The 116,171-nt window shown below is 37.9% G+C and overlaps 3 protein-coding genes and 1 long non-coding RNA gene across 7 annotated transcripts in view; 2 read left to right on the top strand and 2 right to left on the bottom strand.

The window, feature by feature from the left end:
• Positions 1 to 22,722, top strand: part of LOC124169178 — a 23,728-nt gene extending 1,006 nt beyond the window's left edge. Inside the window, exons 2-5 of one of the 2 annotated variants that reach the window (XR_006867049.1) lie at positions 2,002 to 2,126; positions 5,772 to 5,976; positions 10,572 to 13,766; positions 21,946 to 22,722. This is a non-coding gene — a long non-coding RNA (uncharacterized LOC124169178). Of the gene's footprint in view, positions 1 to 2,001; positions 2,127 to 5,771; positions 5,977 to 10,571; positions 14,595 to 21,945 lie in introns of those variants that run through there. The other variant, XR_006867048.1, reaches the window with a different exon arrangement.
• A 17,760-nt stretch (positions 22,723 to 40,482) lies between these two features.
• LOC124169376 lies at positions 40,483 to 50,402 on the bottom strand. The gene has a single exon (XM_046547965.1). The coding sequence runs from the start codon at positions 50,332 to 50,334 to the stop codon at positions 40,555 to 40,557; it is 9,780 nt and encodes a 3,259-aa protein (XP_046403921.1). The 5' UTR covers positions 50,335 to 50,402; the 3' UTR covers positions 40,483 to 40,554.
• Positions 50,337 to 73,724, bottom strand: LOC124168679. The gene is made up of 4 exons (XM_046546945.1): positions 73,467 to 73,724; positions 57,257 to 57,460; positions 50,485 to 54,366; positions 50,337 to 50,342 (listed from the first exon to the last, which is right to left on the bottom strand). Exons 2-4 carry the CDS (start codon positions 57,374 to 57,376, stop codon positions 50,337 to 50,339), a joined length of 4,008 nt encoding a protein of 1,335 aa, XP_046402901.1. The 5' UTR covers positions 57,377 to 57,460; positions 73,467 to 73,724.
• A 21,073-nt stretch (positions 73,725 to 94,797) lies between these two features.
• On the top strand, positions 94,798 to 108,261 carry LOC124169036. 3 transcript variants are annotated; one of them, XM_046547499.1, is made up of 5 exons: positions 94,798 to 94,977; positions 95,176 to 95,291; positions 95,403 to 95,521; positions 98,352 to 98,555; positions 105,704 to 108,261. In XM_046547499.1, the coding sequence occupies exons 3-5, from the start codon at positions 95,519 to 95,521 to the stop codon at positions 108,113 to 108,115; spliced, it is 2,619 nt and encodes an 872-aa protein (XP_046403455.1). In that variant the 5' UTR covers positions 94,798 to 94,977; positions 95,176 to 95,291; positions 95,403 to 95,518; the 3' UTR covers positions 108,116 to 108,261. The 3 variants fall into 3 exon arrangements, with proteins under 3 accessions (XP_046403455.1, XP_046403457.1, XP_046403456.1); XM_046547500.1 differs by lacking the exons at positions 94,798 to 94,977; positions 95,176 to 95,291; positions 95,403 to 95,521 and adding an exon at positions 96,241 to 97,957; XM_046547501.1 differs by lacking the exons at positions 94,798 to 94,977; positions 95,176 to 95,291; positions 98,352 to 98,555 and having other exon boundaries at positions 95,367 to 95,521.
• Positions 108,262 to 116,171: the final 7,910 nt, after the last annotated feature.

Here is a 116,171-nt window from a genome sequence, read left to right as displayed (position 1 = left end):
TGTAAATTATAAAATTCTAGCTCAGAAAACAGCTAAGAAAATTCTTTTTTTATTCCGTTGACGACCAACACGAACCGAAGTACTGTTTTTTAATGGGTAGCTTTTGTTTGTCAATTGCTACATTTTAGTTTCAGTGTCAAATAGTGGGAACACAATGCATTTTTCGAGGAAAACTGTTGCTATCATTTTTAAATAGTTTTAAAAAACTTGTCCATTGAATTATAAAAACTCTTGATAATTAAATTTGAGCAAGTTATGATAAAAATAAGTCTACTTTTTCTACCAAAAAAATCAGTTAAAACAACAACCTAATTACCACCCTAATTAAAAATGTACCTAACAGTATTATACGATTTTCTACAATTTCATAAAAAAATTATCTTTTTTCAAAATAACTCCAAAAATACTAGAGGTACGAAAATATGCTAGGGTAAAAAATGTCGCTTCTATAATTTCATACATTTTTAGCTGCGTAAATTATTCTACTAATCCAAGTTAAATTTTGGCCATACAAAGCTTTACAATATAGTCTTTTAACTGTTGGTATTTAGGGGTAGTATTTAGCCCTAAAAAATAATAAGTGCCCATCGGCATAATATAGATTTTGAAGTAGAGGGTATGCGTAGTCAAATCACAAATTTTTATGCAAATCAATTCTGTTTGAAAAAATTGTGAGGTTTTGCACTTTTTGGAGATTATTTCCTGGACTATCAAGGGTGCTCCCCCAGTGACTGTTTGGGGCGTGCGTCCCGGGTTTGGGCCCAGTGGAGACAACTTTTTTCCCTCAAATAATTTTATAAATCACTGTTGCAATGTATCGTCATTTGTTTAATTTAGTTACCTTGCGATTTTTTTTTCTCATATTACATAGTTGATGGATTTTTAATGGAACTGTGAATTATGCCTTACCATTATAATTAAAAATATAAATACTCGGACGTATATAATTACATGTGACATTCTGGGTAATGTTCTCATCCTCGCTCCAGCTATTGCTCCCACAGCCTCTTCATACATTTATAATCTCAACTCATTCTTCTCACCAAATAAACACAATTGGCTATCCTCACATTCAGTTACTGACCCTAGCCAGGCTCCCCTCCTACCCTTTATGGTCCGATAAGTGCAATGACCATGCCTTCCAGCAGCCAGCTCAAGCTGTTCTTGGAGTCTTCTTTGTCCATCTTTCGCACCCGTTTTCATACAGTTGGGCCTCGGTGCCTTATCCTTGGAGTTAGGAACAAGAAGATCTTCGAGAAAGGTGGCAGTGCCACCAAAAATTTAGTGGTGTGAGTGTTTTTTGTATTTTTCATTGTCTTCTATACGTATGAGCACTAGGTTGTGGTCTGAATCCGCATCCGCTGCAGGGAAGCTGCATGAGTTTTTCACACTTTTTTTTCCTAAACCTCTGTCCTACCATAATGTAGTGTATCTGGTATCTCCCCACATTCCGTTGGCTTTTCCATATGTTGGCCCTCTATGATGATGGAACCACATGTTTGTGATGACTAATTTGCTTCTCCTGCTAAATTCTGTTGCTCTCTCTACTCTGTCATTCCGCATTCCTAGTCCAAATCTTCTATTTCGTGTCCATCCCTCTCTTCCACTATTGAGGCATTCCAGTCCCCCATCACTACCAGATTTTTAGTGCTAGTGGGCATGTAAACTTGAACCACCACAAGGTTGGTGGGTGGCGACTCAATTTCTATCACCAGAATCCTATCACTTACCTGGTCTATACCTACCACACGCTTACCCATCTTGCCGTTTAATACTAAAGCTACCTCTCACTTGCTTTACTCCCCACTGCTGTAAATAACCCTATAACCACCACTCCAATAGTCCCCCTCATCCTTCCACCTCACTGCGCATAATCCTAAGATATCTATCCTCCCTTTATCCATTTTCCTTTGTAGCCAACTTCTTCTTCTCCATCTTATTGGTCTTCTTTTCTTCTTTCTTCATTGCTGCTACTGCTGCTGATGATGATGTCTCTGCAAGGATTTCACATGTTGATGACCCCGAGGACCTTGCCGACCTCGCTGCCGTGACTGACACCAGCCCTTTGCGATGAGATTCCGAGGCTCATTTGGTTGTGCTCCATGTTCTCAGGGAAGAGATAGCCGGTAGGGTTTTCCATTTCCATTCCAACTGTGTTTTTTTCGTGATACCATCACATGGACTACTTTCGACTGGCTCCTACCCTTCGACCCATTTGGCATGGTGCCCATACTGGGAATAATTTAGAATTAATCCAGCAGTGCAGCTCTAGGGGTCATAGGAACACGCAAGCCTTTCCACCACAACAAGATGGTAGCCCAAGGGAAAGGGGATTGTAGATAATGGTCAACAAAAGCAGAAATTCGTTCTGTGGAAATTGCATTGAAGTGATTATCAGGAGGCTGGGATTGTTAACTTAATTGATTTTCGGTCGGATATGGAAATGAGGGTTATGGGAGTTGAGAGGTGACAGTAATTAGATGTCTTGGGCTGTTAATCTTTCCTTCTTTGTGAGAAGTGAGAATCTTTTCTCAGTATTGTGAGCTGCGATAGGGCCATTTTTTTGCTAATCTAGCTAAATAGGAAACCTGTGATAATTAGGAACGAATCAAATTTTAAACATCAACACTGAAACCTAATTCGCTGCCTCCTTTTGAGGTTTCTTTTCTATTGTGGAGTGTGTGTAAAATTAATTTTCTAGCTGTACCATAAGGTTGTACATATCATGATTATTCACAAGTCATTACACTTCATATGAATTGTGGGTTATATTTCTACAGATTTAAGGCTGATTACTTATTTGTGAAGGTACATTTGTGAAACTACGTAACTGCTACTTCTTGAATAGGAAAATCCAAAACAGCGAGGGACTGTTTATTCTTTGGTGACCTAACAGACCTAATGTATCAAGACATACTACACTTAAATGACAATGGCTTGTGTGGCTATTAACCCTTATCTTATGTCTATCTTATGGTTATCTTATGCCTAGAATTTCCATTTTCAAATTTACATAGGTGTATATTTTAAGTCCTGTGGTGTTTTTCATTGTGCACTTTGTTGGTGGTTTAACACTAGAAGGACGGCAGGGGTCATTTGACCCATTTTCAGAATTCAAATTTATTTTTCTCTCATTAAAATATTTTTTTAAATTTTCAAACTTTTTGACTTTGTTCATTTTGGTCTATATTTTGATAAATTAGTGAAAATTCAACAATAATTATTTGTTTTACATTTTTGTGACGTATTATACCTAGAAGGACGGCTAGGGGTCATTTGACCCACTACTGGTTTTCGCGCTATTTTCTTGCCCGTGGGCAATTTAGTGCTATGTATATCATATTTATAGCAAGAGGCTAGTGTGGTAGATGATTTTCTTCATTTTGAATCTGGAAGTACCCGGTTCAATGCCAGTTTTGTCCCAAGGGCTCCTATCTGTATTCGAAAACCTAGGCATAGCGACTTGTTGTGCACAATCTTTCGATATATTTTGGGCAGCAAAGGGAAATAAAACCTTTTCAATCCTTGATTTGCGTAAATTCATGTAATTATGATATTTTTATTTTGTTTTATTTATTGTTCAATGATTATTGTATTCCCCACACCGGAAAATCGTCACGTATCCCAAGAATTGTTTTCCGTCGTCCAAGATTCAGAGCTCTTAGAGACATTATTTTCAATATCGACTCATCAGGTTTACAAATAACTTTCATTTTTCTGGCCTGACGGCATTGTCTCTTGACCTAGCCCCTTTGCCGTGTGTCCAGCATTAGTGCTGCCTGACCCCGTCGGGGTTTGGGGCAGGTTGACTGCACGCTGCGTCCTGGGGAAAAACCTGTCTCTTTTTTAGAGAGCGGAGGAATTGGGTGGACTGTAAAATTTTACTGTAAATCCTACCCTTGGAATCCGCACGTAGGTAGAAGAAGTATTACTGCAAGTTCCTGGAAGATATGAATCAGGATACGGTTTGCGGTTGAGTCCCTGCCTTTCTAACGGCAATTAGCGTTACTTCTGAAAATTTTGTCCTTTTGTACGAATTTCTAATGCTATTCAGCTCTCTATACCTCCAATGCAACTAGAGAAGATTCTACCATAATGCGCTTTCGTTTTTAGATTTTTTTGCATGCATATCAGTAGTGAGTTGAGGAAGAAAGTAAGAAGTCGAGAAATATATCAAGAGAAGAGAATCGTCGCGATTCAAATAGGTGTAGGGAATATTGAAGATCAGTCTGGAAGTGAATCGGAAACATCAGTTCAAGGACATTCTGACCAATCCATCAACATCTGCGTGTGATGGAAGCGACGAAGTCCAAGATAGTGAATCCGATGGCGACTTTGGCGTGATAGCAAATGCACAGCTCTATCCAACAAAATGCAACTGTCCTTTTATGAGGTAAATTCCAAATAAACCAGACAAATTTGGAATCGAGTACCGGGTTTTGACAGATGTGAAATGAAAATACAGCCTAAATGAATTTCCATATTGTGGCAAAGATGATGATTGGCCATCAAATCAAAATCGTTGGGGAAATAAATAGTTACTAAAGCGACCGTAAAATACAAGAATTCAGGAATAAATGTAACTTGTAACAATTATTTTCCATCCATCCAGCTGGCAGGAAGTCATAAAAAAATGGAAAACTTCTCTTTCATGGACGATCTGAAAAAAACAGGCGTTATGCACTAATATCCATGACCCCTAAAATAGCCATGTAATCCATTCAACGCGAGTGTTCAAAAATACCTTAGGCCATACTCTTTCGTAGAATCAGGCAAACTAGAACAATAATGTACTTTCACTCAGCAGCATGATCGCAGACGACACTATTTCCGAAACGAATAAAAGAATGCCAGAGACCATCCTATTTCATAATAAAAACAAAGCGGAAGTAGATATGATGGAAAGCATGTATCAATTTATTTACACGTCTCCAAATCCAACAGCCGTATCTACACGGGCACAAAAAAGAAAAAGGTGCTAAATACCATCACATTGAATCATTGAACCAATTTCCTTTCCATTTTCCAAATTCCTTTTCATGTGCAAATGGCTGGTGTCCTAACACCCCCTGCCACACACTTTTAAGCGGCTCTCGGGTTAGTGCGTAGATTTAGATGTAGATGAATAAATCGTCCAATGAACGCATTCAGCGCAAAAAAATATTTTGTGGAAACAGCGCTGAAAAAATACTGAGATTTACAACAAAGTAATAAGTTTTAAAAATTTTAATGCAAATTTTGTAAACCCAGTACCCCTACTGTTTAAACATGTAACACAGCTTTTGTATTGAGTGTATGTATTTTCATTATTAGATTTGCAATCGACTGCTACATACGGTTTAATTCATGATTCATTAAAATAATTGTTATTAACTTTTGACGATGGAAATAATATTTAATAATGTTAAATAGTGTTTTTAATGAACTGATTCAACAATTAATACGATTAAACTGAATATTGGTTGAAAATTGGGCGTTTTATTCCAAAATACATTTTAGGGGTCAAATGACCCCTAGCCGTCCTTCTAGGTAGCGCGAAACTCCCGTCCTCCTAGTGTTAAAGAAACTACATATGTATATATTTATAGATAATGCTTGCACTGCATGTGAGTTGCTCATACTGTTGTGCAATATGCTTTTTTAAATTAAAATTACACAAAATATAAAAATTAAACAAAAATTACATCCATATCTTAAGTCAGTGAAATTGACTGATCAAATAGTAAGATTGAAAAGATATATTGATAAATATATTTTGTTAAATTCTTCAGGTAAATTGGTGGCTGGCTGAATATTTGACTGAACTGAAATTGCAAACCACAAAAAATTGAGTTTCATAACAGGCGTACTCAAAAGATGCATCTCCTGCAGTTAGTCAATTACTATGCATCCATAATTTATGCTGGATTTTTGAAAGGAATGTCCGTGGCACCTCCTGGCGGTTATGATCACCTTTTCGGATTCCATCATGAAGAGGTTAGTGGGATAATATTTTTCAAATTTTAAGGTATATTGTAAGTTATCATTTTCAACTCATTGAAGTGAAATTAAATATCTATGCTTTTTCCGTTAACTATCTTAAACTTTTCTCAATCTACCTTTTATTGCTCATTGCTCTCTGATAGGGGTAGATACATATTATCATTCGCCACTCTACACACGACGGAGTATACGACCGTCAAGTGGCAAACTGAGCTAATTTTGCGCCATATTTTGTGTGATGCTAGTAAGTTGGTCAGAAGGGAAAGGATTGTAATAAGTCTCAATATGATTCTCTAAGAATATGTTTCAATGATGTGTCCTTTCCTATTCCCACTCCCCTCTGACAACATCGGTGAGATTAGGGTGTAAAGTCATCACTGAAACTGGTACTTTGGGTTTTCTTTCACCTCTTACGAACTGAGCTCAGTAATATGGGCAAATATTGATTGTGTGCAGATTTGTTACTCGGTAGACATGGAGGTCTATTTTTATGCCATTATTAATGTACTAGGTATTTTGTTGAGTTATCCCTTTTTATCCCTCATATTTTTTCCTGTTAAAATTTGGCACTGGTATTATTTCCTCAGTTCCTGGTACTAATCATCAATATCATCATCATCATTACTGGTTAACAATCCTAAGATTGGTTTGACGCAACTCTGCCCTGAATTCTCCTATCAGATAATCTTTACTCATCCACATGTTTCTTCTCTTTCACATCCTTCTTTATCTGTTCCATATTTTTTATTGGAGGCCATCCTTTTCCATGCTTGCCATCTTCTTGTCTGTCGTCAATTGTCTTCGGTAATCCATCATGTCTCAAGATATGGCCTATGAGGTTTTTCCATCTACTTGTCAAGGTTTTCATGAGGCTTCTCTACTCTCCCGCTCCTCCTATGACTTCCTCATTACTTGCTCAGTTGATCCATTTGATCCACACCATTCTTCTGTTGCACCACATTTCAGAGGCCTCTATCATTGATTTCTCGACTGCTCCGTGGCAGGGTTTTCCTACCTTTAGATTCATATTTAAGCTCACCGTTTATCTATTACCAATACGTTGCTCCGTGGCCAAGTAGGTCTATACTGTGAGCGGTAGTTGCGGTAAAGTTCTGGGAGGGTTCGAATCCGAAATTATAATACTTTTTTCACTTTCTAAGGGAGACATCTTGGACATCAACATAGTCTAAGCAGATGACTCAAGAAAAAGTTACTACTGAATTTTTGAAACGACTGAAGTTATATTTAACTAAAAGTAGCCTCTGAGGTAATCCGCATTATGAAACATTTAACAACAAATTAACTTAGGAGCGGTAGTGCCGAAAAAAACACAAATTCCAAAACGCATACTCCATGGAAAGCAATTAAATCAACGTAATAGGCAATTCCAGTGTAATTCGCCCACCTAGAGCGTAAGCGTGTGGAAAAGAAACAACCGAAAGTCAGTCTACAAAATATGACATCAAGTTTGTCGTAGTTAATTGCCGTAGCATGAAAAACAAGAGTGCAAAAATCGAGCATAAATTTCAGGACCCAGAAATGCTCATAAGAACAGAGAGTTGGATTACAGAGGATATATAAGTGATAGCGAAGCTTTTCCTCCAGCATATAAAACTTACAGATGCGATCGATGCGATAGGACTGGTGGCGGAGTTTTTCTATCAGGTAATTCACATTTACAAAGCACTGCCCACGAAATTACCGGTAATGAAATAGAAAGAGTATGGTCTACTATTAAACAAAAAACAAATGGAGTATACATGTTTGCACTTTTTATGGACCTCCAAACTTCGAAGTTGATATTATTCACCAATTAGAAAAAAAAAATTCTTATTTACTTTGAGAGACAGCGAAGGTGTAATAATTATTAGGGGAAATTTTAATCTCCCATTTCCAAATTGCTATTCTTACACTAAAAACTGAATTCAAAGAGTAGGGAAATTAGCGTGATATTACTTAACGCGCTAGCAATTCACTCTCGTACACAAGTAGTTGACAAGTCTATGGGAGGAAATAAAACATAAGGCCTTTTAGCTGTAAGCCATCATAAGTTGATAAAGCAAATCAATATTATTTACGGTCTAAATGATCACAGAGTAATTTTTACAACCTTAAAAATTAGAGTAGACTCATTTGTAAAACCAAAACGGAATAATTATTTATTTGATACATGCTATTTCATTAAATTTTGCAAGAAGCTTGGTAAATCGTACACGGACTTCGTAGCTAAAGCAGATAATAATAACACTGATGTATCATAGAAATACTTCTTAGAAATATTACGCCAACGAATCAACTAATATATTCCGTATAAACTGAAGTTTGATAGTAAAAAAACCTCACTGGTACAACAACGATGTTGGGAGGGTCCTTAAGAAACAGAGAAAACTGTACAACTTACTCAAAGGTCCTTTTTATTTATTATTACTAGACTAGACAAGACTTGTTCATTATGTGCATAAATTATCCATGGCGCTACATTTCTTGCGAAGATCGCCCAACAATCTCCATGTATTTGCGGTGGATAGTTTCAACATAAAAGCGACAGGTAAAGTGAAGGCTGAGTTCTGAAGAAGTTAGAATTAGTCAAGCGTACTGTGACAATATTCTCGGATGAGAAAGTAAAAGATAGGTGCTATTTAGCACTCAAAAACTGCTACAGGCGTACAGAAAGCCTTACACAGGTGTTAAACGAATTAGGTTGGGAGCCACAAGAGACTCGGAGGCTGCACGCTAGGCTTACTTAGATTGCTTGAGCAATGGAGAATGTATGTCTTTATAAGCAACGCGGGGAACATCATATTAGGGCCTCACTACGTTTCCAGGTCCCACACGATAAATAAGAGAGATATTTTGCCCAAATATGGATAGATATGGGAATTCATTTTTCACCCGCACAATAACGGACCTTAATAAATGCTAGGCGTAATTTCTTTTTGTGTGTAAATGGCTGGTGTCCTAACACCCCCGCCAAACACCTATCGAGGTGGCTTGCATGGTAGTATGTAGATGTTCATGTATTAAAATGATGAAGAAATACTGTTAATAATTTTGCACTTACAAACGCAATTGATATCACCCATATCTTCAAAATTATTAATGGCACTCACCCCGGCGTTTGCTGTGATATATTTAGTGAGTTTGCTGCGATATATTTAGTTTGGGTGAATGAGCTGACTATGGTGTTTTTTTAAAGTTGCCAGGGGTAAAATGAGAAGAAACCAATTTATTTCCACCTGGTACTTTTACTAATAGTGGTTCCCACACTCACTGAAAGGAAAGTGTCGGTACTTTTAATCACGTTATTTCCCACATTATTTTGTGATGAAGAACTAGAAATTTAAAAAATATGATTATCAATAGAATAACTATTATTGTTATTACAATAGGGTCATTAAATTGATTTCAAATACGGATGTTACACTCAAAGGAGATATGATAGTAACTAGCCGAAAAGACACGAAGATACAATTATTCTCAGCTCCCCTGATTATTTCTTCACCGTGAATGAATCTGTTTAGAAATATGTTAGCGTAGATGAAGTCATCATTAGATGAGTCTTCTGTGTAGATTATGTTGATGTTCAGGATGTCTAATTTAAAAAGTGAAAAAAAGTATCATAATTTCAGATTCGAACCGTCTCAGAACTTTACCGCTACTACCGCGCACAGTATAGACCTACTCGGCCACGGAGCGACATATTGGTAAGAGATAAACAGTGAGTCTAAATATGAATCTAAAGGTAGGAAAACCCTGCCACGGAGCCCGCAAGAAAACACTCAGACGGCCCAACGTGAGTGCGGACGTGAGTTACCCCAGTACATTCTTAATCTTAATTGTGATTGGGCTCATGCTCCTGCAGTTTGACTCCAGCTTCGGAAGCTAGGTCGCGTCCACCTCCATCCTCATCGGCTCTTGGTGGCATACGAGTGAGGAATGCAGGTTGCTTTATGTGCCAATATCACAAGTTTTCACGACCCAGCCCCATCAGTTAAGTGGGACTCCTGGGTGTCTAACATACTTTTGAAAACGATAGTACAAACATTACAAATTTATTTGTGAGGACTTTTAACCATCATGAGTCGAAGGATTTGGTACAAGATTTGACTCTGTCTCAAATAGATCGTCACAGATAAATGTCCAAAGATTAAGTGCTACAAAAAATAACTTAGTGCAAAAATTTTAACATTAATATTTATATTTATCTTTTGATAAAAAATTCAGTATTTGAATGATGACAATTTTAACTTGTAGTAACTGTTTATAACCCTTGTATAATGTAAATCATTCTGTGTGGGGAGTATATAATGTAAAATTTCCCTTTAAATTTCTTTAAAGGTATGGAAATTTATTACAATGTATGACACAAATAGAGGGTATCACCGTTGCTTAAAAAGTTGACGTAATAGATAAAAACTGAGGTTATTTTCTTATCTAGAGGGAGTTTGTCATAGATAACGCTCAGATCGAAGACAACAAATTGGTTGTTCCCAGGTGTTATCTACTTTTAATGAAGCAGTTTTTGGATTGCCCAAGGAGAAGTCATCCATCAAGTCTTCTTACAATCTCCCCTACTTCTTTCTCCACAGGACTATGAGGCCGGGTCGGATGCATTGAATGAAGCCATGAAATATGCCAGTCATGTTGAACTAGTAAGAACTTCATTGCCATCAAAGCTAAAAGTAGAACAAAGGCTCGTAGTGTTTTACAAGTAGTAGTTTACAAGGTGACCTACTGTACATACATAAACAATCAACAGAACAAGAAAAAAATCATTAACATCAGCTCCACTAAACAACCTATTGAGCTACAAGAAACCCTTGGTGAAGCATGAAGCATATGCTACACCTAAGACTTGGGTGGAACAATCTTATCATAAACAATATCTATTACCATCTACTCATGTGAGAAAGCATATAGATGAATCAACTACAGTAAAAGGATTGTCGAGTTGGGAACGTAATGAAAAACTCTCAAGCTATAGTATGCTTAATTTTGCAAAATTTGTGTGGGAAAATTCAGGTAATCGAATGATGCTTGTATTAACTACTCAAGTGGCTGCTATTCAAGTATTTCATAACAGCACACAAGTGGATCTTGATTCAGAAGGAAATGTGACTGATAGCTTCTCCATGATTCCTACACTGGCCATAAATAGTGGATCGTTCAATATAATGCCAAAGAACACTTCTGAACTTGCTGAAATTCATCAGTATGTGCACATTAGTAATGAAGTACTCCAAAAAATAGTACAACAATCAGATACCATTATCAATGACCTAAAAGAACTTGCAAACTTTTAAAATTCAAACAAGTATACCAATAGGCATCCAGAAGAAACATCTAATCCAACTACTTTATCATGTGTAGTTAGGCCTTTACCTGTAAATGAATCCATTATGTGTGAAATAGAGCAAGATATACTAATTAATTTGAGAGATGACCTACAAGCTACTTTAGAGCAGCCTATTGAAGGGAGTAGCAATAATTTTCAGCTTGATTTTGACTCAGATAGGTGTGAAGAATGAATAACACTGGTGCTATGTGGTTATTCTCTTCTCATAGATGCAATTATAGCTGCTAGAGAAAATGTGAGTGAAGCCATTATAATGGTAAATAAGTTAGCAGAATTTAAGGAACAATATATGAGGTTACTTGATAGTGTAAAGCAGTCTCATTCACAGGAATATAATATGATGAAAACCAAATTTGAAACAGAGCTGCAAGAACAGCAAAATGTGTTGAACACCTGGATTTCTTTACTGAAAGAACAAAAAATTAAATCTTGTATTTCAGAAATAAGTAGTGGAAAAATTGAAAGTGCCGTACAAGATTTTAAATCATTAAACGATATCTCTGTACTATCTAAAATTATTAGGTCTGTGTATAGTGAATATGAAAATGTGAGTCAAATAGATAACATAGTAAAATTTATTGGAAAACTCCCTAGTTGTGCTCTTGAAAATAAAGCCTATACAGTTTTATTTGATGAGATGTATAAAAAGAATCACTTAAGTAGCCCCAATGTGTTGATTGTTGCTCACGCAGCTGAGAGTTAGTTGTATGGGAGGGACTTTCATCAAACCTTATGTCAGAGGTGTCATTGATGCATGGGCCCCTGAAGTACGCACTAACAAGGATAATGCACATATCATAGACTTTGCTAGGAAACATTGGAATGCATTCAGGGCTAACTTGCCTGACCTTATTGACAAAGCTTGTGTGAATTAGCTAAGCAATGTAGAAAATGTAATAAAGTTTGTACGTGAGCTTGCTTACATTGAGGATGATGCTGTAGGTTACTCCTCATCATTTGATAAGATGGGATCCAATGGACATGTAGACAGCCGACAGACACTGATGCTTGCTTCTAGAGTTAAGGAGTAAATAAAGATGTCTAATCATCGCATGGTTCCGCAGTATTATAAAAATATGTTCAATACTTTGAAAAGTAATTTGCCTAATTCAGTAAAAGGGTTTATTTGGAGCAGTAGAAATAGCTGTACAATATTTGATGTTTACTATGAGGAGTATCTGTACGCTGCGAATGATTATTTCAATTATGTAGCAATATACTTGGGTTAAGGGTATTAAAGTTACAAGTGCTCTTTGGAAATTATATATGATAGAGGGAGGTAGACTTTTCAAAATTATAAATACACTCTATTAAAGACCTTTATTTTCCTCTCAGGAAAAATATAATTCAGAAAGGCGTTGTCTAAACATTGAAACTTGTGAAAATTGTCTTGACACTAATTGGAAGCTTAAACCACAAGGTGACAATTTTTTCATGTGGAATCCCCGGCGTGAAAATTACATATATTGTGACTCTAGTCGAAAGGAGTCTAATAAACGCTTTGTATTTGGATGGTCACCACATTCCTTTTCAATTTTAGAAAAGAGAAATGGAGGATTGTTTGTTGAGTTTTTGAATCATAATATATATTGTGAATCCACCTATTTTCTTCACTCTAACATTGAGTGTTCCCAATAGACCACACATAGGAGACATTTCTTCTTGCTGACTAATTAATCATTAGGTCATTGAATGTATGCATCAAGGGCATCAATTAATAAGCTACCGTGCTACACTTAAGTGATAGATGCTTGTTTGGCTTAATACAATGTTAGTCAAGAAAATTATTATGATTAAACCACCACAGTGGATTCATGCAATCATATGGTTAATTATGTAGGGGACAATGGTCCACAATGAGACAAAAATCACTTTATCATTATTAATATTTTTTCCAATTGATGTAATCTATTGCTATCTTGTCAGCTGTTAACTTCAATATTTTCTACACTTTCTTCTCTGCGTACGATGATTGTTAGGATTTTATCTGATACATCCATAATGTCAACAATGCAGAAGCTGGCAGACATTGACAAGGCAATCGATGACGACTTGATTGCTGCTCATGTCATTTCATTGTCATACTCATGTCGTTGTCATGCTCCACGGATTGCCGGAGACGTACAGGCCATTGCAAATGGCGCTGGAGAACTCTGGGCCATAATTACATCGGAGTTGGTGTGTATGAGACTGCTACAGGAGGACCTGAAGAGCTTCAGCGACGAGAGTGAGGGTACATCTGCCTTGCTTGCCAAAGGTGGTCGAAGCAGTAAGGCTGGTACATTTTCAGCTGAAGGGCAGGAGTCGAAGAAGAGGTTCAAATGCTTTCAATGAGGAGAGAGAGGCCATTTTAAGTCAGAATGTCCTTTGTCTGCAGACAGCATGCAGCCGTCCAGGAGACTAGGATCCAAGGATGGGAATAAATCTGGTAAGTGTGGGTTTCTGACAGCACTGAGTGTCTCAGGGTTAAATTCTTCATGTAAATGTATGCACATAGCAACATGTGAAAAGAATTACACAAAATAATTCACCATCTTAATCTATTTGATTCCTTTTATGACATTTCCCTTTTTTTATGCTATTCATTCCTGAAATAAGAAACTCCGAACAAAAGGAAAGGTTCCTTCTATCATAAATTTGTCTCCACTTTTTCATCAACTTATAAGTTCAATATGAAGCTAAAGAACACTTCTACATGTAGAGGTTCACCTCGTCTATGTGAATGCCTATACAAAAAACAATGATTTTATTTTCTAATTTGGTTCAAAATCACCAGTACACCATCGAGGTTGTGCGTGTATTTAAATAGTATAGCTGGTTTGGTGTTGCTGGTGCTAATGATTTTTTAATTGTTTACATAAGTCTTGTAGATCCTGCGAGCATTCTGTTACAAGACCATACTTTTTTTTTTTAGCTTTGATGGGAATGAGGTTCATACTGGTTCAATATGTACGACATATTTCATTGTTTCAGTTGATGTATCCAACCCTGCTTCATAGTCTTGTGGGGAGACAATGAGAAGATTTGGTGGAGGACTTATTGATTGATTAGCCAATAATTGGTTTATTATACATATGTCACATAAATAGACTTACATACGTATATTTTGTATTATGTAGGAAATACTGCTACCTTTACAATGACTATTTTTCAATAGCATTAGGGCTCGAGTCCAATAAATGTTCTCCACTTATATCTTTAGGAATTTGTACTGATTTAGTCAATTAAACCAAATAAAGAAATGCTCTTAACCCTTTTAGTGCTATCCTTCTTCCCGGGGTACAGTTGAAAAATGCGGAGGGTATGTTAATAAAAGTAGAAGTATAGTATAGTATATTTTATTATCCGAAGACCAGATTACACTGATATAGGAGTCGTCAGGTACATAAAAAATATAACACAGGTACATAAAAAAATATAATAGACAAATAATTATACACTATTACCCTGAAGAAATTCATCTACGGAATAATATAATTTTTCTAGTAAAAAGCGTTTAGCTTGTATTTTAAATGAACCAGAAGTTTTACAATTTTTTAAACTGGATGGTAATTTATTGTACAGGCGTAACTCTATAGTTTTTGAGCCTAGAAAGGCTGATTTAGTCCTGACATAATTATAATGAATGTTATCATGACCTCTTGTGTAATAATCATGGACATCACAGTTTTTAGGAAACTCATAGAAATTAGTTTTGATAAACATGAGGACAGAAAGAATATACATACACACATGGGAGTGGGAGATTATTGAGTCTTTTATGTAGCTACTAGTCTAAAATGTAGCAACTAGGAAAAATAAACATTATATATCGTTAATTTTTTAGATATCTTTAAGCAGTTTTTTTAAATTAATGAGATTAAATTGGGCAATAATCGCAACATTTTTATACGCTTACTGATATATAAGTTTTTTTATTTCAATGTCCTCAAATTTAACAACAATAACGTAAAAGCCGATATATCGGCACGCTGCACTAAAAGGGTCAAGAAAGACAGTGGCTGCTTAGAGATGGCTGGGACAAATAGACAATACGCACCTTTAAAAATCGTTCACCAAGTGCAATGCCATAACGGTAGCTCTGATGATTATAACTTCTTTGATCACCTTTTCACTCAGGTTATTAGATGAATCTTTAAAACCTATATTTGAACTTGATTTATTTTCTTTCTTTCACTTAAATTCTGGTCTAGTTCTAGGTTCTCTTTAGCTTCATTTCAAAACATTGTGTTGATGTCATTACGTGTTAACCAATCATTTTGATCAAATGGGGAGAGAAACCCCCATTTTCCCATTTGACCTTGAGGCCATAGAGCTCATCTTTTTATCTATCAATCATTTTGATACCTGCTGTCTCAGCATATACAGAATATACATTTATAAGGCTGTTTCTTGATTTTAATCATACCTGAGTGGAATGATAATAAATGAGCCTAACATTAAAAGCAATGATATTTATGATTTTTGTTTTACTTCTCAACATAGTCCCCCTCTGGGGCAATCTACTCCTCTTAATGAGTCTCCAACTTCTCCAATCCCCCAGAATAACAAGATTTGAGAACTCTGCACAATACTCATCCAAGGCAGCCATGATGTCCTAATCTGACATGAAGCTCTTCCCTCAGAGCAAAATCTTAATGTTTGGAAACATAAATCAGTCACATGGGGCCAGGTCTGTAGCGTATGGAGCGTGCAGCAGTATCTCATAGCCCTAGTATGCCAACATGGCAGCAATGATTCGGTATGTTCGGCCAGAGTGTTGCCATAGCGAAAGTGGACCTTTTTGCAGGATGATGGGGCCATATTAAAAAAATTCTTTATGGAATCGGTTTAATATATTGCTGTAATAACGTCCCGCGATTGTTCCTCCCTTCACCAAATACATATTCAACGTGATCACACGTTTAATATCTCAACATATGTTAACCATGATCCTTTTTTTTGAAGGGTCCGTTTTTGGTAACTTCGGAACACTTTTGCTGAGATGCATCTACCGTTTCGCCCGTTGTTTGGTTTCTGGTGTGAATAAGTGTAACAGTTACTTAACGCATGAAGATGTCCCTTGCATTGCACTTCAATTGAGCCGAATGCTCCTTATAAGTGGTCACCTGATTCCTATTGTTGACCACAGATAGCTAATATAGCACCCATTACACCGACAGCTTTCCCACACCCCTTTGTTCGTGTATGACATTATGCATACGTTCAAGGATAAACAATTTATCCCAGCTACCTCCCTAAATTTCAATGTGTGGTTCTGTGGTGCTCTGGTTTGGGTGTCCTGAAGAGACCTCATCAAAGAAAAATGTTCAGCCATCGTTATGCCATTGCTAATGGCGGTAATTTAAGGAGAGGCATCACTGCACATGGTATTCAACTTGCTTTTTATTTCCTTTGGACAATTGGGTCTAATCCATTCTGTGAAAGATTTTAACGTGGCCAAAGAGTTTTTACAGGATTTCATTGAATTTAGTAGTAGTAGTAATTAGTAGTAGCATTAAAACTTAATCCTTCAATTCCTTCTGGTCCAGTAAAAGGTAAAATCATGATAACTGTCACAATTATGGTCAATCAATTGAATTGAGTCTGCGCAGTCAGGTACACAGTTAACCATATAATCCAGTGTGGTGGTTAAGTCATAATAATTTTCTTGACTATAATTGTATTAATAGCCAAACAAGCCACTGTCATTTGAGTGTAGTTTGTCTCATTGGTGTAAATATGGGGGGGATTTGCGGATAGATCCTCGCAAAGCCCCACAGAAATAAAAATTTTATTTAAAACCTTGCTGGTTGCACCCCAAAACTTACGTAATTAGTCGCGTTGGGTCATTGTGACCCGAGTTGAGTTTATTGCGATTTACATAAATTTTTGTCAATTGATTGGTGTCATTTCACTGCTACTCACTAAGTAAGTTGTTCGAATAAGGTTTTTTATGTATATTTTGTTAAATTTGTAGTTCGATATACAATAAACATTACATTAACTATGGCTGATGCATAGAAAATGGTATTAATATTTATGCAGAGACTGTGCATAGCAACATGAATTTATAAAAAGAGGGAAATTTATTGAGCTTTACAAAATTTGGAGAAGTCAGCCTGTTATATTAAACAGACTAATAAGAATAAAACAGAATTAAGCGTCGGGTCAAAGGCAGAAAAATCTGATACGCTCACAGTCGGGTCGGGTCAAAACATCGGTTGCAGCGAAACAAAGCAATACTTTGAAAATCCAACTTGACTTAGTGGTAGTATTGCAAGAAATAATAGACTATAAAAAATTCCCATCTCGAACGACTTCATTTCATTTAAAAATTCAGCTAAGAATATCCAGTCGGGTCAATACGATCCAACGTGACCAATTAAGGGTTAAAATTATTGTCTAGTTTTGACATGTAATAACTGCATCTACTTGATGTTAAATATTTAGAGCCAATATGATATATAAATGTATTTCCAGGCATGTCTTTTTTCAAAAATTTGCCGTTGACCCCTTCCAGCCCTCCCCCCAACCTCACCCCAGGCCATCCCATCTCCCCTCAAAGCATATATCTAGTTACGCCACTGGTAGGTCTTGATACATTCGGTCAGTTTTGTCCCCAAAAAATAAACTTGCTGGTTGGATTTTGCCATTCAGGAAGTGGCAATTATGAAATTTCACAAATGTACTTTCACAAATAAGTATGTAATCAGTCTTAAATCCGTAGAAATATAACCCACACTTAGTCCAATGTCTTGTGAATCATTATGGTATTAACTTGTGATGTAACTAAGCAATCAGTTAACCTGCCCTCCACCATAGAAATGAAAACTGTGAAGGAGGCAGTGTATGTTTATTAGGTTTCCATATTGATGCATAAAGCAAAAATGTACATACACCAAAAATTGTCACCTTCTGGTTCAAGCCTCCAATCGAAGGCAAAACCATCTCCACCAGTTTCAGTCCTTAGGTGACGCCTCTCTGAATCAAATTTCTTCCCGGGGGAAAATAAAAATCTTTTATAGTGTGTATTCATAATTTTGAAAAGTTTATTTCCCTCCAGCATATCTAATTTCCAAAAAGAACTTTGAACTACATCACCTGAGACCTAAGTATATGCTGGATAATTAAAATAATAATTCGCAGCACACAGATACTCCCCATAGTAAACGTTAAATATTGTACAGCTATTTCTACTGCTCCAAATTAACCCTTTTACTGAATTAGGCAAATTACTTTTCAAAGTATTGAACATATTTTTATAATACTGGAGAACCTTACGACAATTAGACATCTTTATTTACTCCTTAACTCTAGAAGCAAGCATCAGTGTCTGTCGGCTGTCTACATGTCCATTGGATCCCATCTTATCAAATGATGAGGAGTAACCTACAGCATCATCCTCAATGTAAGCAAGCTCACGTACAAACTTTATTACATTTTCTACATTGCTTAGCTAATTCACACAAGCTTTGTCAATAAGGTCAGGCAAGTTAGCCCTGAATGCATTCCAATGTTTCCTAGCAAAGTCTATGATATGTGCATTATCCTTGTTAGTGCGTACTTCAGGGGCCCATGCATCAATGACACCTCTGACATAAGGTTTGATGAAAGTCCCTCCCATACAACTAACTCTCAGCTGCGTGAGCAACAATCAACACATTGGGGCTACTTAAGTGATTCTTTTTATACATCTCATCAAATAAAACTGTATAGGCTTTATTTTCAAGAGCACAACTAGGGAGTTTTCCAATAAATTTTACTATGTTATCTATTTGACTCACATTTTCATATTCACTATACACAGACCTAATAATTTTAGATAGTACAGAGATATCGTTTAATGATTTAAAATCTTGTACGGCACTTTCAATTTTTCCACTACTTATTTCTGAAATACAAGATTTAATTTTTTGTTCTTTCAGTAAAGAAATCCAGGCGTTCAACACATTTTGCTGTTCTTGCAGCTCTGTTTCAAATTTGGTTTTCATCATATTATATTCCTGTGAATGAGACTGCTTTACACTATCAAGTAACCTCATATATTGTTCCTTAAATTCTGCTAACTTATTTACCATTATAATGGCTTCACTCACATTTTCTCTAACTGCTATAATTGCATCTATGAGAATAGAATAACATAGCACCAATGTTATTAATTCTTCACACCTGTCTGAGTCAAAATCAAGCTGACAATTATTGCTACCCCCTTCAATAGGCTGCTCTAAAGTAGCTTGTAGGTCATCTCTCAAATTAATTAGTATATCTTGCTCTATTTCACACATAATGGATTTATTTACAGGTAAAGACCTAAGTACACATGATAAAGTAGTCTGATTAGATGTTTCTTCTGGATGCCTATTGGTATCCTTGTTTGAATTTTAAAAGTTTGCAAGTTCTTGTAGGTCATTGATAATGGTACCTGATTGTTGTACTATTTTTTGGAGTACTTCATTACTAATGCCCACATACTGATGGATTTCAGTGAGTTCAGAAGTGTTCTTTGGCATTAATAATAATAATAATAATAACCTTTATTGTCCAGAGACCATAAACATGGTATAGGATTCGTCAAATTTACAATATAATATGTACAAAAATATTTTTACAATTAAGATTATCTTTATTAAATGCTTGCACAAAATGATTTTATAATAAAAAAGTCATTTCAAGTCCAATGAAAGTCATTTCGCCATGCTTTGAAAATACTCCTCGGTTGAATAGTACAATTTATTATGTAACATTTTTTGAACTCTATTTTTGAAACTGTTAATGTTATTTATGACTTTTATCTCCTTGGGCAATTTATTATACATTCGCAGACCTATAGCTTTAGGCCCTTGAATGGTTGCTTTGATGCAGGTGTAGTTAAGGTGTAGTGCATCCTGGTTTCTGGTGTAATGGTGGTGAAAGTCAGAGTTCCTCAGGAACTGTCTTAGATTTGCTTTAATAAATAACAGAGTTACCAGTATGTATATGCATGGGAGTGGGAGGATGTTAAGACTCTTAAATAAGGGGCGACAAGTTGTACTTGGAGGTGCAAATGCCATGAGCCGGATCACTTTTTTCTGCAGTTTGAAGATTTTAACTGCTGCAGCAGTTGATCCCCAGTAAATGATGGTACATATTAATAATTTGTGAATAGAATTGACCATAGTATAAGGTACTCAATATCTCACTGTTGACGGTATATCTAATGGACCGCACAAGGAAGCAAGTAGAGCTAAGTTTCGTGGTGAGGTATTGAATATGTTCAGTCCATGATAAATTAGCTGTTAATTGGATGCCGAGGAATTTAGTACTTCGCACCTGGGATAGTTGATGTCCATTTATGTTAAGCACGAGGTCATTCTGGTATCTGTGCATGTTGGAGAAGTAAATTACCAAGGTTTTATCAAGGTTTAACTCCAGACTGTTATTTTTGCACCAAGAGCTTAATTTCTTTAGTATTTCCTGGCTGTTAGCAACCATGTTAGGATAGGATGGTGCCGAGATTATGATGTTAGCATCATCTGCATAGAGGATAACCTTTTCGGTTTCTGTGCAATTTAAGTAGCAAGGAAGGTCATTATATACATCAGAAAAAGTATAGGACCTAGGACCGACCCTTGAGGCACACCACAGTCAGATATGCTGGAATCAGATTTGTATTTTATGCCATCTACATTTATTACAACTCTGTGAGACCTCTCTTTCAAATAGGAACGGATCCAATCATTGGGGGTACCCCGGATGCCTAGTCTGTAGGCTTTTTCAAGTAGTAGGTCATGGTTGACATTGTGGAAGGCAGAAGAGAAGTCCGCGTAAATACCTAGTGGGTATCTTCTACTATCCATCGAAGATAGAATTACATCCATGGCATCATGTATAGCAGTGGTAGTGGATCTATTTTTTCTAAATCCATGCTGGCAATTCGAGATCAGTCCATGTACATTCAGAAACTGTACTAGCCTAGTATAGTAGAGTGTTTCAAATATTTTAGCGATCTGTGATTGTATGGAAATTGGCCCATAGTTATTTATATCATTCACTTCACCTTTTCTGTTATAAACAGGAATTATTTTCGATTCTCTCAGTGCTTGGGGAAATTTACCAAGGCGAAATGATTCGTTTATAAGGTAAAGGAGTGGGTCGATTATTTGAAGACATGCAGAGGATAATACAAAACATGGGATTATATTATTATTATTAACATTATATTGAACGATCCGCTATTTATGGCCAGAATAGGAATCATGGAGAAGCTATCAGTCATATTTCCTTCTGAAACAAGATCCACTTATGTGCTGCTATGAAATGCTTGAATAGCAGGTACATACTTGAGTAGTTAATGCAAGCATCATTAGTTTACCTGAATTTTCCCACACAAATTTTGCAAAATTAAGCATACTATAGCTTGAGAGTTTTTCATAACGTTCCCAACTCGACAATCCTTTTACTGTAGTTGATTCATCTATATGCTTTCTCACATGTGTAGATGGTAATAGAAATTGTTTATGATAAGATTGTCCCTCCTAAGTCTTATGTGTGGCATATGCTTCATGCTTCACCAAGGGTTTCTTGTAGCTCAATAGGTTGTGTAGTGGAGCTGATGTTAATGATTTATCTCTTGTTCTGTTGTGTAGGTCACCCTGTAGACATTCTACTACAAGCCCTCGTTCTGCTTTTAGCTTTGATGGCAATGAAGTTCATACTTTTTCAACACGTTGGGCACATTTCATGGCTTCATTCAATACATCTGACCTGCCTTCATAGTCCTGTGGAGAAAGAAGAAGAGGAGATTGGAAAAAGAATTTGTGGATGGCTTCACCATGGGCATTCAAAAAACTGCTTCATTAAAATTACATAACACTAGGGAACAACCTATTTGTTGTCTTAGATCTGAGACTTGTTTTTAACAAACTTTTGGCCTCTGGATAAGAAAATAACCTCAGTTTTTATTTATCACGTCAACTTTTTTAGCTACATGTGATACCCTCTTTTTGTATCATGTGTCATGATTAATTTCCATGTGATGAAATTTAAAGGCAAGGGTTATAAACAGGTACTGAAAGTTAAAGTTGCGATCAAATAAATGCTGAAATTTTTATCAAAGGATAAATATAAATATTCAGGATTAAATTTTTGCTTTTAGTTTTCTTTGGTAGAGCTTAATCTTGGACATCTATCCGGAAAATCTATTAGCAAAAGAGTCAAATCTCATTCCAAGTTGTTTGAATTATGCAAGTCTAATCCCTTACAAACAAAATCATCTTCAATTTAAATCATTTTTTTGGGAAATTGCAATATTCAATAGTTTCGTATTCTTGAATATGTACAGAGAAGAAGTGAGATACCTTGAAAACTGGCTTTGGTATTTAAGCTAGATGAAGTACTGAGCGAAAAGATGATGAACTAGAATATTGTAGAGAAAAAAAGAACTCGTAATCCACAGTTCCAGTCATGTTATCTAGCCCTTTCACAGTCCAGTTTGAGCCACAGTAGAGCTCCAGTCATGTTACCCAGCCCAGTCACAGTGCAGTCTGAGCTCTAGCACAGTTCCAACTCAGTGATTAAGCACTGTTACAGTACAGTTCTTGCCATAGTACAGTCTAGCACAGAAAAGTGCACTGTGACCGTGCTAAACACAGAATTTAGTCCAGTTACAGTGCAAATTTAGTGCAGTCACAGCACAGTTTTTTTTGTATGGGCAATCATGCTGATTGGTCGTGTGGATGCAAAGTTAAACATTCTTTTTTTTCTATCCTTGTTTGGTGATGGGAGTTGCAGACCGTGCATGGACGGTGGATGGTGTCTTGGATTTAAAACATTTAAATGATAAAGTCAAAAAACATAAATCGATTGAAAAACATATTAATGCTTGCATTTCAGTATGCCGTGTTAGGCAAAGTTGAGTCTAATTATATAGTGCGTACAGATTAATAATTCAAATACTAAATGAAGAAGTGTCAAAAAACCATTACATATTCAGTAAATTGATGCCAATAGTATATTTAGGCTTTAGTACTTCTAATAGTATTTTTAATCAAGCTTTATTAGAAAAACTAGGAATTTTTGTTGAAAAAAATGGAACATATGGCATCATAAATTTAATGCCTAGATTGCCTTAAAATCTCACTAAAATACACAAAATATTCAAATATTTCGACCCCCAGTGGAGTGTTACTCCTCCCCCCCCCCCCCCTGCATTTGACTCACGAGCCGCCACTGCAAAAATGTCTTATTTTTACTACATTGAGTCAGAACTTTTTTTAATTCGCCATGTGTCAATTTCTAAACTGTCATAAATAGAAGAAAATGGAAAATATGAGACGCATAATTATATGTGTACTAACGCATAAGATACAACGTAATGTGCACATTTTCTAATTATTGCATGTAATCCTTATTACTTTCATCATTGGATACATCACTATTATATATTAGTATTATTTTGCTAATTCAAGCAAAATTATGCTGTCATTATGTATGAAAACTTCTTATCGCTTTTTTGGTTGGGGTCTAATATAGGAACTCGTGATTCATTGATAAATTGATAAATAGAAGTGACAGAACCATTATTAACAAAGTTAATCTATGTCGGAAATGGGTCATATTTGGATCCTTTTTTATATTTGGTGCGCATTCCTATTCTTGTAATCATACGGAGGTAAAATACTAACAGCGGAAAGTTGTTGGTTGTCACCAAAGGGCACAGTGCATCTCATGTGTGACTCGTGCTGTTAGCGAGTTTCAAAAATTGGGGACAAGGGAGCATGTCAGGTGAAAAGAGGGGGGTTTGCGAGAAGGAGAGTGGGAGAAAAAACAACTATTCCAAAGAGACCACTTTCCATTGTTCACAGGTAACTTGAAACTTTTACTCGACTTCAGTAAAATTTTCTCCGGCTATATAAACCCGGGCTCTATCCACTCGTGCCCCCATTCCACTTCCATTTTCAATTTTTCACGGGAAATTATACTTCCACGCTTATAACGATTAAATGATGTCAAAAATAAACCGTGATTGGTGTGATTTTCTTTTTAATTTCGCGCATAAAACAAATATTACAATCCAATCTGGATACCTCATCATTTGCCGGAAGTCATGGTTAGACACTTTTGAGCCCAATAGGTGACTCATTTTTTTGGCCTCCATAAACTAACAGCTTTGAGGAAGACTACCTAAAAAAGGTCAGATAGCTAGAAGGGGGGAGTAGTGAAGAGAGTTTCTATTGTCCTCGTGTAACTTGATATTTTATGTCTCGAGATGTATGGTCTTCCTAACATGAAACCTGAGAGAGCAATTAAATGGGGTGCCAGAGGGTTTTTCAGGGGTTATGTCGGGGAAGGAAACTTTAGAGGTGTGGACTGAGAACTGATGGGTGGGGGATAGTGGATTTTGAGAAATGTGGGACGTAGTTACTATTTGGCGCTGAGGTTCTCCCGATGGAGGTTCCATCTCTTGGCAAAGATTCACTCTATGTAACCATCGTGTTAAGCCTCATTGAAGCAATTATTGGATTTCCCATGGAGAAGTCATTCACCAATTCTTCTTCCAATCTCTTCTTCTTCTTTCTTCACAGGACTATGAAGGTGGGTCGATTGTTTTGAATGAAGCCATGAAATGTGCCCAACGTGTTGAACCAGTAAAAACTTCATTGACATCACTGATAAAAGCAGAAGAAGGGCTTGTAGGAGAATGTTTACAGGGTGACCTACTATACATATGAAAACAATCAACAGAGAAATTATCAACACCAGCTCCACGTAACAAGCTATTGAGGTACAAAAAACCCTTGGTGAAGCGTAAAGCATATGCTACTCATGAGACTTGGATGGAACAATCTTATGCTAAATAATTTCTATTACCGTCTACACATGTGAGAAAGCATATAGATGAATCGACTACAATAACAGTATTGTCGAGTAGTGAAGGAAAACAAAATCGTACAAGCTATAAATGGCTTAATTTTGGAAAATTTTTGAGGGAAAATTCAGGTAAACTAACGATGCTTGTATTTACTACTCAAGTGGCTGCTGTTCAAGCATTTCATTGTTGAAGGGTGTGCTCAATAGTTTCTTAATGTCTGTCTGCTATGATCCTGTATCGATTGTTCGATACTATCGATTGTATTGGATGTTTGTCGATTGTGTGCGCGCGCACTTCCGGTGCACGCTTGTGGTCTCTCTGTGTGTGTTCGCGCCTAATGTACAATTGAGTTGTATCCGTTTATATCCGAATATATCTTGTTGAACTAACGCTGTGTGAATCTTATTACCACTGCCATAACTCCCTATAACAGGTTATGGGCCCAGGGATCGTGCTGTGTGGTGATAGACGTTAGTGATTCGGTAAATTGGACATAATAGAAAAGGCGAGACCATGGCGGATCAAGATGAGTTGCTGGATTCGGATAGGCAAATGAATCCAATCCTGAGCAAGGATAATTACGAATATTGGAGGACCATGTCGGAGGCGTCGATGATTTTTCTGAACTGCTGGGACGCAATCAACCCGGGGCTGAGTGCAGACGAGTTGAAGAGACCAGAAAATATGCGCACGGACAACAAGGCTCGCGCATACATTTTCCGGCATGTGCGCCCGGAGTATCTCACAGACATCAGCCATTTGAGGTCAGCCAAGGAGTGTTGGGACACCTTAGAAGAGATTCATGGGAGGGCTACATCCATGGATATAGCTATGTGTCTCCGAGAGCTGGGTAGCATTGAGAAGACAGAGGCGATGGACATCTCAGCGTACACTGGGAGGATACAGGAGCTCTGCGGTAAATTAACCAAAAACGGCATCGTATTCCAAGACCACGTTGTGGCCTCCTTTATATTGGCGGGACTCGTGAAGGATCCACAGTATTCTACGTATGTGAGAATAACAAAGATCAATGAGAAACTGACGTCTAGGGCGGTGAAGGCAGACCTTCTGCTTGAGGAGAGAAGGATTAATGCTGCGGAGTCCTCTGAGCATGGCAGTGCGTTGGCAGCGCGGAAGTTCAGCAGGACGAGAGCAGCCAACAACGGAAAGCAGAGGAGCACTGCTGATCAGAAATGCTATAAGTGTGGTAAGTGGGGCCACATTTCTTACCAGTGTGGTGCGCCGAGGGGAGACAAGTCGGAGGAAAGAAAAGGAAAAGGCGAGGAGTCACGGGAGAGACACGAGAAAGGAGGGGACAAGCCGAAGTTTAAAGGACTCATATCGGCGTTTGCTTTGGCTTGCTCCCAAAGAAAGTGTGTTAGTTACCTAGATTCATGTGCTTCGAACCACATGACGCCAGACCGTCACCGATTTTTCGATTTCCAACCTGCCACCGGAGAAGTAAAGATTGGAAAGGGACGTCTGGCCGTGAAGGGGAAGGGAACTATTGTCATCAAGTTAGCAAACTCTTGTGGGGGCTGGACCTTGTCACTATCAAATGCTCTGTGGGTACCTGAGTTGGACGTGAATCTTGTGTCTGTCAGACAGCTGGCGAAGAAAGGTGTACAGACCGTGTTCAGATTAAATGAAGCTATTGGAGAGCATGATGACGGTGATGTGTTGTTCAATGCCTTAGTGGAAAATGGTGTATATTATTTAGAGACTGAGCCAGATGAGAGCTACGTCGCAAATGTTTCTGTCAACGATGAGTGCAATGGTGGTACAGAAATCGAAGTATTTCAGGCCAAAGCCTTCAAGAGTACGTTGTGGCACGAGAGATTAGGACATCTCCATGAAGGTGCTATGAACAGAATCCCAGGTCTTGATCTCAAGAAAGAGGATTCCAAAAGGGACGATGAATTATGTGAAGTCTGTGTAAAGGGTAAAATGACTAAGTTGCCATTTCCGAAAGTTGCTCATCACAATTGTGAACGCCCTTTAGAAATTGTCCACAGTGACGTAAGTGGCAGGGCACAGTGTCAATCGTTGGGGGGAGGTCATTATTTTGTGACTTTCATTGATGATTTCTCTCGATTCACAAATGTCAGGATAATCAAGAAAAAAAGTGAAGTATTTAAATGCTTAAGAGAATACCAGAGAGAGGTTGAGGCTCAGCATCAGGTGAAAATAAGTGTTTTTCAATCAGACAATGGTGGCGAATACACAAGTGTTGAGTTTGAGAATTATTTGAAGGCTGCGGGTATTCTGCATCGGAAAAGTGTGCCTAGAAACCCCGAGCAAAATGGTGTGTCTGAACGTGCCAATAGAACACTAGTGGAAATGGCAAGGTGTTTGCTTATTCAAGCAGGGCTTCCTGTTTTCTTGTGGGCTGAAGCAATAAGTTCAGCATGTCATATCAGAAATTTGTGTCCATCGTCTGCAATTGAGAACAAAATTCCCTTGGAATTATGGAAAGGAGAGAAGGCTAACATCCAAGGGGAGCTTTCTAGATTGCGGGTGTTTGGTTGTAAGGCCTGGTATCTGGTGAGTCCAACTGGAAATAAGTTTGACTGTAGGGCAGATGAAGGTATTTTTGTGGGATATGATAGAGAAGTGAAGGGGTACAGAATCTATTTGCCAAAAAGTAGGAGTGTCATTATATCATGTCATGTACGTTTTGAGGAGAGGGTGTTCCCGTGTAAAGAGATGTGTGAAATCACTCACATTCCAAGGAGATGTAATGATTGGATATGGCATGTGGATGATGAAGGGACCTTTGACCCGGATGAGCCTGAAGTCCAGAGTGATGGTGAGTATGAGGAAGGAGATGATGATTTTTTCTTGGAGAACTTGATGAATGGAGATGAAAATCATGAGGGGGTACTTGACGATGGGGTTAACTTGGGAGTTGAAAATGTACTTGCTCCTAGGAGGACTTCCAGACTTCGAAAAGAAAAGACTCATTCTTGTTGTGGGAACATTGCAATGATTTGTAGGGCTCAAGATCTGTGTGTGTCCATTTCTGTAAATGATGCCTTAAGGGGAAATGAATCTGGAAAATGGAGATTAGCTATGGAGGCTGAATTAGAGAACCTTTACAAAAAGGATGTCTGGGACATTGTCAAGAGACCGTTAAATACAAATGTGATCGATTGTAAGTGGGTTCTAAGTATTAAAAGGGACTCAAACAGACCTAAGGCTAGACTTGTAGCAAGGGGATTCTGGCAGAGACCTGGGGTGGACTTCACTGAAACCTTCAGTCCAATTGTAAAACGCAGAACATTGAGGATTTTACTTGCTCTCTGTGCTGAGAATGAATGGTGTTATGAACACATTGATGTTGAGTGCGCTTACCTGAACAGTGTCTTAGATGAGGACATATATATGGAGCAACCTGAATTTTTCGAAATTGAGGGAAAGAATAGGAACCAATATGTGTGCAAACTAAAGAAAAGTCTCTATGGGTTGAAGCAAGCAGGGAGAATGTGGTTCAAACACATAAACAATATTTTGAAGGGTATGGACTTGAAACCTTGTTTGAGTGATTCATGTGTATATGTAAATGAAACTAAGGATCTCATTGTGGCTGTGTATGTTGACGATTTTTTGGTTGTTGGGAAAAAGTCTATGATTGAAGGTTTTAAGGGCAAGATTAAAGAAAAGTTGGATGTCAAAATGTTGGGCTCTGACACCCAATTTCTTTCTGTTCATCTACATATGCCTGACAGTGAGACAGTTGTGTTCGACCAATCTGCCCAAGTGAGTCAAATGTTAGAGTTATTTGATATTATGAATGAGACTGGGGTGTCAACACCTTTAGCTAAGGAGTGTGAAGCTGGTTTTGATATTGATTGTGATGAACCCTTTGATAAAAAATTGTATGAACAAGCTATTGGTCATATAATGTATGTTGCCACGGTAAGCCGTCCAGATGTTGCATGTGCCATAGGTAAACTAAGTCAAAAGTGTGTAAATCCTACTTTGTCTGATTGGAGAGCTGTGAAGCGTGTGTTTAAGTATTTGCTCAAAACGAAAGAGTTGAAACTTGTTTATCGAAAGACTGGGAAAACTTTAAGGGTGTTTTGTGATTCAGACTTCGCAGGCTGCACAGTGGACAGAAAATCCAGGAGTGGGTATGTCTTTATACTGGCTGGCAGTGCTGTGTCTTGGTTGTCAAGGAAGCAAAAGATTGTGTCTCAATCAACATGTGAGGCAGAATTTGCTGCAATGCAGGAAGCAGCTAGAGAGGTTGTATGGGTATCATCCCTATTGAAGGAATTAGGGCAATCCTTTTACTGTCCTCAACCATGTAAAATTTTTTGTGATAACCTGGGAGCCATTTCATGGTCCAAAGATGAGGTTGTTGCCGAAAGTTCAAAGCATGTCCAAGTGCGTTACTTTTATGTCAAAGACTGTGTATCCAAGGGTTTAATATTTTATGAGCACATCCCAAGCTCTGAAAATGTAGCTGACATTTTAACCAAGGGATTAAACCGTATAAAGACTCAGAAGTTCACTAAAGAATTGGGGCTGCAACTATGAGCAAAGGGGAGTGTTGAAGGGTGTGCTCAATAGTTTCTTAATGTCTGTCTGCTATGATCCTGTATCGATTGTTCGATACTATCGATTGTATTGGATGTTTGTCGATTGTGTGCGCGCGCACTTCCGGTGCACGCTAGTGGTCTCTCTGTGTGTGTTCGCGCCTAATGTACAATTGAGTTGTATCCGTTTATATCCGAATATATCTTGTTGAACTAACGCTGTGTGAATCTTATTACCACTGCCATAACTCCCTATAACATTCATAACACCACATATGTGGATCTTGTTTCAGCAGGAAATACGACTGATAGCTTTTCCATGATTCCTATACCGGCCGAAAATCAAGCATCGTTCTATGTAAAGCCAAAGAACACTTCTGATCTTGCTGAAATCCATCAGTATGTGGACATTAGAAATGAAGTGCTTCAAAAAATACTACATTAATCAGATACCATTATCAACGACCTACAAGAAATTGCAAATTTTTTATATACAAACAAGGATACCGATAGGCATCCGGAATAAAGTTCTAATCCGACTCCTTTACAACATGTTGTTAGGTCTTTACCTATAGAGGAATCCTTGATGTACGAAATAGAACAAGATACTCTTATTAATCTCAGAAATGAGCTACAAGCTACTTTAGAGCAGCCTATTGAAGGGGGTAGCAATAATAGTCAGCTTAATTTTGACTCCGATAGGTGTGAAGAATTAATAAAATTGGTGCAATGTGGTTATTCGCATCTCAGAGATGGGTTTTTAGCTGCTAGAGAAAACATGAGTGAAGTCGTTCTAACGGGCTATAAGTTTGCAGAATTTGAGGAAAAATATATGAGATTACTTGTTGATAAAAACAAGTTTCATTCACAGGAATATAATCAGAAGATAAACATGTTGGAAACAGATGTCCAAGAACTGCAAAACTTGTTGAATACCTCAATTTCTCTGCTGAAAGAAGAAAGAATAAAATATTGTATTTCAGAAATAAGTAGTGGAAAAATTGAAAGTGCCATACAAGAATTCAAATCGCTAAATGATGACTCTTTACTATCTAAAATTATAAGATCTGTTTATATTGAATATGGAAATTTAAGTCAAGTAGATAACATAGTAAATTTTATAAAAAACTCCCTCATTGTGCTTAGCTTAATATGACCTATACACTTTTATTTGATGAGATGCATAAAAAGGATCACTTAAGTAGCCCCAATATTTTGATTGTTGCTCACGAAGCTAGGAGATGTATGGGGGAGACTTTCATGAAATCTTATGTCGAACGTGTCCTTGATACATGGGCCCATAAAGTCCGTATAAACAAGGATAATGTACTTATCATAGACTTTGGAAAGAAAAATTGGATTGCATTCAGGGCTTACTTGCCTGACCTTATTGATAAAGCTTATGAGAATGAGCTAAGCCATGTAGAAAATGTAATATTGTTTGTACATAGGCTGTATTACCTCCAGGATATGGCTATAGGTTACTTAGCATTATTTAATAAGATGCAATCCAATGGGCATGTAAACAGCTATCAGACACTGATCCTTGCTTATAAGGTTATGGAGTGTACGCGCATGTACCATTATCCTAGGATTGAGCAGCATTATAGAGATTTGTTCACAACTTTGAGAAGTTATCTGCCTAATTCAGTAAAAAGTTTAATTTGGAGCAGTAGAAATAGCTGTACAATAATTAATGTTCATTATGGGGAGTATCTGTCTATATATAAGAAGTTAAAGGTGGAGGTAAATTGTATGGGTTTTGGCCCGTGTTACCCCATATTTTACCACGTTTAAAACGTACATACCTTTAACCTGGTGCCAACTGATGAAAATAAATATTTTTATTGGGAATTAGATATGCTGGAGGAAGGTAAATATTTCAAAATTAAAAATAAACATATTAAAATATTTTTACACTCCTCTGAGAAGAAATACAATTCAGAAGGGCATTATATAGGGGGTGGAAATTGTGGAGATGTGTTGAATCTAAATGTAGGCTTAAACCAGAAGGTGACAATTTTTTGATTTGGAGTCCCATTCATGAAGGTTACTTATATGCCGACTATGCTAAAGAGAATTATGATGGATGCTTTGTATTTGGATGGTCACAACGTTCCATTCCAGATTCAACAAAGATGGAAATGAGGTGGAGGATAGTATGTTGAGTTTTTAAATCTTGATACATATATCAGTGGCACAACTATAGGGGGGGCATGAGGGAATTTATTCCCCCCCTGAAGCCTCAGAGAAATAAAAAAATATTTGAAAATCTAGTCTGAATTTGATAAATAATAACTGCATCTGCTTTAAGTTAAAATTTTAGAGCTAAAATGTTGTAAAATACATTTTCAGGCATGCTATTTTAATATTTCCTGAACTTCCTCTTTCTTGGAGGGGTAGCCCACACTAACACCCTCAACCTCCCCTAAAGCATATTCCTAGTTACGGCACTGATATATATTATGTATCCACTTATTTTGTCCACTCAAACATTGAGTGTTCCCAACAGAGCACAACTAGGAGACATTTCTTCTCCCTGACTAAATAATGATTAGGTAATTGAATGCATGCATCAAGGGCATACACACACTCAGTATCAGGGTTTCCAGCCAATCAATTCAGAAAAAAATCCAGCGAATAAGAATTTTACAACGCTACATTTAGTTAATAGTTTTAATCCATATTACTATTGTTTTGTGTTATGTTTCTAATTAAAATTCTTACACTGTAAAAAAATTGATTCAATTATTTTATGAATGTTAAACTTGGAACATTAACATTAAAATAGTTATCTAGATATAAGTGTTTGTACTTATAAATTACATTTTAAAATGTAATCAATGCATTGTGAAACATACATGCATGGAAGAAGATGACAAATGTATGTAAAATAGGCCAGAAAGTTGGCGTTATATTGACAAATTTTATGTGAAATGAGTTTGAAATAAAAGATTTGAAATTTCAGGCAGTAGCAAAAATTCATTAATAATTCATGTATTATATGGACTAAAATTTCATGCATAATTCCAGATTCCCAATCACTGGACACCCGAAGTACACTCTTCTTGATTGGGCAAAACCCTGAATACAGTCGTTGACATGCACTACTGTATTAAAACTGAAATTATTAAATTAGCTTTACGTGCGACATGAGAGTATTAAAGTGGACTGTATTTTTTATGTACGCCGGGAGTTCTACACCATCCAATATCACCACTCACCTTAGTGTCGGGCTCCCGCCTGTGGCTTCCTCAAGATGTAAATACCTTCCGGCTCGAGATCTTTCCTACACGATGACACATTCACAACTCCCACATTTTACGGCCAACAGCCATGAAAAAAATAAGTTTAAATAATTACACTCTCGCCCACACGGGCACACAACAATTAACAAACCAAGCGATTGGCGATTATAGTATAGGACTTCCTATGGTGCAAATAACCCGCCCACCTTGGAATGCCATTTCAACTTAACTAGCCTATTCGATTTTAATTGTTGACCAAGGCTTCTATTGGACTCCCATTGTCTTATCAACTGAACTATAACTTAAATAACTATCTATCAACTAATGAAATGTGTATGCACCTTTGAAAAAAAAACTCTTTCCTAATAGGATAGGAGAGGGTGTAAGCATGTAAGAAAGAAAATGATTAATCTTCACTCCCCAGGGTCCATTGGGGAGGCCAAACCAAAGGAGAGGAGGCCCACGGAAAGGAAATCATATAAATCTAAACCTAAAAAAGTGCACACCAAACGACACCTAAATTTACGCTACTCCTCTAGCGGTAATAGACAAAGGTTTCTCACCCCTTCAGTCATAACCCCCTGCAACCTTATCACATCAGCAACTTTTGCTATTTGATCCTTTCTAGGATGTACTTTAATGCTACGTAAAGATGTCTCCAACGCAATGGTGGGAGATGTTCATGTTTCACGAGGACTAATTGACCCTCCATCACATTTGGTGGCATTTTAACCACTTAGTCCTTTGCTGCATTGTCCCTATGTATTCATTTCTCCATCTTTTCACAAATGATATCAAAATTTGATTCAACAGTTTCCATCGGGCTACTAGATTTCCAGGATATGGATGTGTGCGATCGTCTGTCGTTGATTGTAATAACTTCCGATGGAAAGGCTTCAATGTGCTGTTTTCGGGGGCAATTGAGATAAATATTTTTTTAAATCCATTTATTCACAGAAATTATCAAAAGAGCTCTCATCCAAAGTTTGCACACTTATCCAGCCTCTTGAGCGGCCATTTCATAGACCGTAGGTTCTTTGTGTGCGTTCTCGAATCCAAAAATACAGCGAAAAATACAAATTATTTCATCATTTTTCTAAAAGTTGATAACGTTGATTTACTGAACGCTGACGAGACGAAGTTGCCTCACGGTGCATTCTTTTTTACCTTCAATCATCCACCGCTGTATTTAAACAAAGATGAGCGCCCTCCTAGCAACACACGTAGGATGAATTTTGCTGTATTATGGGCACAGGAGGTGGAGAGACGAACAGGGAGGAGACGCGACCAGCCAACCGCTCTCATATCCTCCATGCTGTTTGGGTGTTGGAATATTTTCTTCAAGTGTAAAAATTTTTTCAACTCGAAAGGCCATTTTACGCGGTGAATGATCATTCAAATTAAATTTATTCGCGGTGACTGCTTTACACGGTGAATTTTCTGCGCAGAGACGGTGTGCACTGGTGCGACTATCGATAATGCATGTCGATTCTAATGATATTACAGGCGCAGGATTTGTTTTGAAAGTCGCTGGCGACGGAATGCTTCCTTCACATGTGCGCTTGAATAAAATTTTGTATTGCTTAGAATTTCAGTGGATCATGTCGTACTAAATAATGAGAGGGATAACAACGGTACATAATGCATAGAGGAAAGAAATCACTGATGTTGTGCATTTTGTGATCCCATAATAAGTTGTTTTCGCCGTAGTGCAACCATGATTATGCTTCAAGATAGCAAGACGTTTGTCATTTTCATCAAGACATCTAATACCTAGCTAATGACAATATTTAGAAAAAAATTCGTGGACTGCAGCACAACACGTGTTAGTATCGCTACTAGCAAAATACATTCTAAAATTTAAATTCATGTTTTTAGGGGCAGATGGTACCAGATAGGATTCTACTGAAAAAAGATGGAATTCTGGAAGTCTATTGGGAAAATATTTTAAAAAATTGTTCTCAGCAGAGTGCATCCCAATTTTCAAATAAATGTTGATGTATAAAAAAATAAGTAATATTTTATTGCATCTCAAAACATGGAGTGGGATTGTGGAAATATGAGTTGCAATTATCTATTATGCAACGCCAGAATCCATTTAAAATGTTTTAGTGTTTGCTACATTTGCCTGGAATAATTGTTTACATTAGCTCAATACAGGGGCGCAGCTAGGAATTAAGGCTGGGTTGAGGGGGTTTAAGTGTAATCAATACCGGGGTGTGTGGTGGTATGGAATACCCACCAGGATAAGCAGTAGGTGCGAGATTAATAAATTGCGGAATTTTAAGATGAATGATTCATAATGGTGAGTTTTAGGGCTTTCTGAGGGATATTTTATTAATCCCTACGCTATTCTATTAGTAATATCAGTCCAATTAACCTGGATCCGCCCAATGTAACATAAATGTCACACCCTGTATCGCTCCGCTGTAATGGCTCTTGCATCGCTCTGGCACAGTATATTGTTGTGTTTTATACCTTATTAGAAAGAGGAAGCTAAGTGCTTCAACTCAAGGTAAGAATTATCAAGTGAGAGTGAAGACCTATCCTTTTAGCAATCCTAGTACTTAGGTGCCTTCCCAAGACACTAAAAATGGACGTTCGCTTTGAGTAAATATTTAATTTTTTCATTAACTATTTAAGCCACAGCAACAAATTTTGGTGTATATCAACATAATGATACAAAATTATTAATAATACATTAATATGTTTGGTATTGCTTTCCATTTCTGTAATATACTCTGATAAATGGTACTGTGACATAAATGTCACATTGGGCGGATCCCTATGCAAATCTTCAAAGTTTCGAATTTTTGCTCTAGTTAGAATATATTGCATTTTCAACGTTTTTTCCTTCGTATTCCTGCCAAAAGATTTATTATTTATCAATTAGTCGATAAATTTGCATTTATTAACTTTTATTCTGGTAATTAATTCTGAATTAAAATTTTTATATATTAGGAATATCGATAGCTCAGAGATATTACACTGCGTGAAGCCAAAGAGCTTCCAAAAAGCGAAGACTTTGACGAAGTATAATCAATATACATTGAGCCACAAGAAGCAGCAATTGTTACTGTTGAGGACATTGCAGATGACCAGGCTGGTGGACTTGTGGAAAATTTAACGGGAAGACAACTTCGGGCAAGAGTGGAGCTTGTTTTGCAGCTTGATAATGATAATACTAATGAATTTCAAGAGAAGTCCGGAAAACTTTCGGTACCAGTTACATGTAAGGAAAAGGAATCGAAGTCAACGAAGCGTACATCACTTCTTCAACAGAAAAAAGTAAAAATAGAAGCAGCCAATTGGCGACGGGTAGATCTTTTTGTTAGATATAGGTTATTCCCCGAAACAGATCTTCCTGAATTGAGGGAAAAATCATGTGTAGAAATTTTTTAAATGGTTTTTTTCGGATTAAATTTTTAAAAATTTTTTTTCTCACAGCAGAATCAGATAATTATGTTACGTTTATTGTTTTTTTCATCTCCTAGTATCAGTATAGAGGAGATGAAAATTTTCATTGGAATTTTACTGTTACGGGGTTGTAACAAGGTTCCATCCAAGCGATGCTCCTGGGAAGATTCTGGGGATGTTTACAACTCAATGCTTGCCGTAGCCAAGCGAAGGAATAGGTTCCTTGTGATAAGTAAATACCTTCACTGTGCAGACAATACGATGCCCGACATAATAGACAAATTGTGGGGGCTTCGCCGTAGATCACTAAATTGAAACAACGTTTCAGGGGGATTTTTCCCACTGAGAAAACTCTCTTTTGGCAGGAGTATGATTACGTATTTTGGAATCCATCCTTGCATGCAATTCATTCGGCGGAAGTCAATCAGTTTTGGTGGTGGTGGTGGAATATATTTCCTTGGCTTTTGGATGTAGCTGTTCACAATCTGAAGCTGTTCACAAGCAAAATCTGGCCCTTGCATGTCACAATTAGAGGTCAGGCGTGTTACGGTGCAAACATAACTGACCATACATCGATGCGAAGCCAAGTATAGCCGCCGTACTACTTCATTTTCAACAAAGGCAAATAGTGAAATATATTACGATGCTAATGATCAATTAGTCCCTGTTTTACTATAACAAAAGATTGCGTCGCCGTGCTGGAGAATATTGCGCTTCCGTCAAATGCACTGCATGCGATGCATGTAATATGGACAAATATTGCTGTACTACTTACCACTCAAAATGATACGTATACGCCGGCAATGAACTCTAAATCAATCTTTAGTTCATTTGAAACAAATTGATTCAAATTTCATTTAATTTTATACTGTATTACACTCTTTGCGTTGTGAGAATATATTTCAAATATGTATACTTATTCTATGTTCATATTTTGCAAAATTGAGGAGTGCATTTTCAACTGTTTTACTTAATAGCCATGTAATAATATTATTTAAATGTACCTTCAACAAATCTATTGACTGTGTCAATTCAAGGTTCCGTAATTTCATAACACTCCTGACGAAAACTTTACATAAATTTAATATAATTTTTCTTGATGTGTATTTGACAAGTTTATAATATAAACATTATAAATCTAAATATACCCCACATTTGTGAAATAACATTTAAAAAATCCAGAAAATTTGAACAACTTAAAATATCACAATTTACATCGAAAATTGTATGAATCGTGGGCAATTGAACTCTGAAAATTATTGCTAAATTTTTAAACAATTTACTTCAAATATAAACAAAAGCTTGAAAATAGTTTACGTAATTAATAATATGTTTTTCTAGTGTTTTTTATCATTTAAATGAACTGTGTAGCTCAAATGCGAAAAATATTTGCTTTTTCTGGGGAAATATTACCTTGCACCAAAAGACAACAGATCCGCCCAATGTGACATTTTTGTCACAGCCTGTATTTCGGAAACTACACAACCGATCAATGTAATATTTTCAGAATGTAATAAAAATGAGACCCTTAGCATTCCCCTAGAATATGAATTATTAATCTCAAAAAAAATATTTTGGGCGGATCCAGGTTAAGTAAAATCGATTAAACCTAAAAATTTCTCTGAGCTCTGGGGGGGTTTCCTCTGGTTTATCCTCCAAATGGTTGAATGCAATATGATATAATTATTTAATTTATTGTTCTCAGATTTTTACATCCGGTGGAACATTTTTATGTAAACAGTTTATAGCTCAGCAATCAGTTTAACAAATATAATAATAATTTGAACCAATTAACAATAATGAGCATATACAAAATTTTCAAGGTAATCAAATATAACAGAAGAAAATAATTTGAACCAATTTACAAAAATTAACATATGCAAAAATTTCAAGTTAATCAACTGCAACAGAAGAAAATAATTTGAAACAATTAACAGAAATGAACATTTACAAAAATTTCAAGTTAATCAAATACAACAGAAGAAAATAATTTGAACCAATTAACAAAAATTAACATATACAAAAATTTCAGGTTAATCTGATACAATAGAAGAAAATAATTTGAAGCAATTAACAGAAATGAACATTTACAAAATTTTCAAGTTAATCAAATACAACGGAAGAAAAATATACAAACAACAATATGGCTGTGGATAACCCACATGTTTCCTTATTTGACCCTTTCGCTACGGCACACTCAATGGAAACCTACCCATCACATGCAGCGAGAGCGCTAAGCGCATGGCAGACAGGAAGAAAAGATACGTTCACAGCAGTGAAAGGATTATCCCCCGAGTGGGCACGCTGGCATATAAAGTATGCCAATCCTCGAAAACCAAGGATTTCAACATTGTACGTACATTCTGGTCTAGAATGGCCTCGTGTACTCTTACAATGTACTTTGGCTGTCAATTGTGCAAGTTTTCAAAGCTCGAAGTTTGTAGCTAATTTATTTTTATATCGGAAAGAGGAACCGACACCTGTGGAGAACTATAAGTATGCCGCATGACCAGCCATGTACCTGGTGCTTTGCTTTTCTTGAATGGCCTCGTGTATTCTTACAATGTCATTTAGACTGTCTATGATGCGAGTTATTAAAGCACAAATTATTGCAGCAAATTTTTTTTAGATCAGAACAGGAACCCGTCACCCCTGGCGTATAAATTACGCCGCGCGATCGGCCGTGTACCACCTGTGTACCTTTATACCTGTATCACCTATAAATGTACAAGCTTGAACTAATTTCTACAAATAAAGATAAATTTTAACAAAAATCGAGTATTATCATGTGAATGCATATGTCGTGGACAAAGTACGCCACGCACCACGTCGTGTAGATAATCAGGCGTGCACGCTCGAGGGTTAATGCATCATGCCAGGTGCTATACTTTTGGGTTAGATATCCGATTTTATTTTTATCAATTGTAAAGCTTTTGCCTGAAGTATAACCAACTACAAGTATTGTTGTTCTGTGCTGTGCTGTTGTTCAAGTAGTTGTACAAGTGCTGTTGTTCAGCTTTCACTATTGTGTGCTTGAAATTTGTAATGTAACTTTTTTATTTTAGGAAGATGTCTTTGTTTTTTGAGTGAACATTATCTAAAATACCAATTATGTATTATACTTGACGAAGCCTATACCATTTACTTACTTGTATTGGTTCTTTTGGCTAATAAAACTATTATTATTATTATTATTTTTTAAATTAGGTTTGACTAATTTAATACCTAATAAAATGTCTATGCCATTAGTCCAATGGTTTCAATATTGATTATTTTTAACTTGATTCTCTTGATGTTGTAGACATATCATTTCTTAAGAATTAATGGGTAGTTGCCCGTGTAATAAATAAATGCAGTTCTAACCTGCACATATCCATGCCCCGTGTAAATCGGCCTATAGGTAAGTGTTGAGTAGTTATGTTTTCCCTTTGAGAGTGTCAATGGGGTGTGCCCTCCCGTCCGGATGTCCAATCACAGAAGTTATATAATGTAACATAAAAATGGTAATGAAAAAATGACGCATCAGATACAATCAACAGGAGCACTACAGGGTTTGGAAGCATGAGATGCACAGATGTATGTACAAACTTTAGTCGTAATCCATGCAGCTGAATGGATGGAAACACATAGTGGACAGACAAACAGAAAGAATTTATATTGTATATTGATGGCCTGAAAAAAAGTAGAGAGCCAATTGCTGTTGAACAAAGGAAAAAAATAATATCCCCGTCAGCATATTGCATTTCATCCCAAAAGCGGGTTCAAACCAAGAACAATCAAGTGTTAACAATAGATCAACCAGCCGATCCCTATGCTGCAATTTACTATTTGGTTGGAGGTGATGCTGTATCAGGCAATGTGTGTTATTAATTTTTGTTAGTATGTTCTATCCATTGAAAGAGGGACTTGGGGAATTTTTCTTTTTAGGAGATCAGGGTACGTATTTTTAATATTACGCCATAATATTAATTCAACCCCTGCATCCTATCATCAATAGACTGATTGGATGGTAACACGATATCCTAAGCAAGTTTAATGCAAGCTAGATTTAGAATAACCTGCTACATGTTACTGCACTTGCTATATTGACCTCCATTTTTCATGTAATTTTGGAAAAATACATGTTTGAATGGTAACAGTGAGCTGCTCTATTTAAGTCAAGGTGCATATTTCTTGTTTTTAAAGGTTGATGTCTGGTTTTGATGGAGAATAAGCCATTTCTCCCTCTTCTTGAAATATATCTCCTAAATGGTCCTGGAGCTGTTGTTCAAGGTGAAGTATCCCTTCCATGATGCTGGAAAATAACTCATCAGCCTGAGCGGGTGTTTTTGCTATGTTGCTAATACTTTTTTTTATTATTTGTTCAAAAAATAAGGTGGTAATACCAACTATTTGTCCCGAAGCTAACTTTTTGCGCACTGTCTTTATGGCTTGTGCATATAATGTAGGACTGTCAAAAATATTAGCCATTTCTATTCCACAAGCTTGGCCTTGTGCTTCTACTTTATCCATGAGTGCATTTACTAATTCTTGGGATAGTAGGTCTAATTGCATATCTATGTATGGATCATAGTATGTCATTTCAAAAAATTTAGGAAGATAGCCTGTCCATTTTCTTGCTAGTAAAATGCCCCAGGTAAGTAACCCATTGATATCAGTACTTTTCATCCATTGATCACCCATTGCCAGTACAGTTGGATCTGCTTGTGGGGCGACTAACCGTGGATTAATCAACTTTGTTGAAGACAAATATAAATAATTGGAGCTGTTAATAGGTCTTTTTAATGTTGCTTTACTAATACATAGATCTAAAAATTTATGGATTAAATTTTTGCCTATGTGAAGTAGATCATTTGTCCATGGAGTTAATCTAGTGGCACTACTAGTAACTGCTGCATTTTCCAATTCTATGGGTATTGTGGTATAAATAGATTCATCAGGCTGTTGTTTCTTTCGATCAGTTTTGTCGAGTGTGTAGAGTGTATCTGTAAAATTTTTCGCTTCATATGTTTCTATTTCTTCAATGGAACGTTTTGATCTTGCTGAACATAGGTAATTAATCTCAGCACTTCCATCATAAATATATTGAAGAGCATAGTGTAATGTGTTATCTAATGGTATGTTTCTTGGTTTGATTATGTCACTCAAGACATCAAGATCCATCCTAGTAAAAACAAAAGCATCCATTGATGAAAGAATATTTTTCAGGTTTTTTATTGCTTTTAAACCTTCTGTTTCTAAACTAATCTTTAGAGTCTTAAAGTCTTTTGCAGCATGTATCATATTTTGTTGACTTACAAAGTAATCCCTTAAACCTTTAAAACCAGCTTCAGAGAGATGATCTAATTTAAATAGTCTTTTGGCATGTCCTAAATCAGTGTCAGAAAGGTTAATAAAGTCCATGACATTCTGTAAAAACTCTTTGGCAGTGTTCAAATCTTTTACAGAGTGGACTAGATTTGGTTGCGCGAGAAAATGATCCTTTAATTTTCTTAAACTAGCTACAGAAAGAATATCTAGGTTCAGGAGTTTTTTAGCATGATCAAAGTCATTATCGGAAAGATGCTTAAATTCAATGATGCCCTTAATGGATTGAAAATCTTCAATAGCATTAAATACATTATTTTCATTAGCATAAAAGTAACCTATTACAGATTTAAAATCATCTTCGTTAAAATGAATACCTTTGGGATCATTTGTATTTGGGTAAAAAATGGTTCTCATGGCTTCTATGTTATCATGAGTGGTAAAACTTGCTTTTCCGTAAAACTCTGTTATTGCATATAATCTACTTGCTCTTTCATTCTCTTGAAAAATATTTTTTAATTTTAAAATATTATCAGTAGCTTTATCAAAAGTATCAATGCTTTCTGATGCAAGAAGTGTTTTCATATCGTGTACCACAATTTCATTTCTGAATTTTTCTGATGAAAGAACCTCTCGTATAGCTTTATAACCATCTAAATAATCCTCCATAGAATTGGGTAGATATTTTTGCTGAAGCATATAATCCCTCAAACCTTTGAATCCAGCAATAGAAAGATTATCTAAGTTGAGCAGTTCTTTGGCACGATATAACTCATCATCCAAAAGATGCTTAAATTCAAGGAAAGCTGTTAAAGTTTTGAAGTCTTCTACCGCAATAAGTGGATTATTTTGTTTCATAAAGTAATCTTTAACATGAATGAAATCATTATTAGATAGATGCTTTAAATTGAGAATTTCTTTGATATAATGATAATTACCCTTAATCTTAATACCATCATTATCATAAATCTCAATATTATCTTGGATTTTCAAGATATTTTCTAGAATTCTTCTATTCTCTTGAGATAGACTTGAATTGCTGTCTAGTAGCATAAGCATTACTTTAATTTTAGCAATGTCTCCGTCCTTAATAATATTTTCTAAAGTCTTGGGAAGGTTTAGATCTAGTAGAAAGCTAAGACTATTTTTATTCTTGGCAATGTCTTTTATTTTGGAAATAGCATCTGCTATAATTTTTTTATTCTTTGCGGAAAGACCCCATAGTGACTTAATTTCTTCTAAAGTAGGTACATCTTCCACGTTTTTAATAATCGTTTGAGCATGATCTTGTAGATCAAAGAACCTAATCGAATTCTTAAAATCATCCTCAGTTATAATAGGAAGCACCGTAGCTTTCATACTTATTCCTTCTTTGATCACCACTTCACTCAGGTAAGAAGGTGAACCTTCTAAACCACAGATAATTGTACATGAATCTTTATATTTGTTCGACTTAAATCCTGGTCCTGTGCCCTGTTCTCCGTCACCTTCATTTCCAAAAATGTTATTGATATCATAAGGAGTAAGTCCAATCCTCTTGATATCTGCTGCCTTAGCATACACAGCTAATACCCTCGCATGCTTGTATTCATATGGATTTTCTATATCACGAGCATAATTATTTAAAGCTAATTGTAGGCTGTTCCCTGCATAAACACCATCCCAATAAGGTTTATCACTAAAAATGGTGGGCTTAAACTCATTGTTTAACACAATAGATAATGCTGCTATTTCATTGGTTCCATGATACCCAACTAGAACATATCCACTGTTGATGAGCTTTTTATTCTCAGTGATGAATTTTTGTTTATCAGGCATCATAATATCACTATATTTTTCTTTAATGTAGTCATACACTTGAGCAGATGTTGTTTCAATTGCCTCCCCTCCATCTGTGCTAACTTTGAGTTTAAATTTCTTAGGATTATCTGTAAAATCTTGGTCAATTATTTCAAAAGAAAAAGGTGTATTTCTTGTTCCAATTGTACGTTTCCTACGCTTAGAGCGTTTACAATTAAGAAATGTGCCATCTTCCTCATCAGGAAACACTTCCAGATGCTTTCTCATAGATTCTTCACTCTCTGCTTTCCATGTACTTAATGCTGAATCTTCTTGAATTCTTAGTTTTGCCTCCTCAGCTATCATCCGTTTTAACTCTTGTGGCAGACGAGTTTCTCCACTTCTCCATTTTCTTACACCTCCTTTAAAAAAGCTGTCAACCTGACTTCTTATAGCCGGATGCTGACTACTTAGCTTAGACAGCCATATGGCACTCTCAGCAAATACTTTTACTGTTAGATGCTGGAACTTTTCTACTAGGCGAGATGTTTGGATTGAGTCAAGCATGCTACTAATCCTTGATGACAAATAATGTGCCTTGTTTTTAGGAATGTGCACAATTGCATTGGGTGACCCTCGAACACCATTATTGCGAACATATTTTAATGTTTTAGTTATATCTTTGCCAAAAAACAGTCCATTTAGCACGCCCTCGTAAGTGGACGAGACAGCAAAATTCCATTTGGTAATATCAAAATCTCCATTGGCTGAACTACCCATAAAGTATGCCATTACCATACTAGTTGTTGTTTTGTACAATGGATTTTTGGGGTTCTTTAAAACAGAAAGTAACTTGAAGTTATTCTGACCTGAAAACAAATACTTTTTAGGATTTTTAGTTAATCTACCAAGACCACGTCCCATTTCCATGATATTCTGTGGCCATCCCATTCCGGTATCAAAACCATCTACTAAACCAGACCAGGTTGCTGGATTGGTCCAATCCCACTCCCAGAAGGCAAAGTTGTTATTAGCAGCCCCAGCACGAGCATAAGCTATACCACCGCCAGCCGTGTAACTTACGGTTAAGAATATGCCCTTTACAGCCCGTTGACCTATACCTATAGCATTTAATGCTTTAAGCTTACCAAGGAACATAATAGCCTTACCTGTATTGGCAAAGTTGTGTGCTATGGCTACCCCACCAGCTATACCAGAACCACCACTAAATCCTTGAAACAGGGCACTATATGTATCTGGTCTGTCCCATTTCCATTTAGCAGGATCCCAGCTTGCGTTAGTAGCAGCAGTTGTTAAATAGGCTGCGCCTATACCTAATCCAACGGTACCGGCTGTTCCAACAAGGATGCTACCACCTGCTAATCCACCAATAGCAGCAACTGAAGCTCCAAATCCCAGTGGTAGGAGCCCACCAGCTATTCCTCCACCTACTATACCAAACCAAGTGCCAGGATCTTTAAAATCCCAATCTACTGGATTCCAACGATTATTAGCTGCTGCCCCACCTAGGTATGACCCCAAAATGCCTAGTCCTATTCCCAACATTAAGAAAAGGAAAGCAAATTCACCATCAGGATCTACAAGGGAAATGGGCGAGTTTCCTGCATATTTATAAGGGCTAACATACTGGGCTTTTGGATCAATTTGGTAAAAACGACCAATAGAAGGATCATAGAGTCTGGCATGATAATTATAGAGCCCCGTTTCCTCATCCCATTCCTGACCTGTATAACGATAGATAATATGGGATTGTGGGTCACTGCCATAGGAACGCATGAGCCCACCATAGGGTAGGTAGTCATAAGCTGCCACTACCCTGCTATCTTTTATCACAAGTCGAACAGAACCAGCGTGATCCGTAGTAATGCTATAAAAACTATTGTTTCGAATAAATCCTAAGATACCTCGTGGACCATATAGGTAAGCTGTCACAATCTCCTGAGGGGAGCCATCTACGTATGTAGTTTGCCGATCTACAAGCACTTTACCTTGCTCATCACGTAAATAGTGAGTTTCATGGCTTATTTTACCTGTAGCATCAAACACCCGTTTCAATACTCTTTCCCCTTGTGCATCATAGTAAAAACGTAATGCACGACCATCTGTGATCTTAATGCTAGTTACACGTTGGGAAACTGGATGGTACTCAATATGCTGAATATTTTTATGCAAAGCTTGAATCACATTGCCCTGCTCATCATGCTTCATTGCAAAAACTTTTTCTTCTTTTTGTGCATTGAGCTCAACAGGCCAATCTAATGTGATACTTTCAATCTGATTGGTAGCATTACGGTATGCTAACTCATAACGATTGAAGCCATTATAAAAAAGGTGATGGTTGCCATTGGCGTCAATCTTATACGATTCCACATCGAAAGGTGTTTGCCCCAATTCATGGGCAAAATGGTATGACAATGTTTCCACAATCTTTGGTATGAAGGCAGTATATGGATTTAATGTTGTAGTAAAACTGTTGTTTAAGGGACGGGTAAAATCTACTGTTTGTGTGGGTAGATAACCCTTGTCCAGCAACATTTGACCAATTTTTCTTGCTTTGTCTTGTTCCCAATTGTAAGTAATTCTAGGGGAGTTTTGACCAAGACCTTGCCAATGTAAAAAAGCTGCCTCAAAGTCTGTCTGTGATAATATTCTTTGCTTACTAATGGCCGATATAATCAATCGTTCAATTGCTTCAACATAAACTGTGTAGTCATCACTCAAAGCAGCTAGATCACGCTGTAAATCTGTATGTCGAAAAAATGTTATGCCACGTTTACCCACTGCAGTAGCGGGGTCATTGCGTTGTTGATCAGTAATGATATACCCAGCATAGGTTAATAGCTTCCAAATATGCTGAGATTGTTGAGGGGTTACCCCTGGAATTTGCTTAGAAAATGAATCTGGTTGTAAGGGTTGATGATCACTTTTATCAGTAATGAATTTAGCTTTAACTAATTCTTGATGGTTGCCGTATGCATAACGATGGCCATAATAAGTTGGCTTCTGCTTTTCAGCTATTAGTGTAGCCATTTGACGTCCAGTGTCTCCACCACATACCAGTGGTAGGGTGGTTTCTTCCTCCCGGAAGTATAACTTAATAGGTTGGCCCCTATCAGTGAGATAACCTCTGCGCTTTAGAGCTTTAATGCACAGTGTTGAATAATTGCCACCTAAATCAATTCCTTGTATTTGAAACCATCTTCCATCTGCTGTTACTGGCCAAGTGGCATTAAAAGTTGCTTGCATAACCATACCAATACCATAGCCAGATTGGCCATAGCCTTTCTTTGTGTAGTCAATGTCTTCCGTTATAAAAGGGTCTGATATCTGTTCAAGGAATCCAGGTGAGTTATAGCGATAATTGCGGGTAAAGCTGTGTGATCTCCCAGGCTGATAATGCTCATTGGCAACCTGACCCGTAGCATGATAATCGAAGGAAGCATAATAAGTGGGATCATTAGCAGTACCCAATCCAATGAGTTGACCAAGCTTATTATAGCTATGGACCAAATCCAATGGTTGATCATCAACTGTAATGGGATACATTAACTTCTGTAGCTTACCATGTACATATTTTTTTTCAATGTCAGCGAGTGGATTTGTGTCTGCTTGTGCTAAAATTGATTTCTTAGAGATTACCTGTTGGTGAGCATCAAAACGTAACTTTTCAATGATTACTTGGTCATCGTATTGAGTAATAAACTGTTTATCACACCCACGTAAAAAGGGATCAAACTGCCCATCAGAATACTCAAATTTTTGGTATTCTTGCGCATGTGGAAGGTGATAGCTCTCTATATGTTGATATAAAGTTTTAATAGATAAGGGATGATTTATATGTCCTGTACTGACCAACTGGTTATTTTCATCATAGTTAAAGTAAACTATTTTTTTAGGCTGCTTTGTCTCATCTAAAGTAACCATAAAACGCTTTTGACCTGCTGCATTATATAGATATACAGTAGTACCACTATCAGGTGTAATTTTGTGTGTTAAATGACCATACTGATCATAGAGAAAACGTGTTGCTAACGCTTTTTGCCATTCTTTTTCTTCAGAAGAAAGATGGTCTTCACAGAATTTCCAAGTGGTTAACTTAGTAGCAGTGTCTACTTTTTCATGGTAGAGTGGAGGTAAGATTTTTATCAAATGGTTTGCATCATCATACTCATAGGTACTTAATAGATGATTATAGCTTGGTACATGCACATATTTGGCTACTTGATTATTACTTGGGTCAAAAACTGCAATGTGTAAACGACCACTCGGTGTATGTTCTACTTTTTGATGGTAACCTAGATTCATTGGAAATAGATTATCAATTAAAGCTACATTAGAATGTTGACTTCTTTTTGTAGCAAATTGTCCAGTGATTGAAAATTCTGGACCCGGTAGACCTAAAACTTGCTCTTGATTCAATGGATTAGGTGCATATTCAGTGCGTGTGTAAGCAACCCCTAGATCTGCAGGATTTAACTCATTCACTTCTCCTTGAAGGATACCAGTTTGCCAAATGGATTTTGAATGTGTAGGATTTTTATTACTGACAAAATCTGGCCAGTAAGTCAGCAGTGATTCACCTGGCTTGCGTTTTATCCGTGTTGTTTTAGTGGTAATGGCCTCACGCCCCAACTCATCATACAACATTTCACTCACTTGAGCAGTTTTTGCATCTTCTAAGTGAATGACCTGTGTCTTCTCACTCAACCCATTGTAATATTTTATGGTAACCTGAGGACGATTCATGACCAAGCAATCTTCAATTAAGACTGCTCCTTGTGCATCTAAAGCGAATGATGACCATGGAGTGAATAAGGTGACGTTAGATGAAGGTTTGGCTATTGGCAATGGTTGATCCACCAACAATACACCATCTAACCATAGCCATAAGTAATTTTGTTCAAGCATAATTATTAACTCTCCAACTGAAGGCAGTCTAGTAATGGATTGACCATGGGGTAAAACTAAATGCATAGAATGATCGGATTGTCGAGTGAACTTTATACTGCCTATTTCTTGCCAATTTAGCAATAAAGAAGATCGTGATTCCTGAAGTGCAAAGTAGCATCGAATGGCAGCACTCATACCGTCAAATAGATCTTCCCTTGCCTCCATTCGATGTTTCTCCGAATGTTTATGCCATAATTGACCAGTTGCAACATGCCAAGCAGGAGAATGATTGAGTTTCCATCGGTAATGCCAAGCATTTGTATCAAAAGTTTCATAGGATCCATAGAATGGTTCAAAGGTAATAACATTAGGTTTAGCATCAACCATGCTTCCTTGTGGGGTGGGAACTAATTTTCCTGTTCTACTAGAGGATGAAAATTCTTGCAATTGCCCTGCTTCATCTGTACTGGCTATTTCATGTTGTAAGTGGTTATAAATTGTTCTTGTAACTAAACCATTGGCGTGAATAACTGCTGTTGGCTTACCAATTAATGGATGGTATACAGCTGCTTGAAAATCATGCGTTAGAGGTGAGAAACGAATGTGATCAAGGTCAACTATCTGATTAGAAGGAGCTTCTACGCGTAAGGTAATACAAAATATAGCATCTTTAGGTAAGGGTAGCCCATTGATACTGATTGCATTGTAACCAACATAGTCTCGATAAATCTGTCTTATTACTTGAAAATTAAGCAGAAGTTCCAGATAATACCAATCGCCTAGTTGATGCTTAACTTGTGATTTTAATCCAATAATTTTTTGTCCCTTACTGGTATTTACAACAGCTTGGAGATAATTGGCACCTACACTTGTGCTACAACGAATCCAACAAGCAGCTAGATAAGTAGTTTCTTGATCTCGTGGTTGAAACACTCCTTCTAAATAAGAGCGATGATCTGTACTTTTGAGCTGTAAATGGTGTTCTCCCGTAAAGGCAAAATGCCCTTTAATAATTTGGGCTCGATACATGCGCCAAGTCTTGGCTGTGCTGTTAGCAACACCAATCTGGTTGCTTTCATAGGGTTCAAAGCCATAGTATGCTACCATTTCATCGGCTAAGCTGTATGGTGAAAAGTCACTAACCAGCCATTTACCACTGCGATCTAATAATAGCATTGGATTAGGCGTTGAATCCGTTGCCTGAGTGGGTTCTTCAGGAGATTCAGGAGGCACTAAAACCTCTTTACCATCTGCATTAAACCATTTTTCGGTTGTTGTAACATTACCATTCTGGTAAGATCGGGTTGCTTCATGCCAGCCATATTGGTTCTTTTTATTGCCTGGGATGATGGTTACGGTTTCACGGTAGGTTGCCCCTTCAGCATACAAAGAACGTTCATAAGCGGTTACGCGCTGTGTGTCACCAGCCGTTACTGTCACTCGGTTGACAAAGGATTGTACCTTAGGTGGTAGTAAGGTAGCCACAGGTCGCACCCGGCATTCCTGCGGTTCAGCATGCACCATCGTGGTGGATGAAGAATTGGCTGCTGTTATTAAGTTCTGAAAATCACTTCCTGGTAGCAATTGTTCATCATTAAATGTATAAAGCTCACCCAATGTCTGCTCATCTCTAAAGGTTAATACCTGCACGAGGTTTGGTTTTGGATGATAGGCTATATAGGCTGGATATAGGTTAATGATTTGGCCTGGCTCTTGTAGTTCTAGGGTCTGTAGTGACTGACCTTGTTTCTTTTGATTGCTGTCCTGATTGTATAATTTAAACGATTTATCATCACCAACTGCTTCCAAAACAAAGTATTTGCCTAAGAGGTAGGTTTTTTGGACAGCAGTGGGTAATGACACCCTTTCCCAACCAGTGCCTGTCATACGCAGCAATGTGTCATTACCAATATATACACCTTGTTGACTAATTTGAGCAGATAACTGAGTGGCAATATGCATATTCAAATCTGAAAGAGCATATCCCCTGGCATCATTCTGAAACACTGAATTTTGATTCGTTGTTTTTATTATTTTTTGTTTTTCATCTGCTTTAACGTTTCTATTTTTAATATCCTCAATAGCTTTCCCAGAAACATTTTTAACCCTTACTTTAAAAAGGCCTTGTTCTTTAACATATCCTAGGTGAAAAACAATATTTCCATTGTTAGATTCATAGGTGATTTGGTAGATATTTTTCCGTTCTATTTTAAAGGATTGTTTTCGAGCAATGTTATATCCTGCATCTAACAAAAAAAGATTTGTGTGAGAAGAAAGCAGCCCATTATTTTCCTGTACTGTATTGTACAATATGCAATTTTTCAGCATTTGCAGATTTTTTTTATTTAAATCCATTACAACTTGTTGGCGAGCTTCAGGATCTAAATCAAACGAGGCCAGTGTAGGGCCTATACTATTTGATTGATTGTCTAGCCATTTCTTTTTCCAGCCTGATTGAGCATCATGGTGAAACAACCATAATTGATGATCATCGTAACCGACTATCAATCTATTATGTAAAGTGAGAGTGGTAATAGTCCGAGGTAGGATAAGGGTTTGCTCATGCCAGTAAGACTGATTATCGGCACGTGTAAACAACATAATCGAAGGTTCATCAGGCTCCGCTGCTGCGATTATTGTTTCACTAAAACGTACTAAAGCTTTTTTACCAAATATATAGGTAGCAGGTGCTGTAGACCAAGTTTTTTCATGGCGATGGAATAGGTGTAGGGCTCGTTTTTCACTACTTTCGGTAAACACTACAAATGAATCTGGATAAGCTTGTATTGCATAATTTTTAATATCGGATTCAGCTGATGGACATGATAATGCTGCATCTACTGAACAATCGATCATCGTTTGGGTCATGGATCGATTCATGATGCGCAGGATCACTTTGCCAGTTGTTGGGTGAAGATCTCGATAAGCCATTATAGCATAGTCAGATCCATACACTATTTTAGCTTTTTCTCGAATAGGGTAAGAATTCACTATTGTAGATTTTGGTGGGGTGAAGGATCGATAGTTAAAATGAACGGTTGTCTCTTTAGGAAGTAATGTACAGCTTTTTAATGCTGGTTCATCCAATACAGTTTGATAACTAAATTGTAATATTTGTTCAGTATGTGATATGGACGGTTGTTCTATAGCTGTTAACAACCGTTCGCCATCATTCACTTGATAGGAAAATTTTAATTTTTGACTATAAGTGGCAGAAGTAAGGCTGTATCCTTGTATATAATGAGACTGAGCCAGTGTTATGGGAAACACAATGTTTCCCTCATTATCTACAGGATTAGGTGTAGTATATTCACTGGATTCTTTAGGGGCATAGTCCACATTAAGCTTCATATATTGACCATCATGTATGGTTTTTAACCGCAGTGCAACATCGTATGTTTTACCATTTTCTATGGTGGCACTATCTTTTTCGTACTGATAATATAGCGTTCTTTGGTTATCTTTATCAACACGTCTGCTTAAGTACCATGCTGTTATTAATGGCTGTTGTTCTGCTCTATCACGGCCAATGCCACGCCAGTTTGGCCAAACCAAGCTCCATTTTAGTGCATCTTGTGCCGAGCCATGACTTATAGCTTTACCGTAAATAGTTTGCTCTACTCTACCTTCGATAATCCAATGTTGTGCTGACGAGTTATAGGATATTTGCACTCCTTCATCTGCTAATTGAAAGTGCTGTACGTTTCCTTCAGTTCCTATAAATTTTAGAAGCTGTGGGCGGCCTTCTGCCATCAAATAGTAGTGTGCATCTTCTGGATAAATACTTCCTTGATGGTCAACAAAGATATAATCTTGTGCCAAAGGTAACCACCACCCTATACCCAGTAATTCAGATGTTCTAACTTGGCTATTGTATGAAAGGACTATTTGTAATCTCCATCCCGTTAAAGGAAACATATCTATTAACGGTATACTTAAGCGGACTTGACCACTAGCTGGGTCTACGGTTTCCTTAAGGAAACCATCATCCCATTGCTCAGCCCAGCGCAGTATAGGCTTTTCAGGAAGGTCTGTCCGGATAATCTGCTCTGGAACTACGGCATCTCCATTACTAGATGGAGCAATAGTAGTATGTGTTGATTTAGTAATAGGGGGTGGAACAGTAGCATTAGAAATAGGGGCTGGCATTACCTTAGCCCATAGCAATTTACCTTCTGTATCTTGCATAAATAAACATGTGTATGGTAGAGAAGGTGGCATCGGTGGCAAGGCACCCACTACAGTAGCATAACGTTCTGCTCCAGACAATTCATGCAACAAAGGTTTCCAGCTCTTAGTAATAGCATCAAAACTTAATCCTGATATTCCTTGTGGTCCAGTAAAAATTAAATCATCAAAACTATCACAATTAAGGTCAATCAATCGAATTGAGTCTGCATAATCAGGTAACCAGCCATACCGTTTCGTGAATCCAGTGTGGCGGTGTAACAATACATAATCTTCTTGACTATTATTGTATTGATAGACAAACAAGCCACTGTCATTTAAGTATAGTATATCTTGATAGATTTGATGGGTTAGGTCCCCAAAAAATAAGCGGTCCTTTGCTGCTTTGGATTTTGTTATTTGTGAAGTGGTAATTACTTTCACTAATAAGTAGTCAGTGTTAAATTGGTAGAACTCTAATCCCCAAGGCGTACGAAGTCCAATGACCTCTGAATCATTATGGTATAACCTTGTAACAAAAAAATCAGGTTCACCTGCCGTCCACGATGGAAAAGAAATGGTAATCCTTAAGGGAGACAGAGGAGGTTTATTAGGTTTCAGTGTTGATGCATAAAATTTGATTCGTTTTTGGATTTCACGTGTCATTACTCCTACATAGCTAGTATTTGGGTAAAAATGACCCCATAATAAGCTCCCGCTATAACCTTCATGGAATTTTACATCTTCTGTCAGTAATGTAAGCCCTGGTTTAGCTGGGTCAACTTTGTAAAACTGAATACCACTTGGATGACGCAAGAGGATTATATTTTCATTTGGAATCAACTTATCAGTCACTAGCCATGGGTAACGACCTAATGGATAGTCACCATCTTGACTAAAAACCAGCTCATTCCAATGATGATCCCAAGTATTTTTTGATGCTATATACCGGTAGCCTATTATTTGACGCCCTTGACGCATGCATACAATGACCTCATCGTTACTCAGTCGGATAGAAGAAATATCTCCTATTTGTGCACCATTGGAACCACTCAATGTTTGAGTGGACAAAATAAGTGGATGAATTATCTGAAGATTTAAAAATTTACAATTTATCCCACATCTGCATTCCTGTACTAAATGTGGAATCAAACCAGGTTGGTCTTTGTTGAATGTATCGAATTGAAGGAGTATTTCTTTGCGTGGTGCATCATTAACTTCCATATACTGATTTACATCACCATGATCAGAATTGTTGTACGGTATTCTGTTGAAAGATGCTTGATTTATGGATAGGATAGGAATCATGGAAAAGCCATCAGTCGCATTTCCTTCTTGCACAAAATCCACTTGTGTGCTGTTTTGAAGTGCTTGAACAGCAGCCACTTGAGTAATTAATGCAAGCATCAGCAGTTTACCTGAATTTTCCCAAAAAATTTTTCGGGAATTACATATACCATAGCTTGAACATTTTCGTTTACCTTCCCTGCTTGACAATGCTTCTACAGTAGTTGATCCATTGGTTTGCTTGCTCACATGTGTAGAGGGTAATAGAAATTGTTTATGATCAGATTTTCCCATCCAAGTCTTATACGTAGCATGTGCTTTATGCTTCATCAATGGCTTCTGGTAGCTCAATAGCTTGTTTACTGGAGCTGGTATTAATGATATTTCTGTTGATTGTTTACATAGTAGGTCACCCTGTAAACATTCTCCTACAAACCCTTGTTCTGCTTTTAGCTTTGATGGCAATAAAGTTCTTACTAGTTCAACTTGACCGGCATATTGTGTGGCATCATTAAATGCATCTGACCCATCTTCATAGTCCTGTGGAGAGAGGAGTGGGGGAGACAGTAAGAAGACTTGGTGGATGACTCCTTGATGGGTAATCCAATAACTGCCTCATTAAATACATATAATCAGCCCTAAACTTTATTTTGCATGATGTGATGCTGAAGCACCTGCCCTTACTTATTTTCAGCATTAAATTCAACATATTTATAGCATTAAGGATCAGTATCACATACAGGGTGGTATCCAGAAGTAGTAGGACTGATTTTTTTCCGCGCGGGCGGAAAGATTGAGGGGGGTCTGCAAGATTGGATATTGTGGTGGGGAGTCTTGGGAACAATTTTCGACATGCGGCAGTCGCCTGCGTGCATTAGTTGAGTGTGGACAACTGTTTTAGTGACCTCCTGTTTAGACGCCTCGTCGTCATTTGCGATGGAGCAAAATTTAGAGCAGTGGTACGCCATCAAGTTTTGCTGCAAAATTGGAAAATCCGCAACCAAAACCAAGAAAATGCTTACGCAGGCCTGCAAGGAAGATACCACGAGCCATTCCTCGATATTTGAGTGGCACAAGTTGTTTCGGGATGGCAGGGAGCTCGTCGAGGACGACCAACGCGCCGGGCATCCGTCAACCTCGAAATCGAAAGTGAAATCGATGTCGATTGCATTTTTCGACCATCATGGAATTGTCCATAAGGAGTTTGTACCTCCTGGACATTCTGTAAACGCAAGATTTTGCGTGGAAGTGATGCGATATCGGATCACACGTGTGCGACCAGACCTGTGGGGCATTGGAAGCTCCACCACGACAATGCACCGTGCCACGGCACGTGGATTGTGAGGGATCTCCTGGCCGAATTCGGCGTTTCCACGTTGCCTCACCCCCCTTCACAGCCCTGATGTGGCACCACCGAGCTTCTTCCAGTACCCCAGGATCAAGAGGCAGCTCAAGGGGTATCGTTTCGACACGGTGGAAGCGGTCCAAGCGGCGACGACGAGGGCGTTGAACAGCATTCCGGTGGACGACTTCCAGAAGGCCTTCACGACGTAGAAGACTCGCTACCAGAAGTGTGTGGATGCCCAAAGGGCCGGTTTTGAAGAGTATTGAGTCGGTATATCAAAATTTTCAATAAATTAATTAAAAAAAAATCAGTCCTACTACTTCTGGATACCACCCTGTATTTTATCCATTTATAATTTTTGGATCTCTTCAAATTCGGACGATTAAAATCTATATACATATATGAAACAAAGTCTAAAATTGTGTTAGTTACACCATTTATAACTTGAGAAGGACAATACCAATTTTAATGATATTTGCTTTTTTGGATTCGTCTCAGCCCTGCATAACAGAATAAACATTAAAAAACATTAGAAGATTAGAACTTAAATTAAAACTTAGACTCTTAATCATAGGGGTATGTTTTCAGGAGTTGGGTACATAAATGTAACCATAAGATAAAGTGGAACAGTTAGTGTTTAATGCATCTTTATAAGGCAGTGCATTTGAAGTCCTGAAGATTACTTGGATGCTGTCCAGCATCAATTTATTCATATTTTCGAGTTTGTTTTGTACTTGTCACATGTCATTTAGATGTAAGTTGCCATGATCCCATCCAACTAATTTCGTTTTGCGAGTGCTATTCCCCATGATCACTATCAATTTACTTGCTTCATCTTATTTTTTATCCAGACTTAATAACATTGGTCATTTAGATTTGTCTGGCCCATGTGTGTGTGATGTTCCCTCCAAATTCAGCCCCACGCCCTCCTTTCTTTCATCCTTTCAGATCTAAATCTATGAGTTCCCACGTCACCCTGGACTAGAAATACTCTTGCTCTACTTTTTTTATGTGTTATGCAAATCCGTTTGTCACAGTATAAATGTTAAACTATTTTAAATAAATTTTTTAATTAATGTTTTGAAAAGTTAAAGAAATGCAACGCTAGGATAATGACGATAACATCGCTACTTACCAAGAAAAAGATTCCACATCATCCCAGTTTTGAAATGCTAGGTTTTTATTAAATTAACAATAACACTTTTTGTCTTAAAGATACAGCCCTGAAACTCATGAAATGTAAAGTTAAGATATCTATCTAACAAATTCTAAGATTTTGCGTTATGTTTGAGCTATTTGTATGTAAATTATACGAAGTACCAAAGTCGGAGCTTAGCGGGAAAACCAGTGGCTGCTCTTTAAAACCCTAGTTTTAAAGTACAGAAATTCATTAATGAAATTTAAAATTAGAATCAAGTAATGCAGAATTAAATAAGAAGAATATTGGTGTGATTGGATAAAGTGTCTGCGCACCATTTCGTTGCTTCGTTATTAGTCGCCAAATTTGAGTTTACATACAATATATACTCTGACAGCAGAACTGTTCATAAAAAAATTTTCAAGGGCTGTTAGAAATCTGACAAAGTATCATAGTTATATACTTCTTTACCGTGTGGGACTGATAAGACTATTGGGTGTCATTTAATAGAAGTGGCCCTATTTACATATATGTATGTACTTTCATTTACTTCATTAAAGCACCACCACGACCACCGTTATCCAACCCCTTCATTGGAAGTCAAACTCAAGACTCCTGCACCTGCAATCCAACTCCCTACCCACTATGCCTCCCTCCTTACGAAAATGATGCTTAATCTTTATGGCTTAAATAAAATGGCATATTATTTTACAATATTACCAGCATACACAAAATTCGGGCTTAATTTGCCATTTAATGGTCATATGCACAGAGTGGGGAATGATAATGTGAGTCTACTGCTATGAGAGAATTATGATTAATGAAAGGTAGATTGAGAAGTGTTTAAGATAGTAAAGGGAAAAACATTGATTTATAATTTTACATCCATGGGTTGAAAACAAAAAATTACTATAAATCTTATAATTTAAAAATAATATCCAACTAACCTCTTCTTGACGGAATCCAAAATGATGATCGTAACCTGCAGGAGATCCCGCAGACATTCCTTTCAAAAATGCAGCATAAATTATGGAAGCATAATAATTGACAAACTGTAGGAGATGCATCTTCTGAGTAAGACTGTCATGTAATTCAATTTGTGTAGTTTGCAACTTCAGTTTGGTGAAATATTCAGCCAGCCACCCATATACCTACAGAATTAAACAAGATATTAATCAATATATCTTTTCATTCTTAGCATTAAATTAGTTAATTTCACTGATTATTAAGGTAGATGCCCAATTTTTTTCACAACTTTTCAGTGGCATAAGGAGAAATGGCGTCGATTTGAAAATTTCAAATGCTAGTTTTCATAAAATATTTTTGAGAAACACATTTTTCTTTGTGGGCCCCTCAAAAATATTTTATGAAAACTAGCATTTGAATTTTCAATTCGACGCCATTTCTCCTTATGCAACTGAAAATTTGTGTAATAAAATTGGGCATCTGCTCCATTAAGAAATCCCTCAAATGCAATAAACTGCATTGAAAAATATGCTTTCTACCCCGAGATATTAAAAAAACAGTGGAAATCGAATTTTCGAGCTATCCTCAGCTATGCCCTTTTTTGACTTCTTCTAGATATTTTTTTTACTAATTTCAATGTTGTGTCACCAAATTTTCTCAACAAACCTCAGATTCAGGGGCCCAAAATATACATGTAATATTTTTTAAATACAACACATCACTAGTAAGGCCTTTTTGAGCACATGCCCTTTGTGAGCGGAGCTTCAGATATACTCACACTTGCGCTACAGATCCTGTTTGGGTTGCATCTGTAACTTGTGGACGCTTGATCTGAGATGGTACAATGCATCAGTGTATGTGTGTGTTAGCGATGACACCAAGAAACACTTATTTTCACACTTTTATTATCCAGACTTCCTTCAACAACCGTCCATCCGCACCCTCTATCCCACACTGCCCTTCCCCTCTTCCCCCCTCCGTAACCATACGAAACATATAGCGTGTTACACGGCGGCCAACATTTTTGCACAACATGTGTTGTGTGATTTTGTTTTATTGTGTTTTTTATTTATTTCCAAAATGGAGGAAAACATTGAAAAGTTTATTAATACAGTGTGATCGTTTACCCCTTTGTGAGATTTGAAGGATAAGCAGTTTCATTCAAGGGATGTACAAAAAAGTAAGTAATGAGGTAAATACTTTTGAAACAGGTATAATTCCTCAAAATCCATATTTTCTGAAAACATTGTAATTCAAACATAACCAAACTCATGTCTGTCTGCAACAAATACACATATTCACTGGCATTACAAGTTCGCTTGGAATGGACAAGCCCTATCCTTGTAGCTGCTCATCTAGTTGCCACTAAATGCCTCTCAAGTACCACAGCAACCACCCATTCACAGCTGTTCAGAGGAATTTTACCAACTACAGCTGGAATTGAGTTCCATATTGATAGCACCAGACTGGGATACCTTGGACTGAATTACAACTGAATCTTTCCGCGAGACGTTTTCTTTAACCCAGGAGAAAAAATCAAAAAGTACGACAAACTCGAGAGCCAGCAGCATCCCATGGATGATGACCAAGGCCCTGCAAAGGACCCTTGGACAATTGTTAACCTAACAGACCAACAGCTGAGCGATGCTGCAAAGTTAATTCTATCCAAGCAGAAGGAACAGATGGTAACCGGAGTTGAGGCCTCCTTAAGAGTTTTGCTGATGATATTCCAGAGGACGTCTTGCAGATCCCGAAGAAAACACAGCCACTTAGACCAAACTCAACCACAGCAGAGAGGATTACAGGAGCTGAAGAACAACGAGGACCTTGTCCTGCAGAAGTACAAAGGAAACTCCTCCCATCAGTGCCCATGGCTCCAAGACTACGGACTTCCTAAAGTCCATAAGGAATGCATTCTACTCAGACCGATCATCAGCAATATCGGTGCACCCACCTACCACTTGGCTCAATACCTGATTGAGGCACTTCAACGTTTCACTGGGAACACGTCATCTTTGTTATTCTCAAGAACTCAACACACTTCATTGAGTTCTTGACTTTGAATTTCTTCAAGAAACTACCATGAAGGATGGAGATCATCTAGTTAGCTTCGATATCGTTTCTCTTTTCACCAATGTACACATTAATGACTCCATCAATATCATGGAGAGGCTCATCGATAACGGACTACCCAAGGATTTCCCCAGTCTTGTGGAAAATTGCCTTCGAAATTAATTCTTTTTGTAGAATAGCCGTTTTTACGAACAGATTGATGGTGCTGTTATGGGCTCAACCATGGGCCCTGTGATCGCCAATCTGTTTATGGAGGGATTTGAGAATTCAGTGCTGACCTTGTACCAAAAGGAACATGCCCTCTGGACCCGATACGTGGACGACACTTTTGTCATCTGGCCACATGGAAAGTAGGAACTGGAGAATACTCTACGACACCTCAGCCACCAACATGATTCAATCAAGTTCACCATAGAAATGGAAAAGGATGGCTGTCTAATAGGGGCTGTCATCAAACAACTTTTTTCGAAAGTCAAAGTTCGACACATTACAAAATGTAGCCCGAGGTACCAAATGAGCAGAGAAAAAATTTTGTTCATGTAGGTTGACATCCTACGGTGGCACCAGGGCCATTTATGTTGAGCCAGGGCCGGCCCTAGCAGGTGCGGGGCTAGGGGCGAACCGTCAGTGCGGGGCCCTTCACTTAAAATATTAAACTCTATACCCCATCTACAAACTCGAGCATTTTGAATCCCTGCCACTCTCTGACTAAGTATGTGTTCCCCTTCCAAATTCAGACTTGGTAATTACGCCGTTATGATACCATCACGCAGTTGAGTTCAAAATAGTATAATACAAATAAAATTTATAATTATATTCATTCATAAAATTATAACGTAAAATAAACATAAAAAGCGCGCTTTTTCAATAAGTATGTATTTTTATAAGTTAGATTATGAAAGTTAATTAGTTGTAAACCTAAAGCAATTACTGTAAAATGAAAAAAGATAGTTTTAATTTCTCATGCAGGTCAAAATGGTAATAAATTAATAAAAATACTGCATTATTATTCCTTTTTCATAATATTATTTTTTGTCTAGCACGGACTTAACAATACAGTAATGGTTGAAATTGCGTTTTCAAAACTATCGTATATTTTAATTTTTTTTTTCACGAACGCGGGGCCCGGGGCGGTCGCCCCGCCCTAAGGCAGGCCCTGTGTTGAGCTTAGGCAACCCGCAACACATACCCTCTTTTACGCTATTTCGGCGATAAACGTCGTGATTTAAATGTTTTTTCAGCCGATTCTGCACCAGTCACGTCTGAAATAGTCGTGGTAAGCAACAAAGATAGAATAATCACGTTTTTATACAATCACCGGCATTAAAATGCAAAGAAACGTAAAAAACTTTGAAATTTTCGTAATTAATGGCATATATTTTAATTTGATGTACTCGTATGGGCATGATCTCACTAATATGACTCTACCGTTAATGTAAAACAACACTTTTCCCCTCTCCCATCTTAGAGTAAGGATCTCCTTATCTCCCTATGGCCCGCCTATGAACTAATGTCAACGCACTGATCAGGCTACATCGTCTACGAAAATGACTCCGTGTTCCAAATTTTGCAGTTCTTCGCCCACCGTGAGAACAGGTGCCACTCAGGCTCTCAGGGAGACCCAGAACTCACCACGGGGAGGGGGCTCCAACTCGAGCTTCTCCCATACCTACCCACCCTTCAAGTCTTATGACGTATCAGTTAAGATGCAATCTTTTTTGGATCCAAAATTGGTGGAGGGAAATGGTAACTAAACTGATTGGAAGGAAGTGAGCTGCTGAAGGCTATTTAAATACAAATTAAAACAAAGTCACATTTGCCGGTATCCTCTCCTCTTTCTCCATTTCCCCTCTATTTTCCCTTACTATATATATTCCCTGTACGCTATTGATGAATAGGATGCTTTCCTATTATTTTTTTATTGCCCAAATCGAAAGATTATTACTCCTGGAGTACGTATTTCACGCTTTTAGATTTTTAAAGGACGATATCTATTTTTCGCGATTAAATGAAAAGTGAAAATTTTCAAGCGCGCGAAAACGCGACGCGTAAGTATGAATGCCGGGAAATCTCTCCGTGTGACGTATTTCTCGTTCCCGCTGCCGCCCTGTGAGGTGACCTTGAGGCGAGCTTAGCGCTGATACGACGCAGGCTGCTAGCGGGTAGCTGAGTACCCTGCTGGCTGGTAGCGCTTGGCTTAAATAAGGATTATTAATACCATATCAAATGAAGAAAACTTTCCGACCTTAGCCAGTTTTAATAAGTGATTATTAAGACATGTTTCCCTGAGCTCTGCGCCTCATGCATGCATTGGTAACCTCAGACGATGTATAACTCCTATCTTCTCGTATAGAAACTAGGTCCCTGTGACGTCACGTGGAGTGGCATCGCATGGGCGCCAATCTGGCCCTTTTCAAATGAGGATAAAAATGGACCATTGCCATTCGTCTAAACCGGTATTTCTAAAATCAAATGAATTGTATATTATGAATACAGTAATGATGGGTAACGAAGCGCAATCAATGCCTTTCGTTTTCTTTGATGAAGGAAACTACCCTATTGTCTTGTACGTGTGGATGGCCTTTTCCAAGGTTTGGTGAGGCAAGGATTTCGTGCCGAAGTGATTTTTTTTTAATGGAGAAGCAACTAAATAAAATGAATGTATTGACATGCTCTTCAGTTGAGAGTCATCTCTTCGGCCCTCCTCGATAGTTTTTTGGGAGATATCTTCCCTCATATGAAGATATAATGAAGTATTACTAGTTGGTGGAGATGGAAAAGATGCAAGAAAGATGAGAATTTGATCAATCGGTTCAGGAGATTGCCCATGTTGTCGCCCATAGAGTGGACCAAGTGTAGAACGACGTGTCTGGACCTGTAATGTCGAACCGCAGCATCCTCATGGCAGTTTAGAGATACCACGCGAAATGTAAACAAATTATGAAGAGCACTAAGAAGAAAAATTCATCTGTTGTCCATCGAGACTTGAAAAAATTTAAGGAAGATTTTAAAAGACTGTTTGATTTTGCTCAATGTGCGTTCCAAAATTGGCCTAGTGCATTCGTAAGCCAAAGACGCAAATTAAAAATGAAGAAATATCATTCCTTATAGACCAAAGATCAACCGGAGAATTAGTGATTGGGGCCATTGATTGAAAAACCACAAAACATATAGGAAGAAGGCTGCCAATGAAAAAATTGATGAAAATGGAGGAATCATTTGAGAAGAGGGCATCAACATCCTTTGCCCAGAAAATTGGTTCTAAACTCAAGTCTTAGTGCTCTAAAGTTCAAGATGACTCGCCACCTGTGCTCGACGATGAATGGCAGCCATTCTCCCGACCATCCTCAAGTAGCTCGTCGCGCAACACCCTGAAGCTGCCTGTGACCAGCCAATTGGTGGAAAGGTACAACGTAGCAAGCGGTTTGCAACAACCCTCGTGACTGCAGCGTTTGAAGACGTCGCGTCGGCCAGGTCACACCTGAAAATGCACCGATGATTGTTGACCGGAAGAAAATTGCGCGCCAAAGGAAGAAATACAGAGAGCTTGCGACTTCAGAGGATATGGAAAAGCTTAGAGACCAACCGAGGATAGCATTGTTCTTCGAGGGAAGAAAAGACAAGACGAAAATCTGGGAATTGTGCAGCAACAATAAAGTGCGCATCACGACTCAACCGAAGAGCATGTAGTTATCCTTGCAGAACCTGGCGGGGTTTATTTGGGACATACATAAACTGAAACAGGAGATTCAGAATGCCTCGGAAACTCTATCCTCGACTTCGTCGAAGCCGCTATAATTGACACATCTTCCATACGGTTCATCGGTTGTGATGGAGCACAATCGAAAACCGCGACCGGCTGGAAGGGAGGCGCTATAGGTTTTATCGACGTGCGTCTCGGGCGTGCCATATAGATTTATGTGGGCCTTCTGCATTCAAATGAACTCCCTCTTCGAGATACAATGGAGAAATTTGATGGGCCGACGACGGGACCAAATATCCACATTGGGTCAATTGGTCGCCAACTGAAGACCTGTGTGTAGCTACCTCTGATGAAATTTCAGACAATTAATTTTGATCTACCTGATCCTGAACTAAATTCCTCACTTATCAGCAAAAACCAACAATATTCGCTGGATATGGCTCGTGGTATTGCCAGGGAATACATCCCACAAGAGCTGGCTGATCGCAATAATGGGGAAATGAATAACAGCAGATGGGGAATGACGGCCAGCAGAGTGATCCGCGTTTACATGGAAACAAGACGACCAACACTGGCTTTGAAGACAATAACCGAGATTATCATGAAACTCTATATTCCTATGTAGTTCACAATAAAGAAAAATTGGAAGATTATTGAAGGAGCAGAACATGTGTGGGAGAATAAGACAATTCCCTAAAAAGTACAGTTCTTGAGAAATTCATCCAGAGCAAAGCGTTTTTCGCTCATCCAGAAAACATCCTCATAGCAATGGTGAATGATGAAAGGGCCGAAGTGCGAAGAGTAGCCTTCCAAAGGATAGTGCAGGCAAGAAAGACGTATTCGCCAGAGGAAGGCATCAGGGCTTTTCACATCCCTGAGCAGTGCGTTGACATTAGTTCATAGGGAGATAAGGAGATCCTTACTCTAAGATGGGAGAGGGGAAAAGTGTTGTTTTACATTAACGGTAGAGTCATATTAGAGCGATCATGCCCATACGAGTACACCAAATTAAAATATATGCCATTGATTAAGAAAATTTCAAAGTTTTTTACGTTTCTTTGAATTTTAATGCCGGTGATTGTATAAAAACGTGATTATTCTATCTTTGTTGCTTACCACGACTATTTCAGACGTGAATGGTGCAGAATCGGCTGAAAAAACATTTAAATCACGACGTTCATCGCCGAAATAGCGTAAAAGAGGGTATGTGTTGAGGGTTGCCTAAGTTAAACATAAATGGCCCAGGTGCCACCGTAGGATGTCAACCAGCATGAACAAAATTTTTTCTCTACTCATTTGGTACCTCGGGCTACATTTTGTAATATGCCGAAGGTTGACATTTGAAAAAAGTTGTTTGATGACCTGTCTACCCTTTCTGGACGTACTGGTGATGAAGACACTTGATGGAAAGCTCGGCCATAGAGTTCACGGAAAGGCTACCCATAGGGACCACTACTTGCACGCCTCCTCATACCACCACCCCACTCAGAAAGCAGCTCTAATCTCAACGTTAGTGAACAGAGCATACTCCATCTATTACTTTACTCAGCAGCGGCTCTAGCATGTATTACATGGGCGGGCAAGATTATAAAATGGGTGGCCTAACCTTTAATTAATGTTGATAAATACGAAGTACAACATACTATAGTTAAAAACTTTTACTTATTGGCCTTAGAATAATATCACCACTTTCCTGACATGCCACGCAATAAAAATAATTATGCTTCACGCATTAATGCATTTTCCCAGAGTGCTTTCATTTTATATCCATGTGCAAAATAGCTAAATAGAGTATTTTGAGACGAAAGCGAAAAACTGCCCAGACGGCACAGAATCTTCCGTATCTAATTCGTATGCAGATAGTATCCACTGACAAAAAGCGACGGAGCGGTAGTCAATGGATACTATCTGCATACTAATTAGATACGGAGGATTCTGTGCCGTCTGGGTGTGAATTTTAAATTAATTAAATGGATAATGCGCAATAGTTAAGCAAATTAACAGAGTGGTTTTCTATGTGCCTTATAGTATATACAATTTATTTTAATTTTATAAAATAAAATTGAACTTAGACTTTGATTCTGAAGTTTGTTCATGTTATTAGGGTGTGCCTGGGCCATCCCAAATAAGACGGACAAATGTTCGCTTTGTTAAGAGATACTACAATATGTAATGAGATATTTAAAAGTATTTACCCATTTTAAAATTATAATGCATCCAAGCTTGATTGCTGCAACTGTCAGTATTGTAACAAGTATAGCATATCCAGTTAGCAAATTTTCTCCGTGGACACTACAAGTTGTACGAGCCGACATTCGCTTGAGTACAACAAGTGGAGCAACTACTGCAATGACAACCTGAAAAAAATAAAATACATTTAAAAGACTACAAATAATTTTATATCAAGTAGGTGAATTATGAGGAATTAGAAACTGCACACTTCTCCCCAAGAATTACCTTGGAATATAATTATTTAAATCCTACTTTGCAATAATCTTAAGGAAACATATAATTTTAAAGAATAGTAAAAATATTATGCTAACTTAGAGATATTAAAAATGTTATTATCATTGATCGTTCGACCTATCATTGACCGTTTGGCAAGAATTCATTATGGACTATGTCATTAACCGTTTGTACCAGATTCCTTTGTGGAAAGATGATTTTGGCTGTATGAATGCTTACTGCATATATTTCTTTTTATTATTTCATACAGCTCTTTTTTGTGGCAAGATGGCCTTGCAATGCAGGGTGCCGGACCCTTTTCTCGGCAACCGAGCATGTGTAATTAATCCGCACGTAGCTCATCGCGGTGTACACAGCGTAATTACAGTAAACTCTCGATTACACGAAGTCGGCGGAACCGGAAAATTAGCACTTCATAATATCGAGTTTCGTAATTTCAGACCTTTTTCATAAGTCATTAAAATATGTTTGCTCTTGTCCCACCGGCCTTATATTTGTCTTTATTGGCTTCTTTAGCCTTTTCGGTGGTTTTTTACGCTAGATCTTTAAAAAATATTTTTGTTTGAAAGATCGTTAAAAATCATAGGACTCTTAAATTCCCATTATTTATAGTTACATATCAACCATTTTCGCGCTAAATAAATTCTCGTCCATTTTAAAAAAACGTAATCAAATAACGAATTGAAAATTTTTACTCCAATTTAATCTTGGATATTTGTGGTCAGTAGCGAATAGCAGCTGTTATCCACGCATAAGATAGATATTTGTTTCTAACGCCTACGAAATTTTAACGACAGCCCACCTAACCGCCATTTATATCGCCCTCTATCGCTCAGCGACAAGAAAAAAAGAGAAAAATATGTGTTGTAACCGTTTCCAAAATAACCTGTGTAGGTTAAAATTTGTAGTTCCCTCAGTATTGTCATGTCTCTCTACGATTCTTTTAACTAGTTATTTTCATCATGATTCAGTTATGATCATAAATTATGCAGGATATGATTTCTACCGGCTAATATTTGAAGTAAATTCTTTTCAGGCTCTCCGCTCAGGTGACATGCTCTATCATCTTTGCGGATGTTAAAATGGAATACTTTTTATTCGTCATCAAGGACATTCATGCCGGATGTGAGGTGCCGTATAATTCCATAATATGTCTCTCTTCTTCTATGCCGACGGGAGCAAGGTTCCTACCGGAGAAATGCTAGAGAAGCATCTTCCATTAACGGGGGAATAAAGAGAGAAACATTATTATCCACGTTCATTTTTTTCCTTCAACACTCGTGTTATCATTTCTCAAGATATTTAGGTGAAATATTGGTTCACTTGCGTGAATTCCCAAAAATGATACCCCAAAATGTGTTCCTTAACCTCGTATAGTTTTCGCGTTTCTTTCTCCATCGAATTTAAAGCTATGCTGAGCATCATTGATGCAGAAAAAAGATTTTCTTAGTTTTAGCGCTAAAAAATAGTCGCACCATAATCGTAAATAAATATTACCGTGGAAAGGACACAGCAAATAACTAATTTCGTTTGAAAAGACTGCAGAGAAGGAGAGAGACAATTTTATAAACGCTGCGCCTCACAACCGGTAGGTATAGACGGCCTTGTTGACGATGGAAAAGTCTTCGATGGAAACGTCGCGTCGGCAGAGAGGTAGATGGAACGCCTTCCCGGAAAAACAGGCAAGAAGAATTTAATTCGACCATCATTAAGTTTTTTTCTCCCTTCCGCGCAAATACTTATTTCCATTCATGGCGCGCCTGTTTCTATAAGACATAACACTATATATATATATAATAAAACTATAAAACATTTTTTTATATCAACGTTACATAGCATAATTTTAAATACGGTGAAGAATGAAACCCGAAAACTAAAGAATGGCAACGTATTGAGGCGTAATTGTCAAGAGTTCACGGAAGTAAACCAACATTGCGAAATATTAAATCTACACGATATTTAGAAAATAACCACCCCAAAACACGTTGTTTTTCTGACATCAATTAAGTTTGTTGATCATGTTTCTAGGTGGACAAAACAAAAAAATAATCTCTTAATCTCAGATTAACGTCCGGTTTCGGCTCAGTCCTTCAAATATGAAGCTGATTGCTAATTTTTTAATCCCATGAACATAAAATAATCGATTTTAAAAAGCTGGTGTTTCGTTTGGTTTTCATCAATACCCAATTGGTGCTTCCTATCTTGGCTAAAATCATTAGTGTCAATTACGGAGGCAGGTAGCCCAGCCGTTTTTTTTGCGTAAACGAAGTGAGAGGGCAGGCTAATCCGCCTAGTCTCACGGGAGCAAGGACAGACAAAAACTATGTCAAGCAGTAGCGGATACAGAAAATACTCAAGGGGGGCGCAAAAGATATTTTGAGCTACCTATACTTTTATCGTAATGAAAAATAATCAAGTTACATGCAAAGTTTAAGAAAGTTATATTTAAACTGATTATGCACGTATACAAGACAATTCCATCTTATGATATAAAAAAGATGCAATTGTGGTTCTGCAATGTTCGGTAATGAATGCGGCTCCGCAAGGAGGAGTCGTGCGCCCCCTGCGTCCCCCATATGTATCCGCCGCTGATGTCAAGATATGAAACAAACGTATGTCGTAGCCAATAAAGAAATTAGCTACTTTTCCCTCGTTAGACCACATTTGGAATACGCTGCCAGTGCTTGGGACCCTCATGAAAAAGGCTTAATAACAGAGTTAGAACGCGTGCAAAGAAGAGCTGCCAGGTATGTGAAAGGTCGTTACGATAGTCTTGTTAGTGTAACTGACCTCTTAGATAAACTCGGATGGGAATCTCTGTCGGACCGTAGATTGAAAAATAGACTAAACCTTTTAGATAAATTCAAGAGCAGTGTCTTTTCTGACGAAGTTAACCATATCTTGCGGACGCCAACGTACTACGGAAGATCAGATCATATAAATAAAATAAGAGAGATAGATTGTAGAACAGACAGATTCCGAATGTCATTTTTTCCACGATCAATAAGAGATTATAACGGCAGCAATAGAACGCGTAAATAGATTGCATGACTTGTAGTGTAGCCTACTAACCTATGTAAAACTTACTGCATGTTTCTGAATTTCTATTCTATATTCTATTTCTAACAGCATATAGTAGTATAGTTTGTTATTATACGGGACGTTTCTTGGACGGTGTGGTGTGCATGTGGGAGTCCAAATGCATGCTGCATGCTGGTGATTGATCACCCCCTGCCAAACACCCTAGAGGTGGCTCGCAGGGTAATTTGTAGATGTAGATGTAGATAAAATGAATGTTAATAACAAATTTTTCCTCTTCATTTCCCCGATAATGAAAAATACTTCTCCAGCCCCTCCTCAGTTAGAATCTCACCCCCGTTGCCGACAGAGATGAACCATGCACTTCTCCACAGTCAGAGAACATTATAATTGGGTGGGGTAAATAAGAGTGGGATGGGTGCTGCCTGGTTGAGGAAGAGGGGGCAGAATAAAGAGAGATGCAGCGGGTGGGAGGAAGAGGGGTGGGTAAAGGGCCTTCAGCCTCGCCTGAAGGCCGTTTTACACGGTACACGGAATTGCGCAATCTGACGTACGTGCGAAGGAGCAATCAAAATTGCGTAGTGTAAAGCGGTGAATTGCTAGAACACATGCGAGAATGCGTGGATGCGAGACGGCAAAATAGCCCCTGCTCTAATTTCGTTCATGCATACGCGCAATTCCACGCCATTTTAGAAATTAATGCAGCTCTAACCTGCGCAATTCCGTGCCCCGTGTAAAACGGCCTTTATTTATACTAACAGGTGGGGTATTGATTTGCCAGTAGCATTGCTGTCATTAATATTTAAGTATTGAATGGAATAAAAGAACTAAGACAATTGAGTATTCCAAAAAGTATATTCATTAAAAATAGTGAATTGGTATTATAATAATATTTCCTAACGAGCCTAAGTATATTAAATCAGAGAGAATACTTGACAAAATGTGGATAAATTTAAAAAAATATCCAGAGATTCAATAGAAACTCGAGAATTATAATTCCATCCATTCGCAAATTCGTGGCACATTTGACATAGCGGGCCACGAGTACTGCGTGCTAGTTGGGTCTCAAGGCCGTTTTACATGGTACACGGAATTGCGCAATCTGACGTACGTGCGAAGGAGCAATCAAAATTGCGTAGTGTAAAGCGGTGAATTGCTAGAACACATGCGAGAATGCGTGGATGCGAGACGGCAAAATAGCCCCTGCTCTAATTTCGTTCATGCATACGCGCAATTCCAGGCCATTTTAGAAATTAATGCAGCTCTAACCTGCGCAATTCCGTGCCCCGAGTATAACGGCCTTGAGACTACGTTTGGGGGCCGTGTTTTTTTACTGCGCACTCAAGCTCCGTTAGCGTAGGGAGGGATGGATATGTTGGCGGAGGGGGGTTTGTGATACTTAAGTTGGGTGACAGGAAGATCATCATAAGGCGTTAGGATAGAGTAAACAAAGGCAGTGGCGTAGTCAGGAATTTCGTTCGGGGAGGGGTCCAAAATCAAGGGGGAATTTTTTTGAAAAACAGGGTACTATGTTGAGGGTTTAAAACTAATTTTAACACTTTTTATAATCATACAAACTTTTTTTTATAGATCGAGATTTACCTGTATTTAATATGTATCTATGATGTCGGATTATTGTTACCAGTGTGATTTAATTTTTTTTATTGTTGCCTTTGCAACGAATGTTTGTACACCAATATACCTTTAATTTTACGCTGCCTTTAGGACTTTTAAACGAAGTCCTACGCCAAAACTTAGGTTTTTCATCAAATGCGCATTATATCAGGGCCAAACAAATACTTTTAGGTGAACGACAACTTTCAATACACCTCGCTTATTTCTAGGAATTTACTATTTCGGGTCTTCACATATTTAAGATCCTTGATACTCAAATCCACTCTCTCATCACTCGCGTCTGCCCTCTATGAGCTTCAGGCGCGCCGACTTACAAAAAATATTGGGGGGGCCCTAACCGGGGATCTTGCCCTGGGAAATTTTATAAGTAGTGAGTTTTAAGTTTTTTAAGCATTTTTGAAGAGTCATATGATCAACATTAGAACACTGATAACTCGAATCTCGATATCTGAACACTCCGGGGAAAATCTACAAGCCTGACACATTATTTCCTCACACCCATAACGAATTTTTGAGGGGGCTCGGGCCCCTTCAGGCTCCATGGAGTCGGCGCCACTGCATGATAATATCACTTAATTAAATTCTTGAATTATTGGGGGGGCTCCGCCCCCCCAAAAGAATTATTGAGGGGGCTCGAGCCCCCTCAGGCCCCATGGAGTCGGCGCCTATGATGAGCTTCCTCGAAACAGATTATCCGAGGTTATCTCGAATATTTTTGCAGAACAAGCATTCACTTGCGTCCGTTAATTTTGCTGTATGATACCCTCGTCCAAGAAACAAATTAAGTCCTCCGAACCCTTCGAAAACGTTATCAAAATTAAAGATTAGATACGCATATTGAGATGAAATAAAATAAACAACACTGCGATGTATAAAAAATACATCAATATAAATATGGAGACACCAAAATCAAAGATGAAGCTGACAAAATATATTCATGTGAAAGTATTACAATCTGATACAAATTCAAAAATTTACGATATAAATTCACTATAGTGGGGGAAAATATAATGAATGTTCACACTAAGCATTAATAATGATAATGTGTACTACGTTTTTACCCATTTTTCAAAATATTTGATAGAATTTGAAAATTTATTGCTGAATTATGCAGGAAAAATAAACAAAGAATAAAATGGGGGAACTTACGGGGAATAGTTACTTCGAATTTTTGATGGGACGCAGCCCATCTTTCTCAAGTGAGAAGGGGAAGAAAAGCGAGGGTAGAAGGAAGGGTTCAAAGGAGAGGGTAACGATGGAGCGAGGAAAAATGGTTGAAGGCGTTGGAGAAAGTGATATGAGTCTTTTATGCATGAAGGCCGAGAGTGCACTATGGGTTGGAGATAGTTTTCGACAAAATCAGAAATTGGTTCCGTGAGAAATTGAATTGAAGAAACTAATGGACGGCCGGGATTATTGACTTGGTGTATTTTCGGTAGGATGTAGAAATGAGGGCTACGGGGGTTGGGAGGTGATAGTAATGAGATGTCTTGGGCTGTTAATCCTTCCTGTGGTCCGTTTTCTTCGAGAAAAGAAAGAATCTTTTCTCAGTATTGGGGGTTGCGATTGGTAGGAATGACTTGATAAGCCGAAGTGTGTGACAACTGCCTTAGCACTACGTTGTTACACTCAGTCGCATTCATTACGACCACCGTAGACCCTTTGTCTGACGGAGTGATGATCAGGGCCGGCCTTAGGGCGGGGCGACCGGGGCAACCGCCCCGGGCCCCGCGCTTTGGGGGCCCCCCGTTCGTTAAAAAAGAAATGAAATATACGATAGTTTTGAAAACGCTATTGTAAAAGCGCGCTTTTTATGTTTATTTTACGTTATAATTTTATGAATAAATATAATTATAAATTTTATTTGTATTATACTATTTTGAACTCAACTGCGTGATGGTATCATAACGGCGTAATTTCGAAGTCTGAATTTTGAAGGGGAACTCATACTTAGTCAGAGAGTGGTAGGGATTCAAAATGCTCGAGTTTGTAGATGGGGTATAGAGTTTAATATTTTAAGTGAAGGGCCCCGCACTGACGGTTCGCCCCTAGCCCCGCACCTGCTAGGGCCGGCCCTGGACTGATGATGATGTCCTGGTTGCGGATGAGGCACATTAACGCCAACTTTTCTGTTTGTGAAAGGTTGTCCTAAGTATTATTGATTTTATGAAGGATATGTCGGAAAATTTCGAGAGGAGAAGATTACCAAAGATTTCGATAGGATGGTTTGAGGGGAGAGGTTTGGTAACAAGTCGTGTAATAGTTATTAGCAAACACTAGGTTAGACCTGGTATTGTATGATGGGACTCTTAAATTATTCTTCCTCCATTGCAGGAGGAGAAAGTGGAATGCCTAAAGAACGTTTACGGCTCGGAGGTTAAAAAAAATAGTTTGCGTATTTTGGGCTCACGGCAAAGAATTGAGAGGACCAAATTTAATTGCATGACAGAGGATATTTTCCAAAAGGAGTTCAATCGGATAATTCTTCAAACTTAACCGCAAGTGGGCGTCCATTCATTATGTGAGGTGACTTTGGCGAATGTGTGACCCCCTCCCCGCTCCTCAGTAAGATATTCTGAGTTTGGCTCGACCCCGTCCCCCCTCCCATTAATCTCACGTGAGATTGTTCAAAATGCGGATTTTTAGTTTAAAAAACGTGAATCTTTGCTTCATTGCCTTGTATTTAGCAAAAAATCGCAATTTGTTCCATTATTTTTATTTCAGACAGTTATTTAAGATTACTAACATCGCAATTTTACACTGTTTCTTGCGAAATAAATGTGATATTTGCCAGCCTTCCCTCCTATTCCCCACTCGGGATTTGGTGAGAATCGGCTTGATCCCCTCCCTCCCTAAACGCTTCACGTAATTAATGGATACATTTGATATGGGTAACACATATACTTAGATGTCCTAACAATGATGCTCCCATAAATTTACTCGTATGAATCAATAATTACACTATCCGTGTCGTCTCCAAAATTTATTCCTACGTGCTCTGCGTCAGCATAAACGAGAAAATTCCATTTTTTTATCGAATAACGAAAACTTTTTTTCTCTCTAACTTGTAAAACTTTGTGTTTCATTCAAAATGTTCAGCAAATGTCACAACGCATCCCAAGAAACCACCACCTTCGATGGAGTTACATTTAAAATAAGGAAGTGCACCGCAGAACATCGAGAAGGCAAAGCATAGCTTCGATTTCCAATAAAGACAACAAATACTTTTTTAGTTATTCCAACTGATAAACATGTAATTGACCACGAGGACATACCTTGAGGGGATCATTTAGTGCGTGATAGGGCTGACTGATACAATCCACACCCGGACAGCGAGAAAGGGTCGGAAGAACTGGTCGTTATAGGAAACTTTCCCCTCCCCTCAAAGCCGCCACCTTCCCCACTTCCCCATCCTCTCCTCCAATTTCCGAACCCAAATTTCCCCATGCCAGCGTTATTCTGGGCGTTATGGGACGCTTTTCGTTCACGGTCAATCTGTAGGCAGGGGTGGACAGTATTTCAGCCGGGCTCCCTCTCAGCCCTGTAAACCTTAAAACCTTAAATATCTTCTACCGGGTAAAAACCTGGAAAAGCCGTGAATATCGTCATAAAACTTTAAAAATCTTTCATACTTGATTTTAAAACGGCGATTGACTGATCCGAAGAAATATCGCAATGTCAATCATGTTTCAGGCTAGTCACGCTCAGTCACTATCCACTCATTTATCTGCAAACGTATTATATTCGAAGGGAAATTATTGGTCCGTGCAGGCATACAGCAAGGATTTAAGGCTAGGGGGAGTTTTAGGAGCAACTAATGCTTGGGGGGTGTGGAATACGGGAGGTGCGGGTGCCCCCCCGCAGAAAATATTTAAGATAAATGGTTCAAAGTGGTGATTTTTAAGGCTTTCTGAGCGATATTTTATTAATGCGTAAACTATTATGTAAGTAATATTACCCCATTAAGTAAAATGGATTAAATTTTAAAATTTCTCCGAGTTCTGGGGGGGGGGGGGGGTATATACCCCAAAACCTCCCCTCGCTGCTCCACATGCTCCGTTGGCCGTGACGAAATATTGACCTTACGCATGTGATTGGAAGACTGGTAAACACAGTCTTCAATAACTTTGACGAAATATCAGACACTTCTTCACTTCTCTACCACCCTGTTCTCTCCATTTTCCCACTCACAACCTTTAGCCGGCCCTGAATTTTCCTAAATATGGGTGACATCATGAGATATAACACTTTCATTGCTGCGTTCACTTTCACGGCGTCTGTCGCGGTTGATAAATTTTTAGTTGAGGTGCGGCCGGCGATTGTTACGTGATCAATATTTCTGCCTAAAATGGCTTATCACAGACTGCGGGTTGTGGCTCATGTCGGCGTCAATGACGCCACCTTCCGTGGATCTGAGGTAATTCTAGATTCCTTCCGGGTGGGCCTGGAAGGCATAAACCAAAGGCTGCGTCGTTTCTGCACTGACATCGGAGCCTCCTTCGTAGACCTTAGGCCGGCATTCCGATCGTGTCGGACCCCTCTGAACCGTTCGGGAGTCATTTACACGGGTGAGTAGGGTGAGTAGGCTAGTCGTGTAGCGAGTAGCATATTTGAGCACTGTAGGTCTTTTTTAGAGGAAAGAGTAGGGCAGAGTGTAGATATAATTGTGGGTTGATAAATAAAGGGGTAAATTCAAACGTTTTCACAGGCAAAAATTCTTCCAGTAATGAGAATAGAGTATTAGAAAGAAAAAAAAAGCGTTTCAGAATCAGCATTACCGATTTACAACAATACAGGAATTACATTTAAGCATGAGAAGCGTCAGTTGAGCAATAATTTCAAAGGCAGTCAAGGATCAAGTCATTTTAATGGTGAGACAATAACGTCTGCATTTCCATTTATCAGCGGTATAGAGCCTAAAAATAGTGTAATCGGCAAGAGCAAACCAGAATTAGACCCGAATCGCAATAATACTAGTTCCGAAGTTTTAATCGTGGCTGTGGTTAATTGCCGTAGTTTAAGAAATAAGATTCCCGAATTCCACCATTTAATTCATAGTACGAAGTGTAGCGTTATTCTTGGAGCAGAAAGTTGGCTAACAGATGATGATGCAGACAGTGAGATATTCCCAAAATCGTTCACTCTTTATCGAAAAGATAGAATCAATCGAGCGGGGGGCGGAGTATTTATAGCCGTAAAGAATTCAATCGTAAGCCAAGCGATAACCGTAAATGAGACCAGCTTTGAGTGTGTGTGGTGTTTAGTTAAATGTTCAAATTTAAAAACTATTTTATTATTCTCGTATTATAGACCACCTAACTCAGATATAACATCAATGTTGGCTTTTCAAACTCAAATAAACAGCATAGCATCCATGTATCCTGAAAGAAACTTGATTGTAGGTGGAGATTCAACGTACCTTCTATAGATTGGGAGACGTATAGATTCATTCCTGGTAGGAGGGATAAAGTGATTTGCGAGGCTTTATATACACTTTTACATCTAACTCATTGTTTCAAATATTATCCGCACCAAACAGAGGAGAAAGTATTCTTGATTAATTAGCGACAAATATACCTCATCAGGTAATTAACGTGAGCACCGTCGAAGGAATAAGTGGCCATAGGGTAGTAACTGCAAATTTTTCTCTGAATACAGCTGAAAACTTAAGAATAGATCGTAAAGTTTTCATTTTTAAAAGAGCTGATTTTGATGGGTTTAAGAGGCATCTGAAAAATGCTTTCCCCGCGTTTCAAGGATCAATATTAAAGTTAAATGTAGAGGGTACTTGGAAAGCTTTTCTTTCGCTCGTAACTTCGGGAATAAATAGATACATCCCTAGTAAAGCTATAAAAGGAGGCAGCGAACCGTGATGGTATGACGCGGAAGTGAGAAAATCATTGAGGCGACAGAGAGCGTGTCATGCCAACATGAAAAAGTTGGCTCGGATTTATCCGCTAATGAACGCAGGTTAATATTTAAACACTATGGTTGTCTAAAGCCGCCTCGAAGGAAGCGTTCAGGAATGAATTCACGACTTTAAAAGAAAAAACACTTGTAGAGCAATTACGGGATAACCCAAAAGCATTTTGGTCCTATGCTGGGGAAGTTTAAGGTAAACGATCTACCGTATGTCCGCAGAGAAGCGATAATGGAGATACCGGTATAGACGAATGTTAATGTTCAATCTTAACCTCATTTGAAAAAAGCCAGATTTGCTCCCATTGAAGCTTGAAAATTTTCACTTTTCGTTTAATCGCGAAAAATAGATATCGCCATTTAAAAATCTAAGAGCGTGAAATGCGTACTCCAGGAGTAATAATCTTTCGATTTAGGCAATAAAAAAATAATAAGAAACCACCCGATTGCAATTCCCCCTTTGGCCATTTTGTTATTCTAAGTGCCATACAACGGAGAGAGTACGTGACTCTTTTAACGGCTGTGATTGCTGTGGCTTTCCCCACAATAAATTTCTCACAAACAGGTCTGAAATAATAAGACACACATTGGTTAATATTTAGGGAATCTGTCAGATATCAATATAAATGACCGTCACCTGTTGAAAATGGAACATTACCTACCTGTAAAATTTTAGGTTTTCCCGGCGTATAGATTGATGAAAATTTTCATGGGATTCCCACCGGGTGTGGTATTGGGTTAATTCTCCCAACGTTTCAATTGCTGTTTCCCCCGAGGATGTATGGATTGCCAAAAATTCACAAAGACGGCATTCCACTGAGACCAATTGTGAGCACTATAGGGTCTCCAACGTACAATTTAGCAAGGCACTTGGCCAACCTACTTTCACCTTTCGTGGGACGATGTGAGCACCATGTAACAGACTCCAAGTAATAGGTGCAGACGCTGAAGACAGTGAGATTTGAGAAGACAGATATAATTGCCAGTTTTGATGTTGTTTCGTTCTTCACACGGCTTCCAGTCGAAGAAACCACCAAACTCCTGGAAATTTATTTCAATCGGAAGACAGTTGAACTTTGTCGCCATGTACTTAGCTCTACGTACTTCCTGTGTAATGGACATTTCTATGAACAGATTAAAGGAGTCCCTATGAGTTTCCCTCTGTCGCCTGCCATCGCTTACCTGTTCATGGAAGATTTCGAAGAGAAGGCGTTGGACACACCCCCACTCCGCCCAAAACATTTTTTTCCGGTGTGTAGATGGCACCCTCATTGTGTGGCCACATGGATTGGAGACGTTACCTCATTTCCTCGAACATATGAACGGCGAACACCCAAACATTAAATTCACCATGGAAGTTGAAAATAACCGATGCATCCCCTTCTTGGACATCCTTATTGAACAGAAAGAAAATGGGAATTTAGGACACAGTGTATACAAGAAGCCAACCCACACTGAACTATACCTAAATGCCTCCAGCCATCATCACCCAGTACAGAAGAAAAGCGTCCTCACAACACTATTCCATCGAGCCGCGATCATATCAGATGAGGCTCATTTCAACCAAGAAATAGCACACCTTAAGTCCACATTTGTAAAGGATGGATACAGCCAACGCACAACGCACGGCTGTATTCGAAAAAAGGTGGCCAAAAATCATATCTTCCATAGTTTTATAATAAGCTCAATGAAATATTTCCTACTAATCTTGTTTAGGCTATAAAACATGAATATAATGACATCCGGGGAGTTTTTTTTAAGCAAAGTCGAGGAGACGGAAAAAAACAAAAAACGACTATTTGGACCGCTTTAGTAAAGAGGCAACATTTCATTGAAATTTATAGTTAAGAATAAAAAAATAAGTAGTTTAACATTAACTTTAATAATTCAAAATGAAAAAATTCATATTAAGTACATAAAATTATTTTTTTAAACATTATTAATGATTTAGTCAATTAACATTTTGTCAACATTTTGTCTGAGAGAACACACATAAGAAATCACCTAGCAAACAATTTATACCATAAACCACAATGCCACATAAAATTATTTATGTAACATAATAAATAAACATAAATATATAAAACATAAGAAAACATAAGGGATAAATTAACCAGCCCACTTCCAGTTTTCATCGGATTCCCAGCTGTCACTGTCCTCATCAGAAATTGGCTCGACCAATACAAGTAAGTTTCGTATATTCTTTGAAACATTTCATTTAGCATTTATACAAACATACCTATTGGATATTAGAGGATCCGAATTGAGGAGGTGCCTTCGGAAAAGATCTCCCATTTCAGGTAAGCGTGAAATTTTTCGCGTGTGGCGCGTTCGGAATCTTCCCATATTGTTGTGGCGAGATTCCAAAGCTTCCTCTGAAAGTTGGCCAATTGGAAGCACTGCTGCCTAGGCAATTGATGCTCCATGAAACAGCACCTTGTGCACTGTGGGCTGCATGCCACGGATACAAATCCACAAAAAGGGATGCAGTTTCTGAGCAGTACTCGCTGAAATTGGCGTAATCTATCTCAAGTCCAGATGTCAGAGTTTGAGAGTAAAATTGAGGCAAACCTCGAGATGAGTTCCTCGCTAATGCCTATTTGAAAGGAAAAAAAATCCCTCACCAAATCCTTCTTCCAAAAAATCTAAATATTCATAACAAATTTTGGAATAAATAAAAATGAGATATGAGTTTTTGATGGTAAATATACCGGCAATTTCTGATGTTAGCTTGGGATCAGAAAAAACCATCAAAACCCCTTCATAGACCGAGTCAATAAAGCAATAAGCGGTATTTCTACAAGGGACAGTTATGAACCGAGTACAGAGCTTCTTTAATGCAAGATAAGAATCATAACACGGTGGTTGGGTTTTCGGGTACAATAAGGATTAACGCGGTCAACAGGGTAGTGCCCGCCGCCACGGCGGCGCTCCGCCACACGTGTCCCCTTTCCAGTGTTTGAGCTGATGGGAGTTAAAAGGCCTAGGAGGGCGTGGAGAGCAAAATATGCGAGTGTATAGTGTTTAGAATTGGGTTTTCCAAGAATTTATTAGTAATGCTTTGCAGCCGCCCGCTTCCGAAGATAAGAATATGACTTGCCGGCGCAATTGTTGAGTCCATTATGTCTTATGAAGGAAATGGTAATGTGCCCTTGGAAAAATTGGAACAATAAGACTAATGTGGCATGCTAAGTGTATGTAAGTGCAGACAACTGTAATTTCGTCTCACTTTTAGCGAATTATCCTCGACTACAGCTGAGTCTGAACAAATGTTCGCATCTAACCACCGTGTCGGGCGGTTGGACATTCACGCACATAACTTGATAGGAGAGGCGGGGTGGCAAATTTGGTGCAGGAATTTTCTATTGATAACTAAAGTTGACACTTTATTTTATAATGTGGTGCTAAAAACTTCGTGAAGCAAAGTGAAAAACATAAAGTTTTTCTCTACATTATGTCAAAAATACGTGAAAAATAGGACATTTAAATGTTTAAATAAAATTAATAAAAATTACCGCTATAATAAAAAATTTCACCTCGACGGATTTAAAAAATGTTCATTTTTATTATTTAATGGCTTAAATTTAGGCATTTTAAAACATAACGCAACAGTAGCAAAAAACTTCTGTCAATTTTTTCAAAAAATGGGAAAAATATTTTGAGATCATTTTTCATTAAATTGACAGACGTCTCCCGCTTTAAAAAAATTGAGTTATAAATAAAATAATTTCCGTAATGTGGTCACTGATCATTCTATAATTTTAAAATATAATAGTTCTTTCCAAATTAAAAAGTGAAAAAATCATTTTTGGCCAGCTTTTTTCGATTTCAGCCAACTGTGCACCGTGACATCCAAGGAGCCTTAAAAAAGACCATTTTGAATAGTGATGCAATAGAAGTAAAAGAAAAACCGATAGCCAGAAGCGTTATCCAATACATTTCCAGCTTCAGCAACAAGATAGCCCGGATACCCCGAAGGCATAATATAGATACAATCCACATACCTCCCACCAAGATTAAAACTTGTGTCGGGACACCGAAAGATAACTTGGGCATCAAAACCTCGGTAGTGTACAGCGTCCCGTGTGAGTGCGGTCACGTTTACATTGGGGAAACTGGCCGCACAATCGAAAAACGTCTGATGGAGCATGAAAGATGCATACGCCTGTTTTATTCGCTAAAGTTGGCGGTAGCGGAGCATTGATTGGACCTCGACTATAGGATGGACTTCAAAAATACGAAGGTTTTGTGCCGCATTAATAACCATTAGGATAGAATTGTAAAGGAGGCGATTGCTATTAGCCTTGAGGAGAAGAGCTTAAACAAAGATAAAGGCTTCCAACTGAGCAGTGCCTTGAATGCCATAATTAATCGCTACATCCGCACACAACAATAACGTCAACCAGGGATATGAATAAATAAATAAGTACCGTAAAAAGTACCATTAAGAGTAATCCCCTGAAGACGATGGCAGACTCAGCCATTGAAAGGTTGGGAGAATTAACCCAATACCTAACCGGTGGGAATCCCGAGAAATTTTTTATCATTAGGTACCTGTAACTATCCGGTCTCACTGAATACCATAGCGCAACAAGAAGTTGCTAATCAGCATCTTCAATATTCAAAAGTTCCAATATGGGCTTCCTGATGCTTTCATTTAACATATTTGTCTCAGTAACTGCTTTGCCGATAATCGAAAGGACGTACTCAAAAGTGTCTGGTTAAAATTGAAGATATTTTTTAACGTTTTCCGCCTAGCAATTTTGCGGGGCTCCGTCTGCTCCTCTTCGGCCGATAACCCGGCTTGATAACGCGGGGCAAGCCAAGATCGCGCTCCATCGCATCGCAAGAGACCAAGGTCCTTGGAGGACTCTTTTACGGACCCAGCAAAAAACTAAACGGAGACTAATTCCGGGCATTATTCCATTGCCGGAGTTCCTACTATGATATAGATATTGCATAGACTATGTTCTGACATAGTGTAAGTATATAACGGCAAGCAGTATTAGATGACGATGCTGCTCTGTTAGACATTTTAGATTCTGCTGGTCAGGTAATAGCAAAATGTTTTGAAGTGGAAAGGGTAAAGGTAGAAGAGAAGTCGATTTGATTTGTAAAGGGTATAAGGATACAACAAAACATTTTTTTAAATCCTTCAACCCTTTTGCCACGGGAAAGTTGAGGTTCTTTTTCGCAGTATTCCTAAACTTCTACCTTACCATAATGAAATCCATCTGGTGTCTCTCACTGTCCTCTACAGACATTGATGCATGCCTCCACCCATAATGATGTTTAAACCATGTGTTTTAGGTGAATAACGTTTTCCTCCTGCAGCATTCTAATGCTTTCTCTTTGCAGCCATATTGTACTCCTAATCCAAGTTCTCCTCCTATGTTTGCATCCCTCCCTTCTCCAAATGTTACGTCCCCCATCATTACCTGCTAAAGTTTTCTTAGGGTTAGGTAGGGTTTGAACCTATGTCATCAACATTGTCTCCCCAAATTGAATTAAATACGCTGAGCACTGATCGGCAGTATCCTTTGGATTATTTCAATGTTGTGTTTTTTGTCTTTTACTCCAAAATTTGGCAGGTAGAGCTCAAGGAAGAGTGGCCCATTCCCGTTGGCTTAACAACGGCCAATAGGCTGCTGAGGCTTTACGTCTTCTCCTGAAATCCAAGTGCAAATGAAATAGATATAATAACTTTCATTCAAAATGTTTTAACGCCCATCTGGCTTTAAAAAAAAAAAATTCTGGCGACTAAGTTTCGCAAAGGTGTTTGGCAGGGTGTGAGCTTTCGCTGACCTTCACTTCTCCATTTAATCTTCTGTATCAACATAACTCCATGCGAGCCAAGGGTGTCTGGCATGGGGTGACCAATCACCAAGATCACCACAAGCGCATGGAAAAATAAAAGCATGTAATCGCCATCCACATAATACCTTGAGAGCCACCTCTAGGGTGTTTGGCAGGGGGTGGCAAATCACCAACATGCAGCATGCAACAGGACCGCCGCATGCACACCGCACGGTCATGGAAATATTACGCATGCTAGAAAAATGTGTGCTTATTCATTAAAAAAAACTTGCTAATGGTTAGTAATTCCTAGAGCAAATACATGCAAGGTTAGAACTATGAAGAAAAACATGCAATGAGTGATCCTTGCGAGCGACGCCATTAATCCCATCAATTGAGACAACATTTGATCACTTTATATATCCTTAATAGTTACGAGGGAAGAATGACATTTTAAATCTCTCTGTTTTGCAGTCTATTTCTTTTATTTTTTTCTCATGATCGCGTCTACTATAGTACGATGGTAAACGAAGGATATGATTCACGTCGTCTGAGAAAATATTATCTTCGAGTTTCCTAAGTAAGTTAAGCCTATACTTCGATCTACGCTCCTGTAAAGATTCCCATCCTAACTCGTTTAACATACTTGAAACGCTGCACTGGAATAGATAATATAATTCATTTTGAGCGCTGCGTTTTTTAATTGGGTGAATTGGATGTGAACGACAGAATAACTGCAAGACATGCTGTAACATGAAGGTACTTTAAAAGAATGACGGGGCAGTAAGGCGTATCATCACATTTATCCTTACAAATATTCACATGTGTATTGTGAATGGAGACGAAGTGTACGGCTGAACGCTCAAAATTGGAATCATATTAGATGAATACAAACTTTAAGCTCATACCGTAAAATACTCCACGCGCTACAGCATGATATCGACATGTAGGAAATACTTATTTTATAAAAATAATTGAATAAACCTGAAGAAAACAGGCAATGTACAATTAAGTTATTACAAGAAAGAACAGTAGTACATAATCAGATCAGAATCGTTCGGTATTCTAGTGCGCGGTACAAAATGTGTAAAATAGTTCATTGCGCGCATTAAAATAATGTATAGAGAATTAGAAAATGTGATGCGATTTTTCCATCGTTTTCATCATTGTATAAATGTTGAAATATGACATGGAATATCATAAGCATAGAGTTTCCTCCACAGCAAAGGAAAGGAGGTTATTGACTATATAAGATTTTTAAAGTATTTTTTCCGGTTTATTGGACCCTTTCAAATGCTAATGTTTCTGTGGAGTTGTGATTGCTGTTACTAAAAAGTGGTTGAAGGTTCAGCTGTGGAATAAAGAGTAAGTGCATCTACCAAGAGGAAACTTAAAAAGTGAACAAGATATTCGATCGGTACATTACATGACGAATAAATTTTTACAGTCGGAAAGAAAATTAGCGACTGGCATTTTTTTAATCTTTTGGAAATGGATTGGTGATTCTTAGAATTGTTTATTTTTTTCCTTAAAACACAAGGGAGACTAAAAAAAATTACCTATAGTGGGTACAAGGCCATGTGAGCATAATCATTTTCGTTGTCCAACTCACGAAACTACGTCGAGAGCAGGGGAAAGTATGAAATTTTTTCCGTAAAATCTATTTTTGGATGGTTTTTTCGTAACGTAATAAGTAAAACCCCTCCTCAAAAAACCCATAAGTAACCATTTGCATAAAATATCTTTCATAGGTAAGAGAAATATCCCATATGGCATCCATAATTATGGAGGAGTGGAGTAAATATTAAAGGTCTGTCCGGAAAAAAACAGGAAGTTTCCGCCAATTTCATTTTTTCGCGGGAGAATAGATGGCAATAGTTTACTTTTTATGAATTTTAATTTAGTTTTTCATATAATTTCAAAGTATAAAATCAATCTGTCGAGTAAAAGTCATAGAAATCCGTTGCACTGAAGATAGGGAAGATGTCGATACGATAGTCTTGTTAGTGTAACTGACCTCCTTAACTCGGATGGGAATCTCTGTCGGAACGTAGATTGAAAAATAGACTAAACCTTTTAGATAAATTCAAAAGCAGTGTCTTTTCCAACGAATATAACCATATCTTACGGACGCCAACGTACTACGGAAGATCAGATCATATAAATAAAATAAGAGAGATAGATTGTAGAACAGATAGATTCCGAATGTCATTTTTTCCACGATCAATAAGAGATTAAAACGGCAGCGATAGAACTCGTAAATAGATTGCACGACTTGTAGTGTAGCCTACTAACCTAAACTGTAAAACTTAATGCATGTTTCTTAATTTTATTTTTATTTCTACTTTATATGGTAGTATAATTTGTTAGAATACGTGACGTTTTTTGGACCGTGTGGTGTGCATGTGGGTGTCCAATTGCATGCTGCATGCTGGTTATTGATCACGCCCCCTGCCAAATACCCTAGAGGTGGCTCGCAGGGTATTATGTAGATGTAGATGTTGGGGTGAATTAACGAACAAACGGACAGTAGTCCAAGCATGTTGCGATGCGTGCTGGTTAAAGTTAAATTTGAAAAATTGCGCAGTGGTGAATTCTTGAAAATAACCTCCCTGCAACGAAGATATTTCATTCAAGGTACAAAATTTGAGGCTGTAGACTCCAAAAGATTAAGGAGTTAGGCTCGATAATGATCTATAGTGGAGTAAACATATTCGGGAAATAACAGGTCAAGATAATCGTAAATTAGGTTTTTTAAAGGGATATTGGAGAGTGTGACGACTAAGTGAGAGAAATTAGCTACTTATCCCCCGTTAAGGCCGTTTTACACGGTACACGGAATTGCGCAACCTGACGCACGTGCGAAGGCGCAATCAAAATTGCGTCTTGTAAAGCGGTGAATTGCTGAAACACATGCGAGATTGCGTGGATGCGAGACGGCAAAATAGCCCCTGTTCTAATTTCGTTCTTGCATTCGCACAATTCCACGCCATTTTAGAAATTAATGCAGCTCTATCCTGCGCAATTCCGTGTACCGTGTAAAACGGCATTTAGATCCCATTCGCAAAACATCTTCATGTATTTCATACCTGCGAGGCACCACTAGGCTGTTTGGCAGGTGGTGATCAATAACTACCAATGCTGTCATCCTCATGAAATAGTCTTTGAGCATAGAAGTTAGAACGCGTAGAGAGAAGAGCTGCCAGGTACATGAAAATAATTGCGATAGTCTTCTTAGTATAACCTGGTATAACTAACCTCTTAAAACAACTCAAAAGGAATCTCTGTCTGACCGTTTACTGGAAACGGGATTAAACGTAATTTGCTAATCCAAGGCCAGTTTATTTTCCGCCGAGGGTAGCCAGAAGGTAGCCTCTTGCTTACTGGATGCTGGTGATTGATCACCCACTGCCAAACACCTCTGTAGGAGGCCCGCAGAGTAATATGCAGCGGTAGATATTGGCTTCATTTTGTTGTATCCGTAGGCCATAGGAGAGCCTCGATAATAGCATCAATGATATAAATCTACTTTTACTACGAATGAAGGTGTACGTATAAAAATGATGTGGATTATATGCTTTCATTTATTCATTGCTCCATTGAGGAGCGCGCAAGTGGAGATTCTTTTACATGCTGCATGCTGGTGGTTGGTCACCCCCTGCCAAAGACCCAAAAGGCTGCTCGCATGGAGTTATGCAGATGTAGAAGAATAAATAAAGTAGTGCAGGTCGGTGAAAACTCACACCCTGCCAAACACCTTTGAGGAACCTCGTCACCAGAATTCCTGAAACACGTGGACAAGCTTAAAGTTGGAGTGGGGGGAGAAAAAGGAGCTTTTCGCGTTCCCCCTCCACTCACAAAATTTCGGCGTTGCCAATAGAGTGTTTGCATGGGTGAGGAATAAGCATGAAACCCTTTCCATTTAGTGCATACATGTTTGAAGTTGTCATATGTTTAATGAAAATTCCATGTGTTTTGTTATTAATTTATTATTTAAGTTTTAATAACCTTTGTTTTAGCATCGAAATTCTGGAGGGTAAAACGACCTGTAATTGGCTATTCGTTACGTGACGTCATCTCCCATATTATAGTTGCAAGCAGACGGGAGCATTGACGAATAACTTATATTTCACGTATTTTACGCGATATTTCTTCATTTTTCTGCAAGTAAATTTGCAAAATGGAACCTGGTTTCGTTAAGGCTTCTTCAAATAACCTCACAGACGTTGACTCCTTCGTGATCGGTGTATACCTAGGGCCTATCTTCGTTTTTGTAAGGTCTGTAACTTCATTTTCTCCCGAGTTGGGAGAAAATAGACTCGTGAAGCGTTTCATCCAACAATTAAGTCTCTAACTCGATTGCATATAGACGATGAAGTAAAGAGTGAAGTGAGTTGTGAATGTAACATCTTCGAGGAATTTATTTCTTCCATGCTGGTTCAACCAACCGTATGCATTTCGATCAAAGGTATCTGACTATTGCGAAGGGGATATGTTTCATATTTGGACTAGTTGTGCTTTAGGGATACATCGAACGCGTATTAATTTGCATTCGTTTGTTCGCTTCTAAGTTCTGTTTGATTTTATTACGTATTAAACCTATTGCCAATTCATTTTGAGATTTAGTCAGTGTTTACATTTCACGCATATTCGTTGCGCTTTTGTTCGTTATTGTTTTGGTCATATTTTGGTTACGGTAGGAGTGATAGTGAAATTCTAAGTTTTTTGATGTTACAATAACTGGTTTAGTAGGTAATTTGTTTCAGACTATTCATTTAATTGTCTTCGCAATGTTAACGTGAAATAACGTAAACTGATTCTAAGTTGTTGGTGATGTGTGGGAAGTGAGATGTGAAGAATCCTTACGAATTTCAAGGAGTGCAAATTCTTTTAGTGTGGTGTGCAGAGTGATTGGAAAACCGATAATTATGCTTTATTAGTGTTACTTAATAGTGATTTATATTTATTGTGAGCCAAGTTCTTCATTGAAACAGTTGATTCGGCATATACTGATCATAAGTATTAAAAAGACAGCTCGTGAAATGTGTGCGTGGTAGTGCTATTTGTGATATGATGAGCAATAAATAAGTACAAGTAAGGGTAATTTTGCATAGTTTTTTATTCATTAACACCTCTAGTAAACTATTTTTCCCTATGTTTCCGCACTTTTATGCTGTCAATATTTGAAAATTTAAATGTAGGGAGGCAGGTTGTTGTGTTTCCTCAACTATAACATTTTAGGAGTAAACATATGTTACTAATTGCTCGCATGTAGGTATTTGCAATGCATCAAATTTGTACCATTTATACATTTACCGTAACGTTATTTTCTTTACGATTCTTTACTGCATTGTAAATTCTTTAAATTTTCCTTTTCCACTCCAACATTGTTTATATCTGCTTTTCGAGTATAAATGCTTAAAATACTGACGTTACCAATTATGTTTTTCCATAGTCATCAAGCATACATAATGAAAGTAAGCATCCGAAGTGTAAAAATATGCAATGTATATCATCAATGAATACACGGCCGTTTGTATACAAGAATAACTGCATCTCAAACATACATATGCTTCAGTATTACGCATTAGTCTCTCCTTTCTGAATGGAATAATAAACTCTTTTGTGTGTAATAATGGCATCGACTTAAGATCCCTCCGGGCTGCCAATAACCATTTCCGTCGTAGTTCAGGCTTATCGGGAACATCCACAAAAATCTTGTTCGGTGTAGAAACACGGGTGCTCCCACGTATCGGAACAAAACAATATTCATTCCGGAATTTTGTCCCACAAGCCATTAATCTATCTTCGCTCATGGCTACGAACTTAAAGAATTATTGTACGAAATATACCACTAATTTATAGTAGGACAGATGGTTTATTCCGTCAGATTCACCTCAGTGTTCGTAAACAACAATAAACAAGGTTTCCATCAATCGCAGATGATCGGAGGAACTGCAGTCAGTTGAGTATGGGGATTGACGTCACAAGCCGTCTGGCATGGCGGCGTAGTGTTTTAAGCGCAGCATTGATTTTGGAATGTTTATTTGTTAATAACAAATTCGCCCATGGTCGTACGACTGTAGGAGTTGGAATTTTGCTTAATTAAACCAAACTGATATTTTTAACAGGCCTCACCAAAAACGTGCAAATACTCTATTCAGCGGAGGCAATGGGCGTAAATTTGATCTCTTTTCGTAAAATCCTTATTTCTCATCGTAGAACCTCGATCAGAAGACGTATTTAATCGCCCAACGACAATGAGTATGATAGGTGTATTTGTTAGCCTCCAAGTATTGACATTAGTAAAGTAAAAAATGTACTACGACAGGTCATATCGGCAGCGGTTACCTCATACTGTGACGCCCGTCTCCCGAGGACCCGGATTAACTCTGAGAGCCCGAGAAAGGGTTCGAAAAAGGGTCGCCCTTCCGTCCAGTATTCGAGACTCAAATGACCGATGGCGGCGCTGCTGTCAGTGACGTCAATTTCCAATATGGCCGCCAGAGTGATGGTAAAATCAAAACAATCATAAAGCATTGGCGTACGGAGAGAACATAAACCATAATATCAAGAGCTAATAAGATAGAAATATTCTATTAAAACCTTCGTACGGTGTATTTCTCGGCTTCTTTCGTTCGTAAGAAGATCTAGAACTGAAGAAAACTGCTTGACGATGAAACTAAAACTGCATTTAATGTACCTAATCATTACGATTCAGGCTTGATTCTCGACTTGCATCTATCCGACTCGTATTGCGTTACTTCCTAGCCATTTCTATGGAATACACTACAAAAGAACTTAATAGTATTTCAAACATAACCTGCCGCTTCAATACATGGAACCATAATCCATTTCAGGCAGTTTTCGTGTTGTATTTGGGTGCCACAGCCGTCTGCTTCACTGATGTGGATTGCTGTGTTCACCTATATTATTATCATATTTCCGGATAAGAAATGAACTAAATAGTTATGTGGTGTGATTTACCATTGGGAAATGAAATTTTTTGGTATGATTTAGAAATTTAAGGACGACTTAAGGATCTTTACTGTTGATTCCGTGTTCTTGGTAAAATCATGGAGACGATAGTTCTTCATTCTTTATCCCCATGTTGAAGTATGTACACACGAGTTACTGGACAGCAAGGTTTCAGATAAATAATGTATACTGCTACTAATTTAGCTATATTTAATAATTTTTTTAATAACTCCTCAGATGAAAATATACCTACAAGTTGGTGTAATTAATAGGTATTTTGCAAAAGGCTCGTATGTATGTTAGGTTTTATAAATCGTCTGCTTTGAGTTACAAAAACACATTCATTTGCTCAAAGTATTGAATTCAGAACTGGTATGCCCTATTCTCGAATTTAACAGTGTTATATGGCATCCTTATTATAAAGTGTAAATGATTACAACTGAAAGGGTACAAAGAAAAATTTAAACTACTACGGTGGATTCAATACTAAACATACCCCATACAGAGAAACAATGCATATTTTGGATATCCAACCGCTGATGGTTAGAAGGAAACTGAATGACCTGATATTTTTACATGAATTATGTCATAGTATGATATGTTGTACTTGTCTTAATAATATTAGTTTTAATCGTTCGGTTACCTCAGAAAGAAATTGCAATATTCCCACACAGAAAATAAACATCTATTAGATATCTAATAGATATCTACAGATAGATAAATAGTTATCTAATAGACATCTATCATAGATATCTATTAGATATATTATTGTCAAAATAGCAGCAGTTCTAATAGATATCTACGGTAGATGTCTATTAGACATCTACTGTAGATGTCTATTAGATGTCTACTGTAGTTGTCTATTAGATATTTAATTATCTGTTTTACACTTATCTATATCTATAAAAAATTTTCTCATGCCTATGCTTGATGCAATTAACATTAATGAAAAAATTGTCGCCGTATGATCAAAATGAAAACTACAAAAAAAATACCGCGACATGGCATTGAACTTGTGTTTCCCACTCCGTAGCCAAACGCGCTCACCACTACACCAGCAGACCTTGTTGAGGAAATTGTGCTTTTTTAAAATATTATAACAATTGTTAAAATAACACTCGGAAATAAATTAATTACAGCCAAACTAAGGCCCATTCAATGGAATCATACATCTACTCATAGATGAAAATAGACAATATATAGGTAGATACAGTTGGCATAGTCGCCACGCATCGTTCTACGCGTCGCAAAATTTTTAAAGTCCGCCGCCATCACTCCAGTAAGGAACCAAAAAATTTGTCCGTAAATCAAATGTTATATCGCTTCCATAGCTCATGAATCGCGTTTTAAAACACACTTTCGGAGATGTATCCAAAATCGCCCCTTGTCACCTGCACATCTAATAGATGTCTAATAGATATCTATTAGATATACGTCTATTCATAGATGAAAATAGACAATATATAGATATCTATAGATATCTATTTTCCGTGTGGGAGATGTCTAATAGGCAACTATTAGATATACATCTATCCGTAGATGAAAATAGACAAAATATAGATACAGTTGGCATAGTCGCCAGGCATGGTTCTACGCGTCGCAAAATTTTTTAAGTCCGTAATCACTCGAGTAAGGGACCAAAAAAAATGTCCCTTAATCAAATGTTAAATCGCTTCCATAGCTCAAGAATCGCGTTTTAAAACACACTTTCGGAGATGAATCCAAAACCAGCCATTGTCACCTGCACATCTAATAGATGTCTAATAGGCAACTATTAGATATACATCTATCCGTAGATGAAAATAGACAAAATATAGATACAGTTGGCATAGTCGCCAGGCATGGTTCTACGCGTCGCAAAATTTTTTAAGTCCGTAATCACTCGAGTAAGGGACCAAAAAAAATGTCCCTTAATCAAATGTTAAATCGCTTCCATAGCTCAAGAATCGCGTTTTAAAACACACTTTCGGAGATGGATCCAAAACCAGCCATTGTCACCTGCACATCTAATAGATGTCTAATAGGCATCTATTAGATATACATCTATCCGTAGATGAAAATAGACAAAATATAGATATCTATAGATATCTATTTTCCGTGTGGGTTATCTTTGTAATATTCTGTAGAAACAATATTACTTATAGCAATCTTATTAACACCAGTTTATGGTTATTCGACAGAGCATCACATGAAATTGGCTGGGTTTTGAATTTAAATTGGGTGTCACAGTTAAATAATAATCCTTTGAATGAGTTATTGTAACTGTCTACGGGGAAAGGAATTTGGGGACTAAGTTTCTTTGCCCACTATTACATTTCAAAGTCGAAATGAAAGAAATGAAACTTGGCATTGCCTTGAATAGGTGAAAGTCGTCCATTTCTTGTCTGAAAGCAGTATGTTCTGTGACTATGTATGACTTCGAATAGACTACTGAATTGACACCTGGAATCAATCAAAATAAGCTAATATTGTTTACCATAATGCATATATTACTAATTTACATCGTGAGACGCTGTTAAAAATCGTTCTTTCAATGGTACAGTAGGTTCATCCTCCTTGCTATTGAAACTTAACGTCAATCTTGAGTTACTATGCTCAGCAACTTTAGGTATATTGTTCAATAGCACATCGCGCACAGAAGAAAAAAACACATTTATCAGACTAACACCGGCAAATACCATCCCGCTCATAATAATGGCGATGTATATATTGAGTATGTTATATTGAAAATCTCTAAAACAGCGATCACGGATATCGGATACTTTTATGCATTGGATATACTGCGTAACCTGACACACGAACGATTTTCAATTGAAACAACACTATATTAATAGCTATAACATGTAAAACCAACGTATCTCCATTAAAATCGTCCTAATGAAGAGCTTTCTGCTCCTTCCTACGTGCAGGAACAACAGCCGTCGCCTCGCTTTGAAACAATTCCACTTGTGCTGCAGTTATTACAGGGTCGTAGAATTAAAGAATATTTAACTTCAAGTAACGGTAATAATTGCTTTGAAACCAAAAAGTAGGTATCACCCCGTAACTAGTCAATGAAACAGTGTAAAGGTCTCATATACACTATTCCTCATAGCACTACCGCGTCATGACCATCGTTCCTCTGTTTCGAGCGTTCTCCGCCAGGTGGTGTCTCCCTTGGCTGGAATCGCGAATACCTGACCATTTTTTGGCCCCAGAAAACTACCACTAACCAGGAGGAGCTATGAATATATAACCATGTCGCTATGGATGTTGCTAAGTATGTTGCTATGATGCGTGTGAATTAACTAGGTTGTTGGTTACGCAGCATTTTAAAATAAAGACTCTCTTCAACTTGTCTTCCAATTAAATAAGAAATACTACACGCAAAAGGTTCTTCCCGCGGTTATTCAACTAACACTGCATGTTCCTCTCTAACCTTTGATTGAAAATTCCTCTTTCCTGTTTTCGTCAGAACATAGTCTATGCAATATTTATCTCATAGTAGGAACTCCTGCAATGGAATGTAATGCCCGGAATTAGTCTCCTTTTAGTTTTTTCCTGTGTCCGTAAAGGAGTCCTCCAAGGACCTTGGTCTTTATCAACCAGTGCGATCTCTTACGGGGCTTCCGGGTAACTTGCACTCTCACGCCATCTGAGAGAAGTATTGAAGTTGTAGGGGAGGTGAGAGAGGGAGGGGGAAGTAGGGGAGGGTTTTCGTGGAACTCACGTGGTCCCAGCGCCGTTATAACCACGTGACCACGTTTTGAATCTGTTCTCTTGGCAAGTTAGGAGCTCTCGTGATCCGTGTGATAAGTCTTTATTTTTATAGAGTGAAAATCAAGCACTACCGTAGTGTTTTGGAGTGTGGTGCCCATATTTCGGATGGGAGGTGGTGTACTGCCTTCTGCTTCGTATGTCAGTGTTAAAGCCAGTTCTCTGATTTATATTCAGTGCTCACGCGCCTGTTAATGCATTGGATTCACAACTGTCCTTTTCTGAAGTGTTTGTGTTGTGTTGAAGTGCCTCCGACTGTTGGTTTAATTGTCTTGCATGGTTATGCTGTGGTGTACTGCCTTTTGCTTCGTATGTAAGTGTTAAAGGTAGTTATCTGATTGCTATTCAGTGCTCATGTTCCTATATTAATGCATTGCATTCACAACTGTCCTTTGCTGATAGTGTTGATTGCCTCTAACTGCGTGTTGGTTTAATTGTCTTGCTTGGTTATGCTGGGTTGTACTGCCTTTTGCTTCATATGCAAGTGTTGCGGCGAGTTATCTGATAAGTATTCAGTGCTCACGTTGCTATTAATGCATTGCGTTCACAACTGTCCTTTGCTGATTGTGCTGAAGTGCCCCTGACTGTCAGTTGGTTTAATTTTCTTGTATGGTTATGGTGGGGTGTACTGCCTTTTGCTTCATATGCAAGTGTTGTGGCTAGTTATCTGATAACTATTCAGTGCTCACGTTCCTATTAATGCATTGCGTTCACAACTGTCCTTTGCTGATTGTGCTGAAGTGCCCCTGACTGTCAGTTGGTTTAATTTTCTTGTATGGTTATGCTGGGGTGTGCTGCCATTTGCTTCATATGCATGTGATAAGCAAGTTGTCTGATTGCTATTCGGTGCTCACGTTCCTATTAATACATTGCGTTCACAACTGTCCTTTGCTGATTGTGTTTAAGTGCCTCTGACTGCCTGTTGGTTTAATTGTCTTGCATGGTTATGCTGTGGTGTACTGCCTTTTGCTTCATATGCAAGTGTTGTGGCTAGTTATCTGATAACTATTCAGTGCTCACGTTCCTATTAATGCATTGCGTTCACAACTGTCCTTTGCTGATTGTGTTGATTGCCTCTAACTGCGTGTTGGTTTAATTGTCTTGCTTGGTTATGCTGGGTTGTACTGCCATTGGCTTCATATGCATTTGATAAGCAAGTTGTCACATTGCTATTCATTGCTCATGCACCTATTAATGCATTGCATTCACAACTGTCTTTTGCTCAATGTGTTCGAGTTAGCAATATTTCTTTCCTTATCCCTGAATGTGAGGTTATTTAAATGCCTTAGTATTTTTTCGTGCTTTATAAAATTGTTTCGAACGTAAGGCATTGAAGTGGTGATCTATTGTTTTTCAGTGATCTTTTTCAAATGTTAATGTTGCCCTGTTTTATAAATGTATTACTGTTTTTTATCAATAAAAATGACTTAATGTTTAATTACCATTGTTTTTTTATTTAAAGGAAACAAAAAGTTTTGTTTTTCAGGAAATGCGAGTATTAATATTACTGTATATACTGGATGACATATTTGAATACCCAGTTTTGCCGCTAATTGTCAGTGCTGCCATCTATCGGCAGTCACGTACACTTTTTTCGGGCTGCCATCTATAAAAATCACTGTACTACGTCGAGTAAGGAAAAAGCGGGGGGTGGGTAGGGGAGGCAAGGTACCTCCTCTTAACATGGCAGTTCGCAAAGCCTGGTCTTTATCGATGCGATGGAGCGCGATCTTGGCTTGACCCGCGATATCAAGCCGGGTTATCGGCCGACGAGGAGCAGACGGAGTTCCGCGAAATTGATAGGCGTAAAAGGTTCAAAAATATCGTCAATTTTTTTCTTTGTCGGCCAAGCAATTACTGAGACAAATATGTTAAATAAAAGCGGCAGGAAGCCCATAGATGCCGTTAAGCAACTTCTTATTATGGTATTTAAAGATACCGGATAGCTACAGTTAGCTAATATAAACCTTCCTACCAAAGTTGACGGTTGACTTGTTAATAGTAGACGGTTAACTACTTCTGACAGGTTCCCTAAATATTAACTAATGTGTGTGTAATTATTTCAGATCTGTTTGTGAGAAATTTACTATGGGCAAAGCCACAGCAATCAGAGCCGTTAAAAGAGTCACATACTCTCTCCATTGTATGTCACTGAGAATAAAAAAATGGCCAAAGAGGGAATTGCAATTGAGGTTTCAAGAGATTTTAAGCGAAAATACGGATTTCCAGGAGTTATAGGGGCTGTGGACTGAACGCGTATAAGAATTGACACACCGATATTAGATCCTCAGTCGTTTTTGAGCCGCAAAGTTGTTCACGCAATACACCTTACCCAAAGTAAGTAGCTACCTTTAGCCTCTGACAACGCGGTAGTTCGTAGAAATTTTTAATGAATGGGAGTAAGGAATAATAATGAGAAATATAGATTCTTACAAATAATATCATGCCTAAATTTGCGCTTAAAACACTTTTAATTGGTCTCTATTCCAGACCATAGCTCTAAAATAAAATTCTGATTCATATTGCTTTCCTTAGGCTTTACGTGATTCCGGACCGTCCATAAAACGTGTGTATTAGCGCTCTCCCCTCGCAGAAGGATGGCCACGAATTGGAAGAGATGGACGAAGGCTTAAAAGCAGAGGGGGAGGGAGGTGAGGTTGAGCGGAAGGGGAGGATTTCTCTATAAAAGACAATCCGTGGCGTAACGCGTCAATAGAAAGGGATAATCGCTGCGAATAATATAAGCACTGTATTTTTCCCAGAAGGAGCCGCAATCTGCACTCGGTAGCAAGACGACGAGGAGTGTTGCCCTGGTGGGACTGCTACAAGTCGGCCTCAGGAAGCACGAGTCATTCCTGTCTGATTGAAAGTCAATATAATGGTAGATATATCACAGTTGTCCTAGTACATTAACAATTCATATTTAAGAATACCGGGAAAAGCCGCGGTGATAACTTTTACGGAGTCACCCGTAATGCACATGGAGGGATCCGGGTTTGAATCCCGTCAAGGCGAATGTCTTTTCCTCTGTGGATTTTTCGAACAGTTCATATACTTGTCCTATAGTTTTACCGTCAGGTAGGGTCCTTATAGGGCAGGGACCCTATAAGGACCTAGGGGTTTTTTTCCCCCTTCCGATTCCTCAAGCTGGTTTCCCATGGTCAAATTTGCATCAAATTAATTGTATTAAAATTTAATACAGCGGACGCGCACCGTCTCACACTGTTAAGTTTGTATCCAACTAGCTTATGGTCAAATAGTTTGTATCAAAATCACAAGGAGACATCGCGATTGTGATATTCGGGATCTGAATGCCGATGCTATTTTCTGAAACTATACCGGTAGAAATGTAGAAAAAGTGTCACGGCTTTCTTCCACATAGGTCCGGGATCGAGAGAATGTCACACGTAAAAATTTCGCGCATCATGACTACCCGTAAGTAATAGCTCTTTCACAAGTACCGAGGTGGACGAGTGGTCAGACGCGCTCCCCCAGTGTCTTTTGCCGCGTACATCCCGGGTTTGAGCCCCGTGGCATGATTCTGGCTATAGCCGATTCTGGCTATAGTTCTTTCTGGCTATAGCCGACACGATTTGTTGAAAAGATTGGCGAACGCTGTATGCATTCGTATTCTCACTTTCATTCGCTATTCATTTCGTTAGAAATATTTCATTTCGTCTCTCTGTCGACGAAAACGTTATTCTCGTTCTGACTGGCCAGCACATTGCGAACGTAAACATTCGCAAAGTGTGAATTTCGTTATCGACGATAGTGAAATCGCTCTAGCGGCTTAGCGAAAGAATTGACGAGAGAGAGACGTATTTATTTTGTGTTTTTGATCCCAATGAGTTAAATTGCTATTTACATGCTTGTCATACAACCTGTTTGTTGTTTTTCTCGTCTTGTCGTTCTACGTACTTAATAAATGGGATTTAAAGTGGGTTTGCGTTTGAATGAACCGCGAAGCTTTTGTTTGATTAGCGAATTGTGTTATCGTGAGAGTGCTGTTATTCTGAACATATAAAGGTGTTGGATTGCTTGTTTTTTCGGTTGTAATTTTCGTGAACGTTTCATCGGAAATAACAAGAAAGAGACTGACCGCAGTTTTGTCATATTAGAGCATGGCATATTGTAATTGAAGTAGTGGTGTAGCAAATAGCATGGCTATCTACCAATTTTAAGGCTATAAGGTCCTGTCGTAGTCACTTTTTTTTCCACCACAAGAAAAAGGTTCTCATACTATGCTTTTCATCCTCAGAGGCAAGTCACTTGAAGTTGTCAAAATATTTACTATTTACAGAAAAATCTCTCATTAGTTGTTCTGCTCTTAGGAAGACTCACAGAATGTCACTATTAGGCTTTTCATTTATGTCCGGTAGAGCTTTAGGCAGCATAGAATGTATAATACGCTGTTATGCCGACCTTGCTGTTCATCCAACTGTGGCATTTTTTAGTGTGACCCTCCTCCCACTAGAATCCTGATACCCCAGCCAGAAATTCCTCCGACCCAGCCCAACCTGGAGATCAAGACTTATATAGCAATTATGGTGGAGGAATACTGGCATCTGGAAATCCAGGGGAGGTCGGTGTCGAGGCATAAGAATGCAGTTTGGAGTGAGAAGTACTCCACTTTGTCCTATCATAACTCTCTCTCCCTCCAAGACCTCATCCTACCATTTCAATCCCCTCCTTGATTTCCAATGGCTTGCCTGAACCAGCGATCTCACTGCTTTGCCTGTGTCCCCAACCCAGCAGATAGAAGAGAGGAAACCCTGCGGTTCGCTGTACACACCCAACCCCTGGTTGCATGACCAGAAGTGTTCCAGAGGTTCCAGTCAACACGGCCGCCTTCTCGGGAAATTGGATTTTGGCCGGTCGAGCACATCGAACTACCCTTCCCCTCCTTCGCTAAATATCTCCCACTCCATTGTGCCTTGTTCCGGCCGGCCTCTCTTGCTCAAGGGCCTTCGCTGCGGTGATATCGGCCGACTTGAGAGATTGATTCTCAAGTGATTTTTGGTTCTGACAGGCTAAACAGCTTTGTACTTAGTTTTCCAAATTATTGGTAAAGTTCCTTTTGAGATTATTAGTTATCACCGTTGATTATTGTAATACTTTTGATTTTGAATATTTCTCCTTTGGACATTTTGATTGAACATGACTCGTTATTTTGTCACAATTGTTTCTCTGACTACTGATTATTCTTGTTTTTCGGAGTCTTCCCTCGCCCAGTTAGTGACAGACGATCGGAGTTCCCTGTGTCTGGGCTTGCGTTACGAATCTCCATGATTTAAACGCGTAACGCCACATTATATCAGTAAATAGTGTTAATATGAGAATATTTGACTGCATTTCTTGCTTATTCCTCCCCAAAATCTTATTATTGCCTTACATAAGTTCCTTAGCGGTTAAGTCAGTGAAATTAGCTAATTAAATGGTAAAATTGAAAAGATATATTAATGAATATATATATGCACAAAGGTTAAGAAAACACTTAGCTGTTTCACAAAATAAAATATATTGCGACCGGTTTCGATACAGCGTATCATCATCTAGATGATGATACGTTATATCGAAACCGGTCGCAATATATTTTATTTTGTGAAACAGCTAAGTGTTTTCTTAACCTTTGTGCATCATGAAGGAGTTTCACCATGTTACGCCAACCACCATCGCATGAATATATATATATATATATTTTAATTCTTTAGGCAAATGGATGGCTGGCTGAATATTTGACCGAATTGAAGCTGAAAACCACACAGATTGAGTTTCTCGACAGCCTTACTCGAAAGATGCATCTCCTGCAGTTTGTCAATTATTTTGCTTCCATAATTTATGCTACATTTTTGAAAGGAATGCCTGTGGGATCTCCTGAAGGTTATGATCACCTTTTTGGATCCCGTCATGAAGAGGTTAGTCGTATAATATTTTTAAATTTTCATATATTTTGTAAGTTATCGTTTTCAAATCATGGAAGTAAAATTATGTGTCGATGCTTTTTTCTAAATTATTTTAAACACTTCCGAATCTACCTTTTATTGCTCTTTCTTCTCTGATAAGGGCAGATGCACTGAAAATGCACGAACGTCAAGTGGCAAATTGAGCTAATATTGAGCCCTAATTTTGGGTGATGCTAGTAAGTTTGTCCTATGGGACGATGTGAGTGGTGGAGTTAATTTATTAGATTCCCTCTAGTATTTTTTTAAGTCTCATTATGATTCTCTGACAACCTGTTCAATGCTGTGTCCTATCCTGCTCCCACTCCCCTTTGGCAACATGCGTGAGATTAGGATGGATAGTCGTGTCTGCAACTGGTGCTTGGGGTGTTCTTTAATTTCCTATGAACTGAGCTCAGTAACGACAAAGTTTTTATTTCATTCACAACACAGTGGCAATTACTATATTAAACTAAAACTTTCTACACACTGCAACATTTGGTTCACATGTACCTACCTTAACACCTACTTTTTTCACCTCTCCACACCACTGTACTTTTCGTCATCACAGCCCACTTACTACTTTCTATTTCCTCGTTATCTTCACCACGTGCCTAGAATATTGCTTACGTGAAATTAGGTATTCAATAGCAATTTCATCAAAAACGTTATTAATAATGGCGTTTTTTGGCGTTTCCAAGTATATTATTATTGTTAAAACATTAATGTATATGCTTTCAAAGTATATTTCGCACATAAATGTTGAATTTTACGATATTTTTTTGAATTTATTTCAAATACTTTCCTTCTTAAATATTTTCGGAACAGTAGTATTTTGCATCAATTTAAAAATAAAACATACCGGTCGATGTTTTGTCTTACCGATCCCCGGGCAATGGCTTATGTCCATATTTTGTTCCGTATTTTATGACTTTTTTTCGCCAAAAATGAAATCCTCCCTGGGTAATCTGTTTCAATGTCGCGGCATTGAGTCAAGTTAAGGTACCCGGAAAGGGTTTTCTTCGCATTTTGCATCGGATTTTCGGATATTTAACATGAGGGTTTTCAAGGAAAAATATCCAGAAACGAAGGCATTTTACTCAGGCATGGACACTGAATGATCCACGTCAACCACGAAAGGCCGGAGTTAAGCTCTCGATGTGGACCTTCTTGACCACCAAAGGTAATTACCCCCAGAGTGAAAATTGTTGGGCACATTCTGTGCCAAGTCTGCCAAGCTAGAAGGACCTTCGTTTATGACTAATTTAGAAAATGGTACGTGGCCATTTATCGAGAAGTGACTATACACTACTTTGAAATGAAGTTACTGCCGCACTTCAATTCGCCATCTTCGCCTGGCCAAGTTTTCTATGCAGATTACCATGAAAATCCATCTTGAACTGTTACAAATCAGTTTGTATGGTTTACATATGAGTTTCAAAACGAGTGACTGACTGGTGTAAATGAGTTCCAAAACGGATGAACGAGTGGTACAAATCAGTTCCAATGCTAATTCCAAATGAGTTCCAAAGGTTGAAAATTTGTTCCATACAGTTTCCAATGGGAAACCAAATCAGTTCAAAATGTGTTGCCAATGAGTTAGAAGCGCAGTTAGACAGCAGTTCGAAAGCGCATACAAATCAGTGGTTACGAAGCAGATAGATGACATATCCAAATGGCTTACACAGCTAAAATTTTCCCTGATATATTAATGATCATAATTGCGTAAACATATTTAGCGAATGTAAATTATATCCAATTTACAGGCATAACCAATCAGAGTATTTCCACACCTCGACGCTATGATATATACGAAAAAAGAGGCGTGGTTGATGAACAGCATTACTCAGTTAATCGTCCATTCAAATGGCTGATTTCGGCAGAGGGCACAAATAAGACATTTATAATTAGAATTACGTGTACATATTTTGCGAAATGTAAATTATACCTTACTTACAGGCATGGCCAATCATAGCATTTCCACGCGTTGTCGCTGTGACTACGCGAAAAGTACGCGCGGATGATAATAAGCATTACTCAGTCATTCGTCCACTCAAAATGCTGATTTTTGCAGAAGGCAGAGAGGAAACATTAATAATCATAAATACGCTAAAAATATTTTGCGTTCATATATAAATTTATTATCATCCACTCGTACCTGTGGTGGAGTCACACATCGACGTGTGGAAATACTCTGATTTGCAATGCTTGAAACCAGGATATTAGGTTCGAGCACTTTAAGGTAAAGCGACGATTCGGCCATTCTTCTTCTAAAGTGGCGTTTATGAAATAGAAAAACGATGTTTGCGTTCTGCAAAAACGAAACCAGGGGCGCCGACCTATAAAAAATATTGGTGGACCCGTATCGGGGTCTTGCCTCGGGAAAATTTCTAAATTTCATATGAAAAATAGTGAGTTTTAAAGTTATTTAATAGCCTTTTATAGAAGTCATATGATCAACATTAGAACCCCGAAAATTCGACTCTCTATAACTCAACACTTCGGGAAACTACAAGCCTGACACATTTTTTGGCTTTGAAAAAAGAAACAAAACATCAACAGCACGGTATTTTGGTAAAAAGCTTATTTCATTTATAGTTATAATTTCGCTCATACACTATTGCAGAGCCAAGGGCGCAATTAGTATCATAACTAGGAGGGGTAGGAAGCCATGGTCTATGGGGCGGCAAGCCAAGTTGAGATATTAGTTTAAGAGATTGAGTCCTTGAAAAAATAGTTTTGTTATAGTTACATATCTTATACTAAAACACATAATTTTTCGTGGGCTCAAAGAAAATGTATTGAATACTTTCGTTTCAATTCAGTACTGATTTTTCTTAAAGACTTTTGCAATTTTTACTTCTGGGGGGGGGGGCAGCTGCCCCCCACCTGCCCCTCGCTGGGTACGCCCATGTACAAGGCAGTGATTAGGCTCTTAACAAATAGAAATTATATTTAAATAAAACCTAAGCTATCATAAAAAGAATAAAACATAAAATATTGCCGTCGCTTAGCAATAGCACTTTGATTGCTAAGTGATACAGCATATTTAAGTTTACTTTGAATAAGACTCAGAGTTCTTTAAATTAAAACAATATCTCAACTTTAATCCTTTAATTCAGTAAGTAAAGTTTATACAGCACGCCCAATACTTTCAGTCAACAAGTATGTAAATAGCGGGTTTTAATTGGGTCTTATATTCTAAAAATACTGAAGTACTTAGAAGTTATTGAATCAACAAGATCAGCCAATTGGGCTGGACTCGGATGCAGAACTCAAAATTCGATGTGAATTCCGGCTTACCGGAATACGACAGTGCCCACGACTTAAAAAAACATAATGAACAGGTGCACTAAGCGGGTAGTGACTGCCCGTTACAGAATGTATTTATCTGTTTTATAAAGATTTTAAAAATTGCTATAAATACCATTATTAGGGCAAGAGTGTCTTTAGAAAGGTGCAAATGTCGACCGTCTGACCGGATTAATGTATATGAAGTCGTTGATGACTGGTCGTATATGGGATATTCCATTTGTGATGGAATTACCTTTAGAGAAAATTATGCCATAGGATATTTCGATAAAATTGTAAAATATAAAAAAACGTCAAACGTTTAACTGTGCATGATCAAAAAATTAATTTTCGAAATATGTAACTTCTAAATGCGCCCAAAATTAACATGTGATGGAATTGCTGCCAGGTCAACCTCCCAAGTGTAATTATATCAAATATCTTTAAAACTCTGTGAATCTAATTATAAATTGAAAACTTATTTTAAGGCTTAAATAATGTTTCAAACACTGATTACATAAAATTCAGTCAATTAGCTGTTGATTTATCAAAGTGAAATATTTCCAGCCTAAATTTTCATTTGAGAGAAAAAGTTGAAATTTTCATGGAAATCAATGGAAGTCAATAATCTGCGTGAGTCCAGTGGATGCAAACCACTTAGTAATGCAAGATTGCACCGTTTGACAACCTTCAATGTTAATAGCATTGTAGTATTCCTTTGGGGTTTTGAAGGTGTGCGGTGAGCTGGCTTCGTCGTTTTCATATTTCTTTGGCATATGTCGATTCCGAGGAAGCGAAGGATCATCAACTTGTGAAGGTTCCTCTTACAAATCAAGCCCTCATATAATTTTCCCAGATCAGCAACACTTAGATGAGGGCATTGAATTTTTTCATGGACATCATATACTGGGTTCATTACATGGCAACATAGACGTAAAAATAAATAAGTCTTACATTGTAACATCGACTCAAGATAGTCTACACATTTGTAAGCTGGCCTCTGTTTTGTCCTCTGCAGGAAATATTTAAAATGACTAGAAGTTCTTCAAAGTTTTTCACTATTCTCAAGATACTGGAAGCTCGCATTGTCCATCGAGTCGGGAAAAGTGGTCGTAGATCAGTGATCGTTGGCGCTCTCACAGCGTATGCTTCTGAAAAGTCCCATCCTTCTGGTGGTTTCCCATACGGTGTTTATTAAGTCCTTGGCAAAAGCCATAATATCCCTCATACACGTAAGAGTGCGGAGACTGTCTACAACTGCCAAGTTTAAACTGTGAGCAGTGGTGCACCTAACGAGCTTTTGTTCTATGCATCCTAAAGTAACTATTATAATCCTTTGAAGCTACCTCTCATATTCGAGGCACCATAATAGCACTATATCCCCTTAAGTTATTAAGTTATTATAAACATTGAATTTAAAAAGATTGCTTAATACAAAAGCTAAATTATTTCAATAATGAAAATAAATAATGTGCCTACCATGGTAACTCTGCGCCTTTACACGACGTTTTGAGGTTACGCTGGTACGGATCGAGGTCGATACGTGCGTAGTGTAAACAGGGTATGAGTGATCGCGATAGTGATCACTCGGATATGACGGATGAAAATGATCGTGTGACTCAGGCTTAGTACTAATAATACAGACCTGCATTTCCACGATTCTACCATGTTTTCCAAATTCTGTTGATGGAGTATCATATATTGCGCTGAATCCGAAAAATCGGTGGCGGCATGCCCAAAAGGTCTCTCGGACGCCGGCCCTCAAAAGATTTGAAAAACGAAAAAAATAAAATCCCATTCAATTATAATTATACATCTTATTAACTAAAATGTTTTTTTCAATCGCATACATCGAAAATGTTGGAAAAACAAGCTAAAATAGCGCGAGAAGTTCGTATTTGTAGCTGTGGGACGCTGGCCAGAAAGTCCCAATCCATCCCCATGCAAGTTATATGGAGAGTGGTAGTGGTGGGGGCTGATCGTGCTATGACGCGTCTAAACTTGTCCCTCATAGAAGTCTAGGGATGCCGCCCGAGCATGCTTAGAGCGACCTAGTTGTAGTTGAGTTAATCGAGTTAGTGTTTTAGTGTTAGTGATTGTTTTGAATATTAGAGATTGTCATGGTGGTCTCGTCTGTTTCCAACAATCAGAATGTTATTATTAGTAATGGAATTAAGGACCTGGAAATTAAGATAGTGCTCAAGAATTTAGGCCCCCTAAGCCTATACTTAATATAAGTCAGCAAAAAAGGCCTTTAAAGCACGACACTATTTCGTTCGGAAAATTTCCAATAATTTGTACAACTATGCTGATGGTTGTGTGGGTGCAAATTTAAACATTCTATTTTTCTATCCTTATTTGGCAATGGGAGTTGCAGAACGTGAATATGGACGGTGTCTCGGATTTAAAACATTTAAATGATAAACTCAAAAAACACAATTTGATAGAAAAACATATTAATGCTTGCATTGAGTATGCCGTGTTCGGCAAAGTTGACATAAGAGTCTAATTAAATAGTGCGTACAGAATAATAATTCAAAAACTAAATGAAGAAGTTTCAATATAGGAACTCGTGATTCACTGATAAATTGATAAATAAAAGTGACGAAACCATGATTAACAAAGTTAAACTATGTCGGAAAAGAGCCATATTCGGACTTATTTTTTATATTTGGTGCGTATTCCTATTCTTGAAAATATACGGAGGTAAAATACAAATTGCGGAAAGTTGTTGGTTGCCACCGAAGGACACAGTACGTCTCATGTGTGACTCGTGCTATCAGCGAGTTTCAAAAATTGGGACGAGGGAGCATGCCAGTTGAAAAGAGAGGGCTTGCGAGAAGTAGAGTGGGAGAAGAAATCACTATTCCAAAGAAACCACTTTCCACTGTCCTCAGGTAACTTCTCTTAGAAAACTTTTACACGACTTCAGTAAAATTTTCTCCGGCTATATAAATCCGGGCTCTATCCACTCGTGCTCCCCATTCCACTTCCATTTTCAAGTTTTCACGAGAAACTATTCTTCCACGCTTATAATGATTAATTGATGTCAATAATAAACCGTGATTGGTGTGATTTTCTTTTTAATTTTGCGCATAATACGAATATTATAATCCAATCTGGATACCTCATCATTTGCCGGAAGTCATGGTTAGACACTTTTGAGCCCATTAAGGCCGTTTTACACGGTACACGGAATTGCGCAGGTTAGAGCTGCATTTATTTCTAAAATAGCGTGGAATTGCGCGAATGCATGAACGAAATTAGAACATGGGCTATTTTGCCGTCTTGCGTCCACGCATTCTCGCATGTGTTCTAGCAATTCTTCGCTTTACACGACGCAATTTTGATTGCGCCTTCGCGCGTACGTCAGATTGCGCAATTCCGTGTACTGTGTAAAACAGCGGTGAATTGCTAGAACACATGCGAGAATGCGTGGACGTCAGATGGCTGGGAAAGTGGGGTAGTGAAAAGCTTTTCTTTGTCCTCGTGTAACTTGATATTTAATTTCTCAATTTTTATGGTCTTGTTAACATGAAACCTGAGAGAGCATTATCTGGAGTGCCAGGGGGTTGTTGAGGGGTTACGGAGGAGAAGGAAACGTTAGAGTTGTGGACTGAGGACTGATGGGTGGGGGATAGTGGATTTTTGGAAATGTGGGACGTATAGTTACAACTCGGCGCTGAAGATCTCCCGATGGAGGTTCCATCTCTTGGCAAAGATTCACTCTAATTAACCATCGTGTTTAGCCTTAATGAAGCAATTATTGGATTGCCCATGGATAAGTCATTCACCAATTCTTCTTCCAATCTCCTCTTCTTCTTTCTTCACAGGACTATGAAAGCGGGTCGGATCCATTGAATGAAGCCATGAAATGTGCCTCACGTGTTGAACCAGTAAGAACTTCATTGTCATCAAATATTAAAGCAGAAGCAGGGGTTGTAGGAGAATCTTTTCAGGGTGACCTACTATACATTTGTAAACAATCAACAGAAAGATCATTGACACCAGCTTCACCAAACAGATTATTGAGCAACAAAGAGCCATTAGTGAAGCATAAATCATACGCTACATATAAGACCTGGATGGGACAATATTATGATAAAAAATTTCTATTACCCTCTACATATGAGAGCAATGAATCAACTACAGAGCAAGCATTGTCAAGTAGGGAGGGTAAACAGAAACGATCAACCTATAATATGCTTAATTTTGGAAAATTTCTCGTGAAAAATTCAGGTAAGGTAATGATGCTTATGTTAGCTATTCAACTGGCTGCTGTTCAAGCATTACATAACACCATACAAGTGGATCTTGTTTCAGAGGGAAATGCGACTGACAGCTTTTCAACGATTCCTATACTGGCCGTAAATCAACCATCGTTCAATTTAATGACAAAGAACACTTCTGAACTTGCTGAAATCCATCAGTATGTGGATATTAGGAAAGAACTACTCCAAACAATACTGCAACAAACAGATACCATTATCAATGACCTACAAGAAATGGCAAATCTTTTGATTACAAGCAAGGACACCAAAAGGCCTCCAGAAGAAAGATTTAATCTGACTACTTTACCACGTGTTGTTAGGTCTTTGCCTTTAGAGGAATCCATTATGTGCGAAATAGAACAAGAAACACTGATTAATTTGAGAAATGAGCTGCAAGCTATTTTAGAGCAGCCTAATGCAAGGGTTTATGAAGGGGATAGTAATAATTGCCAGCTTAATTTTGCCTCTGACAGGTGTGAAGAATTAATACAATTGATGCAATGCGGTTATTCTCATCTCAGAGATGGGTTTATAGCTGCTGGTGAAAATATGAGTGAAGTCATTCTAATGGGACATAAGTTTACACAATTTAAGGAAAATTTTATGAGATTACTTGACGATAAAAACAAGTTTCATTCACAGGAATATAATCAGAAGATAAACAAGTTGCAAACAGAGGTGCAACAACTGCAAAGCTTGTTGAATACATCAATTTCTCTGTTGAAAGAAAAAAGAATAAAATATTGTATTTCAGAAATAAGTAGTGGAAGAATCGAAAGTGCCATGCAAGACTTTCTATCGTTAGCTGATGACTCTGTACTACCTGAAATTATAACGTCTGTGTATAGTGATTATGAAATTTTTAATCAAATAGATAAAGTTGTAAAATTTATAGAACAACTCCCTAGTTGTGTTCAGCATAATATAACATATACAGTTTTATTTGATGAGATGCATAAAAAGGATCACTTAAGTAGCCCCAATGTTTTGATTGTTGCTCAAGCAGCTAGGCGGTGTATGGGAGAGACTTTCATGAAATCTTACGTCGAACGTGTCCTTGATACATGGGCCAACAAAGTCCGTACAAACAAGGATGATGCACTTATCATAGACTTTGGAATAAAAAATTGGATTGCATTCAGGGCTTACTTGCCTGACCTTATTGATAAAGCTTATGAGAATGAGCTAAGCAATGTAGAAAATATAATATTTTTCGTAGATAAGCTGTATTACCTCCAGGATAGGGCTATAGGTTACTTAGCATTATTTAATAAGATGCGATTCAATGGGCATGTAAAGAGCTATCAGACACTGACTCTTGCTAATAAGGTTAAGGAGTGCATGCACATGTACTATTATCCTAGGATTGAGCAGCATTATAGAGATATGTTCATAACTTTGAGAAGTTATCTACCTAACTCTATAAAACGTTTAATTTGGGGTAATAAAACTTATTGTACAATATTTAATGTTCACCATGGGGAATATCTGAATGTGAATGTTAAGGTAACCATCCCTCGCTTGCACTGTAATCAAGCTGGGTGTCATGGTACAAGAAGCTACAGTTATGAGGTATATACTGAGCGTCTTGAAGCGATGAGAAGATATTTGCCTTCCCTTTCTCCATCAATGCCACCTGGAGAAATATTTCATTGGGAATTAGATACGTTGGAGAAAGGTAAATATTTCAGAATTAAAAATAAACAATATGATATGTTTTTACTTTCCTCTGAGGAGAAATACAATTCAGAAAAGCATCATATAAGAATTGGAACTTGTGGAGATTGTGTAGACACTCGTTGGAGACTTGAACCGGAAGGTGACAATTTTTTGATTAGGAGTCCCAGGCATGATAATTACTTATATGTTGACCATGAAAATGAATATTTCCGTGGACACACTGTATTTGGATGGTCATCACGTTCCGTTCCAGATTCAACAAAGATGAAGATGATATGGAGGATAGAATGTTGAGTTTTTGAATCATGATACATATATCAGTGGCACAACTAAAGAGGGGGATGAGGGGATTTATTTCCACCCAAAGCCTCAGAGAAATAAAAAAAAATATTTAAAAATCTGGTCCGAATTTGATAAGCGATTGCCCCCCTGCCAAACACCATAGAGGTGGCTCGCAGGGTATTATGTAGATGTAGATTATGTAGATGAACAATAACTGCATCTGCTTAAACTTAAAATTTAGTGCTAAAATGTTGTAAAATGCATTTTCAGGCATGCTATTTTAATATTTCCTGAATACCTGTTTCTTGGAGGGGTAGCCGCCACTAACCCCCTCAACCCCCCACCCCCAAAGCATATTCCTAGTTACGCCACTGATACATGTTATATATCCGCCTATTTTGTCCACTCAAACATTGAGTGTTCCCAATAGAGCACACACAGGAAACATTTATTCTCCCTGTCTAAATAATTATTAGGCAATTTAATGCATGCATCAAGGGCATACACACACACACACACACAGTATCAGGGTTCCCAAACAATCTATGCAGAAAAAATCCCGTAGAATTTCCAGGTTTTCCTGGGAAATTATACAAAATTCCAGGGTCCATCTTACGAGATAACCGCGATGTATAAGAATTTTATAACGCTACAGTTGTTAATAGTTTTAATTCATATTACCATTGCTTTATGTAATGTTCCCAATTAAAATTCTTACACTTTGTAAAAATTGATTCACTTATTTTATGAATGTTACACTTGGAACATCAACACATTTGTCTTAATTAAAATAGTTATCTAGATAAGTGTTTGTACTTATAAAGTACAATTTAAAATGTAATCAATGCATTGTGTAACATACATGTATGTAAAATAGGCCTTAAAATTGGCGTTATACTGACAAATTTTATGTGAAATGAGTTTGAAATAAAAGATTTGAAATTTTAAGCAGTAACAAAAATTCATTAATAATTCATATACGTATAATGCGATGGACTAAAATTTCATGCATAATGGGGTGTTTGCATAAAACTTTTTTGCGCTTAAATATTTATTCATCGTATAGAGGAAAGGAAGTAGATGAAGAAAACATCCCAGACGGCACAGAAACCTCCGTACCTAATTCGTATGTGCATAGTACCATAGAGTAAATATATTTATACTTACTCTATGATAGTACCCATTGACTACGGGGATACTATGCCGCTCCGTCGCTTGTCGTCATGGATAATTTTCGTTCACGGCCTGTCGACGAAGCGCGTACGAAGCATGTGAATGTCCGCTACGAAGTGCTTTCGAAAGGATACGATGCGCGCAGGAACACAGCGCTTAGGCTAATCTCAATCAATCTCAATCGTTTAAGTCGAAAATTAGATATATCGTAACTGGCACGATCGGAAAATGTATCGAACGCAGTACAATTGATAACTACCTACCATAGCCCTTATATACCCTTGGCCCTTTAACGAGGCAGGAAAGAAAAAAATCACAGAAATACATTACAGATATTATTTATTTTCTTTAGTCAATCACAATAATATTTCCAATTTTATCTTCTAACCCACATCTAATTTGGCGAAACAATTACCTACTCTTATTCTCTTCGAAATGAAAATTATTTAAAAGAGGACCGGCCGATACATAATAACTATCTTCAATGCCTCCTCAGATGAACGTTCACTGTCACAGCATCCATTTGCACAAAACAAATCCACATTCACTTTAGATCTATATGTCACTACTGCCACGACGTCTTTCTTCTTGACGACAGGTTACAGCGAAGCAATGGAACCTTCCTCCAATCTGGGCGCCTTCAATTCAACAAGAATTTTCTCCCCGTCTTCTCGTCCAAGACCACAGATTATTTTCTGATATCACAAGGTGTGATGTGAAGCTCTCACACCTGAAACTAATAATTAATAAAAATACCATGTAACTTACTAGGTCACATCTGTCGTATTATTGTTAATTGGCACAGCTATTGTATAAAGGTAGGGAACACTTATAGAGAACAACTCACTAATGTACTTACTTTGTTAGAAAACACGCACTGATATACATGTATACATTGTAAAACAAAACACGCACTAGAATAGTGCTACCAACCCTACTTATACAAAATTATCCCACTGAGGTTATTGCCAACCTAAAATACATTCCAACAACATCATTTCCAATTTTTGGTATTTCTGTATGAGAAATCAAATTACTAGGCTCGTAAATAGAGTAAATAATTGTATACCTGTATATTTTTTTATTTTAAGCTATAGTATAAGATAATTTGAAATGATGAAAGCCGACGTATAACAAACCATTGGGCAAGCTAAGAAACAATATTCGATTCTATGAACTTGGCTGCTTATTCCTATTTTCTCCCTTAACCACACGTTCACCGAATGAATTAATACAAAAAAGACAACTAAAATGAAAGAATTTTCAAATGAATTGCTGCTACAAAATTTTGAATCACCATTTTCAGTACTGAAGTTATGCATCAACATCCCGAAGCTTAAAATTACATCCAAATAATTACAGCGAGAAAGACTACATACCTTACTGTTTTTCGTAGGGGTGAAATGTTTTCTTCTTATCACCCGAATGCACTTCTTCTTCAACTCACGATCTTTTGGAAAGCTAAAACTTGATCCACTGTCATGCACGAAAGGCATTTTTAAGAAAAAAATACCTCACAAATACGTTTCTGAAGCCCAGTGAATGAAATTAAAGTATGGGAAGCTGCCTTTTTATAGTCACCCTATCAGGCCAATAGATCAGTTCCTTCAATGTGTGTGCCAGGATTGGCACAGTTCTGTTAAAAATTTTACATGCATGGCCACATGATATGCAAAATTGATCCGCGAGCCTTTCAAAAGAATCATTTACCTTGATTTTCATGAGAGTAAATACAATGTCTCTCTGGCCAAGTTTAGTGTATTTCATTATCAAAGACATTGCATGAGGAAACCACTCATCTGGCACGCCAATATACATTTTGGATTTCCTATTTACACAAGAGAGAATTGCATCAGGGTCCTGAAATTCATGAGCAGACTCATCATTCTCAGATGAGCATGGCTCATATTCACTCCCACTGCCATTTTCCACACCCTTAGTTGTTGTGGCAGACTCCAATTCCTCTTCATCCACAGCCCCACCTATTTTCTTCAGTGGAGATGTCGACACATCTCTCTGTAACTTGATGGGTGATGTGGCAATGTTAAGTACTTCCTTTTTTGTCATATTGAAATTAATACCCTTACTCCTGTGAGAAACAGAAGTTTGGACACTAGCATCACTAAATGTCTCAGTAAGAGTCAATGGCTCATAGTTGGATGCAGTATTTCCACCCTCATGAGTTTCAGAGCAGTCTAGTTCTATGATTTGCATAATGTTGCGTTTACGCAACGCTGGGAAAACTCCGGTAAATAAAAACAAGATAGAACTTTTCAAAACTTAGGTTGCATATTTTATTTTTCATCGTTTTTTCTGATGTAATGTTCAATAATATTCTGCTTAGAAGTAAACCTAGCACTTTTAACAATATAACTTACCTTTGATTTGCACACTCGAAATCTTCGCCGGGAATTATAAGTATGCCTACGGTTGAAATGCATTATTCTCCCTTGACGGGCATGCTGGGATATAGCCATTTTTCCTAGGGTGCCCTTCATGTGGGCACCGATTTTTATGCCAAATATCATCAGCCATTGTATTGAAAACGATTTCTTGCCTCAGTAAAATTTTATGATCACGGACCGAAATTCTAACAATGGAATTGCTTTGCCCGTGACTTTGGCGTAAAATCGCCACGGTTTCACCTCTGCACTATCAATCCCTTTTTGGAATAGAGGTTTTTAGCACTTAATATAGATACGGTAATATGCAACATAATTATCGAGTAAATATACCCCTCCCATTCCCTGATTGAAATGGTTGATGATATTTTGATTTTATTCGAAAATCTTCATATCTTTTCGTCCTTACTATGGGTTCCATATTCCCGTAATTTAAAGCAACAGCGATGACAGAGTTATCATGCCTATCATGCCACTATGGGAATATGTTTTGACCCGTCAAACGAATAGTAGAAATACCCGTTGGGTTTTTTTTTCAAACCTCTCGAATGCATGAGTGCGCAGTTTTCCGTTCAATTTTCTCTTACTGTTCCCGTTGAAAAATAACAATTATCACTTAAAAGTTGCTAACAGATTGTAACTGCCGAATAAATTATCAGAAAACTCGACATGAAATTTTTGTAGACTTACAAAAAATTCAGCAAATTTAGAACAGCCCTTTCTCCTAATGAACTTAGAAATCCTATAAATATCACTTTCAAGTTCCGCCTCACCATATGGCAAAAATTGAGAGAGATAGCCGGTAAATGAGGGCAAACACCACAATGTACAACCTACTCTAAATTGTTCCCCACGAATGAACATTTTAGCTGCGTGCCACCTGAAATATGAAAGCATTTCTTGGGAAAATTCCAAACTGAATGGAATTTTGGTATAATCTGTTGAGAAATGGTCCGACTTTAAAAAATCTTACTTTGTGTAGTTGAGAATTATCCGAGAGCTGTAAATATTTATTAAATTCATCAAACCGAATCCGCGTCATACATAGCCTCACAATTGCGTCAGACATCTTATTTTGGCTTGCCCAGTACAACTTAGTGAGCGGTAATATGTCTGCCTTACTCCGAGTAAATGTATGGTTATTTATCTCCTCAGCGTAATTATTTGAGTAGCTCAACATTAATGCAAGTAATTTTCCACTGATAAATAAACGACAGATCTCAATTGGTGAGTGGCCTCCATACTGAGTAATAAGTGTTTCTATTGATTTTTTCACGCAGAAATTCGGGACTACTACGGAGGTAGATTCTATTTTTTCACATTTAGATGAACCATTTTTTTCTTTGCATCTTTTACCTAGGCGTGCGCTTTTACTGGACAATTTTTCTTTAGATACTACTTGAGTAAACTGTGATTTGCCTTGCAGCACGTCATCCATATTTGAAATACTGAGAAGATGTCATCCCCATTGTAGTTCCAAATTTATAAAATATTGTACATCGCCTATACTGTTAATTTATATTCTTCAGTTACCTTCTTGACGCTTCTTCTAAAGTATTTGTCTGAGGCGTATAAATAACGGGTAAAATTATCTTCACTTTTATATCTGAATGAAACCCCTGGATGAATTATTTTGCAAAACGCCAAGATAAAACTACTGCGGTATTATTGATATAATTACTGGATGAGAGATAAAGATGGAAGAGGACTATTAAACTGATACGAACCCAACTGAAGCTAGATAATTAGCTTTATATCACCTAAGCGATAGAAGAAAAAATAGGTAACTCAGGATTGCACTGAGAAAATTCCAAAGAGCGACTAGAGGAACACTCCACCTTCCATCGCAATCCTCTTCAACTAATACGTTTCTTACCCTCTCATTCTACCGTCTTTGAAGCAGAATGCATCTGAAGCTGAATGCATATGAAGCTGAATTTAACGTCTATGAAGTAATAGTTCCATTCAACGACATGGGAATCACATTGGCCTGTGTCGGTTCCATGTGTGCGCGCAACGTTCGACTCTACGAAGTACCAGAGTGTTCTATGTAAAATTCATAAAGATTGCCATCTTGGAATTCAAAATGACATTCACACTTTACTTTGTAAACTCCCAACCTGTGAGTGCCAAAAATGCAGCTAAACTGCCTCCAAAAGACTACGTTGTCGATTAAAGCCATACTGACGAGTTTCGTTACGCTTTGAGAATAGCCCTCTGGTCTACCAGAGAATTCCCATCGTTGCGTAAACGCAACATTATTTACAACAACCATATTTATACCAGTAACGACGAAAGTTTGTGACAAAAATAAACATGATGAATAAAGAAACTTAGAACTAAGAGAAAACATTACCTCTCGCAAGATTACTCAATAAATCATGGTAAAAAATTATTTACAATTTGCAGTACTTCAACGCTTCGAAAAAGGCAAATTTCAAGGTAAAATAATAATTATTATTTTAATGAAAATTTTTACAAAAATAACTGAATAAGAACGAAAGGTACTTCAGAAATTCAGAAAAAATAACGATTTCCCTTTTTTCATCAGACAAGAGTATAGTCTTTCATTCCAATAAAATAAGGCCATTTGATGACACCTCTCTTTTCTTATTCACAGTAATTAGCATCTTTTTATGTCTACGTAAGTAATTCTGGTACACTAGATTTGATATATCTTACGAAGTTATGACTTTTGCGTCAGCTAAAGTTACGGGAACGATCATTACTGTTGCTTGGTTCTTGCATATACCTCTATCACAGTTGGCAGACGCATTTTCCCCGAAGAAGTTCCAATTTGAGGTTATAGTCCTTAATGTTTATTTCATGAGGATAGTAGAGATACAAATCGGCTAATTTCTCGCCAGTTTAATTTTCTTCGGATGGATTGATGAAGAAAATGTTTGATACTATTTTCCCGTACAAGAATTGACGATGATAACTCAACGCTCTCCTCCGATTCCCTTTTTTCCTCAGTTGTCGAGTTTCTTTAGGGTTCAATCCAGCAGCCATCATCTTTCTTTTCCATTCATCTTCCATCATCTTCCATTATGAATGTGACTAAATCCATTTAGTCACATTCATAATGGAAGAGAAGCGTGTCACCATAGTTCCCAAACCTTCATAGCCACTCGAGAGGCGTCGTCATAGACCGTAGTCTCCTTTCCTGCGTGCGCAGGTCTAAAATTATTTCATCACTTCTCTAAAAGTTGGTAACATCGATTTGTTTAACGCCGACGAGGCGCCAAATAAGGGACAAGTCGTCTCACTACGCATCGTTTTTTACCTTCTACCATCTTCTGATTTATATTATCAAAGTTAAACGACCCCCTAGCAGCATGCGCGGGATGAATTTTGCTGTGTTAGAGGCTTGGGAGGGGGAAAAGCAAGCGTGGAGGGGAAGGGATCGGCCTGCGGCTCTGGTATCCGCGACGCTGCGTGTGCGTTGGAATATTTTCTTCGCGGACGCGGACTCAAAGTAGGCATTTTGTGGCTAAACGGTGGCAGATACGTCAAAATGCACGAAAGTTTTGTTCTAGAAGGGCAGTAACTCGTCTAAATCTATAGGGAATGACCATAAAATATAATATTTTTCGAATTTTGACCCTCCCCCCTAAATTGCATTTGAGCGAGGGTCAGGGGTTCACGTACAGGTCTCAAATTTTTCAGGCCTTATTTTTGATCGGTCCCACAACTTTATTTCATTGGGCCAGATGGATTTGAAAAAAATCGATTTTTGCGATCCGCCCTAATGTACAACTTTATGGTATATCTAGAAAATCAATTTAACCCACACTCAGCGCGAAGCGCGCAGGAACACAGCACTCAGGCTAATCACAATCGATTAGGTCGAAAAATAGGTATATCGTAACTCGCACGATCAAAAAAATGTATCGAAAGCAACACAATCGATAGCTACCAACCGTAGCGAGAACGTTATGAATCATTATGAATTGTAAGTTCTCAATAGGTAAATAATACTATATCATTAATTCTAATTACCATGATATAGTAATATTTACCTATTGAGAACTCACAAAACTTACTCGGCCACTTAAATAACTCTGCGAAAAATGAGGTTCTCATGGCTAATTCACTCATCACCAACATGCAGCATTCATAAGTGGATCTTACTTACTTGGAAACGTTGAGATATTAATAAGAGTAAATTCCTCCTAAGTTTGACACTAAATAAGACATCACATAGCCCATGAGCATTGAAAATCTTACCCTAAAGCCTGACGAAATAAGATTTTTTTTCAATAAAAATTGTGGTGGTTCAAGTTTATATGCCCACTAGCAATCATAGGGAGGAAGAAGTAGATGAGGTGTATGAACAGCTCGACGAAATAATTAGAGACAATCCGGGTATGAAAAATCTGGTAGTGATGGGGAACTGGAATGCCTCAGTAGGGGAAGATAGGTATGAACAAGAAATAGAAGATTTGGACTAGGAATGCAGAGCGACAGAGGAGAGAGAGCATCAGAATTTT

The sequence above is a fragment of the Ischnura elegans genome, chromosome 12 (genome assembly GCF_921293095.1).
Source record: "Ischnura elegans chromosome 12, ioIscEleg1.1, whole genome shotgun sequence".
In the NCBI taxonomy this organism is placed as follows: domain Eukaryota; kingdom Metazoa; phylum Arthropoda; class Insecta; order Odonata; family Coenagrionidae; genus Ischnura; species Ischnura elegans.
This window is presented reverse-complemented; position numbering and strand designations above follow the sequence as displayed.

Coding starts and splice junctions, on each gene's coding strand:
- LOC124169376 (XM_046547965.1), bottom strand. CDS start 50,334: ATGCATATTGCCACTCAGTTATCTGCTCAAATTAGTCAACAAGGTGTA.
- LOC124168679 (XM_046546945.1), bottom strand. CDS start 57,376: ATGCATCTCCTACAGTTTGTCAATTATTATGCTTCCATAATTTATGCT. Junction 54,367..57,256: donor TTGGATTCCGTCAAGAAGAG/GTTAGTTGGATA, acceptor CTCTCTCCACAG/GACTATGAAGATGGGTCAGA.
- LOC124169036 (XM_046547499.1), top strand. Junction 98,556..105,703: donor TTGGATCCCGTCATGAAGAG/GTTAGTCGTATA, acceptor CTTTCTTCACAG/GACTATGAAAGCGGGTCGGA.